The following is a 128510-nucleotide window of genomic DNA, read 5'->3' as shown; positions in this document are numbered from 1 at the left end:
GAGCAACAGGAACAAAATGGCTGACATGAAACTGTCATATGATGTTTGAATAATCACTCAGAAATCAAAAATGAAATAAAATACTGATAGAAACCCAACATTTATTGGGTGGGTTTCTTCTAGCATTTTGCTTCATTTTCGATTTTTAAGAGATTATCGAGACTCCAAATGTGACTGTCTCATGTCCGCCATTTTTATCTTGCTCAAAGCTAAGATTCAGCACTACTTGTGTTTCAAAGTATATAAACGCATTAAAATAAGTTAACACACAGAAACCTTATCCAGGTAGATAGAAGAGTAACTTATCTTGCCTTTGGTAACATTTATTTGTTATATATTTGTCTTTGACCACTTTTTCCTTTTGTTGTCTATACTATAAAATCCCTCAATATTTTCCACAAAATTGTTTCAGAAATCTAAATTGCTAATTTAAAATTTAGCTCATTTTTAAAAAAAATTGTTTATAAAAAAAATCTAACAAGTTTGCCCTTTTATAAACTCTAAGTTTTTGAGAATCAAAAAAATTTTGGTAGAAGTCAATTTAGTCAATTACATGTAATTAGCTTGAAAAGGTTGGCATTAGAAGAAATAAAATAAGTAACATCTTAAATAAAATTTAACATAAAATAATCAGTTCAAGACCAGATAGCGTTTTTAAGGGCATATAACCAAATATATATAGGGAGATAAATAGATCCAATTCCCCCAAAAGAGAACATGATTGCCGTGATATGGAGTTTGTACCTACATGAGAAATGGCTTTCCATGTGGGAGGGACGTCTCCAAAGAAGATCTTAAATTGCCCTATATGTGCTTTCGTGTAGCACTCATTGTTGCTATCTCCACAGTCATCATCATCAGCAGCAGCAGCAACAGTGACATAATTTTTGGGGGTCATTATTAAAATACATTTTATAGTGTAACAAATATATGAAAAATAAACATTGGGGGAAACAAAGTAAAGTTTTGTAAGCAAAGGGTCAAGAAACAAAGGGGAGCAAAATAAAAAAGGAGCAAATAAAAACTTTGACCCAAAATGTATATCAATTTAGTTCAAGTTTAATTAAAAAAAAATAAAATGCCATTTGCTTTTATTTTCCAAAGCAAGGGTAAAAAATTGACCTTAAAGTAACAATTAAAACAAAAATAAAAATAGAAACATGGGCGTAAAAGGGTCTCTAAGTGAGAGACTATTCAAGAATTAGCTCTATCGACTGGAACGACAAATTCAAATTTATTGTCCAAATGATAGCAACAAATTATAGGAAGAAATGGTAAAATATTTGTTTACCTATTTAAAATAAAAGAACGATCTTACTTGACATAAAAACCTGAAAGGCAAGAAACATGCAAACATAAAAGGTCTTTAAAATGTTCTCTTCTTTCAGTCTTTCTCTTTGAGAGATACTCTCTCAATCTTCTGGAATCTTCTGGTCCTAATGTTCTTGTTTTTTTAAATAAAAATGTCCTTTGACAAATAGGCAGTTTTTCCTCTAACCACTTCAGGTTAAATTATCTTCCAAGACTATCTCTTCTTAGAAGTTTCTTGAATAAAGAGGGAATTTCTTTTCTTGGAGACCACATGGGGACAACCGATAACCTGCTCCTTCATCTTGTCTGATTAGTCGGTGAATTTAAATTCTGTCTGTTACAGAAAAAATCCTCCAAAACACAATCTGTTTCTTTTGCTGGTCTTCTTGAGATGAATAATTTTCCAGTTGATAAGGCCTTTTTGCATTGTAATTAACAGGGAATAAAATTATATTTAAAGTTTCGTAACAATCAATGGAGCTTTCTATATATTTAACGTCAAAATTTGATGGAGAAATGATGTCAGCACCCTTCGCTATAGCCGTCTACACTTAATCTGAAGAAAACAGACAAAGAGCACCCCTCCCTCACCTCCTCACTCCAGCTGTAGGGCAAGAAAAGTGACAGGCCATGATGAGCCAAAGGGTTGGCCAGCCTCATTGTCAGCTACACCAAACAGGAATAGGCCCGAAAGAGCAAGAAATGCATGCTTTCTACCTCACAAAAGCAAAAAGAGCTGAACCCCCTACCCTCCTTCCAGCACCGCTTGATGGCTGAGAGGGTTAAAAAATAAAATTCCAAAAATAGTTCATCATATTCTGACTATGATACGTACTGGGTATGGCCATAAACTACATCCGGCAGTGAGGCTCTGGTATGAGGATACCAGTGTTTTGGGGAGAATGTCACTACCCCTTAATTGGTGCCAACTTAGAAATTTCTACAAGCTCTGGGCAAGAAAATTAGCTTTCTACAGACTTTGGGAGAGGGAGTGTAAACCACAAAAAGAAAGGACCCAATGACTCAAATACAGCTTCATCAACTTGTGCACATCTATACATGCACTATCAAGAACATGGTAACTTAATGCACACACATACACAATGCCATACTGCCATAAACTACATCCGGCAGCGAGTCCCTGGTATGAGAATACCCAAAACAAATGGTTCTAATTGCCCTCTTTCTTTCTCAGGTTGGATATGCTGGTCACTTCCTAAAGCTAACAAGTTTTCACATGAAGGTTTTAACTCAAAGAATTTTCTAACCAATGGAAATCTTTACAAGCTGCAAAAAGTAACATACATATGAAAGTAATAAGTCAATGCCAACTTAGAAATTTCTATTAGACCTAATCAAGAAAATCAGTTTTCTACAGACTTCACTAGCTGTGCCTGGAAAACACCAGAACTTACCCTCTTCATCCCATTGTGATGGACACAAACTGCAAAAAGGAAGGACAATGACTCAAATACAGCTTCATCAACTCTTGCACATCTATACATGCACTAGTAAGAACAAGGTAACCCATTGCACACACATACACAATGCCACGCTGCCAAATACTCACATACATAAATTACCTACTCATGCAAATTATTCGTTATATGACCGTATTGACTTGTGACTACTATTCACTCAACTTCTTTACCCAAACAGGTACCATGAACATTTTTATCATAAAAAATAACTTTTATATTCTTATATAAATAATTTTTACATTTATAAAACTCTATATTTTAGGTAGCACTTGCTATCTGGTGACTCTTCTATTCTTTTAATGTTTCATTTTATTTCCATTTTATTATGCATGCACATATCCTTCAATTTCTTCCTTCGCTAAAACATAACCTCATACCTCAATTCATATTAAATGTCGGCATAAGTCTTGGTTATACACAAAGATGCAATTGTCATTCGAAATGGCCTCTACCCAAAGCCAGGAACTATGCTACACACTTATGTATCGAATGCTGACAGATATTTTGCAAGTCTTCTGGATCTTTCCTAACAACTTGTCCTAAACAGTGCTCATCCGCTGTTCTGTCTCTGCTGGTATTTTCTGATAACTCAATTGTCTCAATTAAGATCAAAAGAATACAGTTTCTGATGTCCATTCCCATCACAGAGTGTGTTGATACTTGATGGATGACTGGATCAGCCTAAGATCTTTCATAGAAATATTTCTGCATTCCATTTTTGAAAAGAATGTGTCATGTACTGCATCCAATATAATCGATTGGTTAATCGTTAGTATTGAGAGTTTAATACTCTCAAAAAAATTTCAACTGAAACCAAACAGCCAGCCCTTGATGTGCTGCCACCATTGCTCACAGAAATCACTGTTTCAATTGCTTTCAATGAAATAGATGCTCTGGAAACAAAGCTGCTTGTAGGACTACACAACCACTACAAAAGGATTATAGAAATAGCGAAAAAGGCATATACCCATTACCCAACCCAATCCAATCCAATCCAAAGGCTTGGTTTCCAAAAGTTTTGTTTGGTTCATAACAAACAAGGTTCTGAATAGATGTAAGATCTCTATTCCAATCATCATTAATGGATCAGAGATGATTTCTTTAGCATCTGATAAAGTATAAATTTGCAAAAAACTTTACACCAAATTTTGCCCTTTGTGATCAGGGTTGCTATGTAACATAGTGCATATGAACGCATGAGAAAATATCAGCAGTAGCAAAGGATGGCTGGCTTGCGAATGGATTAACAGCAGCAGTAGCCAAAAAACATGCATATGTCAATTAGGAAGTGTGCGCGAGAATAAAAGGGAAAAAAAGGATAAAAAAATAACTGTGCTCGGAGAGAAGCAAAGTGTGGGTCGAAAAAAATGGACTTGCAAAGTTGAGGACGAGAATGGACCAGCTGTGGCTGGCATGTGGTCGGAGGAAGAAGAAGAAAAGTGTACACCAGGCAAGATGGCGAGAGACTTTTAAGTGACACCAAGACGGGAAAGTAACGGTAATGAAAACTTTTGTTAAAAAGAAAAAAAAATGCTGCCCAGGATTTTTATTTATTTCTTTCCAGTTTTATTTTATGAATTACTAAAATAAAGTGTAACACAACTTAATGTTACATATCGATCATGTTGTTAAAGAAAAAATACTTTTGAAATAGTCAGTTAAATGGTTAGCTGCAAAGCTAGTAGCATGTAGCTATCAGACTGTTCTCATGCTCCTCCAACCCCTTAGCTACTGACGATGATCTCATAAAGTTGATAAATAATTCTTGTTAAATATACTATCTACATCATTTGTGATCATCAATTCACAAATGCCTTTAGCTTAAAACTCATAAGCTCACCCACTTGCACCCTCTTGATGTACATACTCTTGACTAATCTGACAAGTAGCAGAATCTCACCTCTTTACTGTTGAGGTCCCTAGATGATGGAAAGCTTACTCTAGTAGTTTCCTCCCCCTGACTGCTAGACTTTGGAATTCCCTTCATGTTTCCTGTTTCCCTGACTGTACTAACCTACAGAAGTTTAAAAATGTACTGTGAACAGACATCTCATTGCTCAACTCCCCATAGTACCCTGTTAAACATGATCCTAAATAGTAACCCCGTCCATCCAAGAGACAACATGCCTTGTTTTGGTTGAAAAAGAGTAAAAAAGAACTTCATGATAAGAATTTGTCTATTAACAACCACAAGAATTAACTTTGCTTTCAATTCATCAATGCCTTGAAATCAAAAATGAAACACGGATGTGGCTCATGTCGTATGTTATTTTAATTTTCTAGGAGTTCGATATAAAGATTTCATTTGGCTCGTTATAAGTTCTTCTTGGCAGCAGTACAGTGGTAATTCTTCATAGGGCAGTCTGTGGAATGGATTCTTATGGCATACTCCCCAAAACACTGGTATTCTCATATCAGATATAACTTATGGCAGCATGGCATTGTGTATGTGTTTGCATTGAGTTACCATGTTCTTGTTAGTGCATGTATAGATGTGCACAAGTTAATGAAGCTGTATTTGAGTCATTGAGTCCTTTCTATTTTGCAGTTTGCACTCTCTCTCTCAAAATCTGTAGAAAACTGATTTTCTTGCCCAGAGCTTGCAAGAATTTCTAAGTTGGTACCGATTAAGGAGTAATGAGATTCTCCCCAAAACACTGGTATCCTCATACCAGGGCCTCACTGCCGGATGTAGTTTATGGCCATACCCAGGACATGTCATAATCAGAATTACTGAACTACTTTTGGAATTTTATTTTTTAACCCTCTCAGCTATCAAGTGGTGCCAGTAAGAAGGTGAGGGGTTCGGCCCTTTTTTGCCTTTGTGGGGTGGGAGGCCTGCACTTCTTTTCCCTGTCTGCCCCCTTCCTGTACGGTATGGCTGGCGGTGGGACTGGGCAACCCTTTGGCTCGTCATGGCCAATCACCTTTCTTGCCCTACCGTAGAAGTGAGGGGGTGAGAGGGGGGGGGAGGGCTTTGCCCGTTTTTCACCAATAATTAATACAAGTTATTTAAGAGAGAGAGAGCTTAACATACTACTGACTATTTTTAAGATTATGTTTCACACATGATCTCATTCATTTTCTAACTCATTCTCTCCCTAAAATTGCCAACATGCTAATTGATCATTTCTGTTTTGGGTACTTGCTTACATTTCCCATAATTGTCACTTTTGAGCTATGGGTTTAGTGTCATTTTATTTATGAAATCTGACTTCTGAAAGAGTGGTGTGGCTTATTTTAAAATCACCAGAATTAAAGAAAACGTAATGTTTTACAGCCTTAAAGAATAATCATGCTTACCTTTCAACGGAGATCAAAAATATAAAGGGAGCAAAAAGGGTTCTGTTATCATCTTTGTTTTTGTTTACATTAGAAATTATGCTATGAATTTAAAGGATTGTCTGTAGTTTAATGACAATACTTTCATCAGCAGAGTGTAAATTCATGGATTAAAGAAAACTACAATCACTATTTTCTAAGGAGACCAACTGAAATTATCAATTGTGACAGAACATTATGTATTTGCAGTTGTTCAAAATTTGCTTTCCGCTCTATATCTACTCTTATATAAAAGTCACTTTGTGTGTGTGAGTTTCTTCCTCATAGGTTCCGAAATGGCTGAGCCTACCTTTTGCAAATTTCACACAAAGCTAATTTATATATCTAGCAGTGTTCTTACATATGTTTTGTAAAGAAATTCATCTGATAAGTATTGAAAATAAAAAAAAACATCCGATCTTTAAAATAGTCTTTCTCTCTTATAGATAAAAAAGAAGAATTTTTACAGGGGAATCTTTTACGTTACACTTGCCAAGGGAGATAATAAAATCTCAGCAAATCATTTCTTCTTAAAAATCAGATTTATTGTCATCTGCAGATATAGCTCAGATGTAGAGCGTTTGACTACAGATTGTTCCCTATTCAATCTCGGGTACACCTTACCATTTTATTTTAATTTTTTCTTATTAATGAATTCCATTTACGATAAAAGAAGAGGGGCCATTTTAAAATCGCTGCAAATCATTTCTTTGTTTGCATATTTTAAAACTAAACATTAATCAAAAGTGACTTTTCCAGGGCATTCATCATCAAGCCTAAATATCAGCTGACATGATATTGTAAACAAACACAGACAGATTTTAATGAACGACATTATCATTATTATATTTTCATTTTTTTTGCGAATTAGTCCACCGGGCAAAATTTTCCTTTTCATATATGGTAATCAATAGAGGATTGATTCTATAATAATATATACACAAATTAAAATATCATGTTTAACCGTATTGTACAACCGGGTAATACCGGGCAGCCAGCTAGTAATTGTTAAATCTACTTTTGTCACTGGTCCACGATTTATACACATTGACAGCAAGTACACAACACAGGTGATCTATAAGAAAATATATTATTTTTATTTCACACCAACAATCAGCTTTGGATTTAAAGTTATTACTGGTGTTTTGACATTTTTGAAGCGCATGGGATTGGTGTGGATGTTAGTGATGAAGAAATGTATCAAGCTTGCTCTCTCTCTCTATGGCCGACTGCCTCTGCTCTCACTTGCTCCCGATCTCTGACTGATCAAATCATACATGTCTTTTCCAAACTCAACCTAAAATCCACGTCACTTTAAATGACCTCTACGTAAGACTACGTCGGACTCTAGAAGTCAACCTATTTTTAAATTATTGTTTGTGTTCTAACATTCTTTTCTATTAAAACATCTTAACATAAATAATTTTCTCTGTAAATATTTTACTATGATAACATTCTATTTTTACAAATATTACACCGATCATGACAATCGTCGACTAGCATGCCTTCGGCGTTGCCCTGTTAATATCTAACACAAAAAAGATTAACCATGATTTTCAAAAATCTCTATTATATAAAAAGGGACTTTGTCTGTGTGCATGTGAGTTCGTTTCCTATGGATTCCAAAATGGATGGGCCGATTTTTATGGAATTTCCCACAAAGGTATTTTATGTGCCTGGCAGTGTTCTTAGATAGGTTTTGTATCGGAATGTCTTCGATAAGTATCAATAATCAATAATCAAAATAATCCAATGAAAGAAGGAACAGGTGATTTTGACCAAAGTTAACACCTTACACACCCTGATATCACAAGTGCATTTGAGAAGTTTTATTACCAAACAAGCCGAAAGACCTGACATATAAAATCAACAGTAGGTTCTTTGATATGACAGGAGTGCATTCAAAATGAATGTTTCTGTTTAGAGCAGAAACATGATACTTGACTTTGTCATTTTAAACTTTAATTCAAGCCATTATATATAAAAAATAATGTTATAAAATCAACGGTAGGTTCTCTATAGTGCAATTTAGATTACAATGTATTGTGAACTAAGTCACTGCAGGGGAGGTATGTACAGCTTCCTCCTGGTACACCATGATGGGTCCCCAATTAGAGCAGGCAATCAATCAATTTGATTGAAAAATGGGCGATTTCACCAATTTCGATCACAATAAAAATATGAAAGTGTGAAACATTTATTGATCATCATTCAATCTCGGGCAACGTCAGGTCTCCATGCTAGTAAATAATAAAACACAATTTGTTCTACACCAGAAAAAAATTATCATCCTATTCAGTTTAACGTCCATTTTACATGCTGGCATGTAGTGAACAGCTTTTAGAAATTGATTTTCAAACTATGTAGGTCTTTATTATATCCATCCTTATCATTTTCTCCCATGTTTCCTTAGCCTTCTGCAGTGAACTGCTACCTCAACTGTTAGATATCCACTAATCTAAGAGAAAAGTTCTCATCTATTCTTTCAATATGACCATACCAACAAAGTTTCCTGTTCTGAAGACATCTTCCTATACTGTCCAGATCTTATTTTCCCCTGAGATCATCACATGCCTTTCTTTAAGACTCACATTGCACATCCATCATGTCCTTATTCTCAATGCAACAAATGTCCTCAACTCTCACTGACTAGATTTTATTTTCATACATCATCATACATATGTCTGGTTGACTTTTTCCTTAGTCAATAGTAGCAACACTATGCTGGTTAGTAATATCAGAAGTCCACTCCTAACGATTGCAGTCACACTAGCACCAACTCCTTCTTATACTCTCAAATTGTATGGCTATAAAACTTCGAAGCAACATCAATAATTTTGCACCCCCCCCCCAATGATAAACTTATTTTAAAAGCAAACACAACACAAACAAAAGAGAAGTAGCAACAATATATTATATATTTAATGTACTAGGATACATAATTATACATAATGCTGTGAATTTAAGAGATTGTCTGCAATTTCACAACTAAGCTTTCATCAGAATTGTTTTTAAAATTCTATTATGAATAAATGGTGATATAAATTAACAAATTTTAAAATCCACTGATGCAGACATCTCGTCATGTAACTAGATTCTTTTATGAACCTAAACATTTTTAAATTATAAATATTTAATCTGTAAAAAATATTCCAATATTTAATGTGATTATAAATTTCTTCTTAATTTTTTAAAAATTAACTATTATTTAATGTCTGTTGTTAGATTCCTGATATACTAATGATGTTGGACATTTTCTGATTTTGATTAGTAATTCTTACCCTTATTTCTTATATAATATAAATTTTTTACTTTAATTGAAAGTTTAGTTTGTTGAATAAATTATTCCATAAACTGAATATTTTTAAAGAAAAAAACTGATTGAAAAAAATACTGACAACAAACTATTATGAGGATAAATATTTTTATATATTCATTTATTTTTTAAACAATGTTATAAATTTAAATATATTCGTTTTCTTTTCCCTTAAAAAACATTCAAACAACAAACTCACTTGATAACACTAATGACTGAGTAAGCATTTGTATTTATGTTCAGAAAAGTTTCTCCTCTCTGATTGGTTGTTAATTTGTATAAAAACCATTAAGATCCTAGATTCAAAATAAGCAAATACATTCTGCTATTTCCTTGTATTCTAATAAAACTCTTAATTTTTCTCGTGTTTCTACAAGAATAAACTTGTTTTTTGTAAAGATGAAAACTGTATAAAATAAATTGAAGTCATTTTTCAAGAGAATTTTATCAGCCCCATGTTTTTTGATGGGAAGAGAAAACTTTTCTGGTTAATATAGTCATTTTTATTGACTCATTTGTAATTAACATGGTTTATAAGCTCATAACGTATTAACTTGGTTTTATTAACCTTTCTATTATTGACCATTCTTCTATCATTGACAATTCTTCTATCATTGACCATTCTTCTGTTATTAACCATTCTTCTATCATTGACCATTCTTCTGTTATTAACCATTCTTCTGTTATTAACGTGGTTTTCCTGCCGCTGCTCCAGCTTTAGCCTTTCTTTGTGTTCTTTTGCCTTTGTCTCGTTTCCCACTTTTATGAGATCCAGAATAACCTTCAAGTTTGTCTGCAAAAAAATAAAATAAAAAGTCAACTTTCAATATGAAATCATTGAAGATGTGTTGTGGTGCTCTACCTTATGGATAATAATGAACTCTTCCATTTTTTATAAAGACGAGAGAATATGTCTCTCAATGATAATGTATGAGCCTTGTACTTGTGGCAGTCGTACTGACGTATACCCACACTCTTCATTTGTTGTACTTGCTTTTCTGTTCAATATATTTTGTTTCCACTAATTACCGAATTGTGTCTTTCTTCCAGACCCTTATGAGACCACAACAAAATGAAAATAAATGATTATTTCAGTATCAAATATAGATATCAATTTAATGATGGTTTGCATTAAATATATACTATCAGTTATAATTGAGTTAATATGTAATATGCATATATATATATATATATATATATATATATATATACATACATATATGCATATTACATATTAACTCAATTATAACGGATTTTACCAAGCAAGCTGGATCTAAAAAATCATTCATATCCTTTTTCTACAAATCCTCCTGCTACAGGATTTCTGATAAATGTATTATTTTCACTTTGACTTTCCATGTCTCACTGACTTTAGCAAATAGGGTGCATACTTTATAACTATTTGCTAATATTTTCTCTCCTCTGATGAGATGGTAGACATTGAAACCCTATAGGTTAAGGAGATTAATTTTCTAAAGCATTCTGTGTCTTGCTTAGAATAATAAAAATTCTTTGATATGAAACTCAACCACTTCATTTCATTTCAATGAGAGTTTTTTGAAATTCATTGAATTACAATTTAATATATATATATATATATATATATATATATATATATATATATATATATATATAGTCATGGAAGTTTTTTAACCTTTAAAACTATATAAAAAAACTTATTTAATTTTTCTATTTTTTATTTAATTATTTATTTAATTTTTTATAAAAAACTTATTTAATTTTTCTATTTTTTATCATTCATTGGAAAACCATTTAATAACCTGCATCAACTTGCTCTCTCGAATTCACAATAATCCTAATGTCAATTTAAGGGATCATCGGTTGTTTACCATGAAACACTGTTTCAGGGATTTAAAAATAAAACAGTATATTTAATCATAACCCCCACCCCAGCAGTGTTGATCAAACACCACCTCCCTTAATCACAAGAACAAAAAAATGTTCCAGATATTGGATTTAGTTACCTACTCATGATTAATATGGCTAACCTATTCATGTTATAAAAAACATGTCTTCCTTACCTATGAGATTCGTCCCTGCCTCCAAATTCAAAATGGATATATTTTTTTAAAATTTACCAGTGTTGTATTTATACGATTAGGATTAATCCGTTTTACTACTGATTACCCCCTACTACTATTAATACTTTATATATTTACATTCTTATTTATTTATTAAAAATAGATAAAAGTTAAAAATATTTATAAATATATACAATTTTTTTTTATATAATACATTTTATACATTACTAATATAGTTTTGGATTTCCTTTATTAATATATTATGATTAATTTTATATAATTTAAAAGCATCAGGATAACGGACAAATGCTTTATTTTAATTGTTTAAATATTTTAGTTTTATCACTACCTTATTGAATCATCCTTATTACTAAGCTAGAAACTGGGGGTATAAAATGTATTCATTTTAAGGTAATGCGAGCTATTCTCAAAAACTCTGGCATAATGGTTCTATAAAACATAAATACAGGGCCGGTACTATCTTTGTGCAGCATACTAACTATTTGAAAGGGGAAATAGTTTCTTTTATCAAATATTTTATAAACAAAAATTCCATCCTCAATTTTTATATCTGAATCCAGAAATGTAGCTTGTGTTCCTCTATGTTCACAATTTAATTCTAACTCCTTTGCATATATCAGATGTTTATTTTTTTTCAAATTCCCCGTTATCGTTTATACATATAAGGTCATCAATAAATCTCCTACAGCCATGAAAATTATATGTTTTGGATATATCATTTTTTATTTGTGATGACATACATATATATATATATATATATATATATATATATATATCCACAAGTCTATGTAAATACAGATTTGCCCAAAATGGTGCAGGATCTAATCCCATTGGGTTGCCTATAGTTTGAAGTAATATTTTATTCCCTATTTGAAAATAACTTTCTTTAATAAGATGACTTATAAGTATTTTTTAAATGCTTTTGAAAACACTAGTTTGACTGTTTTTATTTTTACACCAGAAAGCTTTAGAGTTTGAAAAGTCTATATATTTACCTTTACCACCTTCAAAAGCTAGATCTACAGTATTGTTTAATTCTTTTATAAGGTTTTGTGTGAAATTTTAGTATATAACGTACTAAAATCATAAGTCGCTATGGATTTTGTCTTTATTCTGGAATTTATGTTATCTAATTTTTCTTTTACTAGGTGTGAATTATTTACCCCCCCAAATAGATTTATATTGCTATAGAATTTTCTTTTCTGGTGGAAATTATTTATTTGATTTATAATTAATTTAAACACTTTAGATATAGCTTTACTTAAAGGTTTGATAATGCATATCTTTGAAACTACAATAAACCTAACGCAAACTGGATTTTTGTGCATTTTAGGTATCCAATACATACATGGAAGTTTTTTGTTTTTTTCTTTTAACTTTAGTCCTACTTTTTCACTAATATTACTATTATTCAGAATAATGCTAAATTAATATTACTTACTTTATAGGTGTCTTGAAACTTTACCTATAATTCCTACTTCTAACAATAAACGTTGTATATAATATTTTTTACATATAAAAGCCATATCATTTGCCGCTTTATCAATGGGAACTATTACAAACTTGTCTTGAAGTATTTCAAGTTCCTTAAGTATTTCTGAATTTTTAAGAAGAGGATTAGTTTTTTTAGAGTGTTTAAATTATTTTATATGTTCAACCTCTTTATTTACGAATTCAAGTATATCATTCTTCCATGCATCAAACGTAGACTGTAATAATTTATATTTATTTGCCATAGACATAATAAACATCTCTGGTGATTTGGTTACTTCTCTAACGCATTTAGTATAATTAAGGCATTTAGGTTCTCTATAATTTGAACCTTTACTAAGGAGTTTTCTTAATTTTTAATTTTTTACTATCTTTAGATTACCTGTAATTATATGTTTTATCTCATTATAACAGAAAGGAGAGGAATTACATTCACATTCTGGAATATTTATATTATCATTTATATTAATATGTTCTACCATTTTTTATAATTGAACACCTTGTTATGTATGGTTGGCTCTAGTTTATATATAACTAATGGTTGTTGCTCTTTTGTCTGTAGCTCATTTGGTAGTAATTGTATGATATTTTGATTATTTAATATTTTAGGTAAATTTATATCATGAAAACCTTTCTTTTCATCCAAAACTACCTTCCACAGGTGGCTTATATAATTTAGTATTGCTTATATCCAGAATATATTCATACCATTGAATGAAATAGTCTTTCCTATATATCGCATCCAATTGTAATAATATTTTAGATGCTATTTCCTTCAAAACCTTCTTTTTTTTTAATTAAGGAGTTTTCTAATATAATTGAAAGACTCAGAAATTTTAGTAATTATAATATCTTTAGTTTTATTAAAGAATTCCTCGCATGAAATAGCTGATTCTCTATTGCTTCTATTAACGAGGCAAAGCTGGATATAATCAAACTACATTTTTGGAATCTTGTAGGTTATTTTTCTGAACATTTAAACCATATGGGTAAATTATTTGCATATTTTTAATTGTCATCTTCCTTATCCTTATGCATCTTTAGTATATCATTATCTACATTTCCTAAACTATTATATCCATTACTTTTAATTTTTTCAATAATTTGTACAAAAACAGACGACTGACTACAGGTTTCTTTAAAGTGTTTAATAACATGGATATAGCCTTTAGTACTAGTTCTACACAAATTCATGCATTTATTCAGAGGTATTACGCGTTCTCCTATGTATTGTAGATTACAATTTTTTACAGGACAACAGGTAAACTAAATTTTGTGACCTACATGACAAATCTTCTTTAGAATGATTGTACAGGATAAATTTTTTTAGTCATGTTAGATTTATATTCTTTAAATGTTATAAGAATATCTCAGGTTTTACATAATGAAGCTTCACAGGGAGCAACATTAAAATTATTTTTAGCCGAACAAGTATATATGTATGTGTGTGTGCGTGTGTGTAATACGCTTGTGGCATTAGGTAATGTATTTTGGCAAAAGTTCCAACAACAGAGCTAACAATCAATATAAATGTAACTAATTTTGCAAATAAAAACGATGGATAAAAACAATTCAACAGGATTTTGAGAATTAACAAGAAAACATAATTTAACAAAGTATATTTATATCAACAATTTTACTGAAATGTAAAATATACTTGAAAGACCAAAGTTTTTTTTTTTTAAGTTATATACAAAGTACAGAAAAATGTCATAAAATTTGTTTCTAAATTCTGTTGTGTGTGTGTGTGTGTGTGTGTGTGTGTGTGTGTGTGTGTGTGTGTGTGTGTGTGTGATTTCAGTTCACAGTCACTGTTTTATAGAAGTTCATAACAGTTTCTTAATCTGACTCAGGCTTGTTACTTTTGGAGTTTGAAAAGATTTTCATTGGTTGAAAATACATTGAGTTAACACGTTCCTGTGAAAATTAACTTGCGCTTGAAGTTACGAAGAAAGCGAATCTAAACTCAGCAAGGAAAGAAAAAGTATATGCTATTTGAGACATTTTTAGTGTTTGTTAGATGCAAAAATCCGACACAAAACTGCCATGAAAGGAATGAAAAGGAAAGAGTAAGCCGAACAAAGAAGGAAAAGGAGTAGCTTATATCAGCTTGGTAACTTCCCTATGCTCGTTCATCTTGCACATTAACTTATAGTCTAGCACAATAGTCTATCACGAGTTAATAGATAAGCAGTATCTTTGTTTTTGTATTCTCTTTACTTTTGTTTTCTCATCCTTACTCATACCTATATAGTTTCTTCCGTGTTGTTATAATTTTCTTTATTGTTTACTTTACTACTAAACAGTTATGAAAAATAAAAATATTCGTTTTTTTTTTCAGATCTAGATTTATACATTCTACTAGCAATTTAATTGTCAGCATTACTTGTTTTTATATTTTCTTCATTAATTGAAGACTTGCCAATCTGTGCTTTCTTAGTAGCTCTAGTCTTGTCATTATTGCTAGTTGGTTCTGTATATAAACTATCTATTGATACATGTGTAGGAGTACCATTACTCATATCAATCTGAAAATGTTTAGCTGATTGTGTCAGAATTTTATAAGGATCGAAATAATAAGGTGCTTTTGAATGGTTTTCTTACTCGATTTCACACAGAAAAGTAAAGTTTTTGGTATAACGGGTTTCGTATTTACATGGTTATGTCCTTTATCGCAGCATCAAACTGGGACATTGATTCACATAAATCACGTACCGTACTTTGGGGTAATTGCGCCAAGTCGGAATAATTGCACCAACTAGCTGAAAGTGCTCTTTTGGCAACCACACAGATAAAGAGCACTTTTTTTTAGTTGGTGCAATTACCCCTGGATTTGGCACAATTACCCCAAAGTACAGTATGTGCTTATTATTTACAATAAATAAATGCTGAGGGATCAACATCAGTGTTCAAGTAATAACAAGTAATGCTTCATTAGAGGAATTACGTATACCAAGAAGAATTATAGGTATTGCTTTTATCTATGATTCTTTTCAAGCTATTATTGTTGCTTTTAGAGTCTCATGTGCTCTTTCAATCAAACCATTGCTTTCATGATGATATGCAGTTGTTCTCAAGCCTATTACTTTGGCTAATTCCGGGAATGATTTTCTCTCAAATTCACTATTTTGGTCAGTTACAACATGCAGTGGAACTCCAAATCAGGATGTCCAGGCATTAATAAATGCCTCAGCTGCCGACGGTGCAGTTATTTCTGTCATAGGCTAAACTTCAATCCAGCAAGTTGCATGATTAATAGAGGTACAGGTAAGTAGAAATTTATATCGATTAAGATAACAGTTCAGTTCAATTTTTTTTTTTTTTACATAGAAGTCACCACTTATCAAGGCCCAGAGGCCACTCGATAAGGGTTATTGAGTGTACAGTAATCGATGGGATAATATTGTAGTAATCATTAGTAATGGAAATTTGATAAATTAGATTACTTAAGGGGGCAGTTCATCAAGAATTTGTTTATGTTGGACTTGAAGACAACCAAGTTGTAGTCAGCTGGGAAGCAGGCAAACAGAAGAGAGTTCCATAGGTGTGCAGTTCTAAGAAAGAAACTTTGTTCATGGAATGTACTTTTTGATTTAGGCACAGATAAAAAGTCGGAAAAATTATTGACAGTGGTTACAACTAGATGAGTGTTTTTCATGAAAGATTGGCGAGAGGGGGGGGGGACCAGAGATTGAAGCTCAGACTAACACTTGCCATGGAAATAATGATAAAACAAAGACAGGCTCGCAACGTCTCTTCTGTGGGAAAGAGGTTGCAGGGAAGAGAAAAGAGCACCCCCTACTAAGCTACAAAGTCTGTTTTGTACTCTGTTAAGGCAGGATAAGCTGCTTTTAGCAGCTCCTGCCCAGATGTGGCAGTGGTACTCCATCCTTGGATGTACCTGACTTTTATATAGATAGAGAATTGCATCAGCAGTGAGATATGTACTGGAGCGATAGAATGATCCCACCATTTTTCCAGCAAACTTGGCAACAGATTTTACTATGTTAGATACGGGCAAAATGAATGTCGATGCTTAGAATGTATAAACATTTTGACCCCTCCCTTTACTTAAAAATTCACCAAAAATCAGGAAATTAACCAATTTTAATGAAATTTTCAGTATTTATCAAATAATGATTGCGGAATATAATTATTTTTATTTAAATCTGAGTGGAAATGCATTATTGTTTTTAAACAAAAAATACATTTACTAAAGTTATAATTTTCAGTAGTAAATAAAAAACGCAAGAATTTATTTTTGCTTTTTTTATATAAATAAAGCATCGTAATTTGTAACAAAAAAAAAAAAAATTTTTACAGGAACATTACGAAAAAAGCCCCTAAAGTCCGTATTAATGAATTAAATATAACTCAAAGAAAAATGAATGTCTCAAACTACCGATATTACCATTGAATTAAGCAATGTTTATTTAATATTTTCACACAAAAAAAATTATAATAGCAAAAATATTTCTATTTTTTTTTTTTAATTACAGATTTCACATGATTTTTATATGCAAGATTTTAATAATTTCCTTGCTCGCAAGAATGCGAAACTTTATATAATCTCGAACAATAATTAAAAAAAAAATGAATTTAAAAACAGGAACATAAAAAAATAATTAAATTAAAAAATGATAAAAATTGATACAAACGTTCAGAATAGGAATGTATGGATGCACGTCTGGAAAAAAAAAAGAATCTGACACCCTACCTCTTTTTACTATCATGACTTCATTTTGAAATAGTTTCGATTGGCTGAAATTTTGGGCCTCCTTATAATCGTGTTTACAAAATTTTAGTTTGTTGCGTTTTTGGTGAACGGTAAATTACTTGCTTTTTGAGGGCTAATTAAATTATTTTTGCATAAAAAAGGTGTTTTCTTTATTTAATTTAATATCTTATCTTTTAAAGGATTTTTACAATGTATTTATTTAACTTCAAAATTTAGCTGAATTGGTTAGCTCGCTGTGAAAACATTTTTCATAACTTTTTTTTTCATGTGTACAAATATTTTTTTCGTTTAGGAAATTAAATTTAGTCTTTAATCTTTCAAATACAATCAAAAAGTAGTTGGAAACCTACCAAAAAAATTATGATAAATCGGCTTTCAAAACTAGGTACCCTATTTTTGTCCACCTATTTTTGCCTGTACCTAATGTACGTGCTCCATTTAAGATCAGGAGTAAAGGTCAAGCTCAGAAGCTTGTCAAAGCATGGAGCTTCCCCTATTCTAAAGCCATCTATTTCAATTGATGCCAGATGGGGATCAGAGCGTTGATGATGTAAAGATAGAAGCTTGGTTTTAGATGCATTAAAAGTAACCAGCCATCTCTTCCCCCATTGTACTACGCACTTAAGACCAGAGGAGAGAGAATCAGAGAGAACTTGGTCATTTACGGCCTCTGATGTGTTGTCATAGATGGTAGTGTCATCAGCATAAATGTCAACAAATGATCTAAGTATGTGTTTTGGGAGATCATTAATGTAGATCAGGAAGAAACTTGGGCCCAGGATGAACCACTGAGGGACTGCGGCATTAATATTGTGAGTTTCTGATTTCTGCCCATCAACCACTACTCTTATGAGTCACTGCATGTTAGAGGTAATGGCCCGTCAATATCAATATACACTGTTTGGAAATGTGTAGGCAGCAATTCGAAATTCTGGACAGCAGATTTAGTTTGTTTGTGAACTTAAGCTTGTTGGCATACAACACAATCTGCATAAAATTGCTTGACTGTTTTGTCCAAGTTTGTCCAAAAATAACTTGACCAGTTTTATAGATGCTCCCATACTGTGAGGCGCTAAGCAATATAGGCCATCAAAAATAGTTCTACAAAGATCTTTTGGAATAAACAGTCTAGAGTACTTGGTTGAAGCATCACATAGGACTGAGCCTACTTTATTTGATACGAAATATTCTTTTAACTGTGGGTATGATTTTATTTCATCATCTCCCATTTGTATTTATGTCTGAACTATTTCAGCCAAATCACATATCTACTTGCATGGCTAATGCAGGTCACAACATATAGTCTGCAACTATATTTTGATCATCTTTAATATATGCTATGTCAGCAATATATTCAGTGGCATTGCTGTCAGCCTGATTTTGTTTGATTATAAAAAAATACACATAATGGTTTATAACCAGTGAATAATGTTATGCGATGACCTTCTATGGTAAAATAATCTTTTCTAATAAAAAATAAGTCAGATTTCGATCAAAGAGCAAAAAACTTACATTAATGGGAGACAAAATAATTGGATCATTCTACTCCTCTAGAAACTGACGCAGATCTTTACCTGTATAAGTATCTAAAATGGAGTATTGGTGTCTCATCTGAGGAGGTGTCACTTGGAGCACACTTTCCTGCCTTGACAGAGTACAAAACCTACTTTAAAATCTAGTGGGCGATGTCCTCATCTCACAGCCTCTTTCTCACAGAAAAGAGATTGCTAGTCTTTTTCTACACTATTGTTATTTTCATGATAGGTGATCGACTGAGCTCCAATTTCTACTCCTTCCTCCTGTAAAACATTTGTAGCAATAACTCATCTAGCTTTTTTCGCTTTTCCATTTTTCCTCTGTATACCCAAAACTAAATGCAACATCCATGTGAAAAGTTTAAGAACTGCCTGTTTGTGGAGCAGATTACCATGAAGCTGTTTCCCAACTGACTACAACATGGTCATTTTCAAGTCCAATGTTAACAAATTCTTGTTGAGCCATCCTCTTAAATAATCAAAATTATCCTTGAGTAGCTTTGGGCCTTGATAAGCATTGATTCACTAGTGCATAAAAATACTTGCTAAAGTATGGAATGAACGTTTTTATTGTTAATTTTATCTAATTTAACTAGTTTACTATATGAGAAAAATGTGGAAAATTTACAGTTATTTTATTTCTTTTGTTAATTTGCTAGGATTGTTTAAAAAAACCCAAAGAATTTAAAATCATTAAAAACAAGGAATTTATTATTTAAAAAATATCAATATTCAAATTAGCTATTCTATACACTTTATTGTGTGCGATTTTTTTGAAATTTCATAGAAATATTCTTCATGTGTCTGGGAGTGTTCTTAGATAAGTTTCACAGCAGAATGTTCCCGATAAATATTGAAAATCGATAATCAAAAAAATACATTTAAATAAGGAAAAGTTGGATTTTAATCAAAACATCACAAGTGCATTTGGGAAAATTTATTACTTCAAAAGCAGAAGTGTCTGGCATAAAAATCTTACTGATAAGACAGGGGCACATTCGGAATTAATGTTATTGTTTAGAGCATAATTGAACCATGATACTTGACTTTTGGGATTTTAAATTTTAATTCAAACCATTATATAAAATTAATTTTATAAAATCAACAGTAGATTCTCTATATGTATATGAAACTTCTTTCTGGTGCACCACAGTGGGTCCCCGACTAGAGCAGACAATCAATCGATTTGATTAAAAAATAGGCGATTTCACCGATTTCGATGACAATAAAAATATTGGAAGTGTGAAACATTTGTTCATCCTCATTCAATCACAGGCAATGCTGGGTCTACATGCTAGTATATATTAGGGATTAATAGGGATTAGTCACAATACCACATTCACTCTAGAAGTTTTTTCAGTGATTTATATATATATATATATATATATATATATATATATATATATAGTAGACTTTTCAGCCACATCGGTTCAGTAATGGGAAGTGATATACAAACTGACATTAGCGTATTAAGCAATGCTCTTTGTGTAAACAAATCGACTGGAGGCATTTGGACGATGGCAAAACATCGTTAATTCATTACCCACACAACAGCAGCCATATAGCGCAATGGTAAGAAGCCTTGACTGTCATTTGGGCGGTCGGGTTTTGATCCTGGCTTGAGGCAGTTGCCTGTCTAGCCACACTGATGAGCTGTGAAACAGCGAAACAGTACTAATATATATATATATATATATATATATATTTAAATAAGGGGGTAGTCACCAACAATGTGTATTTTTTAACATTATTTTATTATTCCGTATCTTGGTTTTTCATTGAGAATTATGTTTGGATCATTGTAATAATGTTTTTAAATCATTGAAATCGTTTTTACGCGTTTCAGATGTTCTGTGAAGCATCCTCGTCAGAAATTATTTTCAAATGTGTTGGAGATGTAAAAATGGCATTTTCGTAGTTCATTTGAAGTGTTTCCAAGGGGTGGAGGCGAGTAAGTGTCTATTATTCATTGGCATGTTCAATTTTTATTACTGACCTCGGCTGTAGTCACTCGTGTTATGTTTCTCTCTCTCTCACTCTCTCTTTCTGCTTGTGTTTTTTTTCCCTTTTCCTTTAGGGTAGGGTGTGTGTGTGTGTGTGTGTGTGTGTGCGCGCGCGCGCGCGCGTGTGTGTGTTTTCTTTTATTGGTTTGAGAATGTGTGTACTGTTTTATAGTATTATGAGGTTATTTGCTTCCCTAGGGAGGTGGCTGTGATCCAAGGTCGTTACTAATGTGTATGTGTGAGGAGGGGGGGGGACCAGCTCTTCTGAAATAAGGCTTTCATTCTATTTTGATATTTATTTTTAGGATTCTTGGATTTTAGTATTGTGATTTTTCGTTTCAGTCTTTTCGGGTATTCCTTATATTATGTTTGTTTAGATAGGGGTGTCATGTCTGTGTGTGGTTGTATGCGCGCACGTGTGTGTGTTTTAATGTGTCGGTTCTGATTTATGTGTGGGTGTGTATATGTATATGGATGTGCATGCGAGCGTGCCTTGCATTTCATGTTTTTGTGTGTTGATATTAGGCTCTGTTCAGTTCAGGAGTGAATCTGGTGATGAAGTTTTTTTCCTGTGTAAGTAAATAAAAATTATTGTCTGTTTGGAAGATTGGCATTATTTTGAAGCTGTTTCCACTGCATGTGTGTACATGTTTTGAAACATAGAGGTGTCTGTTATCTGCAATTTTGATTTTGCTCTTATGTAAGGCCACTCTATTGCTGAAATTTTTGGTGGCGCCTATGTAGGATTTGTTGCATGCTGTGCATCTTAGTGCATATACTACATTTCTGGTGGTGCAATTTAGATCCTTTTTTATTTTGAATGTTTGTGCTGGGTTTTTGAATGTGTATGTGTTACCTTCTATTATTATGTCACATACTCTACATCGCGGTTTGTTGCATTTTTTAACCACTTTTGTAGTGTGTGGGACGAGTTTTGAGGAAGTTAGGATGTGTTTTAAGTTTTTGGGTTGGCGTTTGCTTTTTATTATTTTTGTTGTTTTAAGTATGCTGTTTAGTTTGTCGTTCTGATTGAGGAGGATAAGGTTTTTTGTTATGTGTGTGAATAGTTCTGGGTTGTTTGTGTTGTGTGTGGAGACGTATGCTAAAATTTGTTCTTTGTTGTGTTCTTTTGGGGTTCTTAGTTGGTCTATTGGAATTTTTTCAGCCAGTTCAATACCTTTCTGTATTAGTGGTAGTGGATATCCTCTTTTCCACAGTGTTATATTGAACATGCCAATGAATAATAGACACTTACATGCCTCCACCCCTTGGAAACACTTCAAATGAACTACGAAAATGCCATTTTTACATCTCCAACACATTTGAAAATAATTTCTGACGAGGACGCTTCACAGAACATCTGAAACGCGTAAAAACGATTTCAATGATTTAAAAACATTATTACAATGATCCAAACATAATTCTCAATAAAAAACCAAGATACAGAATAATAAAATAATGTTAAAAAATACACATTGTTGGTGACTACCCCCTTATTTAAATATACATCTTTCTTTCGTTGGAATTTCTTAACCTATATATATATATAACTACTTCATTTACTCACATAAAATTAATATACGAAAGTATAGATTTATGCGTAAACTTTAAGTATTTACTTCAAAAGTGCTCAATATGTAGGTAGAGCTAGTTAGTAATTTATAAAATATATATGGTGATTAAGCTACACTGAATATTCGACGTTTCATCTACTATAGGATTCGTCAGGCTTATGCGCATAAGCCTGACAAATCCTATAGTGGATGAAACGCCGAATATTCAGTGTAGCTTAATCGCCATATATATTTTATAAATTACTATATATATATATATATATATATATATATATATATATATATTTTATAAATTACTATATATATATATATATATATATATATATATATATATATATATATATATATTATAAATTACTATATATATATATATATATATATATATATGTATATATATATATATATATATATATATATATTGTATTTCCATTTGTGTATAATCATATTTGCTCTTCAACAAAATTGTCAAACAGAACTGAGAGGCAATTTTCTTTTCATATGAGTGAAGGACACCATTTAATCTAGCATTTATTATAGACACCTGTTGTTGACACCTGTTTACTTCTGGGATTTACTCTCTTTATAGTGGAAGTATTTCAACCGTTCATGGATTAATCATCACTACACAAAATGCCAGCGTTTCACGTGCTCTTTATACTAAACTAGTTTTATTTACCCAGTGTTGTCCAGGTGGAGGTACATTGCAGGGTGCAAGACTTAGATAAAAAAATAATTTAAAATGTAGTCAACTTTATATATTTTTTAATAGAATTCTTAAAAATTTGTTTTAGTTTTTCTTTAATGGATTTTTGATTTCAAAAAATATCTAATTAATAAAAATTAAGAATTTAATATGTATTCATTAAAGTAACATATAAGCAAAGCACACACAAGATCTTGTTTGATATTTTTTATTGATGCAGAGAATTGATGCAACTCAATCCAATAATTTTAGAGCCTATTCAAGTGGTATATTGCCTGGTACAGGCATTGACGGCTATGACTCTCTATCTGTCTCTCTCTCCTTCAAAGCATTCATGAATTCATTGTTGCTCATTATTTTTTATGTTGCTTAGGTGTTCAGACTGCCAACACTTCTCACTGTCATCCTCTGCTACTTCTACTCATGATCTTCCCGTTATTCTTTGCTGGTTATCGGAGAATAATTTGCTGATGATCAGGTGCCACCTGTCTATGATGGTAATTCTTACCGAGCGAGGTGTTCAATGTTTTGCCATAGCTTTCTTTGCAGTGGTACAGACAATAGGTTGCAGTTTCATTCTGTCCAAGCAGTGCCCATGCTAATTATTTATTAGAGTCTATACATAAATATAATAATTACTATTATTATTTGTACTCACTAGGAATTCTCACAAAGGTCATCATCAGAGATTACTCACTAATAATAACCGGTGGTATTTTCTGGAGTCTGGGTAACAAGTCTCCCCAGATTTCCAGTACTCTCCATCTCTCTTGATTTTTTATCCCCTCCGATCCTCACCTGGCATCACAAGTGTTTTCTATGCTAAATTTAGTGCAATTTTGAACAATACTTTTGGAGACTAAGTTTAGTAGTAGTATAGATAGTAGTAGTAGTAATAGTAGTAGTAGTAGTAGTAGTAGTAGTAGTAGTAGTAAAATATCATCCCCTATGATACATTCGGCATCATAAGGGGTCTTCATTTCAAATATGATGGAATTTTAGTTGATAGTTTTGGAACCTGTAAGTGTTTGTTTGTAGCATTAACAGTAGTAATAGTATTAGCACATTGACACACCGATTCCTGGTAGACCCCGAATTGGAGCAATATTAAGTCTGGTCAATATTAAATGGGTGACCATTTGAGAATACCAGGTATTGTACATAATAGAGCTCTCTGTTTTTCCCAGCATAGTTTCTAGTAATCCTGAACTTCTTGTCACTGAATTCAAGTAATATTGGTTCATAAACAAGCATGAAATAAAATAAAAATACTTTTTTCTTTCATTATTTTTTGTTTTGTTAAAATTAATGTCTACAGATTTTGTACATATTTGTTTGATTGCATTCAAATAGTGACACACAAATGGAGGCTGAAACAAAAAATCAATTGCATACTCACCGAAAAGTTCAGGGTTTATTTTATCAAGATTGTCCAGCAAGGAAACATAGCGAACATTGCCATTTTCTCCTAAATGTCAAAGAAAAAGGTATTTTTAAACTTGTGCATTCAAAATGGTTTCGTTTAGTTGTATCTGTTTTAACATAAATAATTTTTTTTCTTTAAAGTTATTTAATGTTGAAATTTGGGTTAGTGAGATAGCACTACTGTCAAAGAAAAAGTAATGTGCCTCCTTCCCTCCACTAGTCTGTGGGAGACCCTTGAGCATGGTTGAGAACTCATTTAGACCCCGATCAGAGTAATGTGAGATCATGGAAAGTAGGTAATTGATGTAATACAGAAGCAAACAAAAATAATTCTGTTCATGGTTTCGTATTTTATTGTGCTGAGCAGAAGATACCTCTGAGTATAATGGTCAGGACAATCGCCCTGTATGGGCACTGCTCGGACAGAAAGAAACTGCAACCTACTGTCTGTACAACTGCAAACAAAACTATGGCAATACAGTAAACTCTTTATTCGAGAAACAGCGTGAATAGGGTTTCTGAATCAGAACACCTCACTCGGTAAGAATTACCATGATAGACAGGTGGCACTTGATCATCATCAAACTATTCTCTGACAATCAGCAAAGAATAATGGGAAAGATTATAGGTAGAAGAAGCAGAGGACGACAGTGAAAAACATACATTAACAGTCTAAATATCTGTGGGCAGCATAAAAAATGATGAGCAACAATGAATTCATGAATGCCTCGAATGAGAAAAATAGATGGAGAGCCATCGCCGTCAATGCCTGTACCAGGCAGGACATGATTTTACTTAACTTAAATGCTGAAATGCATTCAATGGATTTTAATTTTCATAAGAAAATGGTGCACAAATGTTTTATTCAGGGAATTAATTTTACTCATCCTCACATGATTATTCTGTTAACACCTGGTACAAGATAATTATTGTGACCCTTAAACCAATAGACCATTATAACTCCACAGAGACCCTACCACCAGTATCGTATTGAACCTGTAGCAGTCACCATAATCAACTATTTCCTCTTGTGGTTCAATGACTCCTTGCTGACTGATGCAACCATGCACTGACCAGTCAACTACTAGGGCACATTAATCCTATATGTCCCTTAAGGAACTAATTATCCCTGTCAGGAACTAGCCAGCAGCCATAGAGGAGCTCAGAGTACCACAGAAGACATACCTCTCTCCTCTCACTCTCTATCCACTGAATACCCCCAGGCTATGACTACTTCACTGAAGACCTTTACTGGACAACCTGAGGACACTTTGTTTCCGTCTCCCAATATGAAATTTTAAATTGCCAAAGTCTTTTGCGCCGACCTCATAATTAAAACAAAGTTCTTGTAATACTTATATATCCTAAATTATTTCCAATATAAAATGATGTTTTTGAGTACATGTATTTGTACAGGGAACAACAATTAGTAAAGGATATGAAAAGACTGTAAGTAAAGACAGTGGTGACACTATAAATCCATATACGATATATCATATATATAAAAGTGACCTTATCTTTCTGCATGTATGTGTGTGTGTGTGTACGGAATAGTCTCTATCAAACTACTCTATCAATTTTTGGTCTACAAACTTGAAAATATAAAGAATTCAGACCTGTGAAACAAATTCAATTTGGTTTTTAGCTGATGAAAATAGTTGCTAAGGGGTCAAAATTGAAAAATTAAAACTTGGCAGGCCTAAGTCGTCTATGCATATACAAATATACACTTATTCGTTAAATTTGGTTAATCTTTAAAGTTTTGATATCCATTTGTTATTAGCTCAAATGTTTTGGTTCCAATTCTCGCTGATGGCATTGAAGTAATTTTTTTTTCAACTTTTGAAATCACTACTATATATTAGCTACAATATAATAATTAATAGAAAATTAGCTCTATAATAACAAACACGGAATCTGCATAAATTAAAATATCATATTTAAGCATATTTTACAACCGGGCAATGCTAATGATAATATAAGTGAACATGATATATAGTGAAAAATGATCAAGTTTCTTCTGAAGAGTTGAATTATGAAGCATCTTTAAACTGTGAATATAGACATTTCAGATCAAGGTTTGCCATAGTGGGGAATACATATAGCACCATGGAGAGTGGCAGACAATGGACAAGAAGTCATGGATTCACACATTTTGGAAGATATAATATACCAGGCTGGGTGAAAAGTCCTGTTACACGTTTATATTTTGGGTTTAAGTTAATATTTTCATATCTAATTTTTGTTTCTGCATTACAGATTGAAGTTTGTGCTTTAATAAAGTGATATTAGCATTTACTGTACAATTATTTTATATCGCAATCAAAATGAAAGCAAAAAGATTTGAAATTACTGCTCTACTGCGTGCGCCACATAAAATAACAGACATTGCAAAGCTCCTGAGTGTGAGTCGTATGACGGTACATAGAGTTGTATGCTGTATAGGCAATGGAGAAACCCTCAAGGATCGTCCCCGCAAAGGAAGACCTCGAGTTGTGAAGACCAAGACGATCAAAAAGGCGTTCAAGAACAATCCAACCCTTAAAATGGCACATCTTGTTAATATGAAGGGGATATCAGTGTCCCCTGTCAGGAGGAGGGCTGTTAAACTAGAAGGTGGAAAGAGCTTGAAAATGATAAGAAAATTCCTGTTGACGGTTGGGATAAAAAAGAAACGACTTAAACGCAGTAAAAAGCTTCTCAACAACATCAATAGCCATGGAAACCAAATCATCATTTCTTTGGAACGAAAAGACCTTCACCGTCGATCCTATCATGAATAAACAGAATGATAGTGTCCTTCAGTCAAGATGTCTCTTAAGTGCATAATATCTCCATCACAAAACATCCGGCATCAGTTATGATGTTTGGAGTTGTTTCTTCAAATGGGGAGAAGATGCCCCCAGTGTGGTTCTCCACTGGATACCAGCTTACCGACTGTGACAAAACTGCTTCCTTGGATCAAGAGGGTTGTCAATAAGTTCGAATATGTCTTCCAAACAAACACACCACTGAAATCGTTCAGGACTGGTGGAAGGAAAACATCAATTTTTGGTCAAAGGATTTTTAGCCCTCCCGTAATCACCAGATTTTAATCCATTGGACTACAGCATCTGGACGCATATTGGCGTGTAAGTGTTGTCACAGTAGCCTAGAAGACTTGAAGGCTGCCGTGAACCGCACATGGTCCTCAATGAGCAAAGAGTACATCCGTAAAGTTTGTCACGGGTTCAGACCATGGCTGAGCGGTGTCATTAATGCTAATGGATGTTATATTGAGTAAACATACTGTTTGAAGATCATTTTACACGTATTTAATGATTTCTGTTTTCTTTACCATATAAAAAGTAAATTGATACAACTTAAACGAAAAATACAAAAGTGTAACAGGACTTTTAATCAGTCCGGTAGTTGGTTTGGTTAATATAGTAATTAGCATAGCTGGGTTTTATTATCTATATGTAGCCTCTATATAATAACCCGGTACCCCATTAGTGTGTTTGCTAAATGAACCCTATACTTTGAACATCATAATAATACAATAAACTGAATACAACTTGCTATCTTACCCATTAGTTATTTTCTTGATTAATAATTGACTATACTGTTTGTTCTGTGGAAAATGTGCTAATTAATTTACTTACAATAAGCAAAACAAATACATTTTCTATTTTCTGTTCACTATTTAGGGTGGGGATTATAAATTTCTGGTGGTAATGTATATGTGATTAAATGCTTTAAAAATTGGTACAAACCAGATTTTGTACAGCACGTTGTGTGTGGTAGTAGACAAAAAAAATGAAGGAGAAAAAAAGGGCACTGCTTTTAGTTATATGCTGGTGATCTCATGAACTAACAAGATTTCTTGTCACCTCATATACAAATGAGATGCTACTGACTTGAATAAAAAAAAAAAGTTTTTTCTGAGACTGAGCAGATTCGGATTTTGGAGTAACAAACTTTGACAGCAGTATGTCGAATTTAATCCTAGAAATTGTTAATTGAAAATGCAGGATAGTTAACAATTGATTATTAAACCACAATATACTAACACTAATAATCAAATTTTATGTAAATTTTATTTACTAAGATATTTTTCAGCATTTTTATTTAAAATAAGTTTTTTTTTTTGTTGATTAAATTAATTTTGTTGAAATTTTGAAGTCATTAAACGGAAAATCAACATTTCGTTTAAAAGACATTTCCGTGCTTAAAGGGACATAACTTTTTGTACTTTGAAATTATGTTCCTTTGTTAAGAGACATTACAGCAAATTATATTACATAATGGAATTTAGATGAATACTACGAATCATGGTTTACAGAAGTAGTGCTTTTGTATTACTTGGAATTCGTTGCAGCTGCTAAGTTAATAAGAGGTCATACTCCCAAGCATTATCACACACTTTTAGAGGGAAAATGGGCCTATTGCTTTTTGTCGAATTGTTGACGGCATTGAACAAGATATTTTTGTTGAAATTCACTTTCAATGGTACCTTGACATTTAACAGTTCTGTTATACACACACATATTTTTCTTTCGTTTTTTTGTATTTCCTCCCAGATTTAGGGTTACTGTAGGATATGTATTTATTATATATATATATATATATATATATATATATATATATATATATAAAATTAAAGATTGCAAAAATATATTTTACATTAATTTATTGTTCAACAGGATACTCAAAAAAAGGTATATTAAAATTTCCTTAATCCGTGAAGTTTCAAAGTAATGCTTTCTTCTTGCCAGAGGAAAGAAATTAGCATATATATATATATATATATATATATATATATATATATATATATATATATATATATATATATGTATATATATATTATGTCTGCCCTTTTAAGAACTCGGTTCTTATTGTCGAGCACTTTATATTGCAATGAAATAAGTCGGTCACTTAACTCTCATGCACAGATCATGATGTTAGAATTATAAAATCACTTAGTCTTATTGAATGACATTTATAATTTATATAAATGTTAATTTCAACAATATATTTTTGGGGGGGGTTAATGTTGGCCGAGTGGATTGTTCCTTGTTAATGAAGTCAGAGATGGCTTTGTGGCTGGGTTCAAATCTCTTGGCCGGCAGTGACTCCCATGAAACACTAGTGTCTGTAGGTATAAAAATAATTACTTATAATTATTAGCCTCTTTAAGAAGTTCTTAAAGTCTAGTACTGTCTGGGAAATAAAGGCAATCAGTTGGCTTCGTGTGAGATCACAGTTTCCGGTCATTTGATCATTATTGACTATCTTAATGTTGTGCATGTATGTGGCATCTATAGTTGTTAATTTTCCTTATTCTCATGGCAGTTGATGGTGGCCAAGAGGTAACATTCTTAGTAAATGGAGTCAAAGGTGACTTTGTGGCTGGGTTCAAATTTCCTGACCATTAGCAAGCATCACTTTCTGCATTGATGGTTGCGAAAGCATGAACATGAAACATTAGTGTCTGTATGCATAAAAATAATTATTTATAATATATATATATATATATATATATATATATATATATATATATATACACACACACACACACACACATGTATACAAATTATTTAAAAACTATACATTACATATTTCCGAGATGTACCAATGGTTTCATTATGATGGGTCAGCCCATTTTGGCCAAATTACTCTCTCGATTGTTGATATAGTTCAAGATTTATTTTCTAGAGTGCTCAACTGTGCTAGCGATCTAGGTAAGGATAAAGTCAGTGCAGAAATCAGTCACTACGAGAACTCTATAGGGTGTAAGGATGTAGTGAAAAGAAATCAGTAAAGTGCTCGATTGCGAATGTGAGAGCTTAATATGAAATAAATCTTGAACTATATCAACAATTGAGGGAATAAAAAGGGCTGAGCCATCATAATGTAACCATTGGTACATCTTGGGAATATGTAATGTATAGGTTTTAAATAATTCATATTAAGCTCTCACCTCTGTAATCGAGCACTTTATGATCTTTTTTTCACAACATTCTTACACTCTATATACACACACATATATACATATAAAACATTACTATCATTTCAGTGCTTGTGTATAGACACAATTACTAACCCCTCCCTAACCCACAAAATTAATGTCTCACCTCTACACAATTACGTTATTGAGAGGATGCTTTTTCATAGTTATGAAAATAATCAGTCTAGCCACGCATCAAATCCATAATCACCATAATTAATCATCCGTTTGTATTATGTTTTAACAAAATAATTTTGAATTACTATCCCCTGAGAATTGGTTTTGTCTATTTATTTCTATATTGTTTTGCATTTCACCATTTAAGCATAAATATTACAAGTATATCACATATTCAAAATTTACATATTTTTCTGCAAAATACATTTTTCCACTCTCAAAACACTGAACATTCCTCACAATCTACTTAAGCCTTATGATTAAATTAGTAGTGTTACCCGGCATTGCCTACACCATAAAAAAAAATAGATGGATGATATTAAATAGTGTATCCCCACCCCAGCAGATTAATTTCGTTTTTTTCACGTGAGGAGTGAAAAAATAAGACTTAGGTCTTCAGAGCGATACTAAAAGTGCTAAAGAAAATTAAAGACGCCTCCAGAGCACTACTTAAACTTTGTTTCTCCCTCCTTTCTTTGTAGTGAAATGACAATAGTTAAGAGACAATAAAATGGAAAAAAAAGATGACTTATTTCCTTATATATAACATTAAAAATCAAGTTTAATTCTTGATAACATTAAATAATGTAAATTGCCATTTGACTCAACAAACTTGATCTTTTTTTTCTTTTTTGTAAATTTCAGATATTATTTTTCCGGGATTATGCTGATTAAAAAAATATTAACTCGGTAGGTGTTTGTTGTGTATTTTTAAAGCTTTAACTGGACATACAAACACACGGACAACTACCCTTTACATAATAGATATTTAATTTTCATTTTTGTAAATGACTTTTAAGAATAGGTTTTATACTGTTTTGATAGGATTGATTTATTTTTCATCATCACCAAACATCATCAACAGCAACTGGACATTTTTTGTAAGAGATGAATATAGATATATAATTTTGGGGCAAATTTTTTTTATTTGAAAACATATAGCAGTCATGATTTATTTTCTCTCATGAATCAATGTCCTTGCTAAGCAATTTGGCCACACACTGATCAATCAGCTTGTAGGGCACATTGTTATGTAAAGAACTTCTTTGGCCCCTTTGCAATCATAAGCAGAAGGAACACAGAAAACATTGAAGAAAGACATCTCTTTCTTCTCCCTCTTGTAGGCCAACCGACGTTGCCTGGTCATAAAATATGCTTAAATATTATATTTTAATCCATGCAAATTTCTTCTTCTTTTTTTTTTTTTTTTTTTTTTTTACAAGGTGGTCACCACTTATCAAGGCCTGGAAGCCACTCGGGGATAAGGGTTATTGCGTGTACAGTACGTTAATGTTGAGATTTGATAAAGTGTCTACTTAAGGGAGCGGTTCATCAGGAATTTGTTTATGTTGGACTTGAAGACATCCAAGTCGTAGTCAGTTGGCAAACAGGTGGAGGAACAGAGTTCCACAGGCGTACACTTTTAAGAAAGAAGCTTTGTTCATGGAATCTACGTTTTGGTTTTGGCACAGATAAGGAGTGGGGAAAATTTTTGACAGTGGTTTCAGCTAGATGGGTGTTTTTCGTGAAAGATCGGCGAGGAGGGGGGCAGGGATTGGAGCTCAGACGAGCACCTGCCATGGAAGTAACGATAAAACAAAGACAGGCTCGCAAAAGAAAAGAGCATCCCCCACTAATCCACGAACTCTATTTTGTACTCTGTCAAGGCAGGATAGAGTGTTTTTAGCAGCTCCTGCCCAGATGTGGCAACAGTACTGCATCCTTGGACGCACTTGGCTTTTATATAAGTAGAGAATTGCATCAGCAGTGAGATATCTTCTGGAGCGGTAGAAGGATCCTACCATTTTCCCAGCGACCTTGGCAATAGACTTGATGTACGTGTTCCATTTCAGGCCAGAAGTAAAGGTCAAACCTAGAAGCTTATCATAGCATGGAGCTTCCCCTAGTCGAGAGCCATCCATTTTAATTGATGCCAGATGGAGATCAGAGCATTGATGATGTAAAGATAGGAGCTTGGTTTTAGATGCATTAAAAGTAACCAGCCACCTCTTCACCCACTGTACAACGTGTTCGAGATCAGAGGAGAGGGAATCAGAGAGAACTTTGCCATTTACAGCCTTTGATGTGTTGCCATAGATGGTTGTGTCATCAGCATAGCTGTCAACGAATAATTTAAGAATGTTTTGGGGAGATCATTGATGTAGATCAGGAAGAGAGTTGGGCCCAGGATGGACCCTGTGGGACTCCAGCATTAATACTGAAAGCCTCTGATTTCTGCCCATCAACCACTACTCTAATGAGCCTATCAGAAAGAAATGATTTAATGATCAAGAAAATATTTCCAGTTATACCATAGCTGGAAATCTTGTGAAGTAGGCCCTTATGCCATACTTTATTGAAGGCTTTTGATATGTCAAGAGCAATTGCCCTAGAGAGGAAGCCTTTGTCAAGAAATTCACTAATCCTATGAGATATAACCGTTAGCACATCTGCTGTAGATCTAGCAGAACAGAAACCATATTGCATGTTACTAAGAAGGTTATTTCTGCTGAGGTGGTTGACTACTTCAACTACTTTCGTATGTATTATTATAGAGCCAATTCTCTATCAATTATTATATCGTACCTAATATATAGTAGTAATTTCAAAGTAAAAAAAATGACTCGTGTGCTATCAGCTATAATCGAAATCGGAACATATAGCTCTCCAGCCTTATGACTTAAATCCATATATATACAAAATTGCAAACAAAACAATGTTGTTTAACTTATAACAAGGTCTATGTTTTTTCTCAATTTTGACCTCTTAACAGCTATTTTACTGGCTAAAAACCAAATCGAAAGTGTGCTATAGGTCCAAATATCCTATATATCAAATTTCAACTCTGTAGACCAAATATTCAGAGAAGAGTTTGAGAGAGACTTTTCGCATACATATCGACAAGGTCACTTATATATATATACATAAATATTTCTGTGTGCCAGAATGCTTTCATCTTAAATTCTATGCAATTATGCAGAATGTAGATACTATGTATAATAGAATTCAGTGTAATAGTAAAATGAAACGAATCATTTAATAAGAAACCATAAAAAATGAATAAGTAATTAATTTACGTTTGTTTTTCAAAGAAATATGCAAATTAGTTAACCTTCATGTAGTCGCTCCATGACTGAGTATATTAAAAAGTTTGTTTCAATAATTTTTGAATAGAAAAAGTAGGCTTTTAATGTTAATGTCAGAGCAAGAAAATACCCCAACTTTATAGGTATAATAGACTAATATTTAGAGATACATCTCTAAAAACATACTAAAAAACAAAGTAATTTTGAAAAAAAAATACATGTTCATGTTTTGTTTATGTTTGGGAAGGAATGACACCAAATGCTGTGTCGTGCTAAATATGTTCCTTTCAGAGGCCAGCAGGACAGGGAGTGTGAATTTATACTTGATCAAATAAATGCTTTTCTCTGCATAGAACATCTGAAAGAGAGAAGATGGTATCAAAACCTACAACTTACTTTCTACTGAGATAAGTGTGTAGATCTCTCCCATGTTGATGTTTTCATTTTCATTTACATATGAACGAGGTGAGGCTGATAAGTTGGTCAACTCACCAGTTGAATCGATGAGGTCAAGGACTACTGTAAAGAAAACAGAACATTATTATTATTATTATTCACTCACTCACTCACTCAGTAGGAGTTCTCGCACAGGTCATCATTAAAGATTACTCACTGGCAACGATCAGTTGTATTCCCTTGAATCTGAGTGACAACAAGTCTCCCCAGATTTCCAGTACTCTCCACCTCTTTCAATAACCTTTGTAATTTAATCTGCGCTATCACAACAGCCATTTAACATTGATTTCTCGCTGATAGCAACCATTTGTTTTCACTGGAATTTGGGTGGAAATAAGCCTCCCCAATGTCTCAGTCCTCTTTGCACTCATCCAGTATTGATCTGGTTCGTGCTTTCTCTCCTTATTCTTTCCATCCTCCTTGAACATCCCTGACTATTTAATGTGGTATCAGTTGATGCCAACACTTTTTTGGGGGTGGAGGAGGTAATTTACAATTATACTATTTCAGTTTTCTTGATTTCATGTGGTGTTTCTTTGTGTTTTACTTCTGTGGCAGTTAGCGCGAGTAGCTCATGTATATCAGCCATTTTCATTATTATCTGTTGTATCTTCTCAGCCATTCCTCTGATTCCAATTTCTTTCATCCTTTTTTCAAACTTTTTGGTATTGTTCCTAGTGCTCCTACTATTAGTAGTGTCATCTTGACTTTCTTCATCTTTCATATCCCTTTCTGCTCTCTGGTCAGTTTTGTGTATTTGCTCTGCTTTTCTGTCTCCTTGATATTCATCCTGTGGTCTGCTAGAATGATGAAATCTATGATCTGGCCGGAATTTTCCTTTTTGTTAACTATTCTGACATTCAGTCTTCTGGTTTGGATGGGTTTATCTGTTTGTATGTCCATGTCTCATAGGATTTTGTGACTTCTGTTTTTAAGTATTGTTGCCAGTTTGTGCATGTACCATTTGTCTGGGTGTTGAAGATGCAATTGTTTGTATAATTCACAGCCTTCTCCACTTCATTGTGTCTATTCTTGTATGCTTTTTGGGCTAATTTGCTGCATTCACTTATGTAGTTTATTGTTTTGTCTCTTTGTCCACATAGTCTGCATTTGCTCTTTTTTTGTGGTTTGTCAATTTTTGCTTTGATGTGGGTGGTTCTTATCACATTATCTCATGTGTGCAGCTGTTATTAGGGATTCAGTTTCTCTGTTTAGGTTTCTTTTTCGTAGCCATGTCCAAGTGTTTTCATTAATCTCATCTTCTGAATCATCCATGCTATTGTTGTTATTATTATTATTATTATTATTATTATTTATTCCATTAACTTCACAGTGTTATGATATTTTACACCCTTTTTTTCTCAAGAACGGGCTTTTACACCAAATCTAGTGAGGATAGTCAAAGAGTCAATTAGATGGAAAGCACCTGGCGTAAGATGTTTGCTGAGCCAAACAGAACTGACTTCTGGAATATAGTGATGTTGTATCTGATTCCCAAGGAGTTCATCTGTTTCATAAAATCATCAGGTATTGAGTCAAGCGCACCTATGATAATTGGCATGATGAAAGTTCCCTTATTCCACAATCTAGCATTATTATTATTATTATTATTATTGACTCACATGGAGCTTTCACACAAGTCAACAAACGATCTGATTGGAAACCTGTGGTGTTCTCTGGAGGCTGAGTGAAAACAAGTCTCCCCAGACGTCCAGTTCTCTCCACCTCCTTCGATAGCATTTGCAAATGAATTTGCATCATCACAACAACCTCTTACCATTGATTTCTCGCCGGCAGTGGCCATTGGTTTATACTGGAATTTGAGTGGCACTAAGCCTCCCCAAAGTCCCAGTTCTCTTTGCGCTTGTCCAACCGAGGTCTGGCTGGTGCTCTGTCCCTGATCTTTCAGTCCTTCTTGACCCTTCTCAGCTCTTTGGTGTCACTTTTTTATTGGGAGGAGTGGTGGGGAAACTATGGGGGGATGCATGATGGGGGTGTAGAACTTGTAGATATGCAGCTTCGGTGTTCTTCATTCTCTGTGACGCTTATTCATTATATTGTCTTCTTGTATTATTCTCTGCATTCAAGGGGTTTCCTTAATATTTCAGTCGTTTTCATTATCATTAGTCGTTGTACTTTTGCAGTTATTCCTCTGATTCCAATTTCTGACATTCTTTTTTCAAAGTTTTTCGGAATTGTTCCTAGTACTCCTACTATTATCGGTACTATTTTGATTTTCTTCATTATTATTATCACCACCATTATTATTATTATTTATATACAGTATAAATTTACAATAAATTAAATTCAAAAGATGTGCTTTTGTATGCCTGCAAGACATGGTCGATGGCAAAAACATTAAACAACACCTGGTACAGAGCATGGGGTAGAAAAAAATCACTGGTCTCACTGTAAAGGTTTCCAGCAACATTTGAACTGATATCGCTGTGTGAACGGCTGTTAGTCATCCAAAATGCTGCAATGTGTGCCCCACATTAATGTCAATGGCCCAAAGCCACATGGTAGGCCACTTAAGATATGGAGAAGATTAACTGATGATGATATGAACCTAATGGACAGCAGCAAAATGGCAACAGATAGAAGTTATTCATAAAACCTTTAATGATTAATAAAACCTTTAATGATTCAAACACAAACTGGAGACTGTACTAAAAATGAAAACCACAAAATCCTTTGGGATATGGAGGTACAAACAGATAAACTTATCCAAGCTAGAAGACCGGATATCATAATAATTAACAAGAAACAAAGAATCTGTCAAATTGTAGATTTTGCCATCCTTGCAAACCACAGAGTGAAGATCAAAGAGGCAGAAAAACAAAGCAAAAAGCAAATATGCAGAATTTGCCAGAGTACTGAAAAAATATGGAACCTGAATAAAGTCAATATAATAGAAATAATTAAAGGAGCATTAGTAACAGGACCAAAAAACTTGGAAAACAGATTAGGGAAAATCAAAATCAAGGGGAAGACTCAGACCATGTAACAGACAGCAATGCTGAAAACAGCTGAAATCTTAAGGAAAACCCTCAATTGTGGAATTTAATCAACACGAATGACAAATGCTAACCAATCTTATACAAAATGCAAAAGAAGTAGAACAAAAATGAAACCAAGAAAACTGAAACTGCAAAATTGAAAGCCTACCATATTGTTTGTTTGAATGCATTGAAGTTTGAAAATTGTACATGAAATAAATAAATATTGACGGCAAACGTCTGTCTGACGAAGCAGTGGCGTTCTGCATTTAGTCTGGTGAACTGCAGCGTCGACTGTGGCTATACAGTTGAAGCTCGAGTTGTCTCTCCAGATGCAGGCCTAGAGTTGATAAGGAGATCTAAGTTTTCCCAATTACCAGGGTCTCCTTCTCAGCGTAACAGACAAGGTCCGACAGTATTATAATGGTGAATGCTCTGAAGAACTGCAAGCACTTGTGCCCCCACGACGTGAACACCCTCGACAGACCCGACAAGCTACAAAATCCCACCCCCACACTGTAGAGATCCCTAGATGTAAAAGATCTTTCTACTCCAGTAGTTTCTTCCCCAGAACTGCTAGACTTTGGAATTCCATTCCAGGTCACTGCTTCCCCAACTGTACTGACATGCATAAGTTCAAGTGCAACGTGAACCAACATCTCGCTGCCCTAATCCCTACATAGTACCCCAGTAGATGTTTCCCCTGATAGTAGCCCCCTACATTAAAGTGGCAATGTGCCTTGTTTGGGGTGAAAATGTAATAAAAAAAAAAAAAAAAAAAAAAAAAAACCAATACGGTCGGAGCCAACATAGCTGTAGGAGTTGCCGGAAAAATATTGCAGTGATTCATCATTCGTCTATCAGAACTCCAAACCGGGTTTTGGTCAGGATTTACTCCCTTAGTAGTGTGTTTGGTTTCCTTTCCTGCCAACCTATGTCAAACAGTTTCCTCAGTCTGGTGGTGTGGAAGTGATTTAATTTTCTAGCATGCCGTTGGTAGACAGTCCAAGACTCACATCCATAGACTAAGGTAGTGAGTATGATAGCTTTTTAGACTTTGATCTATGTCATGGAGGTGATGCCTCTTCTGTCCCATACATTTTTGTGAAGTCTGCCAAAGGCAGCACTTGCTTTAGCAAGTCCGGTGTTGATTTCATCGTCAATGACTACATTGCGGGAGAGTGTACTGCCAAGGTAGGTGAACTTGTCAACTGCATCGAGTCTTTGCCTCTGATGGAAATGTTGGGTTCTGCATATGGTTTTACCAGAGCAGTCTGATGCATTATCACAACCTTCTTGGTACTGATTGTGAGACCAAAGTTCTCATAAGCCTCCAAAAATATGTTTGCACTGTGTTACACGCTTGCTTCAGAGGTAGTGTTAAGGACACAATCGTCAGCAAACAGAAAGTCATTTACAGTGTCTATTGCAACTCTGGATTTTACTTGTAGTCGCCTGAGGTTGAAAACCGACCCGTCAAATCTGTACCTGATTCCAATGGCCACATCAGCGTCTTCAAAGGCATCCATCAGCATCACAGAGAACATGAGGCTGAACAGAGTGGGAGCCAAGACACACCCCTGTTTTACTCCATTTGTGACTTCAAAAGGATTAGAGGTCTCCCCACAATCTTGCACTCTGGCTAACATTCTATCATGAAACTGACGTGTGATGGCAATGAATTTTCTAGGACATCCATACTTTGCCATTATTCCCCAGAGGCTTTCTCTGCTTACATTGTCAAAGACTTTGGTCAGATCAACATAGGTGGAGTATATGTCTACATTTTATTCTTGGCAATTTTCTTGGAGATGCCTGGCAGCTCTAACAATTTCGTAAGGATCGTGGTACTACTAATATGTTTATCAGTAGTACCATGATCCTCACGGAATTCACATTGGCACTTCGGAAAGAAGTTTTTTTTTTCCAGATGAACTGTGAGCCTGTTCGGCATTACTCTGGCTAGTACCTTGCCTGCAATGCATAGCAGGGATATTTCCTGGTGATTATCGCAGGCCTGGTGGTTATGCTAGTATAGAGGTATAATGGAAGCATCATTGAAGTTTTGGAGATGTACCTTCTCCTGCCAAATGATGTGGGAAAGCTGATGAAGTTTTTCAGTCAAGGTCTTGCTGCCTTCTTTATATATCTCAGTTGGGATAGAGTCTGAACCAGGCATTTTTCCAGTGGACAACAGGCGGATTGTGTTCTCAGTCTCTTCGAGGGTTGGGAGTTCATCCATTTCCTCATTTACAGTAATTTAGGGAGGTGGTCAATAGCCTCATCATAGATTGTAGAAGGACGGTTTAATACACTTTTAAAATGCTCCGCCCATCTTCTCAGGATCACGTCTTTGTCAGTGAGGAGAGTGGATCAGTCTACACTGAGGAGAGGTGATGATTTGGATGGAGTTGGACCATAAATTTCCTTGAGACCATCTTAGAAGTTCTTCATATAGTCAGGAGGGAGTAGACATGAAATAAAGGAGGTCTGTACTCGAAGCAGAGAGGATGGCCAGCACATATATATATATATATATATATATATATATATATATATATATATATATATATATATATATATATATATATATATATATTACAGTTTTATCTTTAAATTTCTTTCAGAAAAATATAATTTTTAAAACAAAAATTTATTGTTTGAACAAAGAATACAACATTTAAAGTAATTCCCTTAATCCATGGATTTTCAATGTAGGCACATCTCTTCAGGGAAAAGTTATTAACAAAATATTAAATCTGGTTTGAAATAATTTTGCTATTCAGCACATGTATAGAAAATATATTAAAGATGAAATCTTTTTAAGGGACATAGAAAAATAAAAAAAGGGTTGAAATAAAAAAAAAGATATGAGATTTTGGTCTTCGATTATATTTTTCTGAAAGAAATTTAAAGATAAAACTGTAATTTTTAATTTGCGCTATCTAGTATATTGAGCAATCTTATTTGGCAGAGATTGTCTTATATAAAAATATTACCTCCCAAAAATATTTAAAAGACTTGAAACCATAAGATTGATTCATCTGTGATTTAATTCATTATTCTGATATATATATATATATATATATATATATATATATATATATATATATATATATATATATATATAATTACTATAAACTTAACTATCCTACATATAAAAGACTTTTGTATAAAGAACTTAATAAATCTTATAAAATAGTCCCTCATAAAACTTTAGATTACATTAATTCTGAGGCTAAACATTTACTGACTTCTATGAATATTCATAACTTCACTGAAATAATTTCTCCGGGTACCCCTAGATTCACCCTCCAAAGATCATAGACCTAATTTCTATGACACCCCCTCCATCAGATTGATCTGCCCATCTAACTCTGACTTAGGTGCTGTAAGCAAAAACATCTTAGAGAGAATCATCCCTTCTATTAAAGAAAAAGTAAGTTTCCCTCTTTGGCTAAATTCAAATTCCGTAATTAATTGGTTTGTCTCCCTTAAAAATAAACACCTCCTTAACTTCATAACCTTTGACATCCAAAATTATTATCAATCAATTTCTCCGATCCTTTTAAAGAAGGCTCTAATCTTTGCTAAAAGAAATTCTGACTTAACTAATTTAGAAATTAAATTAATTCTCCTAGCGAGAAAGTCCCTTATACAATTTAACAATAAGTTTTGGACTAGAAAGGACACCCTTAATAATTTTGACATCTTGATGGGTTCTTCTGACTCTGCAGAAGTTACCGATTTAGTGGGATTCTTCTTACTGAGAGAACTTAAATATCACTTTAAACATATCTAAGGGGGCCTTTATAGAGACGATGCCCTTTTTACTACAACAGCTAGGCCAAGAAAGTACAACAAAACAATTAAAAAATTACATAACTTTTTAATAACTTTGACCTTTCTATAATTATCGAATCAAACAAAAAAACTTCAAATTTTCTAGATGTTACACTTAATCTTAACACCGAAACTTATAGCCCCTATCATAAACCCAACCTTACGCTTTTATACGTCCATAAATCTTTTAACCACCCCAACTCAATTATAAAATCTATAGTACCATCCGTCTCTAGAAGAATTTCTGCCCTTTCTGCTGATAAAAAACTTTTAATAAAAATGCTACTTTCTTCAATAATGCCTTAAGGAACTCAGGACACAATGAAAAGATTGAATACAACCATTATGCTCCTCCTGCTGGCTTCCTTAAATCTGTAATCACACACCATATGACTCGCAAGAAACCAGTTCAAATAACAAGATCTGCCACTATCAATAATAATGAACCAGTCTACATATATAATCCAAACCAAAATACTAATCATAATACCTCTAACCAACCCAGTCGCATCAGGAGAAAGAAAAATATTTGGTTTAATCCTCCATTTAGCATAAATGTCAAAACTAATATACCTAAGGAATTCTTCAACATTGTACAAAACAAATACCCATACAGATATAGTTCTATTTTCAATAAAAACTCAATAAGAATTTCTTATTCAACAATGCCTAATTTAGCACAAAGAATCTTAATATCTAATAAAAAAAATTAAATCAGCCCAAAAAATCTCTTTCCCAATTAAACCCAAAACTAACTGTAATTGTAATAACAAACATCTCTGCCCATTCAATAATGATTGCATCCATAAAGATGTTATATATTCATGCACAATTACTGAGCTCCCACGCAATCCTCCCATAACAGACACTAATATTTTATCTTCAAGTTATCCTTCTTCCCACCCTCCATCTGATGTAGTTACTAATCCAATATACCACTCGAGCAGCCCCTACATCTACAATCATACAACTAGCAATAATAATAATAATAATAATAATGAGAATAATATTTCTCCTAACAGCCATCCTAATACTAACAACACTCATTATCCCCTTTAAAACAGTCCTTGTACAATCATTGTCCCACCCTTTGTTGAACACAATGAACAAAATTCAAACTATTTCCCTAATACAAATCAGCAAATTAATATTAATTTCAGACCTCGAGCTTTTAATAAAGTACATACATATATTGGCGCTACTTCAACATTAATTAAGAAAAGAATATCAAACCACATTTCTTCTTTTAACACCCATAATTCTAATAATAACCAAGGAACTTCTCTAACCACTTTAATTAAAAAACCTAATTCTAATAATACCCCCTTCTCAATCAAATGGACTATCATAAAAAAGTTATGTCTTATACTCCTGGCTCTAAGTCATGTCGTTTCTGCACAACCGAAGCTATAACTATAATTACTTCCCCTCAAAGTAACAATATAATAAATTCTAAAAACGAACTGATCTCTTTCTGTAAACATAAGTCCAAATTTAATCATGGTAATTTTGAAATTACATAGCTATTACTTTAACCTTTCAGATATATATATATATATATAATTTTTCTTTAACATTATCGTTTTTTCTACATATTTTCTTAATACTTTATAACTAATTAATCCTTTATTTTAATTCTTTATTTCTTCTTTGTTTGTCCATTTTTTAAATCTGCAATTTCCGTTTTAGTGTTTAAATATTCTTATTTATCAAATATAGCAATCTACCTACACATTCATACCCTGTATGTATATTTACTTATATTTTACTATATGCATTTACTTACATATTACTTGCTTTATTCGGAATTTGCAGATACCGGCCATCCTCTCCCCTTAAATGTTTTTTTAGTGTCTTTTAATAACTCCTGCTGATATTTTCTTAAGTAATAACTTGTACACTTCAGTTGACCTCTTTTTTTGCTCTATATTTTTAACATCATCTTGTCTGGGTCATTTTGACATTTGCTTTTCTATTTTCTATTTTATCCAATCACCATTCAATCTTTGTTTTTCTTCTTCTTCTCCACTCATTTTTTCTCTCTTCTTCTTCACTCATTTTTCTTAATTAAACCATGTCTCGGCAGCCGAGTTTAACGCATATCTTATTTTTCTTTTAATAATATTATTGAAATTCTTTCCTCTTTTCCTTGTACTTATTTGTGAATTATTCCACAGATTTGGCCCTTTGGATTATTTCGGACCATCTTCCAATTACATGATTTCCTTGGATTTTACTTGTGCGAATGGAAATTTAACTAACTTTCTTGGATTTAAATTTTTGGATTTTACCGTCATTGGATACTTTACTTTTCACCAGACTATCCATTCACATGAAATCACCTTTTTCTTCACCATATTCCCTCTGCTTCACTTTTTGTTATCAAGTAAGATATTTGACTTACTTGTTGTTTCATCAAATACTTTTACATGCAAAATCCGATCCCGCATTTTACTAATTCCTACCCTCTGATGAGAAGGAAAGTATTTCTTCAAAACTCTGCAGATTAAGGACTATCCACTTATTTAGTGTTTCCTTTTCAAATTAAATATGTTTTTAACTCATTTCAAAGTGTTCTTTAACATGTTTTATTAACTATTTGCTCATATATATATATATATATATATATATATATATATATATATATATATATATATCTGCTGCAAATATATAATATCTGTTGCAAATCACACAAGGATTCCTTCACTAATTCTGGAGTTAGAGTGATGATTGCAACATCTTGTCAAATGATTGCCACTCTCTCAGTCATTGAAAGCCCAAGTGTCAGAAGATTATATATATATATTTTTTTTGTGGGGTACAAAATTATATCATGGCTATGTACAGACCAATTTTATACTTGTTCGGAAACATTTTAGGTTGTGAAATTAAAAAAATGAATATGCCAGCTGACTGGTTTCGAAGCTCGCTCATCAGAACTAAAATCGAGCTTAATAATCACGTTTAAAAAAGAAAAAAGGGGATAACAATGAATTGGAGATGAGAAAGGGGGAAAAAAAACAAAAAAAAAACGGGGAAACTAACTTTTAAATAGAAACCAGATTAAGACCTAAGGAATTCCCTTTTTGTTTGCAAAGAGGTCTCAGAGTCTTAATGTATATGGTTTCTAGAATTTTCAGATGGTAGAGATAGAGCAACATACTAAGAATGGAAAAAAAGTTAGGTGCTCTTATAAATAATCATATTTGTGCTTCTAATTTTAGTGCCGATCTGTTCTACCTGTGACTGGTACAAGGTCCGTGTTTCAGAGGTATAGAGTAGGGATAGCAATACACATGTTTGATATGCTGACATTTTAGTTGTTAGAGTTAGATCACCAGCAAACCAGACTATCTTGTAACCTACCAAATGTGTCTGATGCCTTGCTGATTCTCTGTCTTATTTCCACATCAAGAGTGCCATCATTTGATAAGGTACTACCAAAGTAGACAAAATTTTTTACGCCTTCAAGGCGCTTTTCATAGACGAACATATCAGGTTCCACATACAGATCACCAGGAGAGGGAGTGTATATGATCTTAGTTTTCTTAATGTTAACTGTCAGTCCAAAGCAGCTACAAGCATATCTACTAGGGAGTGTGTCACCAGGTCAACATCATCAGCATACAACAGCTCCCTAACAAGTCCATCACTAACAAGTGTTTTGGCTTGGAATCTTCTGAGGTTGAAAACCTCTCCAGTCGTTCAGAATCTAATATAAACACCCATATCACAATCGTGGAAACCATACCAGAGCACAGCAGTCAAATAGAGTGGAAACAATGTTGGTACAGCTATATCACCCTGCTTCACTCCATTATCAATGGGGAATTCTTTCGATAGCCGACCATTGAAGTTGGTGCGACATTTCATGAAGTTGCTTGAACTTTTCCGTAAAAGCAGGTGTACAGCCAAATTTTTCAGCACTTTCCAGAAATCCTCACGGTTGACTTGGTTAAGTTCACAAACACCTGACAAACAGGCATACGCTGCTCAATACACTTTTTCAAAAGCTGTCTAGCAGAAAACACTATATCCATGGTCCCGCGCCCACCTCTAAAACCAGACTGGGTTAGAGTATGATCATGCAAACAGTTATGCCTGTATGCATAAAAATATATTATATTAGATTATGTTTTTGTATAAGCATTTCCAATATTGAAAGTATTGACATTTGAAAAAAATATATAACCATTTAGAAATCAATCAAAACATATATTGTTTTTTAATTAGTCTCTGGACAGTTATATTATTTTTTAAATAAAAACAACAACAAACAAAATCAATTTAATGAAATTATATAAAGAAATGAAGTTATAATCTTAAACATGATGCTGATCAATAGTTTCACTTGTAGTAAATTTTGCGTTTCATCTCCTCCTTCCAATAATTCTTCTCTTTGCTTAATCCACTTCTGTTTATATATAAAAGGCAAAATGTGTGTGACTATTTTGTGTATGTCTTCAAAAGGCTTTTCTCGCACACGCTCCCGGGTTCGTTACTATCGCTTAAAACTGTGTATATAGGTCCTATATAATAATATCTAGGAATTAGGAAACCGCGTAGCGTATAGATTTATTTACGTCGATTTTTACAAAATTATTGCTATTTTGGCTTCTCGCATGTTGATTGGGCTTTTTAGTATAAATAAAGTGAAACTAAACTTAAACGACGTCTTCTTGGCATTGCGCCGGGAAAAACGTCCAGAAGCAATCAGCTTTGATCAGACAGTTCTGGACAGTTGGGAGCTGCTTCCCCCCTCCCCAACATCTGTTGGGGGAAGAAACAGTTAAATTTGGGTAAACAAACCCAAATGCTGCGTGACTTCTATTTGACCTTCTTAATTAGGTCAAATGGAAGCAGCAGAGTTAACTTTTATTGCGCACGCCTGTTTTTATAGTTAAATAACCTGCTTAATGTTGTCTGTCGCCGTGGCTCAATGGGTAATGTAGTACGGTTTTTTTTTCACACATTAATTTCCAACTCAAGGGTATGGGTTCGATTCTCATACTTACCTACCAAAACATTTATTTTATTATTTAACCCCCCCCCCCCGAGTTTTTATTTACCTCAAGACACCCGGGCATTGCCGGGTACCCCCCGCTAGTGTCTTTATAAAAGAAAACAACTGTTATCACATTCTCTTTTCTTATAAGCTAATTGAAATTTCAAAGAATCAAAATAATATTGCTGCAGAAAAATAAAGCAAGAAAAATTTTTTTTAGATTTTTCCTAAATTAGAACCTAAACAATTCTATGAGAAACTAGCATTGGGACCCGGTGTTGCCTGGGTAGAGAGAGGTGGTATCTTAAGGCTATTGAGCAACCAAACACTTAAAAAAAAAAATAAATAAATACCCATAGGTACTTGTGCAAGCGCAAAAAAAAAAAATAAATAAATTAGCCACAGTAGTCAGGCTCAAACCTGTAACGTGAAAGAGGAAAAGAAGGTGAAAAAAGCAAATACGTTAGCTGTCTCACCCACTTTATGACATCATGGGCCTTTGAAATAACATTTTTTAAATGTGAATGACTTGCAAAAATGTTGATGCAAAAACTGACCCCTCCTTGCAAAAAATGGTCCAGTTGACAATTAAAGAATTTATGTTTTTGGCCAATTTTTGGATATTTGTCATCCAAGAGATCAATCTTTCTAACGATACCAATTTTGTTAGAGTTTGTTGCGCATGTTAAAAGTTTTTGGCAAACATACTAACACACATTTTGCCTTATATATATATATATATATATATATATATATATATATATATATAGACTAGCGGGGGGTACCCGGCGTTGCCCGGGTGCTTGTAGGTGTGTGTGCTTTTGGGTAAATCAAAACTCAGGGGAGAGGGGTTAAAATTTAAAAAAAAAATGTTTTGGTAGGTGAGTATGAGGATCGAACCCGAATCCTTGAGGCAAAGTTGGAAATTAAAGCGTGAAAAAAAAAAAAGTGCAACGTTAACCAATGGGCCACCGTGGCATACAACGGAAACACATTGAATTTATTTAAGTATTAAAAACAGAATTGACATGTGGCAGCAGTAAAAGTTAACTCTGCTGCTTCTATTTGACCTAATCAATGAGGTCAAATAGAAGTAGCTGACTTAACTTTTGCTGCGGGGCATTAATGGTTTGTTTAACCAACTTTGACTGTTTTTTTTCCCCAAGATGTTGGGGGGGGGACCCAGATCCCCACTGTCCAGATTGAATAGCAATTGTCTGATATACAACATTGATCAAAGCTGATTGCTTCTGGACGTTTCCGAGAATGTTGTTAACTTTGAATTAGTTTCGCTTTTTATACGGAAAAGCCCAATCAACATGCGAAAAGCCAAAATAGCAATAATTTTGTAAAAGTCGATGTAAATAAATCTATATGCTATGCACTTTCCCAAATCCTAGATATTATTATCTAGGGCCTATATAAACAGTTGTAAGCGATAGTAATGAACCCGGGAGCATTGGCAAAAGAAGCCTTTGCGAGACATACACGAAATGGTCACACACATTTTGCCTTTTATATATATAGACTAGTGAGGCATACCCGGCGTTGCCTGGGTGTTTGGAGGTGTGTGTGGTGTTAAATAAAAAAGAAACCGGGGGGGGGGGTAGGATCGAACCCAAAGCCCTGAGGCGAAGTTTGAAAATAAAATCGGCCAGCCAGAATGAGTTAGTGAAAGATGTTTGAATTTATTTAAAGACCAAATTGACAGGTGCGCAGCCGGAAGTCATTGAGCATTACGATGATGACGACGACGATGTAGGTTTGTTTGTTATAAGCAAAGTAAAAAAAGAAAACAACGTTAACACTTAAGCGGGAAAAAAAGACAAAAAAAACTAACGTTAGGCAAACGAACAATGAAAACAGAAAAACGAACACATGAAAAATGGCTTAAATAAGCCTGTTTCGATATTAAAATTTAAAAAATCGGCGGGTACCCGGGTGTTTTGGGGTGTCGCTAAGAATAAGCGAAGTAAAAAAAAAAAAAAGCAGAAAAACGAACGTTACGTGAAAAATGGCTTAAATAACACTGATTCAATATTAAATTTAAAAAATCGAAAAAAAAAACAAAAAAAGCATCTCACACCATGATTCAAACCCAAAACGTTTAGATAATGAACCAAGGCCTTAACCAACTGAGCTAAGTCGACGTTCACGTAAATAAGTAAATCAGGTCATAACATCATCTGACGCATGCGTAGAATCGGTCATTGTCATGAGAGGACCGTTTTTGTTGACCCCCCCCCCGTCGAAAATTGTCGATTTCAGGGTTGAAGAAGTTAACGTTTTTGGCCAATTTTTCGATATTTTTCGAGCAAAGGATGGAGATTTGATGTGATACCGAGTTTGTGAATTTTCGTCGCGTCTGTCGAAAGTTTTTAGCAGACATCCAAACATACACACAAACATACATTTTCACTTTTATATATATAGATAAAGGAATAGAGTAACTTACCATTCGGGTCATAATTGCACCTTGTCTTAATCCATTCAATGAATGTAATAGTTGGACACAATGTGTTTAGGATTAATTTCTGATCATCTGCATATAAAAATAATTCATTCATAAACATTGAATCAAGAATTTCTTTTATTTATTAAGAGATTTTTATCAAATTATGACATTTTTTTTTTGGTATTATTTAGATTATTTGGACTACTGTTTTCATTTTGAGTGTTATTCACGCAACGTTTTGTTTAATGTAACTTCCAACCTTCTTCAGGTGTAATTTGAAAATCTGCAAGGATCTGTTAGTGTAACAGATAATTACTCAGTAAAATTCTGTTTTAAGTAACATTCTTCTGGAGGTTGAAGATTCAATCTTCAATACAGGCAATACTAAAAATACAATTGCGAATTACTTAAGACTTTTAAATACTCGGTCATGACTGACAGAACAAGACCTTGCTACTTTTATGGATTAAATAAAGGGTTCTGTTCGAAATTTGAACAGTAAGATTTTGATAGTTCAACAAGATTTACCTGAAGAAGGTCGGAGGTTGCATCAGTCGAAACATTGTGCGAATAACTCAACATGGAACAATAGTTCAAATTCTCCTGATGATACAAATTATCAATCCTCATCTCAAAAATATCGATACATTTTTTTTTTTTATATATAAAGGTTTTTTTTAAATTCCATTTTCACCTCAAACAAGGCACAGTGCCTATTTGATGTAAGGGGCTACTATCAGGGACATAAGTTGCAGGGTTACTATGTAGGGAGTTCAGCAACAAGATGTCTGTTCACATTACACTTGAACTTCTGCATGTCAGTACAGTTGGGAAAACAGGAACCCGGAAGGGAATTCCAAAGTCTAGCAGTTCTGGGAAAGAAACTATTAGAGTAGAAGTTTCATCTAGGGATCTCTATTGTATAAGGGTGGGATTTTGCTGCTTGTCAGGTTTGTCGGGGGTTATTACGTCGAGGGAGGTATAAGGGCTTGTAGTGCGTCAAAGCATCAACCATTAAAATAATTGTAGAACAGGCAGAGTGATGCAACATTTCATCGATGGGACAGAGGCTGAAGTCTAGATGACAGTTCAGGACCTATCAGGTTGGCGACTTTTTAACCTTGTCCAGGAGTGAGAGATTAGTCACAGATGCACCAAATGTGACAACAATACTCCATATATTTCTTTAGCCCCTTTGAGAATCACAGTCAGCCAGCAGAGCAAACCCAGCAAACATCGAAGACAGACCTCTCTCCTCTCTCTCTTGTGTTCCTGTCCTTTGGACATTCTAGCATAGACAATTTTTGCTGAAGATAATTGCTAGCCGACCTGGACACTCCAAAGAACTGCTGACTGACCATGATTCCAAGAAAGTGTGAGTAAGAGAACTATATATGTGTATAGCCTTATTAACTTTATCTGTAAATAAAAAGAAAATATCCAAATGTTTACTTTAGTCTTACCTCCATATCTGACAATCACAAACATTGCTTCTGTCATAGTGATATAACTTGAGTAGTTACTAACTGCAAGGTAAACAAATAAATATTACAGCTTGGTTTAGAAGTTCAGTAGAAGAGGAAATAATCTCTATCTCTCTAACTATATATAGAATTCTATGGATCTTTTTCGTTTGTTTGTTATATTGTCCCTATGCACATTTAATGAAATCACTAAATGATGACATCAATTAAATTATTAATTATTTGTCCCCATGCACATTTAATGACATTATCAATTAAAACAGAGATAAAAGTCAACCCTGTACAGTGGATAATGTCATTATGCAAATGACAGTTTTTGTCTTAAATTCTCCCATATTAAAAAAGCAAAAATAAAAAAAAAATCTGTATGATGCACGTATCTGTGATGAAATGAAAATATCATGTTTCGGAAATCACATAAATTGATCAAGTAAGTTTTATTTTTAAATAAGAAAATCAAATTTTATGAATAACTGAAGAGCGTCTGTCTTGTCTGCCATTTTGAAACCAATCTAAAAAAAAATCAAAGACAGATAACTCAACAATAATTCAAACTAGCAAGATTTATGTTGTAACACCTACAAATTCTCATTAATCACATAAAAATGATTTTCTTTATAAAAATAAAACTACTTGATCAATTTACATAATTTTTGGAATATGACATTTTCGTTTCCTCACTGGTACGTACATCATGCAGATTTTTCTTAAATTTTGTTTTTTAAATTAAAAATTTTAAATTCTGGTCAAGAATGCAGATGATTCGCTATCCCTTTTGGAGGTGCTAGATTAATAAATTTTAGTAATTTTATAGTCTTTAACACCCTTGAAGTACACCTGGCATTACCAGAGAACCAATGAGGATGTCTGTACACTTTTGCTCCAAGATCTGAAACTCCTCATTAAGATTTTTCTTTTTTCTTTTTTCATTTCCATAATTTTCAAGTTATAAATAAAATAAATTTGTACTCATGCAGAGAGTGATCCGTGCTGAAATAATAACGTTATTATTTAAAAAGCCATTCTTAACATGGGGAGGGGAGGGTGTTTTGTACCTATTCTGTACTTTAACCTTACAATTGAATAAAAAACATATCATAAAACTTTAATTAAACGTGGAAATACGATTTAAAAAATAGTGCGGATCACTCTCTGCATTAGCATCAATAAATTAAAACCTATGTCCTTTTTATAGATGTCAAGATCAAACACAGATGATAATGTTGTATTCTCTTTGATCAAAATGAAAGATAGAAGCTTGGTTTTAGATGCATTAAAATTAACCAGCCACCTCTTTCCCCATTGTACAACATGCTCAAGATCGGAGGAGAGAGAATCAGAGAGTCATTTTTTTTCTGTGTGCGTTTTTAATACAAATCAATATTTATTTAATTATTCTTTAAAATATTTTTCAAATCTCGGTTCTTTATACTTGTTGCTTGTATTTCTGATTTTATTATGCATAAAAAATGCCTTGGTCTAGAAAGATTTTTCCTTCACTGACCGCCAACTTGAGACATAAATATCCTAATTTTTAAATTATTACGTTGGTTTTTATAATAATTATTATTATTATGATTATTTCTTTTTTTTTGTAAATATATCAACGCACTCAACATAAAAAGCAATCTTGGTCGCAAATAATTTAATTGATTTTTTTATGGAGAGTGTGTTCATTTACACAATTTTATAATAAAACTATTTAAACCAAGGTAAAAATATCTGTCCAAATTTTGCTGTAAATAGTTTTATTTAAAATTTTTTTAAATAAATGCATTCTCCATAAAATAATCAATCTTGGTCGCAAACAAATGATATAACTTGCTTTTATTATTATATTTTTAATAAAATATCAATTTGCAAAATCCACCAAAAAATTAAAGCATTTTGTAAATATATAAATGCACTCTGTGTCATAAAAATCCACTCGAAAATTTAAGTTATACTTGTATTGTCATTAAAGTTAATGTTTTAAAGAATGATTAAATAAATATTGATTTGTATAAAAAAAATGCACACAGAAAAAAAATGGATTCCACATAAAATAAAAATTCTTGGCTGCAAATATCCACGAAACATTCATGAACATCCAAACAAGTCAGTTATTTTATATTTGTTTCCACCCTTAAAGATTTTGGTTTTAATAGTTTTATTTAAAAGGTTCTAAATTTATATATTAATATACAGAGTGGTCGAAATTAAATTTTAATACATTTGGTAACAATTATTAGTTGCAATTAAAAAAACTTCAATTTCAAAGTTGTTAAATATAAGACTTAAATGCTAAAAGCTACAACTGATAACATATATGGAATTGGATTTGCTAAACAGGGAGGGTTTGGCATCAATGAAATCTTATATTAAAAAATAAAATAAAAACTCTATAAAACAGTTTTAGAACAAAAAATATGCAGATCGATAAAATGTAAATTTTCTTGCATTTGGTAACAGTTACTTTTTATATATTTTGTTTGTTTTCAATTTCTTGGTTGTTATCTATACTACTAAACACCATTTAAAAATCATAATTTAAAAATATACAAACTCTTTCATCTGCACAAAATGCAAATGAAGTTAAAAATAATTTCAAAAATTTATCTTTTCATCAAATATTTTAGAATGAAATGGAAGTTAAATTGAAGAGAAGGCTTTCCAATTTTGCTCAGGTTGAGGTTAAGGTTAGCGAGTTAGTATGGATGCATTGTAGTAGTTTTGCATGTTCAGTGACATAAATTAATGAAAATATGTACTGAGTTTATATATACAACCATAGATTTTATTTAAACAAGAAAGAACATTTATACACATTTTTTACAGACAATAGCTTTTGTTGAAGAATGCATAAGACGTGTGTGTGTGCATGCATGTGCGTTGTTGATTTTAGCCAATCGAGTGTGGACTGAAATTAATATTTTGTTTAAAGCTGTTACCAAAGTAATTCATGCTTGTAGAGTTTGTTTGTTCAGTGTTCATGTTTATGATTAGACAAACAGTATCTTATCTTGATAAGTTTGGACTCACATATAAGAAGAATAGTTTGATCGAGTCATGTCACCTGCGATTTTTGGAGTGACGCGTGTTGCGTGCCGTCTGCTATTGTGTCAAAGGGAAAATAGAAAGAAAGAAAGAAGTGAAAGGTCAAAAGGAAGTGACCTCAATGAGTGTTGTGGCAAATGTCAGATCAACATTGTTTTTTGTATGCTGTATGCGCATGCTTATTTTGTGTCTGTGTGTTAGCACCACACGCGAAACACTGTTATAGTAGTTGTAATCGCTCGCTATAGATGTCCAGAAGTGTTATAAAATCCTGGTTGGATGTAGTGTGTTAGTTGAAATTTGACAAACATTATAAAAATATTTTAAAAAGGAGTTTAGATACAACGTTTTTATTTGAAAAATATATTTATTTTATAAAAATAAACATCATAAAAATATCTTCTTTTTTTATCATAAAAATCTTTTTTTTCAATCAAACATTATAAAAAATGTATTTTACTTTTACAAGCAAAAAATAAACATCATAAAATATATTTTTTATCAATAAAATCTTTTTTTCAACATCAATCATCAATCATTAATCATTTTTTCATCATTAATCATTTTTACAACATTAATCAAACATTTTTTTTTAAAAAGTTGTTTTATTCTTTTTTGTAATAAAAAAAATTGTTAAAACATTAATAATAAAATAAATTATTTAAAAATTAAAAAATATATTCTTTACAGTGTTTGTAAAAGTTCAACACTCTACATCCAACCAGGACTCTATAACACTTCTGGACATCCATACTGACTTGAGAGCGCCTGATCAAAATTGGAAAGGCTTCTCTTCAGTTTAGTTGAAATGGGATTCGGTATTGTTCCCAAACAACTCATATTTTAGTTAGAAACACATAATAGCATTAAAAACATTAAATTGTAGCATGTTTCATCATATATGCAAAACATTTATCTTTACAGAGAAATCGAAATTAATTTGTGTTCATAATTTTTCTAGCTAAAGGACAGGGAACGATTTTGAAGGGGTACAGGTAAATACAAAAGCAAAGAAAAACATGGCACTTGTGTATTACTGCGGAGGGAGCACTTTTCTGGTTTTCAATTTGGAGATTTGGAGAGTGCATAACAAGGGCAGATAAATGCAATTTCAGGACCGAATCAAAATCTCAACAAATGTCAACATTTTCTTTTTTTTTCATAACAAAGCCAAAATTTGGAAATTGCGAATGTGTATTTTTTCTTTTATTATTATTATTATTATTATTATTATTATTATTATTATTATTATTATTATTATTAATGACTATGTAGATTCGTAATGTTTTAAACAAACACATTTCATGTGAAAACATTAAATACCATGTCATATAAAAATTAGTATAAATTCCAAAAATTAAGAAAAATGATCCAATGCTACAATACATGTATTTGGTGATGCAGAAGAGTATGCAACTCGATGTTTGCAGCAGTATCAGAAAAAACTTAATTGAAAGAAATCAATAAATATTTCATAAAGTAATATATTTTTTATAATGCTAAAAACAAATTCAGAACAGTGAAACAATAACGCTTTATTTATTATTTTATGCAAAAAAAAAAAAAAAAAAAATAGTATTGCACTTAATTATCAAGTAAAATACCATTTTTTTATGAGACACTATTTCTGCATAACTCATATATTTTTAACAAAAATATCAACTACAATTACGTTCTGACATTTTGTGTTTAAAAATGGCGGACTTTTAATTTAAGTCAATTGAGGTCAAGGAAGATAAGTCAGTTTGTCACACTGAATTACTTGCACAACTCTTCTACATAAAAACGTATGCCAAAATTTGTTAATTTTATAAGTTCTATTTTTACTTGTAATTATTTTTCTACTAGGCCATTTTTCGTCATTTTTGAAGTTTATACTAATTTCGACATGACGCGTAATAATGTTTTCACTTGAAATGCGTTGGTTAAAAGGATCACTTATTATTATTATTATTATTATTATTTATTTATTTATTTATTTATTTAGGCGGACGTACGGGAGTGGTACCGTGCCCTCCCCACCCAAATGCGGGTTTTACACCTTTTTAAAAACGTTTTTCAACGATTATCCTAGATTACAGACTTAAGTATCGTATTAACAGAAAAAAATTTGGAAAGAAAAAAAATGCCTTTTAAGAAGGGGGTTCACTTTCTCGTTATAACGTTCTCCTTCATTGTTACCTGACTTTACTGTCCATTTCTTTACCGACGTGTCACGTAATTAGAACCTCTTCGTAAAAGTCATTAATTTTTTTTTTCGGCTAATATGGTACTTAAGTCTGTAATCTATGATACCCATCGGAAAAAAAAAAAAAAAAAACTTAAAAAAAAAAAGGTGAAAACACATACATTTTTAGGGGTGGGCACTCTCGTACAAGTCCACCTTTATTTTTATTACTAAAACATGGTTTAAGTAAAAATAAGTTGATTTGGTGTAATACCGAAAATAACTTCATTCTAAATAATTTCGACCACTGAAATCTTAGTTTAAAAATGAAATTGATTTTCGGTTGTTATTTTTTTCTACAAAGAGCCAACAAAACAAAAAAGGCATTTAACGTTGGCCTACCGTGTCATGTAATTATAATACCATGCAAAGAATGAAAATTGAAAAACAAAAATAATAATGACGTATTAAGTTCGTTTCTACATGTCTCTCCTGTCCATTACTGTACTTATGTCAACACAAATGAATAATTTGAACGTTATTGCTACGAAGTTTTTCTTCTGCTTACCACCATCTTTTATCACGTGATCACGCTAAACGCGATATCTCCATAGCAACCAGAATTACATTATTTATTTCTCTGTAAAGTCGTGTTGTGACCTTCAAAAAGTCCAATTTTACACTTTTCAAATTTTGTTTATTTGGTGATTGTTAAGAAAGAGTCGACAGATGGATTTTTAAAAAAATATGTAGGTGTAAGCAAAAAACAACAGTACTTACTCAATTATGTCGAATATAGAATTAAAAAAAAAAAAAAACGAAAATTAATCGAGTAGAAAATTATTTACGGCTAAAAGTAATTTTTACGGAAAATTGGAGGAAATTGCATTTTCCCTAGATGTGAGCACCTTGAAGAATGCAAAAACAGGAGAATACTTATCTCCATTTTCACCACTTTAATGGCTAACCTACTGTTTTCAGATCATGGTGATTGACTTTTTTTGTATTTTAGTTTGGTTTTCACCAAGGGCGATAACTCCTATTTCATAAATATATGCTGGGTTTGTATTACTGTACACATAGATTCGAAAAAGTTGTCAAAAAACAAATATATAACAAATAAATGTTATCAAAGGCAAGATAAGTTACTTTTCTACCAAACTGGGTATATTTTTCGTGTTTTTATTCAATTTAACATGTTTATTCAGCTCGAAAACCACACAGTGTTTACCGATGTATTGGAACATTCAAGATGGCGTCTTATTCTCTCTTTAACACGGTAAGTGTGGGAAAAGATGTTATAAATAAAAATCTGGATAAAATACTGTTAAAAACTCGCTCAATATATGTTACCGTGACATGGGTTGACATATATTCGGTGGGTTTTTAATAGTATTTTGTATAGTTTTTTTTATTTATAACACCTTTTTCCATACTTATGGTGTTAAAGAGGGTGTGAGACGCCATCTTGAATTTTCGAATACATCGGTAAACACTATGTTTTTCGAGCTGAATAAATATGTTACAATTGTTACATTGAATAAAAACACAAAAAATATATCCAGTTTGGCAGAAAAGTAACTTATCTTGCCTTTGATAACATTTATATATTTGTTTTTTGACAACTTTTTCGAATCTATGTGTACAGTAATACAAACCCGAAAATTTTCTTTAATTCAAAAAATGTTTTATTAAAAATCAATTATTGAAAAAAAAAGTTAGTAAAAATCAAATTTAATACAATAATTTAAAAAAAAATTATATTTTGATACATTTTTTTAATGTTTTGGTTTTTATTCAGTTGTAGCGGGTTTGGTCGACATTATTCACCGATGCCTGGTATTACAGTTGTGATGTGAGCATAGGTAAATGTTTCCCAACCGCTAACAAAAAATAAACATAAAAAGGTTGTTAGAAACAGCATTAAGTGTCTGTCTGTCTGTCTCTCTCTCTCTCTCGCTCTCTCTCTCTCTCTCTCTCTCTCTGTGTATATATAATGAAAAGCAGGAGAGAAATCTTTCTCTGACTGAGGCAAAATGGTGTTTTTAAGATATAAAATATTTCTTCTTTGTCTTTTTAAAACGGTATTAAAATCCATTATATTAGTTCAGTATTGCTAATCCAGTGTGATTCAGACGTTAATATGAAACAAAATGAAACAAGAAGGGTTAAATGAAATTTAATTCTCGCTTATCTGATACTTCCATGTGGAGAATTTAGATGTGTGACGACGTGCGCAAAATGATGTTGGTTATTTAACGTCGGACCCGACGGAGTCTCTCTGGTTGTTACGGCATACTGACTGGCTTTTACTGCGACTGATTGATTCCTTTTTTTTATAGGTTTCAAACCGGCTCCAACGAAAGCTGTCGGAAAAAAATATTTTTAAATTCATTTTCTTCATAATCCGATTGGATGAAAAAAAAAAAAAAACATCTTTGTCACATGAGGTGCTTCCAGATACGTCGGCGAAACAAGACAGGTTTTTAGTTTTGTGCACGGAAATTGCATGAGTGTAGACAGCAACTATACGCGCAACTGAAACGTTCCTTGTACAGCCACTTTTAATATTTGTGGCGAGTCGCTACACAATTATTTTTGTTATTTATTTGCAATATTTTTAGACTGAGAAACGTCCCATGTCGCCTTTCAGTGAAAACAAAACCAACATACTGGCTGTGGCCCCTGTCGTGTAAGGTCCCTTTTTTTTTATAACTAAAACATAATAGTAGTTGTTCTAGTTGATGATTTTTGCATAAGTTTTGGATATATTACTATTTTCGACATAATTAAGTGAGTACTTTTGTACGGGTTCTACCTGATTAAGAATAGTGCGCTATCTGCACAAAATAAAACAAAAATTATCAAATAAAGATATTTTCTCTTTTTTCCCCATGTAAAAAAGTAAAACTCCATCAATCGTAAATATTTATCCATCAAATTGTTTAATTTAGAGACAGCCAAAACGGAAGGAGAGAGTAAGTATTTTTTGAATGAGTCTCTTTTTAAAAATCTGCAAAAATCAAGTAATTATCCAATCAATATGAAATTTTCACTAATTATTAAGTGAAGAATGAACTTTATTATGGTATACTTTTTTTTCATAATCGATATATATATATATATATATATATATATATATATATATATATATATATATGTATATATATATATATATATATATATGCCCCCCTTCTTTAGTTGTGGTTACAAATATGCTTAAAATAATCACCCGAAACTGAATAAAATATATTGTATTGTGAGAGGCTGAGGATTGTAAATAATACTTTAAAAAAAAAAATAAATAAAAACTGCACGTATCAGATTTTAAGGTTCAAATTTCGAATTTTGAATGTGTTTAATTTTTCATCTTTCGTGTGAAATGTGTTGATAATAATTATTATCTTTCCGATTAGCAAAAATAAAAACAAACAAAAGATAAATAAATAATAAATAAATAAAAATAATAATAATAATAAAAATAAAAAATAAATAAAATTATATATTTTCATTATTTTTACGAAAACACTACTTTTAAATCTTTGAAAAATAAATTAATAATTTTCTTTTAGTGAGCCCAATATTGCTAATATACCACACAACAGGAAATGCTTTGAAGAATCGATACCCAAAAAGAAAAAGTCGATAAATTACTGCGAATTTTGTTAGAAATACAATAATTTTAATAATTTTGCATCTACCACACTCTCTCGTCCAGAAATACTTGGCCCGAATGGCAAGACAGGATCAAGACGACCAAGTGTGATTGATGGTGCCCGGAAAACTCGTCTCGGGAAAACTCGTCTCGGGAAAACCCGTCTCGGGAAAACTCGTCTCCGGAAAACTCGTCTCCGGAAAACTGGTCCCCTTTCGCTAGGTAGGAAAACTGGTCCCGTATTGAATAAATACCGATTGAAAACACATTTTATGATCATTCTTGAAGGAGATATTATTTTTTAAAATAGACTATAGCCCCCCCCTAATATTTTTTAAAAATATTTTTACTTGTTTAATGTTTTCTTTTCTTTTTTTTTTCTTTTAAATAAAATCGATTTTCTAAGTGTCCGTTTTCTACCTAACTGGCTAAGTTCTTAGTGGTTTCACTTCTTTTAAAGCGTTTATTATGTTCATACAAAGTTAATTACAATTTTTTTTTTGTTCTTATTTTAACGATGTTTTTTGGAGTCATAAAAACAATAATTAAAAACAAAACCAAAAAATTAAAAAACAGGGAGCGATTCGATTTTTCGTTACTTTTTTGTTTTGTTTTTTTAATTATGATAGTTTTTTTGTTATGTTTTTGTTTTCTCTCATACCAAAATGCACTCATGCGTTATTTAAAATTATAATTTTATCAATTATCAACATTTATTGTCGTCCTGTCAAATTTTGCAAAAATTAACTAATAAATTAAAAACGAAATATTTTTTTGGCGCGAGAGATGCCATGTGCTAATAATCTCTCGTTAACTAATTTTAAATTTTTTTAAATTTTTACTTCGAAATTCTAAAATCAATCATTAAGAGAAAAAGTAATCACTAAATAAATTTATTAATCAATTTTCTTGAAAATCCCGCTATCGTTTATGAAGAATCTTTTTAATTTCATTTTTTGTTGGTTGTTTTTCGGAGGGAGATATAGTTTTAACCCCCCCCACTCTCTCTCCCTCTCTCTAAATTATATTTTGAAAAATATTAAAATTTATTATTTTCTTTTTAAAACCAAATCTCCCTCAGTAATTTCTTTAATTTTCTATTTTTTAGCGATTATCAAGACCCCTAAGATGTGATATACCGGACATTATTTCTAGTTCGGGTTTGTATTACTGTACACATAGATTCGAAAAAGTTGTCAAAAAACAAATATATAACAAATAAATGTTATCAAAGGCAAGATAAATTACTTTTCTACCAAACTGGATATAATTTTCGTGTTTTTATTTAATTTAACATGTTTATTCAGCTCAAAAAGCATACAGTGTTTACCGATGTATTGGAAAATTCAAAATAGCGGCCGACTCTCTCTTTAACACGGTAAGTTCGGGAAAAGGTGTTATAAATAATAAACTAGACAAAATACTATTAAAAAACCACCGAATATATGTCAAGTTATGTCACGGTAACATATATTGAAAAGGTATTATAAATAATAAACTAGACAAAATACTGTTAGAAACTCGCTCAATATATGTTACTGTGACATAAGTTGACATATATTCGGTTGTTTTTTAACAGTATTTTGTCTAGTTTATTATTTATAACACCTTTTCCCGAACTTACCGTGTTTAAGAGAGAGTCGGCCGCCATTTTGAATTTTCCAATACATCGGTAAACACTGCATGTTTTTCGAGCTGAATAAACATGTTAAATTGAATAAAAACACGAGAATTATATCCAGTTTGGTAGAAAAGTAACTTATCGGGTAACCCAACTTATCTTGTCTTTGATAACATTTATTTGTTATATATTTGTTTTTTTAACTACTTTTTCGAATCTATGTGTACAGTAATACAAACCCAAATTTTAATATTTTTTAAAATATAATTTAGAGAGGGGGGGGGTAAAACTATATCTCCCTCCGAAAAACAACCAACAAAAAATGAAATTAAAAAGATTCTTGATAAACGATAGCGGAGTTTTCAATAAAATTGATTAATAAATTTATTTAGTGATTACTTTTTCTCTTAATGATTGATTTTAGAATTTTGAAGTAAAAATTTAAAAAATTAAAAATTAGTTAACGAGAGATTGTTAGCACATGGCATCTCACGCGCCAAAAAAATATTTCGCTTTTAATTTATTAGTTAATTTTTGCAAAATTTGACAGGACGACAATAAATGTTGATAATTGATAAAATTATAATTTTAAATAACGCATGAGTGCATTTGGTATGAGAGAAAACAAAAACATAACAACAAAAAACTATCATAATTAAAAAACCAAAACAAAAAAGTAACGCTCCCAGTTTTTAATTTTTTTTTGTTTTTTTATTATTGTTTTATGACTCCAAAAAACATCGTTAAAATAAGAAACAAAAAAATTGTAATTAACTTTGTATGAACATAATAAACGCTTTAAAATAAGTGAAACCACTAAGAACTTAGCCAGTTAGGTAGAAAACGGGCAATCGATTTTATTTAAAAAAAACAAAAAAAACATTACACAAATAAAAATATTTTTTTAAAAATATTAGCTGGGGGGGGGGGGGGCTATAGTCTATTTTAAAAAGCAATATCTCCTTCAAGAACGATCATAAAATCGATATTTATTCAATAAGGGACCAGTTTTCCTACCTAGCGAAAGGGGACGAGTTTTCCCGAGACGAGTTTTCCGGAGACGAGTTTTCCCGAGACGAGTTTTCCGGAGACGAGTTTTCCCGAGACGAGTTTTCCTAAATTCGTGATTGATACTAGATGCAGAAGTTGTCTCCAACACATACTGCACCCAGAATTCCCAAAATGAAAAAAGAATTAAACGCTTAGCCATTCTTCACTTAATCGTCAAAATAAATGTTAAAAATACATGGAAATTTACAGGACTAAATGAACTTATTTAGTTCTATCAAAGCTACCGTAGTTTCTTCCAAACTACCATTAAATACATTTTTTAATTTCGCCACGCAAAATCTATACAGTAAGATAAAAGAGGGAATTATTTGAAATTCAGATACTTATGTTATGATATTTTTGCATAATCTTATAGTAACTCACCTTCAATATTATTTTTACAAAAATTAATTGATTCAAAAACCTTTAAAAATATTGAAACGTTTTATCCATCGAGACAAAAATGGCGATGAATAGAGTATTTTTTTTTTTTTTTTTTTAAATTTTAAATTTAAAATTCCATTAAAAATAGTAGAAAGAATTTTATATTATTCTGCTTTTCATATGATAAACTTTAGGCTTTTATCTTTCTGTAAAAAAAAAAAAAGAAAGTTGCTCAAGAATTATGGATTTTAATAGATTTTAATTCGTTTTAAAAAAATAACAACTTGGTTTTTCGGGTTTGTATTACTGTACACATAGATTCGAAAAAGTTGTCAAAAAACAAATATATAACAAATAAATGTTATCAAAGGCAAGATAATTTACTTTTCTGCCAAACTGGATATATTTTTTGTGTTTTTATTCAATGTAACATATTTATTCAGCTCGAAAAACATACAGTGTTTACCGATGTATTTGAAAATTCAAGATGGCGCCTCACACCCTCTTTAACACCGTAAGTTTGGAAAAAGGTGTTTAAATAAAAAAACATACAAAATACTATTAAAAACCCGGCGAATATATGTCAACCTATGTCACGGTAACATATATTGAGCGAGTTTTTAACAGTATTTTATCCGGTTTTTTTATTTATAACATCTTTTCCCACACTTACCGTGTTAAAGAGAGAATCAGACGCCATCTTGAATGTTCCAATACATCGGTAAACACTGTATCGTTTTCGATCTGAATAAACATGTTACATTGAATAAAAACACGAAAAATATATCCAGTTTGGTAGAAAAGTAACTTATCTTGCCTTTGATAACATTTATTTGTTATATATTTGTTTTTTGACAACTTTTTCGAATCTATGTGTACAGTAATACAAACCCCACGCATTAATGGCAATTAATAACAATCAGTAAGATAACGAGGTCATAACATAATAAAATATAAACTTAAACAGCAATTACAATAAGCCTTGTTACAAAGTTTAAGTTTATATTTCAATGTATTTTTAAGAAGATTTGTCATTCAGTTTTCTAACTGGATAAATCTGCAGTTTTAATTTTCGTATTTATTGAGAAAATTAATGCTATTAATTAAAACGACGAAACTTTTGACAGCGCTATAAAAATAAATCTTAGTTAATTGGATACGATGATTAGAAATTTCCCCGTTACGAAAAATCCAATTGTGATATGAAGGAGTTATTCCCCTTGGTTATGTATCATTCTATACTTATCTCCCTTGTAGCATTTTCGAAATCAAGAATTCATAGACTTTTTTTCGTTTTAGAACAATTGTTATTCATTGTTTCGCGTCTACCAGTTGGCTTGTTATAACTATCTTATTAAATATTATTTTAATTATATTTTTTTTTATTAAAACATGATTGCGAAGTAAATAAAAAATAAGTAGGGAGTAACCCATTTCATAAACTAGGTTTCAGCATTACTCCATAGAAAATCCATTTCATAATTAGCGAGCATAAAACTAGTAAATTATTCAAAACGTTAGTTTTTTAATTAAAAAAATTCTATAATGCACAAGCCAATGACTACTTCCAGAATGTAGCCCACACTACTTGCTGCTCGTTGAATTTTGCATTAAAATCGACCACATTTATGCAAAGCTTGCATCTCCTTTTCCTTGACCCTTTTTAAAATTTATTTCAAGAAACAGAATACAACAAACCAAATATTAGGTCAGTCCATACAATCAGGATTGTAATGCAATGAAACTGGTGTCAAACATCTTGCTCTGCCTTTCTTTAGATCACATTAACGAGGTCGAGAGGAGGCCTTGAGTACTGGGCAGATTAGGACTTCCATACACTTTGCCCTAGCTCACGCTCTGGAAAGGTCACGTCATTGCCCCAGGAAATAACTACACTAAGAGAAAGAAGGCCAGGAGATTTCAACAGATGGAATGCGAATATATGTGATAAAAAATATTTATAAAAGGTGCCACAAGTGAAAAACTTAGTCTAAATTCATTCACAGACACACCAGGTTTAAATAGAAATAAAACAAACGTGAAATCATTTCCCTACGGCAAGGCTAACTGTATTATTACGACACATCTGACAACAAAAGTTTGCTATTGTTCACACCTGAACTATATGTCTACAACTACGTCCACGCAGGCAATATATAAGGCCTCACCACTTCAGCTGATCAGCAGTGGTGGCAAAGGTTGATGTGAGGACTCGTATGCTTTTACTCTCCTCTAACAGCAGCAGCTAACTTGAACGTCTTCACCCTTTCCTTCTCATAGTAACAGAGACTGTTCGCCTACCAATTACAGTAACAAACTTTAATAACAAGAACTTTGATATTTTCTTCTTCTAGGAAACTTCTGAACAACAACAGATATTTTCAACCATTTCGTTATTTTCAATAAATATTTAACTTAATACTCTGTCTGTCTTTCTTGGTACCATATGCTAATTTTGTTATTGTGACCGTCATTATTGGGTATTTATATGTAATACCTTGTGACAAAACAAATCCCTCAATACAGCTTTGATAAAGCGAGGGCGAAACCAGTCAGTTGACTCCCCCATTTTTTTCTCCTCTTCTCTTCAACCCGTTAACTTTATTTTAGACGTTTTTAATCATGAATTTAAGTCTTCTCTTCATGATTGCGTTATATAAATTTTGTATCCCTGAAAGAATCATGATATATATATATATATAGTCATCCACATACAGTACTGTTTCGCTGTATCACAGCTCATCAATGTAGCTATATATATATATATATATATATATATATATATATATATATATATATATATATATATAATTATTCCAGGTTAATATTATTCGGAGGTAAAACATAGAATAAATTGAATGAGGTTTGTACAAGAGTGCTCAATACCAAAGAAGAGCAAGATATATTTTTTATTTATTTTTACATAAACATTTAGGTATAGCTTCACATTCATGAGTATGTTTCAGTCAATTACTTACAAACAATTTACAAACGTCCAGTTAGTTACATACTCAAGAATGTGTAGCAATACCTAAATGTATTTGGTGACTTTAACGCCACTACAATAATTGGCTTGGCTTCTCAATACAGACACAGCTGGTGGCATCATCCATAACTTCTCTATATTCCATTCCTTGACACAAATAGTAACATTCTCAATCAGTTTCCCAGATCATCAGAACCAGCAAGCCTAACTTCTGGATTTATTTCTGACAACAGTTCCTGAGGATTGTGTAACAAATGCCCATTACCCACTCAGGAATGCTGATCACGCTGTGATAATGATAGACATCACTCTAAACTCTCGACCCCAAGTTGAAGATCCATTGTTCAAAATGACAAGATACTACAATAAGGCTGACTGGGATGCTATTAGAGATCACACCAGAGATGCCCCAAGGTTCAAAGGAATGGTTCAAAGCAGCAATTGAAGCACATGTTCCCATATGGAAGTTCTGTAGCAAACCCCACTCTTCCCAATGTTTTACTTCTACTTGTGCAGCTGCCATTGCTCAGAGGCAACATGCATACCACAGATTTATCTGGCATAAGTCGAGTACAAACACAAAAGTTTACAGAAGCTAGAAGTAATTGTAAAACGGAAGTAGCGCTAAGAGAGAATATACCGAAACCATCAGAAAACGCATTGAAGTGCAAAAATTAGGAAAATCTTCAACAGTGTAGGGCAATCATGAGGTTGTTTCATGGCAACCGAGAAAGCTAATATGCTTGCCTATCAGTTTGCTTCAAACTCTAATTTGGACCCAGCAAACCACTCCCTCTCTGATTTTCCTTTGCAGACAGACGCCACACTAGATGACCTAAAAATCACCCCTTCTCAAGTGCATGATATCATAAAAAACTTAGACACCTCAAATGCCTTAACGAATCATGCTTTCCTGACTGCTGGAAAACTGCTTCTGTGACACCAGTTTACAAGAATCCTGGCAAAGGAATTGACCCATTAAATTATCACTCCATAAGCATCCTCCCTCTTTTCAACAAAACATTTGAGTCCATAATTAATCAAGTTCTAGTCCATCACCTTACAGTTGATAAACTTCAGTCTGCCTATCAATATGGATTTAGGCAAGTCCATTCTACTGCGGATATCCTAACTGTAATCTCTGAACGTAAATACTATGCACTGGATAAAGCAGGGGAAGATAGGGCAGTAGCCCTAGATATATCTAAGGCTTTTGACAGGGTATAGCATGATGGCATGAAAATCAGATCCTATGGTATTACTGGATGAATACTTAACATAATTAAATCCTTTTTAAAAAAGAGAAGGTTGTCCTCGATGGTCGTACGTGTAAACAATATGATATAACTGCGGGTGTACCTCATGGGTTGATCCTTGGACCTTTATTATTCCTTATATTCATAAATGACCTCTCTGATAAAATAGTCTTTGAGATGGGCAGATTTGCCAATGACACCACGCTCTATAACAGGCATGAGGGAAAAACGAGTGAACGCATAATCAAGACAATGGCAGAAACCGTAGAGGAAGATCTCCAATCTGTAGTGGAATGGGGTCCAAAATGGATGGTAACATTCAATGTTGCCAAGACTAAGCTTGTTTCCTTTAATAATTACAAGAAACCTTCTCAACCACCAATAGCTATGACTAAAGATACATTACCTGAAAGTACTTCATTTAAACTCCTCGGCTTAATGTTCATAGGGAACATGAGTTGGAACAGATACATTGAGAGCATTGCCAAGGCCGCTGCGAAGAAGGTAGGCTCTCTCTACCATGCTAGAAAGTCACTTACACCTGAAAGTATCCTGTACTTCTACAAGGCCACCATTCGCCCATGTATGCAGTATTGTTGTCACATTTGGGCTGGTGATTCTGCTACTTTTCTCTCTCTCCTTGACAGGGTTCAAAAGAGTCACCAACCTGATAGGTCCTGAACTGTCATCTAAGCTTCAACTTCTGTCCCATCGACGAAATGTTGCATCCCTCTGCTGTTTTACAAATATTTTAATGGTGGATACTCTGACTCACTACAAGCTCTTGTACCCACTTGACATACATACCCTCAACAAGCCCGACACGCAGCAAAATCCCACCCCTACACATTAGAGATCCCTAGATGTAAGAAAGCCTTCTACTCCAATAGTTTCTTCCCCAGAATGGCTATACTTTGGAATTCCCTTCCAGGTTCCTGCTTCCTTAACTGTACTGACATGCACAAGTTCAAATGTAACGTAAACAGACATTTTGCTTCTCAACTCACTACATAGTATCCCTGTAACTCATGCCCCTGATAGTAGCCCCCTACATCAAAGTGGCACTGTGCATTGTTTGGGGTGAAAATGTAATTAAAAAATAATGTTCATGTAGAAATGAATTATATATATATATATATATATATATATATATATATATATATATATATAAAAGTTACAATAACTTTACTAAGGTAATCAAAATTGTAAACTTAAAATATATTATAAATATTAAAGAGTTAATATTTACAAGTAAAATAAACTCAGCCAGATGTAAAAAGCTCAATAAAACCGAAAAGGAAATAGAGCTTATAATATGAACAAATGATTAATAAAATATGTTAAAAGACATCTTGAAAAAGAGTTAAAAACATATTTAATTTTAAAAAAGGAAGCACAAGATAAGTGGATAGTCCTTAATCCGCGGAGTTTCGAAGAAATACTCTCCTTCTCATCAGAGGGCAGGAATTAGCAAAATGCAGGATCGGATTTTGCATATAAAAGTATTTAATGAAACTACAAGTAAGTCAAAGATCTTACTTGGTTAAAAAAAGGGTGAGATAAGGGAACAGGAGGCAAAAGAAAAATGATAAAAAGATTTCACATGAATGGATAGTCCGGTGAAGGGTAAAAATCCAAAAATGGTAAAATCCAAAACGGTCGAATTTAAAATTTCAATCCAATGAGTAAATTCCAAATGGTCCAAAATCATCCAAAAGATTTTCTTTTTTTTCTAATATGGGGGGGGGGGGTGTTACAAATATATGAAAAAAATATATAATTTGAGACAATAATTACTTTTAATATTATTAAAAAAAAAAAAAGGTCGAGAGAGAAAATTCTGTTTTATCGCGCTTTATATTGTCGTCTGCTCTCAGTGAATTTGTAAACATCCGGAAAAAGAAAGAGAGAGAGAGAGAGAGAGAGAGAGAGAGAGAGAGAGAGAGAGAGAGAGAGAGAGAGAGAGAGAACATACGAAAATACAGCGAGGGGACGCCTATAAACTGTAAAGAAAGAGAGAGGGGGAGAGAGAAGATATGAAACTAGAGAGAGGGAAAGCTGCAGGCATCCGCCTCGCGTGTTATTGAGCGAGTGACGCGAGAGAGATGCAGGTACATACAGTGAGAGAGGGGGTGCCAAAGAGAGAGAGAAAGGTATACCATTAGAGAGAGGGAAAGGAGCGGCGCAGGGTGGCGAGACAGTTACGATATAGCAGCCGAGGAGGAGGGTCAGGGAAGCGACATTGTTGGCGATGGTGACGGCGTTTGTGGTGCTGACGACGGCGAAGAAATGAACGATATATTTTGACGACAGAGAAAACGAAAAAAGGCGATAATGAGGAATGACGATGTATCCAATGGACGAAGGAATGAAATTGTTTCAAAAGAAAGGAATGCGACAGAAATATTTAAAACCCGGCGCTGAGTGAGTCGATTGTTTATTTTTCTCTCTCTATACCTCTCTCTCATATATGAAAGCAACTACAAAAACAAAAACACAAAAAGGATATCCTTCCATTTTGGAGTTAAAAGCAGACGACAAGGTGTGAACTGTTTATTTCTTTTGCGCAGAAATTCTCTCGCGAATCTATTTCAAGTTTGTTTGTTCATCCAGTTACACATTCTCTTTTACTTTCGTTACAATATATTTATATATATGTAAATAAAATTGTGTTAATTTTTCCATTGGCCTCGGTATTGTTACTTGGATGTGTTTTTCCTGTCTTGTGTTTATAAATGTCTTTTGAGAAAATGGATATATCCCTCCCGTACCTAAAAACCTGGGAAAACTAATTACTTTTAAATAATTTTTTTTATATTTTGTGTTACAACTTTTACCCCTAGACATTCCGGGTTGTAACATATATATATATATATATATATATATATATATATATATATATATATATATATATATATATATATATATATATATATATATATAAGAATTAAGGGAGGTAGTGTTTTATTAATGCTGCTGGGGACCCATGATTTAATATACTGTTTTGTTTTTAAATCCCCAAAAGTGTTTCATGGTAGACAACTGATGATCCCTGAAATAACAATAAGATTATTATGAATTCGAGAAAGCAAGTTGATACAGCTACTGCAGGTGATTAAATGATTTACTGACTAAATAGTTTTCCAATGAATGACAACAAGATATAAAAAATAAATAATAAGTTTTTTTTATATAGTTTTAAAAGTTAAAAAACTTCCAAGATGCTATATATATAGTAAATTAATAGTAAACGTCTGTTGCACTAATGCAAAATGATTTGAAACGATTATTTAAAGAGGTAGAGAGTGCTGGAAATCTTTGAAAACTTGTCACTCAGCCTCCAGGAGAATACCACTATTTATTGTAAGTGAGCAGTCATCGATAATGACTCATGTGGAAATTCTTAGTGAATAAATAATAATAATAAATAGTAATAATAAATAGTAATAATAAATAATAATAATAATAATAATAATAATAATAATAATAAGAAGAAGAAGAAGAAGAAGAAGAAGAAGAAGAAGAAGAAGACGAAGAAGAAGAATGCCAAAAGATGAGAATAACGAAAACACTTGGACATGGATGCAAAAAGGACATGCAAACCAAGAAACTGAATTCCTAATAACTGTAGCATGAGATAACTCGATAAGAACCAACCATATCAAAGCAAAAATCGATAAAACACAAGAAAACAGCAAATGCAGACTCTGTGGACAAAGAGACGAAACGATAAACCATATATTAAGTGAATGCAGCAAACTGGCCCAAACGGAATACAAAAACAGGCACAATCAAGTGGGGAAGCCAGTACACTGGGAATTATGCAAACAACTGCATTTTGAACAGACAAATGGTATAAGCATAAGCCTGTAACAGTACTTGAAAATGAGAACCACAAAATCCTACGGGACATGGACATACAGACAGACAAACCCATCGAAGCAAGAAGACTAGATGTCATAATAATTAACAAGAAAGAAAAATCCTGTCAAATCATAGATTTTGCTGACCACAGGGTGAGTATGAAAGAAAAGGAGAAACGAAGCAAATACACAGAGATAGCCAGAGAGTTAAAAGGGATTTGGATTATGAAGAAAATCAAAATAATACCTATAATAGTAGGACTACTAGGAACAATTCCGAAAAACTTTGAAAAAAGAATGGGAGAAATTAGAATCAGAGGAATGACTGCAAAGATAGAATGCCTAACGATAATGAAAACGGTTGAAATATTAAGGAAAACCCTTGAATGAGGAGAATAATACACATGAACCACATGCGTGAGCCAGAAAAACTGCTGCAGAGGCAAAACAGGAAAAAGCGTTACAGGGAATGAAGAACACTGAAGCTGAATATCAACAAGTTCTACATCCGCATCATGCATCCCTCCCATTGTCCCCCCCCCAAATGTGTGATACCAAATAGCCGAGAAGGGTCAAGGAGGATGGAAAGACTGAGCAGAGAGCACTGACTAGACCTTCGTTGAACAAGCATGAAGAGAACTGGGACCTTGGGGAGGCTTAGTGCCACTCAAATTCCAGTACAGACCAATGGCCGCTGCCAACGAGAAATCAATGGTGAGAGGCTGTTGCAATAACACAAATTTATTTGCAAATGCTATCGAAGGAGATGGAGAGTGCTGGACGTTTGGGGAGACTCGTTGTCACTCAGCTTCCAGGGAACACCACAGGTTTTTCAATCTGATCTTTGATGATTTGTGTGAAAGCTCCATGTGAGCCAATAATAATAATAATAATAATAAGGTAAAGATTTTTCAATAAACGTCAAGTAGAGACAACTAGTATATATATATAAGTTATGAAAATATATTACAATTAAGCTAGACAGAATCTTTCGAGTTTCATCTCCATAAGGAATCGTCGGGCTAAAATACATGGAATTCATGTTACCTAGTCTTTTTATATATCCACATGGTGTTTAGTTAAACTAGCTAACCAATGAAATTCATTTTTATTCCCACCTGTAGATTAAAGTTTTCATTAGCTAATAGCCGGGCTTCACGCAGACAATGGTTCGACTGACTTCTACTTTTATCCTTCTGATGACATACAACTTGAAAGGTTGAGTATAAATAGATCAATCTATGATGAATTTTGGATATTTCCTTTATTCTTTTTCTCTAGAATTGATAACAATTGTTTGGTCATTATAAAAGTTGATAAACATGAAATAGCTTGGAAACGCCTGTTTTCATAAATATTTTCTGCCCACCCACATCTGGGAATTTTAAATTATGCATCAATCAAAATATGAGCGCATCTGTTTCAAAGACGATAATTAAGTTACCTTCGCACTTCAGATTTAATCCGTTTCCAATTGATAAATTACTCAATTTAGTTTTACATCTGAAATAAAATATAACTTTAAAAAATAGCCTCAATCTATATTTTTTTATAAATAGTAAATGTTTGTTTGTTTGTTTTTTTAAATTGCTTTTTTATAGTAAATGATTGTTTTTTAATAGTAAATGTTTGTTTTTAATAGTAAATATTTGTTTTTAAAGAGTAAATGTTTTTTTTAATAGTAAATGTTTGTTTTTTAAGAGTAAATTTTTTTTTTTTAATAGTAAATGATTGCTTTTTTTTAATAATAAATGATTTTTTTTGTTTTTTTTTACATAGGCATCACCACTTATCAAGGCCAAGAGGCCACTCAAGGATAAGGGTTAAAGAGTGTACAGTAGACATTGGACAATATAGTAATCATTAGTAATGAAAATTTGGTAAATTTGATAACTTATATAGAACGGCTCATCAAGAACTTATTTACGTTAGACTTGAACACAACCATATTGTAGTCAGCCGGAAAGCAGGAAAACGGAAGACAATTCCACAGGCGTGCAGTTCTAAGAAAGAAGTTTTGTTCATGGAATCTATGTTTAGGTTTAGGCACAGATAAAGAGTGGGGGGAATTATTGATAGTGTGTACAGCTAGACGAGTGTTTCTTGTGAAAGTTTGGTGAGGGGGGACCATAGATTGAAGCTCAGTTGAACACCTTCCATGAAAATAATGATACATCAGAGACAAACTCACAACATCTCTTCTGTGAGATAGAGGTCGCAAGGAAGAGAAAAGGATATCTCCTACGAGGCTACAAAGTCTATTTTGAACTCTATCAAGGCAGAACAAGTCCTTTCTAGCAGCTCCTGCCCAGATGTGGCAACAATATTCCATCCTTGGACGTACCTGGCTCTTATATAGATAGAGAATAGCATCAGCAGTGAGATATTTACCGGATCGATAGAAAGATCCCATGTCGGGACCTATTAGGTTGGCAACTCTCCTTTGAACCCTGTCAAGGAGGGAGAAAATAGTAGCAGACGCACCAGCCCAAATGTGACAACAATACTTCATGCATGGACGAATGGTCGTCTTGTAGAAGTACAGGATACTTTCAGGCATAAGTAACTTTCTAGCATGATAGAGAGAGCCCTTCCTCACAGCAGCCGCGGCAATGCCCTCGATGTATCTGTTGCAGCTTGTATTCCCTGTGAATGTTAAGCCGAGGAGTTTGAATGAAGTACTTTCAGTTAATGTCTCATCAGCCATAGCTATTGGTGGTTGAGAAGGTTCCTTGTAATTATTAAAGGAAAGAAGCTTAATCTTGGCAGCATTGAATGTCACCATCTATTCCCGTCCTCATTCCACTATAGACTGGAGGTCCTCCTCTAGGATTTCTGCGATTGCTTTAGATATGTATTCATTTGTTTTCCCCTCGTGCCTGCCATAGAGCATGGTTTTATCCACAAATATATTCATCTCAGAGACAATTTTATCAGCGAGGTCATTTATGAATATCAGGAATAATAAAGGTATAAGGATCGACCTCTGTTTCAATCTTGCACTGCAGTGGAAAGCCAAAACCATACATTTACGAATGGACTTTGCCTGTGTATATCGGTGGATAACTGATACCTTGTCTGGACAGATGAGAGTTCACACCAAAGCAGCCTCGGAAATGTTAATTCTACATGTTCCGAGATTTGGCCTCAGAATATGCACTGACAATTGATGTAGGGCTTATTAAACCTCACGATAACAGAGCTGACCAACTTACTCAGGTATGACAGCAATGGTTAAATGAGATCTGTAAAGCAACAGAACCCTGAAAACTTGTGGGTGCCATGGCCACAGAACAACATATGTTTCAGATACAGACAATTCATCAGTCTAGTGAACATCCCGAGGTGAAAAGGACATAATACTTTGTGAAGTTAGTCAACCCATTAATAACTGAAACTGAAGTGCAGGCGGTGGTTGGGGACTGCAAAGAATGCCAGTCTACAGATCCAGCCCCAGTGCATTGGAAGCTAGGTAGGCTTGATGTCCTGGAAACCTGGAGCAGGGTTGCTATTGATATAATCCATTTCCACACTCAGTTGTACTTGACGTTGATAGACTGTGGCCGCAGTCGTTTTGCCATTTTGGGGCAATTGCATTGACAGGATTCTGCTAATGTTATTAATCAGTTTGAGAGTATATTCTATGAAAGGGGTCATCTGATTGAATTGCTCATCGATAATGGTGCAGTGATTTGTGGAAAGATGTTTGCTGAATTTACACAGATATAGGACATGCAAATTCGATTCAGGTGTGCCCATGTACCACCCAGAAACGGAATAATCGAGAGGTCCTATCACACAATAAAGTACATTGCAACAAGAACATTGTGCATGATCTTAGAGGCAGTGTTCTGGCACAATGCCATGCCTAAAGATAACAAGATGTCCATGATGGCACCTGCAAATGTGCTATACACTTATAGGATCCGTGTCAAAGATATCGATGAAGTGATGGTGCTCGACACTACAGTTGCTAATCTGTACAAGGAGGGAAATGCAGTTTGGGTGAAGAATCTGCGGAGAAGATGTGCAAGACAGTTCGGCACAGGAACAATGACAAAAATCAATAGCCAACACTCGATCTCAGTTGATGGAACACTACACCACATAAAGAATGTGTGCCCAGCGTGGCAACATAATTGCGTAATCAGTGATAAAATTACTTCATCAGATGACAAAGTTCCACTGCTGTACGAACAACCAGATGAAGAAAGCTCCTCAGAAGATGATGCACCCAAGGATCCAGAGCAGAAAGAGTTTAATGATGTGACAGACAAAAACACCACTGAGGAAGTTACTGCACCTGTACCATTAAGGCAAAGTACCAGGAGAAAACAGCCTGCCCAACATTGTCATTTGTATGAACTCGAGATCAGAGAAGAGTGTAATAAGCATGTGCTGAAGTGCACAAGAATTGTATGCCAGTGCATGTCAGGCCTACCTCCGGCAAAAAGCAAACCCGGGACCTTTCAATTGCAAATCAAAAGTCTACAAATGAGCTATATCCATCTTACCCACAGCGATGATTGAGTTTTGCCCAACTGCTATAAAAAACAAGCCGATAAGTCTGGTAACATGTCACATGTTACTGTGTTTGTGATCATGTCATGGCATGTCAATTTAACGGTATTATTCAGGATCATGTCATGTCGAGTTGATGGTATTGTTCAGGATTGTGTTGTGTCAAATCATCGGAGATGCTCAGGATTGTGTTGTGTCGAATCATCGGAGATGCTCAGGATTGTGTTGTGTCGAATCATCGGAGATGTTCAGGATTGTGTTGTGTCGAATCATCGGAGGTGTTTAGGATTGTGTTGTGTCGAATCATCAGAGATGCTCAGGATTGTGTTGTGTCGAATCATCGGAGGTGTTCAGGATTGTGTTGTGTCGAATCATCGGAGATGTTCAGGAAGTGTGGACGAACTTGTTCAGGATCGTGCTGCCACGTATGATATAAATATATATACATATTTATATCTTTTTTTTTTTTTTGGTATTCTCTCTTCCTTCATGAAACAACATAAAATTTCTTTGCTAACCATTTCTCCTCTGAAGAAAAATGCCAAATTTTTAAAACTGCATGGAATAAGGAAATAATTTACTTTATTTTGTATTCCTTGTTTTATGAACAATAAATGCAAATCATAATTGGCATAATCTTAACTCATTGGCCATCCCTCTTGAGAAAGCCTGCATAAGACAGGCTAAGTCTCCCTGCCTCCATTTTACATTGCATATCATCGGATTTTATCCATTTTAATAATCATGATCATAACGCGATGTCAAATATTGAGCATTTTTCTCAAGATAAGATCAATCTTAATTGATAGTAATATTTCCTTTTAAAATTTTAAATATTGATATGCTTAACTCTCTCCTCTTAGTTATATTTTAATATTTCTATGTTTCAAAGTTATTGTTCTTGCATTTTATGCCTCCTTTAATATATCTTAATATATACTTCCTTTATTTCCAATCTAAATGTTATTAAACCAGTTTTTGTTTATACTTTACATTTCTGGTCCTTCTCCTTTTTTGATGAGAAGCATTTAGCTTCAAAATGCCGTGACCTAAAGCGGTTTTTCTCTTACTTTTTCCTTATATATCTGATGATATAATAAAGTTATATGTAACTTTTATTCCTCATCTTTTTTTAATATGTTACATACAGAGACCTAACAAATAGATGACCCTGTGATCCTTCTGGTCTCCTATAGTCTAATTAATGGATAATGTCATCCTTTTTTGACCCCATCAAGGATTTCCCTCCCTCCAATGTCTTGTAACTTTGTTTGAGTGGATGACGTCATACAGAGAAGACCATCTTCATCAGATTTCCTCCTCTCTTCTCATGACAACCTACATAATTTTTATCAAATTTCAGGATTGTAGATCTGATAGCTGAGAAATAGTAAACAGATAGACGTCTGCCATGTTTGTATAGCATATCTTTGTTACTTTTAAATGTTTGTTGTTTCTTTTATTCAGATATAAACAGAGAAAGAGATTTATATTTAATTTATTTCTCTAATGTAAATAATACATCATATATTTGTCGATCTGCTGCACCTGGATGAATGAAATAATATTTATATAATCTTATTCATTAATATAATAAGAATAATAAGTCATTTCAAATAAATCGATTTCCAGCTTATTTGATTGGTTACATGGTGAACCAATCAGAGCACAAGGTGACAGATGTCACAAGGAAGAAGGCGACAGAATCAATAATAAAAAGAAACTGTTGAATGTGACATTAAATTCAACTTCACTTCTGCCTGTCACTACTAGAATATGTTTCAATAACTTTCAAAAGCTTTAGTATTCATTAATAAATTCGTGATGGATTAGTTAGTCATTTTAGAACAATTTTTAGCAGCGGGAACAAAAAAAAAAAAAATGTGTAAAAAAACATACTACAGTATTTTCAGTTTACAGATATTTCTCTCAAGATTCCTATGCAAGTAATATGTGCAGTGAATGAACAGGATGTCATGAATGAGCAAAGTGAATGAATGAGCTTGTAATGAACGTGTAGAATAACTTATAATGAATGAGTTAAAGAAATCGTATTGCATGAGTAGAATAACTTGTAATAGATGAGTAAAAGAAGTCAAAGCATACTTGAATTAGTTTTATTTTTCTAAGCTCTATACAGAGACTGAGCTGCTGTAAGAAAAATGTCTGCCTAAGAGAAAATAAACAATACACAAATATAAAATATAGAATAGATTTATTCTGTTAGGTACAATAATAGAAATCCGTGTCGGATAACAACAACTGGGAAGTTAATTGCTTGGGTTGATGCACATCTTTTTACACCATTGGTAAATTAAAATAATAATAATAATAATAATAATAATAATAATAATAATAATAATAAGTGATAAACAATGTTTAAGTTTTGTAAATATACCAGTGAAAGGAAAGTATTAGTAAGGAATTGAGAGAAGATTCCATCTATATACTCATGCTTATTGTCGCCTGACAATGTCCTTTTAGACAGAAACAGTAGATTTATTGTAGTGACTAATGGTAATTTTGTTTATCTAAATTGAATAAACTAATAAAATATTAGTCCTCGCGCGAAAGAGCAGGACACAAAATGTTGTAAATAATAATAGAATAACAATAACGAAGACTTTCGCTGGCGAGGACTAATATTGAGCATAACCAGTTATACAGTCCTTTTGAAATTTCATCTCTATTTTTCTCGTTATGTACTGAATATTTGTTAATAAAACCTATATGAAATATGGGATGAAGTAAAGAATAGATACCCTGTAGCAGACGACGCCGCCTGGCGGTGCCAGGCGCACAATTCAACTAACACCGGTGATTCGACCTTGACATTGGCACAAGCACATGACGTCAGTTGTTTTTAAACACGTCAAATAGCAAACATGCTCGAATCAGCATTTTTTTTTTAAATATATTTACAAAACCTTTGAAGATTTAAAAGAAAAAGTATATATTTACAAAACATTTTTTTTAAAATAAGTAACAAAACGAACGTATTTAAATAAAAGATATTTAAATAAACGGGTGTCTCTTTCTGTTTCGGATTTTTGCGACCAAGATTGATTTTTATGTGCCGTGTTTTGGGGGGTTCTGTGTGCGTTTTTAAGACAATTCAATATTTATTCTTTAAAACATTAACTTCAGCGACAATTAATATATTTTCAAAATAATATTTTTAAATATTACATTTTTACGAATATTCGCGAGCAAGATTTAAAAAAAAAAGACGAGGTGTTTTTTTTTTTTTTCAATTAAATTATAAACTTTATTTGAACTTTCAACAAACTTTTACAGACATAAAAATAGACTTTATAGATATTTTATAATAATTTTTTAAAAATATATTTAACGAAAAGTTTTTTTTTTTTATCATTTCATTGGTGAATAAAATTTCAAAGTAATAAATGGTGAAAAAAAATATCTCGAAAAGAAAAAACACCTCGTCTTTTTTTTTTGTTTTAAATAAAAATTTAATTTTAAAATTTCGATGTTTGAAAAACAGTCCATAATATATATTTCATTATAAAAGTTCTATTTTTGTTTGATAAAAAGAATAAAACAGTTAATAAAAAAAAACAGTCCATTAAGTTCAAATAAAGACTGTTTGAATAAAACTTATAAAAAAAGATATGAATAAAATAATATATTTTTTTTATCTCGATTGTTTATACTTGTGATTTTATTATGCATAAAAAATTGCCTCGGCCTAAAAGGATTTCTCCTTCACTGACCACCGACATACATCGCACTGTAAATAAATATTGAATTGTATCAAAAACGCACAAAAAAAGAAATGGCCACAACCGTATAGAATGAACCTTTTTTTATAAGTTTTATTCAAACAGTCTTTATTTTAACTTTTTTTTAAAATCTTGCTCGCGAATATTCGTAAAAATGTAATATTTAAAAATATTATTTTGAAAATATATTAATTGTCGCTGAAGTTAATGTTTTAAAGAATAAATATTGAATTGTCTTAAAAACGCACACAGAACCCCCCAAAACACGGCACATAAAAATCAATCTTGGTCGCAAAAATCCGAAACAGAAAGAGACACCCGTTTATTTAAATATCTTTTATTTAAATACGTTCGTTTTGTTACTTATTTAAAAAAAAATGTTTTGTAAATATATACTTTTTCTTTTAAATCGTCAAAGGTTTTGTAAATATATTTTTTAAAAAATGCTGGTGAATATTCGAGCATGTTTGCTATTTGACGTGTTTAAAAACAACTGACGCCATGTGCTTGTGCCAATGTCAAGGTCGAATCACCGGTGTTAGTTGAATTGTGCGCCTGGCACCGCCAGGCGGCGTCGTCTGCTACAGGGTATCTATTCTTTACTTCATCCGAAATATGTTCCTTATTAAATTTTAAAGATTTTCTATTCTGAAAGAAGTTTTAAAAAAAATTAATCTAAAAAAGTTATTTTAAAGTTTTTGTTAAAAAAATTCAGATTTTCTCATTATTCAGATCTGTATTACAAAGAGGGGATTGCAAAAAATGAGTTGTGATGTGAGGAGAAATACAAATTGAAACAGAGTGAATATTCAGACCTGTAATAATACAAAGAGGGGGTTGCAAAAATGAGTTGCGGTGTGAGGAGAAATACAAACTTAAATAGAGAAAAGAAGAGTTTTAAAATATAATCTTAAAAAGATAAGATACAAGTTAGAAAAGCATTTCATCCAAGGCATAAAAATTGTTAAACAAAATGTTTTTACTATAGGCTTTAAAAATAAAGGTACAAGAATCAATTTGAAATTTATTTATCTTCAAAGTGCACTTTTATAAATTTTACAAAGTAATGTATAAAAATTTAATTTAAATTGAATCAAAAAATTACCTTGAATTTATTTTATGTAATGTACATTTTGTTGCAATTTAAAAACATCATCTTTCATCTAGCAATTAATGATATAGATATAAAATTTTCAATGATTTTTTTTTTAAAAGTGTGCCAGAATGTACATTACATAAAATAAATCAAAAGTAATTTTTTGATTCAATTTAAATTAAATTTTTATACATTACTTTGTAAAATTTATAAAAGTGCACTTTGAAGATAAATAAATTTCAAATTGAATCTTGTACCTTTATTTTTAAAGCCTATAGTAAAAACATTTTGTTTAACAATTTTCATGCCTTTGATGAAATGCTTTTCTAACTTGTAGAATAGGTTTATTCTGTTAGGTACAATAATAGAAGTCCGTGTCAGGTAACAATAAGCGGTAAGTGTTCCCATTCCAATTTGCTAAATAAGACTAATAAGTGATCAGAACTGATAAGAAAGTTAATTAAGTAAATAAAAGAAACACATGAATAAATAAAATAAGGAACAAATCCTTTACAGTTATAATATAACAGAGAGAGAGAGAGAGAGAGAGAGAGGGGGGGGGGGTAGATAGATGCTTTCTCCAGGAGGCTGGTAGTTTTATATGTGTATATATGTATACTATGACGACCTATTAGTAAGAAGGAGACGTTTGACAGTAATTCCTCTCATCTTAAAACGTCTTCTTACTAACAGCTCTTATGAACGCCATGAATAAAGAACAACACAAATTCACTTTGGGGTTTTATTTGTAAGTCACACTATGCATACTTAAACATATAAAACAACCAACCTATCTAAAAAAGACAAAACAAAAAAAAAAAACAACTGCTCTCTCTGCAAATTTCAATGAAAACAGGACGATCACATCTGCTCATTCGCCCAAACAAAATCATCAACAAAAAACATCAACATAATTAAAGCTATGTGATTAGCTGTCATAGCCCGGTTAACTGTAGAGACTGGAAGACAACATATTGCCACAATTGAAATGCTTGCACAAAGAAAAAAATCATAATACTCATACCTTAAACCACAGGTTCTCAACCAGGGGTAAATTTGCCCTGGAAGGTAAAAAATTATATAGTCGGTGGGTAAATAAAGCACCTGATAATTTAAAAATAATTATTTATTTTCAGATTGTGTCATGCCTAAGAAACGTACATACCTGGATTCATATGTTTAATATGACCTTCATTGTTGTGGCTGGTATGAAGAAGCCTCAGTGTCTGCTGTATTTAAAAGTTCTTGGAAATGGGTCACAGAAACCTACAGTACTAAAACAGTATCTGGAAGCTTCACGAGGCAAAGAAAGTTAGGTTTAGGGTTGCAGGAACACTGTCAATATTTGGCTTTGTATCTGAGAAGAAACCTCATAACATTAGCGAGAAGCTGATTAAACCTTGTGCTTATGTTGGATTAAAGCAAAGCAGATGATTCAAGTCATTCCCCTTTCTAATGACATAATCCATCTGTGTATTAGTGAAATGTCTCAAAGTATTTCAAAAGTTATTGAACAAGTCAAATCTAGCCAATTAAAAATATCTTTGCAACTTGATGAGCTTAACGAACCGAAATGATGGGCTTGGTCGTGTGGATTCTGTTTTTGTTTTTCTTTTATAGAAATCGCTCCAGACAAGGTATGAAGCCACTTGATTTAAGGAGCTAAATTGATGAAGCCAAGTATCGTCATAGTTTCACCTTTTTCATGAGAGACCATCTGTGCAACTTGCTTGACCCCTGCTTTTACCACCACTTGTCTGAATCTTCTGTGATGTTTAGAAGACCTATCTTTCATCTAGATCGTAGATACCCCTCCCCCGAGTCAAATCCATAACGTCCATACAAGTCCATGATGTTATCAAGAATGTTGTTACACTCGTTTTGTTGAATGCAGTTGCTCTTGCAAGGCTGATCGATTCTGGAGTCCAGGAACTTGTTTTGTTGCTACTTCTGAAAGCTGAACAGATAATCCTCTCCTGTTTGGCCAGTCTCCCAATTGTGAGGAAAGTGTTTTTTTGTTTCTTTCAGCAAGTTGATAAGTCAGCCTTCTAAAAGTTTTATTGCTAACCGGAAACCCAATTCTTGACGTTTTGATGATGTATTCTCCAAGTTCCTCCTCTTCAGATTATAGAAGACCTATCGTGATCAACAGCTTTCTGAAAAGGTTTGCAGTTCTTCACCTTTTTTCTTTTTCTTGAAAGCTTTGTCTTTGTTGACTCTGTACTGCAGCTTGGCGAAATGTCTGTCTCCTATTCACTGCCTCCTTTTCCATGTCTTCAAGTGAATAGGACCCCCTCTCTCTTTCCTTTGTACTTTCTCACTATCTGTAATTATAGAAAAAAGTAAAAGAATAAAGTACAATAATAAAGTACCTACACGAAAAATAACGGCTGGGGTACATTGATACAAACCAGGGGCAGGCTGATACAGACTGGGGCAGAATGATCCATGTATCAACTTGTCTGTATCAACCTGCCCCAAAGGAGATTGCTGCAAAACATAGCAAATAGACATTCAAAGGCAGCTATTTTCTTGCTGTTAGTTTTCATAGATTCTCTACTAACACTCAATAGTTTTCCGACTTTGCTTTCAAGAAATTTGCGTCATTATAAAGATTAAGAGAGATAGTTAAAATTTTACTCACTTTGTTGAATCCACTCACATCAAGTGATTCCAGCATACGTTTGAATCGTTTCCCACATAATATTGGTTAAGGTCGGGCTTTGATAAAACATGGATCAGAAAAGTCTATTTTGAACTCTGTCAAGGCAGGATAAATCCTTTCTAGCAGCTCCTGCCCAGATGTAGCAACAATACTCCATCCTTGGACATACCTGGCTCTTATATAAGAAGAGAATTGCATCAGCAGTGAGATATCTACTGGATCAATAGAACGATCCCACCATTTTTCCAGCGACCCTGGCAACGGATTTGATGTAGGTGTTCCATCTCAGATTAGGAGTAAAGGTCAAGCCCAGAAGCTTGTCAAAACATGGAGCCTCCCCATGACGAGAGCAATTCATTTAAATTGATGCAAGATGCGGATTAGAACGTTGATGATGTAAAGATAGAAGTTTGGTTTTAGATGCATTAAAAGTAACCAGTCACTTTTTCCCCCATTGTATACATGCTCAAGATCAAAGGAGAAAGAATCAGAGAGAACTTGGTCATTTATAGCCTTTGATATGCTACCATAGATGGTAGTGTTATCAGCATAAATGTCTAAAAATGACCTAAGGATGTGAGTTGGAAGATCATTAATGTAGATCAGGAAAAGAGTTGGACCCCTGAGGGACTCCAGCATTAATACTATGAGCTTCTGATTTATGCCCATCAGCCACTACTCTTATGAACCTATCAGAGAGAAATGATTTAATTATTGAAACGACATTTCCATAGCTGGAGGTCTTGTGAAGTAGACCTTTATGCCATACCCTATCAAAGGCTTTTGATATGTCAAGAGCAATTGCCCTAGAAAGGAAGCCTCCGTCGAGAGATTCGCTAATCCTATAAGATATAACTGTAAGCACATCTGCTGTAGATCTAGCAGAACGGAAACCATATTGCATGTCACTAAGAAGGGTATTGTTTTCTTATTGTTTTATTTTTCTTGACCGATGCCCACCTGATAACTAAAATGGGATCTTAAAGGTCAACACAGATATCTCACTTGATGTAAACATAAGTTTTTTTCTACATTTTGACATAAGCAATCTGTGTATATTATAAAGGCTTCACAAACTTTATACAAGGAAAATTTTATAACGTTATTATTGAACATGTAATCATGTGATTATTTAATTTTAGGGTGGAAGCACAGATTACTTACAAAACACACTCCTCTAACATGTTCAGAATGACTTTCAAAATAATAACATTATTATTTCAGCGTGGTAATATCCAATATTTACATTTTTTCCGACCGACACGGCACACACAAAAATTCGAGGGTGATTCATAATATTTGCACGTGGGGATCATGACAATGATTATTAAGATTAAATTTAGGACAGATATTTTGACCCCCCCCCCACACAAAATGGGGTGTCTATTCCGAAAATCGTTCTTAACAGGGGTAGGTTGGGGGTGTCCATTCTGAAAGCCATTCTTATCATGAGGATATTGGGAATATATATTCCAAAAGCCGTTCATAAGGAGGTTGGGGGTTGGAGGTTGGGGGTTGGGCAATATCAACAACAGCCGTACTTAAACTTTTTATGAGAGGGAAGGGCATGCTTCCACTGGGCAACGCCGGTTAACGGGTTCTTCTAGTATAATAATACATACGAAATCTGCATTAATCAAAATATCATAATTAAGCATATTTTACAACCGAGCAATGCCGGGCAACCTGCTAGTATGTTTTGACAAAGCTGATATTTTTCTGGAAAGTGCAAAAAAAATAATTTTTTGCACAGAAAAACTAATAACATGCAGCAAACATGAGTTTATTAACATTTCTATGAAAATATTGTCCATTGTATTTTAAATATAGAACTGACCCAAATTAGATAAATTAATAAATCCTAATAAATACTCAAAGTAATATTGTGCTACATAATTCAATACAAATAATAAAATCACATTGTAAGAAGCAATCTTTAATTTACTCCTGAAGTCCAGCACCTTTTGGCAGACAATATTCTTCTTCATTTTTCACCTGTTTCTTTTGAATGTTCCCTTTTTTATCTAACATTTCGCTGATTTCTTTCTTTGGTGGAGAACCACTGCATATCAAAATGACTATAAATGTCTTTCTCACACCATTACAACAATGATCAGGTATTATAATAATACTAGCAGGGATACCCGACGTTACCCGGGAGTGAATAATGATCAACAATGTTTCACACTCTCATACTTTTATTGCCATTGAAATTTGTGAAATCGCCCATTTTTCACTCAAATCGATTGATTGCCTGCTTTAGTTGGGGAGCCATCATGGTGCACCAGAAGTAAGTTTCACATGCCGCTCTGCAGTGACATAGTCCACAATACATTGTAGTCAACATTGCACTGTAGAGAGTCTACTATTGATTTTATAAAATTGTTTTTTATATATAATGGCTTGAATTAAAATTTAAAATGAAAAAGTCAAGTATTATGCTTCAATTGTGCTCTAAGCAGAAGCGTTCATTTCAAACGTGCCCCTGTCATATCAAAGAATCTACTGTTGATTTTATATGTCGGGCCTTTCGATTTGTGAGGTCATAAAACTTCTCAAATGCACTTGTGGTGTTAGGTTGTGTAAGGTGCTAACTTTGGTCAAAATCGCCCGTACATTCTTTCATCAAATTATTTCAATTGTTGATTATCAATACTTATCAAAGATATTCAACACCTATCGAAGAACACTGTCAGACATAAAGTACCTTTGTGTGAAATTTCATAAAAATTGGCCCAGCCGTTTCAAAGTCTGTAGGGAACAAACTCTCCCACAGACACACACTCAGACAAAGTTCCTTTTATATAATAATAGAGATTCGGAAACGAGCCTACATCCAAAAGAGGTCACTTTCATATATTTTGTCCAGGGTTGTCAGATTGGCCTTTTTAAAGCCAAATTCCACTCTTTTTGAAGCAGTTTGGCTGTAAAAAAATGTATTTGGCCTTTTTCAAAGCGTAACGTACAGACTAACTAAGGAAGAAGCAAGCAGAATATCATTTATAGTGATTTTAAACTACTAGTAAACCTAAAAGCTATAGATCCCCCCCCCCCCACACACACAAGTATATCTTTTTACATTTTCAAAAATATATGCCATGGATTTTTACAGTAGTCCGAAAATAAAAACATAAATAACTTTATGGCTAAATATTTAGAAGTTTTAAAAGAATCGAAATCGGTAATTGTATTGGAATCGAGAAAAATATTGGAATCATCCTATCAGTAATATATGTAATTTATTTTGCTTATTGCTTGTGTGTTTTGTAAGTGTTTTTGGTTTGTTCAATGTGTGAGCTGTATTTCTCATTTGTTCAAAGTGTGAGTTGTATTTCTCATTTGTTCAATGTGTGAGCTGTATTTCTCATTTGTTCAATGTGTGAGCTGTATTTCTCATTTGTTCAATGTGTGAGCTGTATTTCTCATTTGTTCAATGTGTGAGTTGTATTTCTCATTTGTTCAATGTGTGAGTTGTATTTCTCATTTGTTCAATGTGTGAGTTGTATTTCTCATTTGTTCAATGTGTGAGTTGTATTTCTCATTTGTTCAATGTGTGAGTTGTATTTCTCATTTGTTCAATGTGTGAGTTGTATTTCTCATTTGTTCAATGTGTGAGTTGTATTTCTCATTTGTTCAATGTGTGAGCTGTATTTCTCATTTGTTCAATGTGTGAGCTGTATTTCTCATTTGTTCAATGTGTGAGCTGTATTTCTCATTTGTTCAATGTGTGAGTTGTATCTCTCATTTGTTCAATGTGTGAGCTGTATTTCTCATTTGTTCAATGTGTGAGTTGTATTTCTCATTTGTTCAATGTGTGAGTTGTATTTCTCATTTGTTCAATGTGTGAGAGCTGTATTTCTCATTTGTTCAATGTGTGAGTTGTATTTCTCATTTGTTCAATGTGTGAGTGGTATCTCTCATTTGTTCAGTGTGTGAGCTGTATTTCTCATTTGTTCAATGTGTGAGCTGTATTTCTCATTTGTTCAATGTGTGAGCTGTATTTCTCATTTGTTCAATGTGTGAGTTGTATTTCTCATTTGTTCAATGTGTGAGTTGTATTTCTCATTTGTTCAATGTGTGAGTTGTATTTCTCATTTGTTCAATGTGTGAGTGGTATCTCTCATTTGTTCAGTGTGTGAGCTGTATTTCTCATTTGTTCAATGTGTGAGCTGTATTTCTCATTTGTTCAATGTGTGAGCTGTATTTCTCATTTGTTCAATGTGTGAGTTGTATTTCTCATTTGTTCAATGTGTGAGTTGTATTTCTCATTTGTTCAATGTGTGAGAGCTGTATTTCTCATTTGTTCAATGTGTGAGTTGTATCTCTCATTTGTTCAATGTGTAAGCTGTATTTCTCATTTGTTCAATGTGTGAGTTGTATTTCTCATTTGTTCAATGTGTGAGTTGAATCTCTCATTTGTTCAATGTGTGAGCTGTATTTCTCATTTGTTCAATGTGTGAGTTGTATTTCTCATTTGTTCAATGTGTGAGTTGTATTTCTCATTTGTTCAATGTGTGAGAGCTGTATTTCTCATTTGTTCAATGTGTGAGTTGTATCTCTCATTTGTTCAATGCGTGAGCTGTATTTCTCATTTGTTCAATGTGTGAGTTGTATTTCTCATTTGTTCAATGTGTGAATTGTATCTCTCATTTGTTCAATGTGTGAGCTGTATTTCTCATTTGTTCAATGTGTGAGTTGTATTTCTCATTTGTTCAATGTGTGAGTTGTATTTCTCATTTGTTCAATGTGTGAGCTGTATTTCTCATTTGTTCAATGTGTGAGTTGTATTTCTCATTTGTTCAATGTGTGAGTTGTATTTCTCATTTGTTCAATGTGTGAGCTGTATTTCTCATTTGTTCAATGTGTGAGTTGTATCTCTCATTTGTTCAATGTGTGAGCTGTATTTCTCATTTGTCCAATGTGTGAGTTGTATTTCTCATTTGTTCAATGTGTGAGTTGTATTTCTCATTTGTTCAATGTGTGAGCTGTATTTCTCATTTGTTCAATGTGTGAGTTGTATTTCTCATTTGTTCAATGTGTGAGTTGTATCTCTCATTTGTTCAATGTGTGAGCTGTATTTCTCATTTGTTCAATGTGTGAGTTGTATTTCTCATTTGTTCAATGTGTGAGCTGTATTTCTCATTTGTTCAATGTGTGAGTTGTATTTCTCATTTGTTCAATGTGTGAGTTGTATTTCTCATTTGTTCAATGTGTGAGCTGTATTTCTCATTTGTTCAATGTGTGAGTTGTATTTCTCATTTGTTCAATGTGTGAGTTGTATTTCTCATTTGTTCAATGTGTGAGCTGTATTTCTCATTTGTTCAATGTGTGAGCTGTATTTCTCATTTGTTCAATGTGTGAGCTGTATTTCTCATTTGTTCAATGTGTGAGCTGTATTTCTCATTTGTTCAATGTGTGAGTTGTATTTCTCATTTGTTCAATGTGTGAGCTGTATTTCTCATTTGTTCAATGTGTGAGTTGTATTTCTCATTTGTTCAATGTGTGAGCTGTATTTCTCATTTGTTCAATGTGTGAGTTGTATCTCTCATTTGTTCAATGTGTGAGCTGTATTTCTCATTTGTTCAATGTGTGAGTTGTATCTCTCATTTGTTCAATGTGTGAGCTGTATTTCTCATTTGTTCAATGTGTGAGTTGTATCTCTCATTTGTTCAATGTGTGAGTTGTATTTCTCATTTGTTCAATGTGTGAGTTGTATTTCTCATTTGTTCAATGTGTGAGTTGTATATCTCATTTGTTCAATGTGTGAGCTGTATCTCTCATTTGTTCAATGTGTGAGTTGTATCTCTCATTTGGTTAATGTGTGAGCTGTATTTCTCATTTGTTCAATGTGTGAGTTGTATCTCTCATTTGTTCAATGTGTGAGCTGTATTTCACATTTGTTCAATGTGTGAGCTGTATTTCTCATTTGTTCAATGTGTGAGTTGTATTTCTCATTTGTTCAATGTGTGAGCTGTATTTCTCATTTGTTCAATGTGTGAGTTGTATGTCTCATTTGTTCAATGTGTGAGCTGTATTTCTCATTTGTTCAATGTGTGAGTTGTATCTCTCATTTGTTCAATGTGTGAGCTGTATTTCTCATTTGTTCAATGTGTGAGTTGTATTTCTCATTTGTTCAATGTGTGAGTTGTATTTCTCATTTGTTCAATGTGTGAGCTGTATTTCTCATTTGTTCAATGTGTGAGTTGTATTTCTCATTTGTTCAATGTGTGAGTTGTATTTCTCATTTGTTCAATGTGTGAGCTGTATCTCTCATTTGTTCAATGTGTGAGTTGTATTTCTCATTTGTTCAATGTGTGAGCTGTATTTCTCATTTGTTCAATGTGTGAGTTGTATCTCTCATTTGTTCAATGTGTGAGCTGTATTTCTCATTTGTTCAATGTGTGAGTTGTATTTCTCATTTGTTCAATGTGTGAGCTGTATTTCTCATTTGTTCAATGTGTGAGCTGTATTTCTCATTTGTTCAATGTGTGAGTTGTATTTCTCATTTGTTCAATGTGTGAGTTGTATTTCTCATTTGTTCAATGTGTGAGTTGTATTTCTCATTTGTTCAATGTGTGAGTTGTATCTCTCATTTGTTCAATGTGTGAGCTGTATTTCTCATTTGTTCAATGTGTCAGTTGTATCTCTCATTTGTTCAATGTGTGAGTTGTATTTCTCATTTGTTCAATGTGTGAGTTGTATCTCTCATTTGTTCAATGTGTGAGCTGTATCTCTCATTTGTTCAATGTGTGAGTTGTATTTCTCATTTGTCCAATGTGTGAGCTGTATTTCTCATTTGTTCAATGTGTGAGTTGTATCTCTCATTTGTTCAATGTGTGAGCTGTATTTCTCATTTGTTCAATGTGTGAGTTGTATTTCTCATTTGTTCAATGTGTGAGCTGTATTTCTCATTTGTTCAATGTGTGAGTTGTATCTCTCATTTGTTCAATGTGTGAGCTGTATTTCTCATTTGTTCAATGTGTGAGTTGTATTTCTCATTTGTTCAATGTGTGAGCTGTATTTCTCATTTGTTCAATGTGTGAGTTGTATCTCTCATTTGTTCAATGTGTGAGTTTTATCTCTCATTTGTTCAATGTGTGAGCTGTATTTCTAATTTGTTCAATGTGTGAGTTGTATTTCTCATTTGTTCAATGTGTGAGCTGTATCTCTCATTTGTTCAATGTGTGAGTTGTATTTCTCATTTGTTCAATGTGTGAGCTGTATTTCTCATTTGTTCAATGTGTGAGTTGTATCTCTCATTTGTTCAATGTGTGAGCTGTATTTCTCATTTGTTCAATGTGTGAGTTGTATTTCTCATTTGTTCAATGTGTGAGTTGTATTTCTCATTTGTTCAATGTGTGAGCTGTATCTCTCATTTGTTCAATGTGTGAGTTGTATTTCTCATTTGTTCAATGTGTGAGCTGTAATACTCATTTGTTCAATGTGTGAGTTGTATCTCTCATTTGTTCAATGTGTGAGCTGTATTTCTCATTTGTTCAATGTGTGAGTTGTATTTCTCATTTGTTCAATGTGTGAGCTGTATTTCTCATTTGTTCAATGTGTGAGTTGTATCTCTTATTTGTTCAATGTGTGAGCTGTATTTCTCATTTGTTCAATGTGTGAGTTTTATTTCTCATTTGTTGAATGTGTGAGTTGTATTTCTCATTTGTTCAATGTGTGAGTTGTATTTCTCATTTGTTCAATGTGTGAGTTGTATTTCTCATTTGTTCAATGTGTGAGTTGTATTTCTCATTTGTTCAATGTGTGAGTTGTATTTCTCATTTGTTCAATGTGTGAGCTGTATTTCTCATTTGTTCAATGTGTGAGTTGTATTTCTCATTTGTTCAATGTGTGAGTTGTATTTCTCATTTGTTCAATGTGTGAGTTGTATTTCTCATTTGTTCAATGTGTGAGTGTGCATCTGATTTGTTGATCATGTTTAATTTGTTGAGTGTGCATGTGAAATTTGTTGCGTGCGTACAGCCTGACCCAAATCCAAAGCCTACAGCTTTATTCAGTCTTCAACTTAGACTTTAATCATTGCTCATGCTATGCCATAATGGATTCCATCATAATGTTTGGTCGGTGCAAGTTGTGGAAAATAGGTGGGAATGACTGAAGAAAGGATGCTTAATGCATAGTCGGTAAGGATTTATTATGAGGAGGTGTGGAGGCTGGCAATGGATTAAAAGTACAGAATGGATCGATGCTCTTTACCAATGAAGGGGAAGAACGCAAGAGCCTCTCAAAGAAATGATATTTCTTTAATGAGAAGATAAAAAAATAAAATAAATAAAAAGCGGAGTTTTCTTGAGAGAAAAAAGTCTTTAAGTTCTTTTGTTTTGGGACAATTTAGAATTATCAACTTGAAAAAATATTAGAGCGGTGACCAGTTCTAGTGCATCGCATTATACAAAGGTATTTTTTTTTATTTTTAAGCTTAATCTGAAATGCTATAAAATAAAAGCTATTTATGGTGACAGCTAGAGATACAAAATCTTCAAAATAAATGAAGCAGAAATATGAGATTGCAAAAGTTTGATTGGAAATATGCTATCAAGTGCAAAAGTTTTGAATAACATAAATAATAATAATAATAATAATAATAATAATAATAATAATAATAATAATAATAATAATAATAATAATAATAATAACTGATATTGACTGACTCTATGTGAAAAGGAACGAAGGAGGAAGAGGACTGATAAATGTAGAAGACTGTAGGAGTCACACACAGACACAAAAATAAATGACTTTGAAAAGTACATGTCAGAACACAGAAAAATTTATCAGTGCAGTGAGAGACACCATCAAGAACAATACACGAAACGATAAAATCAGAAACAAAAAGACAAGAAAAAAAAAGAAAAGATGAATGAACGATTCATAAGAATAACAAAAAAAGAGAATTATTAAAACATGGGCATGGGTAAGAAAGGACACGTAAACAGAGAAACAGAATCTTTAATGACAGCTGCACAGAGCAACTAACCACATAAAAGCGAAAATACGTAAACAGTAAATGCAGACTTTGTGGACAAAGACACAAAATGATAAACTGCATAAGTGAATGCAGCAAACTAACCCAAAAGGAATAGAATAACAGACACAACTGTGTGAGGGGAAGGCAATACACTAGGCGCTCTGCAAAAGCCTGCATTTTGAACATGCTGATAAATGGTACAGACATAAACCAGTGGCAATACTGGAAAAGGAAACTCTCAAGATTCTTTGGAATATGGAGGTACGCACAAATAAACTCACACAAGCGAGAAGACTGAATCTCATCATAGTTAACAAAATCTGCCAAATTGTAGTTTTTGTCATTCCAGCAGGCCATAGAGTGAAGATCAAAGAGGCAGAAAACAAAACACATATAAGGAACTTGCCAAAGAACTGAATGAAATATGGAACATATGGAAGAAAGTCAGTATAATACCAGTAATTGTAGGAGCATTAAGAACAGCCTCCCCCCTCTCAAAAAAATGGAAAAAAAGACTAGGAGAAATTAGAGTCAAAGGGAAGACAGCAGACAGCAATGATAAAAACAGCTGAAATTTGAAGGAAAATCCTTGTGTCATGATATGGATTATCTTATCCTGTTTTGAGTTACATTACCTTGGGGAATAATATAAATGGCTCCTGTAGCTCAATGACGTCTCATTATTTCTTCTCCTTATTATAACTTATTATAACTCTATATATAACTATATTCAAACAAATATTTCAAAAACAGTACAACATGGTGGCGGAGATGGGATAACATGATCTATCAGAGTTAATTGGAGACACAGTAGGCTCATGATTATGTCCTGGTTGCTCAGTATAGCTTTCTTCATGGCTGCTTTGATGGTCTGTATGGAGAAGAGGTGATGTGCTCAAAACCTCGTATGCAGTAACTAACCCTTATAAACTATGACCATTAATCAGCCTCAACAGACGCAAAACAAAACTGCACCCAAAGAAATTAAAACTGCAAAACATCTCATCTTATATAAAAAAAATTAATTAAATTTTAAATATTGATAAATAAAATAAATAATAAAATCATTAGTCTCGGCTAATATCACACAAAATAGATGTGAAGAATCAAGGAGGATGGAAATATCAATGAGGGAGAGCACTTATCAGAAAGAGTGCGAAGAGGACTAGGACCTTAGGAAGGCCTATTGCCACCCAAATTCCAATGAAGGCCACTGGTCGTTGCCAACGAGAAATCAATGGCAAGTGGCTTTTGCAGAGATTATCCAAAGAGGTGGAGAGTACTGGAAATCCAAGATTGGAGGAGAGGAGGTCGGTCGAACTAAAAACGAGACTATCTCTATTTTGCTGCAGTGTCAAAAGAGAAGACAAAACAAAACCAAAGAAAAGGCAACAGATGAAGGGAAAAAGACAAATGTGCTAAAGTGTCGTGGCATGGATTAACATAAATGTCTGTGTGGTTGAACACTTTATTTACAAAGAGCATTAATATAAATCGAAAACCAACCGGAAATAATGAGAATTAGTCCAGACAAAAGGAAAAATAAATAAATAATATAACAGACAAGAAAAAAAAAAGCAGACAAGAAAAAGGACAAGGACAAGATAAGGTTAAAAAAAAAAAAACGGATCGGAAAAGACAAAAGAAATGAAATATACCAGACAAGACAATAGGAAGGTCAAACACTAGATAGAACAAAAGGAAAAAGGGCTAGAGAAGAAAAAAAGAAAAGGACAATAAGAAGATAAGACGAAATAAAAAGACAAGGATAACACACACACACACACACACACACACACACACACACACACACACACACACACACACACACACACACACACAACGAAAGGAACAACATCAGAAAAAGAAAGGAATAATAATAATAATAATAAAAAAGACTAAAGTCAAGACAAGACAATGAAACAAAGAAAGACAAAAGAAAAATAAAGCTACAAAGGACAAATGAAAAAGAGAAAAATCAGAAAAGAAAGACAAAAAAAAAAAAAGAAAAAAGAAATAGACACAAGAAAGAAAGAGAAGACAATATAAAGAAACAGAGAGAGAAAGAAAACAATTTGAAAAGACAAACAAAACCAATGAAACGAACGGGGAAAATCCACGAAAATGACGTAAAAAGTGTTTCTTTTTGTTTAGAAAGAAAATTTTTTAAAAGTCATAATGAAGAAGTTTAGCGTGTGTATGTGGAGGCTTGTCTTTAAAATTGAAAGACTCAGATAAAATTTGACGTTGATTTAATAAATTGGTAAAAAGTCTAGGATAACATTAATTCTTATATGATTGAATTATGAATTACTTCCTTTATAAACGACTGTTTTGCGTAACTTATATACGATATAAAAGTTTGACTTAGTCTACTCGTTTTATGACGTATCCATTCTTTTGTAGTTATTTAATGGCGAAACATACTTCTTACGTTTGAGTCAATTGGCTTGATTACGGTCAATACAATGCAATTGTAAGAACGTATCCATGAAAAGGAATGCTTATCCTAAGTTGAAAATCCGGGGGCGTAACATTGGCAGCGATCACAATATCGCAAGACCAACGTTAAAAAAATCGATCCAGATGTCAAAAACAAACAATAGCATAATTTGTAGAGAGAAAATATCATACCTAACTGATAAATGTTAGAAGGTAGAAAGACAATTAAGAAGAAAGGGAGACTTTAGAATTTGCTGCCATATAAGCGACTTTTATAGCAGAAATACTCTAGTGCCGCTCCTGGTTTTGGATAGTGTAATTTTCGGTAACGTCTTTGAAAAGTGCCAAGAACAGCGCTAACAATTAACATACATGCAGTTAAATTGGTGAATAAAAAAGATGGATAAAAACATGAATGTTATGAATGGGTCACCAGTTAGCAAGTGCTGGCGCAATCACGGGAATTTTGAAACGAAAGCGAGAAAATATAAATTAACGAACAAAATACATTTATATCAACAATTTTACAGAGATGTAAAATATACGTTGAGAAATCTTAAAGTTCTTGAATAAAAAAGTAAACAAAAACATCAGAAAGTTTGCTTCAAAGTTCCGCTGCGCGCTGCGTGTGTGTGTGTGTGTGTGTGTGTGTGTGTGTGAGAGAGAGAGAGAGAGAGAGAGAGAGAGAGAGAGAGAGAGAGAGAGAGAGAGAGAGAGAGAGAGATTGTCGCCGAGTTCATTGGAGAAATAGCAGATAACTTAAAGGAATTTCAGAGTGGCGCATTTCAGTTTTCTAGGATGGGCGTTGTTGCTGTTGAGAATCGAAGCGTGTTGCGTCGCAGGTGCCCCCCGCCCCTCCCCCGGAAAAACACTGATTTCAGTTGACCAAGCCACTGTCTAATATGCTTGGTTAATTTCACGCAGGATTGTTAGTTCTGGGATTTGAAACGGTTTTTATTGTTTAGAAAATAATCTGAGTTCTGTGAAAATTCACTTGACGAAGAAAGGGAATCTTAACACAACCAATAAAGTAAAAAGGCAGTAATTGAAGCCATTTGCTTTTGACCGCATAGCATCTTGATGTAAAAATCTAACGCCAAACTGCCATGAAAGCAGTGAAAAGGAAAGAAGTAGAAGGAGTAAGGGGGGGTAACTTATTATACTATTCGTTTCATATATCAATTTCTAATTTACCATAGTAATCCAAAATAGATAGGATGGTAAAAAGCCAGCACAGAATCCAATATTGAAATAATAATAATTTATCAAGATCATTCAACAGTAAAAATACATTCTTGTCACTTCTTATAACATAAATATCGATGAGATAGCAATTTCGCCATTTTTTTATGATAGAAAAATGCACGTTGTTAGCAAGTTTTATCAGTCAGTTAACAAAACCATAGAGAGTATCTAACTCCGGACGCAATGCTTTACCTGTACACGAATCAAATACCTCCTAAGATGGAGTACTGTTAAGAAAGTGGCACTCAAAGGACCATTTCCTGTCTTGACATAGTACAAAATCGACTTCAAAATCTAGTGAGATATGTTCACTTTTCTTCCGTACAGCATCTTTTTTCATAAAAGAGACATTACTAATCATTCTCTATCGTTATTTTCATGGCAGAATCTCGACTGAGCTCCAATCTACATTTGGTATTAACTTTGGTCAAAATAACTTGTTCCTTCATCGAATTTTTTCGATTATCAATTATTGATACTTATCAAAGACATTCTAACATGAAACCCATCTATGAACAGTGCCAGATACATAAAGTACATTCATATGAAATTTCACAAATCATTTCAAAAATCGGCCCAGCCGTTTCAGTGTTCATAAGGAACTCACTCTCTTTTACACACACAAAATGTTCCTTTTATATAACAGTAAAGATAATCAAAGAAGAATCTTCCCAAAACACACCTGACACCACGTGATATCAGATGTTCTTTCTTTGATTCTCATCTTATTTATCTCATGTATATATCTCTATCTCTACAATTATATAAATGCAACTTTGTCTCTGTGCGTGTGTGAGTTCGTTCCTTATAGACTCCGAAATGGCTGAACAGATTTTCTTTAAGATTTACAGAACTTTAGTGTATAAGTCTGGGAGTGTTCTTAGTTCAGTTTTGTCTCAGAATACCTCTGATAATCAATAATCAAAACCATTATTTTAATTTATCTGTCATCAGTAAAGCCATTTTTTCCATTTCATCACTTAGCAACAATGATAGAACACTGGGCCATGAAAATTCTATTGCGGCTAAGTTGATAGCGCATTTTTTTTTTTTGTTGCGTGACGTGGCCTGTAGGCTCAAACTCCGCACGTAAATTTATTAACGTTTTTATTTTTCATTAACTGGAAAGAAGTTATATAAAATAATTTTATAAAAGAAACAGTAAGTTCTCTAGAGTGCAATGTAAAATAACATATATTTTAGACTAAGTTACTGCATGGAGGCATGTGAAGCTTCCTCCCGGTCGATTTCACGGATTTCGATGACAATAAAATTATAGGAGTGTGAAATATTTGTTGATCATCATTCAATCCTGGGCAACGTCAGGTCTCCCTGCTAGTATATATATATATATATATATATATATATATATATATATATAGGTTTTCTGCAAGATCTGACGAGGCGGTTGGATCATAAACATGGTCCAACATCCAAAACATATGTAACCAAACAGATAAAATGGTGATAAAAAAATAAAAACACATATTTGCTCTGCAATAGTATTGAGCACTCTCTTCAGGCTTTTACTAATTACCAGTTTTACCAAATATATATCTATATAATTATTTTTAATACCTATAGATACTAGTGTTTCTTACGGAATCATCAGTGGAGGAAGTTATAATTCAAACCCCCACAACAAAGCCGTCTGTCTCCATTATCAAGGAATAAACTACAGGGCCACCATCAACCACAACAATATTCAAGTGAAATTAAACATTTATAAAACAATAAACGTTATATAAGAACGATCTACAATGATGTTGCCACTAAAGTATATATATATATATATATATATATATATATATATATATATATATATATATATATGTACTTTAGTGGCAACATCATTGTAGATTGTTCTTATATATATATATATATATATATATAATAGCAGTTCCGCTCGGCTTGGCTCAGGCCCAATGTACTGCTCATAACTTTATGTGCATATGTATATATTAAAAAGTGTGAATATGTAAAGTAATGCCTTTCTGTATAATAATAGTCTTCCTTAACTACCATAGAGAAAAGACAGACAGACATTTTTTTTTTTTTACAAGGTGCTCACCACTTATCAAGGCTCGGAAGCCACTCAGGGATAAGGGTTATTGCATGTACAGTACATTAGTGTGGAGATTTGATAAAGTGTCTACTTAAGGGGGCGGTTCTTCAGGAATTTGTTTACGTTGGACTTGAAGACATCCAGGTTGTAGTAAGGTGGGAAGCAGGTAGACGGAACAGAGTTCCACAGGCGTGCAGTTAAAGAGTGGGGAAAATTTTTGACGGGTGTTTTTCATAAAAGATTGGTGAGGGAGGACCAGAGATTGGAGCTCAGACGAGCGCCTGCCATGGAAATAACGATAAAACAAAGATAGACTTGCAACGTCTCTTCTGTGGGAGAGAGGTTGCAGGAAAGAGAAAAGGGCATCCCCCACTAAGCCACAAAGTCTATTTTGTACTCTGTTAAGGCAGGATAGGCTGTTTTTAGCAGCTCCTGCCCAGATATGGCAGCAGTACTCCATCCTTGGGCATACTTGGCTTTTATATAGATAGAGAATTGCATCAGTAGTGAGATATCTTCTGGAGCGGTAGAAGGATCCCACCATCTTTCCAGCGACATTGGCAACAGACTTGATGTACGTGTTCCATTTCAGATCAGGAGTAAAGGTCAAGCCCAGAAGCTTATCAAAACATGGGGCTTCTCCTAGACGAGAGCCATCCATTTCAATTGATGCCAGATGGGGATCAAAGCGTTGATGATGTAAAGATAGGAGTTTGGTTTTAGATGCATTAAAGGTAACCAGCCACGTCTTCCCCCACTGAACCATGCGCTCGAGATCAGAGGAGAGAGAATCAGAGAGAACTTTGTCATTTACAGCCTTTGACGTGTTGCCGTAGATGGTTGTGTCATCAGCATAGATGTCAACGAATGATTTAAGTATGTGTTTAGGGAGATCATTGATGTAGATCAGGAAGAGAGTTAGGCCCAGGTGAACCCCTGAGGGACTCCAGCATTAATACTGCAGGCCTCTGATTTTTGTCCATCGACCACTACTTTTATGAGCCTATCAGAGAGAAATGATTTATTAATTGAGAAAACATTTCCAGTTATACCGTAGCTGGAAATCTTGTGAAGTAGGCCTTTATGCCATACCGTGTCGAAGGCCTTTGATATGTCAAGAGCAATTGCCCTAGAAAGGAAGCCTTTGTCAAGAGATTCGCTAATCCTATAAGATATAACCGTTAGTACATCTGCGGTAGATCTTGCAGAGCGGAAACCATATTGCGTGTCACTAAGAAGGTTATTTCTGCTGAGGTGGTTGACTATTTCTCTATTTAATATGGATTCCAGCAACTTACTCATGACACACAGGAGACTGGTCTGTACTGAGAGGGAGATGACTTATCACCTGAATTCTTAAATACAGGGCATACTGATGAGGTTTTCCAGGGTGTTGGAAAGCACTTCTCATTAAGTCAACGCTTAAATAGTTTCATAAGTATGGGAGCAAGTTCTGGTTGAAGCTTTTTAACACTATAATTGGGATGCCGTCAGGGCCAGTTGCTTTACTGGAGTCAAGGTTCTTGATTAGCTTGGCGACCTCATGCACAAATATTTGTATGTTACCTGGTGTGTTCTGTGTTATAGGGGGAAATATGGGGAGTTGATGGCCTTCGTCGCATAGGGTAGAATTAGCTGCAAAGTTCTTTGCAAATAGTTTGGCCTTGTCCGATGCTGACGAGATGACCTCTGGTCCATTGATAATGGTTGGGATAGAACGCATACTTCTGATCAGGATCCTATTTGTTATTTGCCAAAACTGGTGGGAACCAAGACGCTGCTCAGCTACTTTGGATTTAATGGACTGAGCATATAGCTCTCTTACATTTTTTATTACTCTTTTACAGTGGTTGCTGGCGTTCCTGAAAACAGCTTTAGCCTCAGTGCATCTATTACTTTGGTAGCTATGGAAAAAGTGATTTCTGTGCGCGATGGCAGCAGCACATTCTGGGGAGAACCATGGCTGGCTGTTAGGTTTTTGTTGGAATTTTTTAGAGTGTATGAATCGGTCTATGCTTACAATTAACCATTCAGTCAGGTCTGATACTATAGAGGACACATCACTTTTATAGATATATATATATATAGATAGATAGATAGATTGGATACAATATATAGTAATGATTTAAAAAGCATAAAAAAAAAACAAAAAAACTCATGTGCCACCACCGAGAATCAAAACCAAAACGTTCAGCTCACAACTTATTTTGCCTCTGCCGTTAATGACTGAGCTATGAAAACATGTTTACTGCAAGGCTAAAAATTAAAACATGAACCAATAGCTACTACGTTATACATTCGTAATGCCTTTGTTCAACCTTCACCTAGCAAATTTCATTTTTTTTTTCACATTTTGGCACCGATTTTTCTGGGCTAAAACCCAAATATAAAGTTTTGCATGGATTCAAATACCTTATATATGAAGTTTCATGTCTGTAGACCAAAGACTCTTGGTAGGCTAAATTTGTTAAACAAAAATATATACGTATACACAAATATATATGCAAACAATTTTGTGTTTACTATAAACTTTTTACGCAAATATTATGCAAGTATAAATCATGTAGAATATCTGTATTAATATAATTACACGTAATAGTTAACTAAAGATGATTATCCCATTAGAAAACCGAAGCAACTAATAGGGAATTAATTAAAATGAATGTTTAAAAGAATATGCAAATTAGCTAGATCTTTTGCTAATGAATGCAATTCCACAACCAATATATAAGAAAATTGTATTTTCTTTTAAAATAAATAGAAAAGAGGGTTTTTAATATGAGTATCAATACACACAAAAAAAAACGAATTTATAGGATATATATATATATATATATATATATATATATATATATATATATATATATATACTAGCTGTATCCAGCCATGTGTTGCTGTGGCTGGCTGAGTTTGTTAAAATGGAACACATTCCCAAGAAAAATTGTATTGTTTATTTACTTTTATTATTTTTTGCAATTTTTTTTATCAATAAAAGTTGTTTTTTTCCACAAAAAAAGATTATTTTTTACCATAAATTGTAAATTGTTAGGTGAAAGTTTTTTTGTTTTTTTTCAGGAAAACTTGCACTTTTTTAAAAGAAAGTTGGCAGTAAATGTTTCTTTTTGAAAACTGAATTTTTATTATAAAAAGAACAGATGAATGCTTTATATGAACACTGTAAATAGTTAGGTGAAAGTAGAGAAAAGTTGGATTTTTTTTCAAGAGAATGTACAAATTATTTTTTGTCAACAGATGTTAAGAAAATAAACAGGAAAAATACTCCCATCATCAATTAATTAATTATGCAAAAAAATAAATAAAATGTTGATTTAGTGTTTCAACATTTGAACAACGCTTGACTGAATCCAGTGATTACCGATCGAACCCTAACCATAATTGGAATCTGGGGGGCAGGTCAAATTCTGCATGAGTACCATTCTTTTTAATTTCGTCTTTTAGTCAATTTTTCGAGTGAGCTATCAGCGATTGCAAACTAACAAAGTTAACCAAAATGCGAATTCAACAATTAAATAATTTAAAAAAGTGATCGGCTTCTAATACAAATCCTAGTAAATCAATCCCCGCTTTTGGAAACACTCAAGGGAAGGACGAAACCAAATTATTGCCAGTATGTTTGGGAGAGGTTTTATTTTTCCTTTTTTTTTTCTTCAATATTTTAAGCAGATATGACACTCAGCTTTTATGGGTCGCTTGGTTTTTTAATATAATGTAAGTAGATCTAGATGCTTATAATTTATGATAAAACTTGCTGAGCATGCGTTGTTTTACGGTTGTTGTAAAATTGGAACGGAAACTTAAATTTCGCTCTGTTTTAATCTTTTTTTTAATTGTGCCCCCCAAACGAATATATAATCAAAAGAATAACATTCAACAATTGTACTTTATATATATAAAACATAAAACATTTAAAGAAAAAAAAAAGTTATTAACGAAAGGGAAATAATTCTATTTTTAATGAAAAAAATCAGTTTGGTATATCTTTTTGTTATTTTTTAAATAAGTCCAACTTTGGAAATGTCAACATTTATAGGTTGTCGGGTACAACGAATAAACACTCCAATCTACTCATGTTAAGAACGGCTCTCGGAATAGACACCCCTAACCTCCCAATGTTAACAACGGCTTTTGGAATAGACACCCCAAACCATGTCAGCATACCCAAAAACCTATAAAAGTTGACATGTCGAATGTGAACGATGAGTTGGACATAATGTAAAAATGTACCGAATTTAAAAGGGAACGAAATTTAAATTTCCGTTCCATTTTTACAACAACTGTAAAGCAGAGCATTCTATGCAAATTTTCCCTAACTTAGTGTATTAATGTTATTTTTTTTAAGTAAAAATAATATTTAGGTTTGGATATAAATTCCTAAACTCATTTCACACTAAATAATTTAGGTGACTGAAATAAGAATCTAATTAAATATTTAATTTCCTGAATAGTAAAAAGATGATCCACAATGGTCGATTTGCTGCTAATATCCATTTGGTAAATATAGGGATACGTTACAACAGAACACCGACCACTCTAATTTGTTTTTTTAGGGGTAATGCATCAACATTTACCAATCAGAACACCAGTTAACATTTTTCGAAGATTTTACTGTTTACCTTGGGGGAGGGTGGCGGGGGATGTTAGGGCGCATTACTTACGGAAAAGCGGCTAACTAAACTGCAAAAGCACCTATTAAGCCACATAAGTTCTATAATTGAACCCCCCTCCTGCAAAAAAAAATAAAATAAAGAACGAAAAGCATAAAAATGTTTGGTGCTTATGTTTTTATAAACCGCCTTAAAAACTATGTGAGACAAAAAAAAAAGTCCCTCAATTTGTTGTACTTTTCTTTAATTGTAAGTCATTAAAAAAATGTCAGTCCATAATTTTTTCCGCCCAAAAAGTGCTATAATGTACTTTTTGAAAATTTGAAAATTCTATGTTCCAGGAAAAGAAAAGACAATTAAATTACCCCCCCCTCCCCAACTTGGAGTGCTTTCCTTTTCTTATTTTATTTCTTTTTCAGCTAATTTTAAATTTTCTGCGGAAGATTGGTACGCCATGTGAGAAGGCAGTTTGTTAGGTGAAGCCATCGTTTATGTTGATGCGCATGCGCGTAGCGTAAATGGGAGCTGTAAAATGGCGGAAAGTAGTTCGTGGGTTCAGGGGTTAATACCATGCAAACATTAAATTTGCCTAGGGTTTGAGTATCAGATTCGTTGTCAGTGACCTCCATTACCTCTAAATAAACAAATTAGAGTGGTCGGTGTTCTGTTGTAACATATCCCTATATTTACCCCATTTTTTAGGTACAGGCAAAAATAAATGAAAAACAGGGGGACCTAGTTTTGAAAGCCGATTTATCATAATTTTTTTGTAGGTTTCCAACAACTTTTTGATTGTATTTGAAAGATTAAGGACTGACCTTAATTTCCCAAAAGAAAAAATATTTGTACACGTGAAAAAAAAATGATGAAAAATGTTTTCACAACGAGCTTACCATATAAAAATTCTGCGAAATCTGTAATTTAAAAAAAAAAGTGGAAATATTTTTGCGATTATAATTTTTTTTTTTTGTAAAAATATTAAATAAACAATGCTTTATTCAATGATAATATCAGTAGTTTGAGAAATTCATTTTTCTTCGAGATATATCGAATTCATTAGGTACAAGTCTATAAATGGTCCACAAGTAATCTTTTTTACTATAGAAATCTTTAAAAAATCTTTATAATGTACGTACTTGTCACTGCATGAAAATGTCATATTCCAAAAACACGTAAATCGATCAAGTATTTTTTTTTTATTTAAGAAAATCAAATATTATGAGACATTTTATCGAAGAAAAACTTCACGCCATCTTGTTTTTGAATGATACACTGCTAGCGACACCTATTGGGAATGTTTGAAATATAAGATCAGCAAAGGGCAGACAATCGACTTTCTATGCTATAGAAAAAAAAACTTGGAAAATTAAGACATTTATAAGTTTTTGAGGATGTTGAAAACGAAAATAACGTTTAAAAATAAAATTCCAGCAAACGAGTAGTTTCCAATATATGAAGAATTTTACGTAAATTGAGCACCCACACGTTGACGCTCCTCCAACAAAAATTTGGCAAATGTGTATTTCAGCCGCGTAAATTCAAGTTTTACACTAGTGGTGGCCATAAAGTGGGTGATCATTATACGTTAAATTATTATAGAAAAGTGATCACCACTTTCTTTAAACTAACATTTCTTCATGATGTTGCTCATTATTTACTACACTGTTGTAGATTTTCCAGAAGTCACGAATTCCTGATTTTTGTGCTTCGATGCGTTTTTTAGTGGTTTCAGTAAATTCTCTTTTAGCTGTCGCTATTTCTTTCTTAACGTTAGCTTCTATGTACTTCTGTCTGTTTGAACTGGACTTATGCCTGTTAAATCTGCGGTATGCATGCTGCCTTTGAGCAATGGCAGTTGCGCAAGTCGAAGTAAACCATTGAGGAGAGTGGGGCTTGCTATAAAATTATAAAAAAATCAATAGTACAAGATGGCTGCCGCTCTTCCTAGGCAGCGATTTCTAAATCTCTCTTTCAATTAAAGATGGACTCGATGTGAGCTTTTTGTTTTTTGAATCATTATATATTTTTTCTGATTGAAAACTTTCTGGTTTTCTGATAAGACCACAGAAGAAAGATTCAGGGTTGAAATACAAAATCGGTTGTTCCACTATGAACGAAACGGATCTGTAATTGCACTGAAATGTTTGCCTTTGAAAAAATATGATTTGTACGGTGAATGCAATCTTGGTCTTTAGAATGTAGGAAAATATTTTACTAGAAAGCTGTCCGGCATTGCCCGGTCATAAAATACGCTTAAATATGATATTTTGATTAATGCAGATTTCGTATTTATTAATATATTATATTGGACCTAATATATAGTAATGATTTAAAAAGTTAAAAAAAAAATGTTGGAAATAACTCATGCACCACCACGGAAAATCAAAATCAAAACATTTAGCTTATGATTTACTTTTTCCTTTGACGTTAATGCCTGAAGACATGTTTGCTGCAAGGCTAAAAATTAAAACATGAACCAATAGCTATTACGTTACACATGCATATTTGTTGTGATGTCGTTCGACCTTCACCTGGAAAATTCCATTTCTTTAATTTTCAAACTTTTGCAGCGATTTTCCTTGGCTAAAACCCAAATATAAAGTTTCGAATGGGTTTGAATACTCTATATATTAAGTTTCATGTTTGTAGACCAAAAACTGACAGAAGAGTTTGGTAGGCAAAATTTTTTAAACAAATATATACACGCATACATAAATATACATTGAAAGAGGTCTGTGTTTATTATAACTTTTTTACGCAAGTATTACGCAAGTATAAATCATGTAGAATATCTGCATGAATATAGTTACACATAATACTTAGCTAAAGATGAGCATCCCATAAGAAAACCGAAAAAAACTAATAAGGAATTAATTAAAATAAATGTTTAGAAGAAAGAAAAAAAGGGGTTTTAATGTGAATATCAACACACACACACACACAAAAATTATATATATATATATATATATATATATATATATATATATATATATATATATATATATATATATCCCCAAAACCTCCAGCCTTGATGGAGGGGAGACTAAAACTTGCTGCTATGGTTTTAAATGATCTGAAATAACAGCTAGGGGAGATTTGATTCCAAATATTTCTCATATGCTATATCTCTCTTCTTTTGGAAATAGGGTACGATTATGAATATCTCCAGCATCAAATAATCCTTATACACTGTGAAATTTATTTTATGTATGAAAACTAAAGAGAAGGGATAAAACATAGAAGAAATATTTGGAATCAAGTCTCCTCTTGCTGTTATTTCAGATCATTTGAAATCATAGCAGCAAATTTTAGTCTTCCCTCCATCAAAACCAGAAGTTTTGGGGAAATATCAGATATTTTGTAATTCATATGCAAAACTAGGAAAACAAATAACTATGATTGAAACATTAGTAAAGGTGCAGTATCTTTTCTCCCTCAAAAAAACCTATAAAATTACCACTATTAAAGGTTTTCGAATAAAACGAAAATAACGTTTAAAATTCCAGGAAATGAGTAGTTTCCAAGATATGAAGAAATTCTAGCTTAAAAAAGTAGGGGATCACTTTTCTTTAAGTTAACGTAAAATGGACACCCACTTTATAGCTACCTTTTTAGGGGGGGGGGTCTGTTATTTTTTTAGGGGTGGTGTTTATTTGGTAATTGTGGTCTGGTAGACCAACACAAAACCTACCTTAAAAAAACTTGTTTTCTATAGGTTTCAAGTGTGTGAAAATGAATATTGCATTTAAATTTTCCGCAAATAAGTATTTTTCTGGGTATTAAGCAATGTAATTCTTTATGTTATAAATGCTGGCTATTGTTGCATGCGCAAACGCATGCATATTTTTACTTAATACCAGGAAAAATACTCATTTGCAGAAAATTTAAATTTAATATTTGTTTTCAGCACACCTATAGAAAACAAGATTTTTAAGGTAGATTTTGTGTTTGTCTCCCAGACCGTACTAAACACCACCCCTCAAAAAAAAAAGCAGACGCCCCCCCCCCCAAAAAAAAGGTGGGCATAAAGTGAGTGTCCATTTTACGTTAAATGAAAATAGAAAAGTGATTCCCCATTTTTGAAACTATAATTTCTTTATATCTTGGAAACTACTTGTTTCCTGGAATTTTAAACGTTATTTTCGTTTTCAACACCTACCTATAAATTTTCAAGGACTTTTTATGAGTGAAAAGATACTGCACCTTTACCGAAAATTTTATAGCTGTAAAAAAGTGCCAAGCATAGGGCCTGGATGATGGATGATCCCCTTAATGTACGACGTTAAAGGCAAAGGTCACACAGCCCACTACACAATTCTGATCATTACCTTTCCAACAAGCCTTTGTTTGTTAAATTCTGATCATTAGTCGCTGAGATTTCGAACTTACAAAATTGCCAAAAAAGGTGGTATATCTATATATTACATAGAAAACTGCAAGCATGAAAAGTAATATGGTTAAGATTAAGCTTAGAAAAGTAAAAGGACTAGTTGTTAAAACTGGAAAAGAAAAAGACAAGATATTCTAGTAAAAAATGTAATAAATTTATAACTTAAAATATTGCAGCATTAAGAATTTTTTTAGAATTCAATTTAACATTATATATAAATATAATCCATGATTTTTCCATGCGTTGCTTTGAAATATTATTTTCTTTTTTGTATTGATATTCATACACATTGTCAACAATCCTTAAAAAAATATTACCAACTTCTTAAATTGACTCAATAAAAAACTCAAATAAAAATGTAATCAAATAAATAAACAGAAACAAGGGGGTGGGGAAGAGAGGATCAGAATTAATAGGCAACGTCATAAGTGAAATATTATCAGTCCTAACAGGGCAAAGAGCATCACTTTTGTTAACTATGTCTATATAACCCAAAATAAGATGGCATGTGAGCAACATTCCCGCTATGATTTATGAAGGTGTCACGATGAAAAAGTTGCTATGGTAATCAATAGTCAATCAGAAGAAATCGTCTCTCATGTTCCTTACTAATTCTGAGGACTTTTGAACACCAGTAATTTTATTATAAATTTTGTTTTTTAATGTGAATATCAACACACACACGAAAAAAAATTATAGAAATATATATATATATATATATATATATATATATATATATATATATATATATATATATATATATATATATATCCCCAAAACCTCCGGCCTGGATGGAGGGGAGACTAAAACTTGCTGCTATGGTTTTAAATGATCTGAAATAACAGCTAGGGGAGATTTGATTCCAAATATTTCTCATATGCTATATCTCTCTTATTATTATTATATTGAATATTTATCTTTTCAAATTCGAGCAAATTAAATAGACAGGCGACCTCCATTGTTAACTCGTAGATATTATGATTTATATGTGATATAAAAAGTTTTAAGAAGTTGTGAGTCGACCGACCGCTTCTCGGACAAAAGCCTTTTACAGACATACACAAAAAACGAACATACATACATACATACATACATACATACATGCATACATACATACACACATTTTCGCTTTTATATTTATAGATGATAGGTTATGAAAAGGAACGGTTGTAAAGAGATAGCTTTGAATTTGGAGGTATGAAAACCAAAGCAAAATATGATGAAAGTAAAAATAAAATAGATAAACCCCATAATTTATTATACCATACCTGTTCACACTGAAACACTTATCACAATATTCTGTGGATCTTTATTAAAAAACCTTGTTAAACTTTGTGACATATTTCCATTCTATGAAGGTCAGGTGCGAACGAACACCCCATAATTTTATTATACTATATTTCTTCAAACTGAAACATAATTATCAAAGTATACTTATGCAGATAGATATGAAAAGTCTTTATTAAAGTTTGTGCCTATTTCCATTCTATGGAGGCCAGGCGCGAACGCAGACCCCACAATTTTATTATACCATCCCTATTTAAGTTAAAACATACTTATCAAACTATTATTATGTACATCTACATCAAAAACACTTGTAAACGCTTTAAAAAATTTTTTTATTTCCATACTTTGTGGACCAAGCGCGTACACAGACCCCACAATTTTAAGGAATCATCATTATGCCAGATCAAACATACCCATTCATGTGTCTTGATACATCTTCTATCATTATATGTGATCAGTTTTCTATAATAGTCAACCATATAGGAGCCTATTCGTGACCAGACACACACAGACGTTCAGCTTTATATTATATATATATATATATATATATATATATATATATATATATATATATATATATATATATACACATATATATATACTCATAGCCAAATTGAATATTGAAATACTCATATCTTTGGTTCTATGGGATGAAACTATATGAAAATTTGCAGGTTTTTGAAAATTATAATACCATTCTATGATTAAACAGAAACAAGGGATGACAATTGGTAAAAAAAACAAAAAAGAAATGACAATTGGTAAAAAAACAAAAAAAAAACAACTATATTTTCAAACCAATAAAATATGCCCAACTTTGCCTACATTTGTATCTATAGTGTCATAGCAAACCAACTTCAGTTTTGCTGCTTTGACCTGAATTTTGCTTAGGGGTAATTCTTTTTTGGGATGGCAGGACACCAAAAAGTATGCCAATGTGGCAAATTTCATTCTGTCATAAAATCAACGTTCTACAAAAAAACAAAAAAAACAACTTATTTTTACATTTTTATCTAGCGAATAAACATAAAATTATATATGAAAACCATGTTATTATTTTTAAAATCCAACAACAGAGGTGAAGTCGATGTTTAAAACAAAACTAACATTTTTTTTTTATTAAATAATAAACGTGTTTTTTCATATTTTTATGTTTGTTCGCTGCATGAATGTATAAAGATCATTGTAAAACTTTTATTCATTTTTATTCTTTAAAAAATTAATTCAGTGGTACGCCACACAGATTTATCAAAAAAGTTATTTTTGTTTTACAATAAAAAAAACATCGCTTTCAACTGCGTTGTTGAATTTCAAAAATAATAAATGCGGTTCTTCATATATAATTTTATGTTTATTCGCTAGATAAAAATGAAAAAATAAGTTTTTTTTCTGGATAAAGTTGTTTTTATGACAAAATTAAATTTGCCACATTGAGGTACTTTTTGGCGTCCTTGCGTGCTGGCGTCCCAAAAAGAATTACTGTTGCTTCGAGTTTTTTTGCTTAGTTGTCTCCCCTGTGGCCTTGCCAGGCCACTAATATATATGAGTAATAAAAAAAGGCTACTGTTTAAAGCCCTATTCATATGGTATGCAAAATTCAAAATTTAACAGTTTTAAAGACCAATTACACAAAAAAACAAATTATTCACTCCTATGTCCTATTCAGTCTCATAACTTTCAGATTGCCTTATTACTATTTCATTTAGATTGATTATTCCATGGTGAAGATTACTCATAGTAACTGATGGGACTAGTAAATATTCCATTGTGAATACAAAGTTAAAAAACAAAATCTTTGACATAATTTATTGTTGTAAAGAAAATGAAATGACTAATTAAACAGTAAACTACAAATGCAAAAACATAGCAGATGCATATACCAAGTTATATTTAAATTATTTTCTACTTTAAACTTATTCCTATCCAGAATAAGTATTTTCAGAAAGGAACTGAAACGAAATTGCATGTATAAAAATGATATTCTAATTATTATGTTAAGGAATAAATTCAGGCTAAAATGCTCTTTCAATGGCCAGCTGAAATAGAGTATAAATTTAGAACAATTTATGTACCACAAGCAATTCCTATTTAAATATGATATGAGTACACATTAAAACAATATAAAAATTCTAGTTTTTGTGCTTTAAAAGTTTTATATGATTGCTTAAAAAAGTGTATAATGTCTTTTGAAATGATATGTACATTAGTTAAAGTATTGTAATTGACAATACGGCTATCTGTCAGATTTATATGAAGCAGTAGAGTTCAACAGGAAGTCTTTTATGGTATATGCAGTTGCTCAACCAATTGGTCAAAGAACGAAATATCCTTATCAATAGTTAAAATTCCAGACTGAAAATGAAATTAAAATTCTTGTTGACTAAAAAGACAAGACTTTCTTTGAAAAGGCAAATCCCAGCCTCCAAACATTCTGATAATTTGGTGGAGATTTGAAAAGATAACATTGGCTTGAGTTATTAGCGTGCATAATAAATTGAGTTCTTGTTGTAAAAAACAAAAAATAAAAATAAAAATAATCTGTAACAGTACTATTCTGTCGGTTGGCAAAACAAGATGATTCTTCAATGATGTTATTATTCTGTTGTTATGAAACGTTCCGGGTTTTTCAACATCAGACATGATTTTATGGGATAAGGTAATATCAAAAGAAAGACAAAGTTTATAATTACACAACATTATCATTATCATAGTTTAACGTCCGTTTTACATTCTGGCATGTGGTCAACAGCTTTTAAAAATTGATATCTAAGCTTATCTATCTCTAGTCATGTTTTTATTTATCCCTCTTTGCCTCAAGTTCATCTTTATCATCTCCTCCCATGTTTCCTTAGCCTTCCCTTGTTATCTGACCCAGCTACCATAGTTGTTTGACATCGACTAAGCCAAGAACCCTCATTAATTCTTTCAATGTGACCATACCATCGAAGGCTCTTGTTTTGCATGCATCTCCGTATATTATTCAGATTTAACATTCCTTAGATCTAGGCCTGTTTTTAATATGGAATCAGATCTGAGAAATATATCAATTTTATTGACAACTTGTCGGGACAATCAAAAATAAAGAATTGGTAATGAATGAGAGTTCAGAGTGTATAGAAACGTTTCAAGTGAAGAAGTTTAGTGTCTAAGAAGTTGAACAGCCATGTTTGTTTCAGCTGGCACCGTGTGAGTTTCTATATGATAGTGCATGTAAATTGGGTAGGCATTGTAGATGCGTGTGTATGCATTTTAGTTTATCTCTTCTCTAAGAGAGAACATGTATTTTTCCGCTGTGCATATAGTAGTTTGTGAATGTTTCTCATTTCATCTTCCAAAGGCCTTCGGCTTCAGTGGTCCACATTGGATTTGTAATGTACTCACATATGTCGAATATAAAATTGTGTTTGAGTTTTTATATTACATACAAAATTAGTAAGTGAATATTCTTGTGCATTTGGTTAGCTGAAAGAAACTGCGGTTTGGAGATTTTGTCCAGTCGAGAGTCAATAATTAAAACCCATATTTGCTGCTGCTGTTGGGTTAGATTCTCTTTAGGTTATTGTCTCTCAAATTTTAACTGATAATAAAAACTGAAATCATTTAATGTTTTACTTTTTTGTGAAAAAATTTGTCTACAAAATAGTGTGTAGTACTTAGTTTTAGAGATCAAAATGATTTATTCTTTTCTCTAATTTTGTAAAGATTAAAGTTCATTTTTTTATTTTGAACAAAATGAATAACAAAAAAAATTATTATGCACAAAAAGTAATGTTGAAAAAAATAAATTTTGTAAAAATAAGGTTTAAAAAAAGCTTTCAAAATGTAAACTTTAAAAACATTTTCACACACTTGAAAAAGGAAAATAGAAAACAAATTGCTAATAATTTGTTTTTTTTGCAAAAAATAAAAATTAAAAAATTAAGAAAATGATCAAATCATTCAAATCATAAGCTTCAAAAAAGTTGAACTAAAAATATTTTAATTTGTCTACCCTAGCTTTATTTTAGATTTTACATTGCAGCAAGATATGGCACATGATTGAAAACTGGGGGAAATCAGCTCACCAAGAAGGCACTTGGATCGGATACAAAATCATTTTATCTGCTAAATCGATTAGACACAGGTTCTATTAGGTCATTATGAATTTCGTTTGATTCTTTTTATTGTGTTTGTTGTAATATTTTTAGTGTAATGAATTAAAGTATGATTACAAAAAAATGGAAAGTTCTATTCATAGACAGGAAGGATAGGAACTGACCAATCAAATGGAACAACGGTCTGCTATCATCGCTCAATCAGAAACCAACATCACTCCATAAAACATACTAGATCTTTTAGAATTCATGCACATAATTTTCCATGTCAATATAAGAAGGAATTTTGCTTTTCGTCTGCAAAGTTTTACAATTCAAGACTTCTATGGATTGGCTATCCAACAGGAAACTCTATTCTTCGTCTTCATCTGCAAGCTTTTACAATTCAAATTTTCTTTGGATTGACATTTTCTTTGGATTGAAATTTTCTTTGGATTAAAATTTTCTTTGGATTAAAATTTTCTTTGGATTAAAATTTTCTTTGGATTGAAATTTTCTTTGGATTGAAATTTTCTTTGGATTAAAATTTTCTTTGGATTGAAATTTTCTTTGGATTAAAATTTTCTTTGGATTAAAATTTTCTTTGGATTGAAATTTTCTTTGGATTGAAATTTTCTTTGGATTAAAATTTTCTTTGGATTGAAATTTTCTTTGGATTGAAATTTTCTTTGGATTAAAATTTTCTTTGGATTGAAATTTGGATTAAAATTTTCTTTGGATTGAAATTTCCTTTGGATTGAAATTTTCTTTGGATTGAAATTTTCTTTGGATTGAAATTTTCTTTGGATTAAAATTTTCTTTGGATGAAAATTTTCTTTGGATTGAAATTTTCTTTGGATTGAAATTTTCTTTGGATTAAAATTTTCTTTGGATTAAAATTTTCTTTGGATTGAAATTTTCTTTGGATTAAAATTTTCTTTGGATTAAAATTTTCTTTGGATTGAAATTTTCTTTGGATTAAAATTTTCTTTGGATTGAAATTTTCTTTGGATTAAAATTTTCTTTGGATTAAAATTTTCTTTGGATTGAAATTTTCTTTGGATTAAAATTTTCTTTGGATTAAAATTTTCTTTGGATTAAAATTTTCTTTGGATTGAAATTTTTTTTGATGGATACTGCAAACCTTTCGCTTTTAAAACTAAAATAGCTTTTAAAAATAGCTTGCAACTCTAAACTGCTGTTGTTGAAATTTCATATGAATCAGATGATTATTGTTGGCATTCGTTTTCTTGATATCTTTCTTGTTAGAATTCTTTCTAGAAAGACATTGAGTACTTACGGGAGGTATATGTGAAGGGTGCCAACATCCCTAAGTGAAAGTGTTTCTGTGGAATGATCTGGATTCGAACTTGCCACATCCAGGTTGCCAGTCTGTGTCGTTAACCATTTAACCACTATCACCTCCTTACTGCTGCTACTTCCCATGTTTTCAGCTAATTAAGCAGCTTGAATTGATCAAAAACAAGCTTTCATGCTGTAATTCCTTCTGATGTGTGTTTTCTTCATTTGCGAAAAGTTTCTGTTTTTGATGGTGTGTTTCACTGCTTGGTTAATCTTTCCATTCCTATATTTAGACTTTGTCAAATCCTAATTTATGTAAGGCTTAAAATCTTGTAATTTTTAGCAGCTTTTGTTTCATGCTTTCCATCAACAATAACAAATACATCATAGATATTGCCAAGGCTGCTGCAAAGAAAGTAGAGTTCCTCTACTATGCTACTAGACAACATAACACCTGCCCATATCATATATTTCTACAAAGCCACCATCCACCCATGCATGGAATATTGATGTCTTAGAAAAAAAAAGACAATAATCTAATAGGTTCCTCACTGTTCATCAAGTTCCAGCCCTTGTCTCATCACTGTAATTCTGCATCTCTGTGCTTGTTTTATGAATACTCCAATGAAATGTGTTCTGAGAAACTTGCTGCTCTGATACTCCCTTAACATAAATTAAACAATAAATCCCATTCATTCACTGTAGAAGTTCCGAGATGCTACAAGGCTTTCTACTTTAAATAGTTTTTTTTCCACGTATTGCTAACCTTTGAAATTCCCTCCTTGCTCCCGGTTACTGTACAAACATACAGGAATTTAAATCATCATCATCATATCATATGCATGCAAAGATTCTACTGTTGACATTAGTTTCTCCGGTAATTTTCTAGTAAGAACTCTTTCTAGAAAGACATTGATTGGGCACTTACAGGAGGGATAATGAGAAGGTTGCCAACATCTTAAATGAAAGTGATTTTTGTGGAATGAACTGGATTCGAACTTGGAACACCCAGGTCGTCAGTCTGTGTCATAAACTACTCGACCGCTGTTACCTTCTAGAAATTTAAAAGTAATGTAAATAAACATCTCACGGCATGACTCTTCAGTTCGGATGCCCCATCCCCCTTTAAATCTGGTCTCTAATCTACAGTAGCCACCTACATCTCAGTGATAATGTGTTTTGTATGATGTGAATTAAAGTGAAAAAAAAAAAAAACAGACAAAAAAGCATAAATTTGTTAATCGAATAATATTGCATATTCTCATTTCATCAATATAGTGTGGTTAAGAAATACAAGCGAAACTCCTAAACACGCTGCCAGTATTTTTATCATGTAACATCCCTCATGACATACTCCTCTGTCAGAAACATATTCTTTTTAAGTAATACACAGTATTCCTTAGGTGCATGTACTTTATAATATGCAGTCTTTTTTGCATGGAATTTTGTTAAAGAAAATTGCGGCCTTTATTGCTGAATGAAAAATCAACTGTTCTTATTTTTTTTCTGGGAATCACTCCAGAAAAGGCATGAAGCCACTTGTTGGATGGAGCCAAAAATACCACTTTAAGGTAAAAATTTAGTCGAAGATGTCAGATAGATTTCGACTCAGAAATCAGCATTTCTTCCCTCTTTGTCAGAAATTTCGCTCATGGAATGTGAGGACTAAAAGACAAAATAAGAGAAGCAAGAGTTATGAGGCTGCTTAAAGTAAACCCCACGATCCACTTTCTATTTTCCTAAAGGAGAACACTAAGAAAGTTTTCACTAATATTCATATGAGATCACAGAATTAGGTCAGTAATTTAATTTTTCATGTGTAGATTATTATTATTATTATTATCATTATTATTATTATTGGCTCACATGGAGCTTTCACACAAGTCAACAAACGATCTGACTGGAAACCTGTAGTGTTCTCTGGAAGCTGAGTGACAACAAGTCTCTCCAAACGTCAAGCGTCGATAGCATTTTCAAATAAATTTTTGTTATTGCAACAGCCGCTTACCATTGATTTCTCGCTGGCAGCAGCCACTGGTTTATACTGGAATTTGAGTGATACTAAGCCTCTCGAAGGTCCCAGTTCTCTTTGCGCTTATTCAGCAGAGGTCTGGTCAGCGCTCTCTCCTCAGTCTTTCCATCCTTCTTGACCCTTCTCGGCTCTTTGGCATCACTTTTCTATTGGGGGGAACGGTGATGAGACAATGGGAGGGGATGCGTGATGGGGGTGTAGAACTTGTAGATATGCAGCTTCAGTGTTCTTCATGCCCTATAACGCTTCTTCATTATTTTGTATTCTTGTATCATTCTCCACATTCAAGGGGTTTCCTTGATATTTCAGCCGTTTTCATTATCGTTAGTCGTTGTATTTTTGCAGCTATTCCTCTGATTCCAATTTCTGCCATCTTTTTTCAAAGTTTTTCAGAATTGTTCCTAGTGCTCCTACTATCATCGGTATTATTTTGATTTTCTTCATCATCCAAATCCCTTTTAACTCTCTGGCTAGCTCTGCGTATTTGCTTCATTTCTCCTTTTCTTTCATACTCACCCTGTGGTCAGCTGGGACAGCAAAGTCTACGATTTAACAGGATTTTTCTTTCTTGTTAATTATTATGACATCTGGTCTTCTTGCTTGGATGTGTTTGTCCGTCTGTATGTCCATGTCCCATAGGATTTTGTGGTTCTCGTTTTTGAATGCTGTTGTGGGTTTATGCTTGTACCATTTATCTGTATGTTCAAAATGCAGCCGTCTGCACACTTCCCAGTGCACCGCCCTCCTCACTTGGTCATGCCTGTTTTTGTCTTCCTTTTGGGCCAGTTTGCTGCATTCATTTACTATATGGTTTATCGTTTCGTCTGTCCACAGACATTTGCTGTTTTCTTGTGTTTTATCGATCTTTACTTTGATATGGTTTGTTCTTATCGAGTTATCTTGTGCTGCAGTTATTAGAGATTCAATTTCTCGGTTTATATGTCCTTTTCGCATCCATCTCCAGGTGTTTTCGTTATTCTCATCTTTTGTTATTCTTATGAATCTTCCGTGTAGTTATTTCTTTTCCCATTTCTCTTTTCTCGTTTTGTCATTTGTCTCTCTGTTTTCTGTTTTGTTGTTTTTATTCAGTGTCTTTCGCTGCAATAATTATCATTATTATGAATGATATTATAACACTCATCATTGATAGAACTTAACAAGCACTGCTAAGTGAGACGAACACACAAACACAACAAAAAAGAAGAACAAGCAATTGTCTGCCCTTTGACCTTGGTGATTGACAGTTAAGCATGGCAGCACGAGCTTCCACTATGACACTTGACTTCCTTTCTCTTTTCCTTTTTCTCTTTTTCACCAAGCAGTCATGGCAGGCGCACACGTAAAGACTTTTTTGCTGTCCAATCGGCATGTCCATACTTTCAACAATGACTTATATGGACTAACACAAAAATATGCTTGCTGTACAAAGGTGCAAATTCTTTTCTTCTCCATTAAATGAATTCTGCAGATTGTAAATATGTAAAGTTGGTCTTTATTATTGATTGTTTTTAGGAACATACAAAATGCATACCGCAACAAACTGAACTATCGCAAATTAAAAAAATGAAAACAAAAAACACAATAAAGTTCTAATGATTGAAAAGAAAAACACGAATCAAGCTTTTGACTTTTTGCATTTTCTTCAACCAATTATTAGAAGAGGGTGGGCCAGAAACATCAAAGATGTTAAAAATGAAACATAGAAATTGCTGCTTACAAATAAGAAAGAATATGTTCCAAATGGATGCTCAATATCACCAGAAATGTGATGATGCATGGAAATGAAGCCTGGTCAGTGAAGCTTGAGGACATGTGTTGCATGAAAAGAAATGATATGAGAATGATATGGCAATAAATTGGGGCTCTATGATAATAATCGAGTACATTAGCTAGTTTAGCTACGTAGTTTGCACATCTCAGTCAACTCGAAACAAATGAAATATTTGACAGATAATGGAATGTCTGTAACAATAAAAATCGAAATAAATTAAATATTTGAAACAAATAATTGAATGTTAAATAAAGACAAATTAAATATTTGGAGTAAATGGAAAATAAACAATAAACAAAAGTGATAAGAATTGAATTGTATAAAAAATGGCATTCGGCTGAATAAAGAATTTATAACAATAATAGGTTGGGAACAATAACAATAGTTGGACTTATTTTTAAACACAAAAAAAAATGATGCAATCAATTTCTGAGAACAAAGGAAACAGTTAGATATATAGGTAACAAGGAAAATCAAAAAAGTTAGTTAGAGTCAGGTCAGTTACCAAGATGTTTGCTTGGTGATAGATCGTTCTGGTACACACTGGGAAGCAAATGGGATGTTACACCCAATGTGTAAACTAGCAAAGAGGATTTGGCATTGGGACAAGGACATAGAAGTGAAATAAAAGATAGTAAATTTTAACAAAAAGATGTTGTGTATTTAACTGCATGATTGTTGGAAGTTGGAAGCATCTTTGTTACAGAGCTCCAAGTCAGTGCCAACTCCAGGTGAACAAAAGGTACCAGTGAATGTATATCCTTTGTCTGTGTGCCACACACATATAAATTATTTGCTGATGTTAGTAGTCCGTTTACTGAACAGCCATGTTTTATTGAACTGTTTATGGATATGTGTAAAACTCGCACACACATACACATTGGTACATTTATACGTGATGTGCAAAATGTTACATGGACGGTTATTTACCTTATACATACATTTAAAGACACGCTTTCGTACCTGTATATACACCACTATGACGACACTATGCATATATATTATATGTGCATCATTATAACAAGTATATACTCAGTATGTAACAATATCATAGACATGATAAAAAAGTCTCCAATTTATTGGTCAACACGCACTTAAATGAAATGTACTCCAATGAACTCATAGCACTCGTGACCCCTTGATAAATATACTTTTGACTAACCTGACAAACAGCAAAGTTCCACTCCTTCATTGTAGAGGTCCCTTGATGCCAGAGAGCCTTCTACTCTAATAGTTTCTTTCCTCTGACAGCTAGATTTTGGAATTTCCTCCCGGTTTCATGCCCCTCTAGCTGTACTAACATGCTGTAGTTTAAATGTAATGTGAACAGACATCTTGTTGCTCAGCTTCGCATACTCCTCTATTAGACACACGTTCCTAATGACAATAAACTTGTTTCAGGTGAAAAAGAGCGAAAAAAAAAAGAAAAAGATGTGTAATATGAGTCTCAAAGACAGGCTTAGATCTGATGACATCAGAGAAAGACATTAAATCTGGACAGTATAGAGATATGTGTACAGAACAGGAGACTTTGTTGGTTTGGTCACAGTGAAAGAATGGAGTGAGAAAAAACAAATTTAATTTAAAAAAAAAGCATTTTTGTTTTTGTTATGAGAATCAATAACATTAAGAATCCGTTATACCTTAAGTAAGAGGACTTTGATGGAAATTACCTTTTCATGTTAATGAACTGGCCCCCTGCTTGCTAACCATCACGATGTAGTAAGTACCTTATATAACAGTAAGTAATCTTCCATCAGTTCATATTAAGATTTTCTTCACAAAAGTAGGTTAAGAGCTAATCTTTGGAATCCAGAAAGCAGACGGATTATCAAAGTATTATCTTTCAGACGAGAACAAAAATGAGACATGAAGAATTGGAAATCTCAATTCTCAAGTGGAAAATTATTAATAATTCTTGTTATGTGTGGTAGAATTCTCAATTACATGCACCCTCCATCCTCACACATTATATATAAAGTTACAAAGTCAAAGGTGATTTTGTGACTGAGTTCTAATTCTCCAGCCAGCAGGAACTATCACTTCCTACACTGATAATTACGTTTGCGTGAAACACTACTGTGTGTAAGTATAAAAATAATTGTTTATATTTATTTGAAAAATATTATAGTTATAAAGCCCGTTTAAGAAATTAATCTTGAACTCTTGCTAGGGAATTAAGAAAAAAATATTGGGTCAACTTTAGAGCAAATGCAGCATCCTGATTTCCGATCGTTGAATATGAAATATTCAGCCTCTGTCCCATCGACGACATGTTGCATTCCTCTGCCTGTTCTAAAAGTACTAATGGTGAATGTTCTGACGAACTACAAGCACTTATACCCCCTCGACATGAATACCCCCCGACAAACCCGACAAGCAGCTAAATCCCATCCCTTCACAGTAGAGATCCCGAGGTGTAAGAAAGCCTTCTATTCCAATAATTTCTTCCCCAGAACTGCTAGACTTTGGAGCTCCCTTCCAGGATTCTGTTTTCCCAACTGTACTGACATGCAGAAGAAGTGTAATGTGAACAGACATCTTCCCTTCATAATACCCCTGCAACTTATGTCCCCGATAGTAGCCCCCTACTTCAAAGTGGTACTGTGCTTGTTTGGGGTGAAAATTGAATAACAAAAAAAATTAAAAACATATTAAGACAATATCATCATGAAATAAGGCATGACCAAACAAATAACATTATGAGTTAACTTAGGATCAACACTGGTGATAACTCTGCATTTAGATAAAAATGTAATATGTCTCAGAAAGAGTATATTTGTTTAAAGTAGCTGAGTGGTATTAGCTTCAGTAATCAAGTAATAGAATCTAGTAAGTGGCCTTAATTAGTAGGTGTTTGTGGTCGTAATAATGTGTTTAAGCTTAGATTTTCAATGTATCTTCCAATATCTTCCCCAGGATGCTATACTCGTCTGTATTTATCGCTTACACCAACCGGTCATATTATTGTGAGGACGAACCCAGATGTATTCATATTCATTGCATCAAAATGATTCAGGAGAAATAATGGCATGGTAAAATGGTACCTTAACCATAATACTTTTTTAATGTTAATCATTTTAATGGGTGCATTTGTAATGTTGTGGTGTTTCAAACTGCTTCATGTCGTTATTATTTCTAGTGTAGAGTGCATACTGATATTTCTTTTCAACTTTTAGTTGATATAGAATTTTATAATCAACAATATTGATCTTCCTAGCACAATGGAAAAACTGTTGTCGTTTATGTTAAGTTGCTGAAATACTCATCCCATGACGGATTCATAATAAAAAGATGCCCTTTGGAACCTTTTAGAAGTGCAAGCTATCAGACGGCCAAAATACTTCAACAAACACTCCAAAACATAAACATCGTAATTAGAGCATGAAAAATACACATGACACATCTGAAGTTATGGAGTCTATGAATGTTAAAACATGTGAAATTGTCTAAAATCTTTACTGTTGGTATAATTTCTGTCAACAAGAACAAATAACTAAGTATTTAGAGAAATTAGTTAGGATTTAATGGCTGAAGCAATTGGATGCTTTATGTAGGTGGTAGTAGGCTCCTGTCGGGCAAGGTCAACCATGGATGAAGAATCCTTTTTTTTTTTTGCCTGCTTTTGGATTTATTGAAGCTCTAACAACAACCTTGAGCAACTTTTTATCTTCATATGTCTAAAACATGTGGATCTGCCTATAAAGTCAGAAAACAACACAGCTCCTATGAGTTTTGGAAACGGTTTTTGATGTTTAGAATTGCTGAAGCATGGAATAAACTGCCTGCCTCGAGAGACTGCATTCTTTTAAAACCATTATGCATCCATATATTCAGAAAAACTGTGGTTAAAAGTAAAGAACCTTACCTCATGCATCGTGCGACTCGTGTTAGGAAAGAAAAAAAAAGAGAAAATAAAAATGGCCGCCCCCTGGTATTTATGGACTGAAAATCACATGATGTGACGAGAGGGGGGAGGGGGGATGCAAATGAGATGTGGTTGGGTCTCTCTATAAAAGAGCCGTCTTCTTTATTTTGGGCGTCAGTGTGAAAAGTGCAGAGAGAAGAGAACAGTTGGATTTGAGTTTGAGACTTTTGATCTGAGGTTGAGTTCAAATTTAACGTCAAAAACTATACCTGATATCCTTCCTTGATGCACATATGCATATCATAATTCATGTACAATAGATTTTGCTGACATTATCCTATGTACATGCCTTTTTGGTGAATTTCAGTGCACTTGAACACTCTACACGATGTTTTCACTATATATTATATATTGATTACACTGATCTGCGAAGTTTCAAAGATAAAGTATCTGATAAGTGATTCTAGGGTTATTTGCGATGCAGAATCTAAAAATCACACTCATTTTGTTCAATCAGGTCATGTTTTTGAGATACAAGGCGGTAAAATAATTAAAAACACCATTTATTCTTTTTAATTTTGGAGAAAAATTCTTGACAAAAGAAATAATTTTTCTTGCATATTCAGAAGATAAAGAGGATATATTGCAGAAAATCTAATCATGGATGAAGGGCCTTTTCAGTGACTTTCTCCTGTGTTGGACAGCCACCACGTCTCATTTCATACACCAACAGTAGTCCACAAGAAAGTTCACATCTCACCGGCCTTGGTAGCGTTCTTCCATGACACGAATATCCTAGTGGAAACGTTCTCTCTGTTCCTCACTGAAGTCACCACAGTTCTGAGGGAAACAATCTAAGTGGGACCGTAGAAAGTGCATTTTGACTGACATGCGAGCCCCTAATTTTTGATAGCTGTTCAAGAGCTCATCGACTTCTTTCTCATATTCTGCAGTTCGCTTATTTCCTAGAAAGTTTCTTATCACTGACACCAAATGGACAGTTCAGTTCAGCCGCATTCAGTGCATCGTCAATCATTGAGGCCTTCATAAGTTCCCTTATCGGAGGCCCATCAAAGATGCCAGCCTTAAGCTTTTCCAGACTGATCCGAGGAAATTTTTGCTGAAGAAAATTAAATCCCATGCCATCCTTGTTCATTGCCTTCACAAAGTTCTTCATCAATCTCAGTTTGATATGTAAAGGTGGGAGTAAGACCTTGTTTGGTTCAACAAGAAAATGAACCTGAACATTGTGTGAATGAGGTTCCAAACGTTGTCGTAGTGGTTATTCTTGTCTGACAAAATGTTGATCATCAGCCCGACTATCCCACAAACACAAAAAGCATGGATACTTTGTATACCCACCCTGTAGTCCCAAAACCAATCCAACTTAAGATCTCCACAGATCAACCAACCAGGGTCATTCTAGTTCGGAGCAGACAGTAGCTAATCCATGTTGTCATGAGTCTTCCATTTGCATCGAATGACCGATTGGAATTGAAGAGTATTTTTTCTATTGTGAAGGAGGATTGCCTTGAGACTTCTGCTGGAAGAGTCAATGAACAGTCTCCGTTCAGTAGCAACATAGTCCAGCCCCATTGATTGAATCAAATTTGCAATGTTGTTGCAGTAAATGAATGACGAGACCTTCTGGGTTGTGAAGAACTGTCTGAATTCTTTATTGGTATCAAAAGAATGTTGTCTCAGATGCTAGCAAATTTTTCTCATGAAAACGAGAACCCAGAAGCTGTGCAAATTCCTTTGATAGGTTTAGATCTCGTGTCAGGTCATTGACATCTGCTTGTATTAGAGGCATTGGCCAGTCATTCTCCTCTGGCATGTATTCTCCACCTTCCATTCCGATTCAGAGCTAGATTCCATTGCAACATCTGGCTCACAAACGGGCAGGCCTGGACTATGAGGGACTGGTCGTATGGCAGACGGAACATTAGGATACTGAATACAATGCTTGTTCTTGCGGTTGACTCCTTTAAGATTAGTCATGCAGAAATAGCAGTCTGACACATGATCTTTACCCTCTCTCCAAACCATTTTATTTCTCCAATCATGCAAGTTCTTGACAAATGTTTTGCAGCTAACATGGGATGCAAATGGCTTGTCCTCGTTCCCAAGCTCAACTCCAAAGTAAGCATTATGTGCCTTCTTCACAAAATCAGTTATATTTGCTAGTCGACAAGGAAGAATCACATTTCCACATATGTAGCAGAAACTATCAGGATGATTTGTGCATTTGCATTCCATTTTCTGTCAATCTAAGATACATGTCCAAAATAGAAACACAAGAAGGATAGATTCTTGTAAAAAGCACGGATTCTTGTAAAATCAGTCACATTGATTGGAGATCGCACTTTTCTAAACTATTTTCAGTTTCAATGTTGTCAACGCAGTTTGTCAATGTAATCAATGCAGTTTCAGTTTCGGTTTCTGTAAGAAAAAAAATGTAAGGAAAAATTCAAGATGGCGCCCGACTCTCTCGTTAACACGGTAAGATATCCTCAACACGGCACAAGAAGCAACAGCCACACGATTCCCCAGCCAACTCAATCGTCACTCCCTCACGTCTTTCCCCTCACCCGCTTTTATCGTCGTTCTAGGCCGGCTAAATTTGCACTCTCAACTTCCAAGCGACCCTTCTGCCATCGCTCTGGTGCAGGATCAATAGACTGGCAAGCCTCACAATTTCTGACGATCTGTCTGACATCCATCTTGGTCACTGCTGGGTATGCACGCCTCACAAAATAAAGGGTCCTCTTGATACCCGGATGTCCGCTCTGTGCATGAATTTTTTGTATTTGACATGGGTCGATTGCAACTGCACAAGATCGAGCAGTAATCTCCATTCCCATCTTCGCGGCTTCATACCATTTGTGAGGTACACGGGTCAGTTGGTCAGCACGATTACAATGTGATGGCACCAGAGTGACGCTCAGTGATAGCCCATACTCAGATACCAGGTTTTTTAGCGTGTCTAGCCTTCTCCGTATTAACATTTCGCTTGCTGCCTTGGTACGGATTCGTGTCCGTCCTGAAAGTGTGTCAGACACCCAGTGGTAGACACAGAGAGAATCTGTGTACAAGGTCAACTTCTTAGACTGCCACTGCAGGGCCAGATTTACCCCCTTTACAACAGCGTCCAGCTCTGCCAGGTTGATATGCTGAGAATCTGTTACGGGCCGCAGCCAACACGCATCCTCGAACACGTTTCCTCCTTGCTCCAACGATACTCCCAACGCCAAAGAACTGGCATCAACCCACACACCTACGTTGTCTCCGTTAACACACCACCGCCCACAGGCAGGGTCCTTCTTGTTCACTCTCTCTAGTGTCTCTTTAATCATCAGAGTTAGTAGGACATCATCGGATATGTCATCCAAACCCGTGGTTGTTAAATTTGCTCTGCGTTTAATCACACCAACAGCTGCGCGGAGCCAGCCACAGACCGGTAAGTGACCAACAAGTTTTCCACACCAAGAAAAAACGGTCCGCCTTGTAACGAGGTTGGGGATGCTTGGAATTTCACTGCCACGCCTCCATTGTAGGGTGCCATCCTCTTCATAAACATCCAATCCCAATACACGTGCTCCTTCCCTTAAACGTTCGGGATTCTTGCATTCCAGACCAAACTGAGCCAACTTTTCTTTGACACACGACGCAGACTGTACATCTTCATTGACGTATACGTCATCAATGTAAGCTGACGTTGAGTCCCTCATGGGCTTTTCTTGGGACAATACTGTGTTGACAATAGTCTTCATGATCTGGTGTGCCACATTTAGGCCGAAGCCAAGGCGTGTAAGGCAGTACCTCTGCCCCTGGAACCAAACTGTCTGGAACGGCCACAACGTCTCATCAACTCGCACCTGTAAATAGGCTTTTCGTAAATCCAATATTGAGACATTAGTGCCTTTCTGACGCCATTCCCTCAACTTACTGGCGCATACGTCAGCATCGGCAGTGTAGGCCTCAATATGCTTGTTAAGCTCCCTATAGTCCAGCACGGGCCGTACTTTCGACTTGTTATGCTGGACTACTGCCATCAAGGGTATTAGACCCTTCGGAGGCCCAAGCTTGTCCTCAGGGTAGGGGATTAACCAGCCATCTTGGATCCATGCCTTTAGTTCCCTTTCGTATTCTGCTCGGGCCTCACTGGGTATAGGGTACTCTGCAACCCCATTCTTGAGTTTAGTCGGTGCCATTCCCTCGGTCCACTTCCAAGATGCAATCCAGGCCCTCTTGCGCGAGTCGTAGTCCACTGTAAAATCCGGCCGATTGATATGGAGTGCTGCACACACTGGGGCCTCTAAGAATCGCACCTTTCCATCCCGATGAATTGCGACTCCCCCCAGCGCCTTGATGGCATCGTATCCGAGCAACAGGTCAAACCCCAGGAGATTTCCTTGGGTCACGAGCACATTGATCTTAGTGGCTGCACCGGTGTCCGTGTAGATCTTGACAGTTCCATCTCCACAGCATGTCTGGGTCTCGCCTCCTATCGTGGTGACTTTGATCTTCCTCTTAGTCCAACTTGGACACAGCCTGGTGCTCACTATAGTATGCGAACAGCCTGAGTCGAGAAGTGCTGAGCAGGGTATCCTGTTTACGTAGACGGTTATTACTGGTTGCGCCTTGTTCAAATTTTGCTCGGGGAGCAGGGCGGCGCTGACGTCCTCTCCCCTGATACGTTTCCCGCACAGTTTTGGGCTAGATGCCCCAAACCGCCACACTTAAAACAGCGCACACGCCCCCTGTTGGTGCAATTCCTTGCAAAATGTCCGCGTCGGCCGCAGCGAAAACATTTCCCATTGCTTGCAGGGTTCTGATTCGGAATCTCCCGAGCGCCAATCTGGCCTGTCTGTGTCGCCATCACAACTGGTTCCCCCAGGTCCTCCTCATCTTTGATGATGGCTCGAGCACGTTCCATCAAGTGTTCCATGGTCGTTGTTGAAACGCTGGTTGAGGCTCTCAGTAGCTGCTTCACCCGAGTGGGAAGGCCCGCCACAAACGCGTACGCGAGTGTCCGCTCCGACACCCCTCCACCGAACAGAACTGCGAGTTTCTTTAACTCAGCGAAGAAAACGTCCACGCTTTCCTCCGGTAGAAGTTTTCGGGAAGCAAATTTTTCATAGGCCGTACAAGGATCCATGGCAAATGCCTTGTACAGCACAGCTTTAATTGCGGTGACATCTCCCTTTTCAGCAGCACTGAGTTGCTGATATACACTCAAGGCACCCCCAGCCAATCTCAGGGGAATTACAGTGTGTACCCTTTTCACCTCACAAAGGTCGCACGTCAGCTCGACCCTTTCAACCCAGTCGACGATGGACGTGGACCCGTCAAACTCGGGTATGAGCTTTAAGTCAAATTTCGACTCGGTCATAGTCCTCGAGGCCAAATGGCCGAAATAGCTTGTAAGAAAAAAAATGTAAGGAAAAATTCAAGATGGCGCCCGACTCTCTCTTTAACACGGTAAGATATCCTCAACACGGCACAAGAAGCAACAGCCACACGATTCCCCAGCCAACTCAATCGTCACTCCCTCACGTCTTTCCCCTCACCCGCTTTTATCGTCGTTCTAGGCCGGCTAAATTTGCATATTCCGAGAATTCGTGTGACTTTGCGAGACATCATACTTTACAAAAGACGGCGGTCGCCATCTTGGTCCTTCTTTTCTATTTTTGGTCGGTAACGCTGAGCTGGTCTCGAGGTAAGTCTTTTTCCCCTCATCCGTCTCTCCCACGTACCCACACAACACGCAAACACGCGGGCGCTTATCTCCTGGATGCACGTTACAGTTTCAGCTCCCTAAAAGTAAACACAAAAATCATTAGGTTTCAGTATCAGTTTCGGGGGTGCTACAGTATAATTTTTATGCAAAAATAATATACCTGCAGCCTCGTTTTTCTTATACTTAGTACAATACAAGGCCCAAAAGTCGCACTTCTCATATCTCAAAAACTAGACCCAATTCACGGAAACGGATTGCATTTTTGGATTCAGCGCACCAAAAACCCCATAAATCACTTGAAAAACCTTCGACCTTTAAAAAAAAAAAAAAATAAATAAATGCAGGCTGGTGTTATGATAAGATTTTATTTTCATCAAAATTGGAAATATTTTCAAATCCTGCCGTTACAACATTTGCGTTTCTTTCGCCCAAGTCTTTAAGAAGAATCACTAAAGGATTTCATTTTTATTTTCATACAACCATAACTACAATAAGGATCTCCGTTATTTTCATAAAAATTTATGTTTCTTTCGTCTGACTTTTTTAAAGAAGAATTGTAATGTTATGAGCCTTTAGGCTGTGATCATAGCGTAGTATCTATTAACTGTGGCAAGCGGGGTCAATGGTCAAAACATTATTATTATTTTTATTGTATTCTTGTTAATTGATTTGAGCAATGGATGGTCGCTGGATCAGTTATTATGATTAGAAGAATAAACGATTAAATTGCGAAAGAAATGATTGACGTGTGAATTGCAAAAAGAATGTGAAAATAGAAAATATATGTAAACATTATTTTGGGGTTTTGAATAAACAAATAACTAGGTGGATTAGATTGGTATGAGACACATAATTAGGTGACGTAAGAGAACATGTGATGTAGTTAGTTTTGGAGAGATTCAGAGAGTTGAGGATTGACCACCAGAGCAGACAGACGTCTAGACAAGGGTGGACAGACAGCTAGGAGCGGGCTGTAGGAACAGAAAATGTAGAAACTGCAGATCCTGTGAAAACCAATTGAGACAACTGTAATAAATTTATATTACAAAAATATAAAGAGTTGTTTTAATGGTTCCACAAATAAGAACAGATGTCTCAATTATATGGTGCTGATCGCTTCATGGTTGTCACGGAGCAGCGGGAAGATACAGAAGAAATCTTCAAGAAGAAAAGGTATGAAGCATATATTATTCTTCTTACATATGAACTGTAAAAATATCCCGTGTGATAAGTCTCATACAACATGACTTGGTTTGCACGTCAATATCATGTCCCCTGGCTAACAACATACATACGATTTATATGTTTATTATCTGTCTGTTAAAAGAACAATATCTTACACCCACTAGATAACACATGACACGTTTTAATATATCATCTGCCTCCAATATAAACCAATATACAACAGAATTACTTAAAGATTTTGCTTTTATTTTGATACAGCCATGATGGGAATCTCCATTATTTTTGTTAAAATTGGAAATATTTTCAACAACACCTTTCTGGCAACTCTTGCAGCTGGCTTGACTCTGACCATATTGGCTTGCCTTTCAATCAGACTTTGTTTGCAACGCTTAGAGGGGGGCCCTGGTAACTGGGTAAACCTAGGTTTCCTTATCACCCGCCCAGGCCTGCATCAGGAGAGGTAATTCCAGATTAGATTGTATAGCCACAACAGATGCTGCAGTACTGACATTTCTACTTATATTGATGATATCATCGTTACTTATCCAGTCATGGCTGTAAAGTAAATAAAGGGTTCTGGTCGAAATTCTGTGCAGATTCCCGAGTTTGACAGAAACATTCCCAATTTTGACAAGATAACATGAAGAAGTTTGGAAACATTGTGAAAATAGCACTCAGGATGAAAACAGTGGCCTGAAGAATCAAAATAATATGAATAACCAATTCTTATCACATATTCAGTAATGTCTTTTTTTTTTTTAATATTTTCAATATATGATTTTCGGAAACAGAATTGCTGATGCATTGAATAAAATGGTTGCATCAGTTGTTGGCTGCAGGAACACTGCATCCTTTTAAAATCACCATGCTTCCATATATTCACCAAAACTACATCTGATATCCCCCTTCATACACATGCACACATGTATATCAAATTCTTACACTATACAATTCACTGACAACTGTACATGTAATACACACGCATTTTATAATATGCA

At 33.5% G+C, this 128510-nt stretch overlaps 1 protein-coding gene across 5 annotated transcripts; it reads right to left on the bottom strand.

Moving 5' to 3' along the window:
* Positions 1-9518: 9518 nt before the first annotated feature.
* Positions 9519-56666, bottom strand: LOC145290834 (uncharacterized protein C22orf15-like). Of its 5 annotated transcripts, none has more exons than XM_080136519.1 (6): positions 56439-56666; positions 50435-50497; positions 48972-49058; positions 34610-34732; positions 24936-25004; positions 9519-10222 (listed from the first exon to the last, which is right to left on the bottom strand). In XM_080136519.1, exons 2-6 carry the CDS (start codon positions 50469-50471, stop codon positions 10116-10118), a joined length of 423 nt encoding a protein of 140 aa, XP_079992645.1. In that variant the 5' UTR covers positions 50472-50497; positions 56439-56666; the 3' UTR covers positions 9519-10115. The 5 variants fall into 5 exon arrangements, with proteins under 5 accessions (XP_079992645.1, XP_079992646.1, XP_079992644.1 ...); XM_080136520.1 differs by lacking the exon at positions 56439-56666 and adding an exon at positions 56227-56294; XM_080136518.1 differs by lacking the exon at positions 56439-56666 and adding an exon at positions 56061-56256.
* Positions 56667-128510: the final 71844 nt, after the last annotated feature.

This window comes from Euprymna scolopes, chromosome 2, assembly GCF_053919585.1.
Source record: "Euprymna scolopes isolate OS-2025 chromosome 2, ASM5391958v1, whole genome shotgun sequence".
NCBI classification, from domain to species: domain Eukaryota; kingdom Metazoa; phylum Mollusca; class Cephalopoda; order Sepiida; family Sepiolidae; genus Euprymna; species Euprymna scolopes.
Note: the sequence above shows the minus strand (reverse complement) of the source record. Positions and strands in the feature narration are given on the sequence as shown.

Bases quoted from the DNA above. Each gene is read 5' to 3' on its own strand.
- LOC145290834 (XM_080136519.1), bottom strand. From the start codon at position 50,471: ATGACAGAAGCAATGTTTGTGATTGTCAGATATGGAG. The intron at 49,059-50,434 runs GTAAGACTAAAG...TTTTATATGCAG, and splicing joins TGTGATTGTCAGATATGGAG to ATGATCAGAAATTAATCCTA. The intron at 34,733-48,971 runs GTAAGTTACTCT...TTTTCTTTACAG, and splicing joins GTGCAATTATGACCCGAATG to TAGTCCTTGACCTCATCGAT.